Below are 115848 nucleotides of genomic sequence, written 5' to 3'. Positions count from 1 at the left end.
TTCACTGTTTGTGAGGTCCCCACACTCCCCGCCCCCGGGCTCTAGTTGGCGTCTCTCAGCAAAGCGGGTGGGAGCGTCCTCTAACTGCCCCCGCGCCACGCCGGGGACAGAGCATCCCTCCAGACCCCACCCCTCTTCGGGACAGCACCGCGGGGCCTGGCCGCCAGCCATCCCTCTCCCCGTCCCCGCCCCCGGCCCCTCCCCAATGAGGCTGGGCACGCCCCTGTTGCGAGTCGTCACCTCCCAGCCACCCAGGCGCTGTCGGAGAGGAGCCGCCCCCTCGGGAGTTAGGGAGGGCTCTCCAGTCTCTAGCCTCTGGCTCCCCCTTAAACTGGGGTCTGACGGCGTGGCTTGAGTGGGTGCTTGGTTCCCCCGAAATCTCCGTTAGTTCCACCACCCCTACCGGAAGTAAACAGAAGTTAGGTAAAAACGGGATGCTTGCTACACTACTGCAGCCTCAAAACCGGCTCCCGGTCCCCCGCCAACCAATGCACCCATTCCCCCCCAGTATAGAAATTCAGCAGCCGCTTCTAGTGTGGAGTTGATGACCAAGAGCCCGGCTGTCTGTGCCCCTAGATCCCGCCCCTTTAGGCTCCTGCCTCAAGGGTCGGAGCTTCTGAGTTGCCATTCTTTCCTGGGCCCGAAAGCTTGGCCTATGGCCCGCAGCCGTACCAGCCGAGTTTCATCTAAGGGTTTCATCCACTCAGAAGAGGTGGGAGGACTCTGGTGTCTCCTCCTCCCACCGCTTGGTGTTGCCCGCAGTTTCCATGGCTCCTGGAAGCCGCGATCGCGTCAGCAGCTGAGGGTGGAGGAGCTCAGAGAGGCTCCTGTCCCTAGCCCTGACCTGGGCGCCAGGCTCTGAGGGGGTAAGTCGGACCCTCTTCCCGCTAGCCCTCCCACCATCGAGAACACAGGAGTCCCCGCCTCCCAGTAAAGAAGCAGAGCTTTCTTTTTTAGAAGTAGGATAGGCGCCATCTCCCAGCTCCCCCTCTAAAATCTTCAGTCCAGCGGCTGTCCTGCCTGAAATTCTACCTTAGAGCCTCATTCTTTTGTCTCTTTGTTTCTAAGAACTCACACCTAGAAGAGAGGCACTTGAGAAAAGTGAAGTATGGGTAACTCCACCACCCCCAGTTCACCCCACCCCACCTCCCTCATTCCTCCAGTGCTGGATGGCTGAGACCTTGGCAACTGGTGGCTGGGGAGGTCAAGGGCCTGGACCACCTTCAGAGAAGGTTTGCTCACATCCTCCGCCCCTCAGGTCCACGCTCTTTCTCTGGGCCTCAACCCATGTGCCCGCCAAGTCTTTTCTGTGATGATTGAGGACACCAAGGAGATGCCTCTGCCCTGTGCCCTGCCACCAGCCACCTGAGCCCCACAGCAACTATGGCCCCCTTGATCTCCCTTTTGCCCCCCTGTGCTCTTGGCTCAGCTCACCCCTCCCCCCAGGCCCCACCTTCTCTGATCCCCTCCTTGTCCTCCTGCCCTTGCTCTCTTCTATCTGCCACATCCATCTTTGCCCTTTCCAGGGCAGTTAACTCACCCAAGGGTCACCCTGGAAAGCCTTTCTGGGAGCCCCAAGGAAGGGTGTGACTCCCTTCTCTCTGCTGCCATGGCACTTGGTGGCTGTGCTTCCCTCTGCGCTGGCTCCGCAAGCTCAACAGCCTGACCTGTACCACTCCCCACTCCGGTAGACCATGAGTGCCCCCCCAAACCAAGCCAGGCAAGCTCAGAGTCTCAGTAAGGGCTGGGGGCTGCCCATAGCGAGCCCCTGCCTCTAAGTGGGAAAGACAGAGCACCCAGCCAGTGTGAAATTGTGGGTGCTATGCAGGGTGTGGAAGGAGGGGGGCAGGGACTGGTCCTCATGGTCCATTTTGGAGAGGCCTTGTGTGCTGGTAAAATGGAGGGAGACAGCTCAGGAGGGAGCTACAGTAACCTGAGCCTGGAGTCAGGGGAGAGGAGAGAGTCGAGGTGTCCAGAAGGGAGAGGGCCTGGTGGGTGGTGCTACAATCCTGAGCAGGGACGGGTCTGGGAATGTGAGGAGTAGGCAGGTCAGTTACAGGTCAGGGCCCCCACCTTACAGCTGAAGCTCTGAAAGCCAGAGAGGTACTAGAGCAGTGACGTGATTTGAGGGCTTCTGACCCCCTACATCAGAGCTAAAATACAGCGTCTCCCCAGATGTTCCCTGGCCCCGGCCATTTCTAGGCTCCCACACTGGGAAGGAGAGCAGCAGGGTGGAGGAATGTGGGCCCAGTTTGCAGTGGACTGACTACCTGCGTGACTCGGGGCAACTGATTTCCCCTCTGAACTTCAGTCCCCCCACCCCCAACCCGGGAGGATCAAATGACCCCGTGTTTGTTCAGCAAGTAGCTGGGCCATAGCACCCACAGATCATGGAATCTGTTGGAACTTAGAACTGTTTAGCGAGGTTGAGGCTGGTGTTTATTTGAAATCCGAATCACCAGGGAGAATCCTGGGCGAAAGTTTGGGGTTGAAGGGTTTGAGTGCCCACTCAGCCCCAGGGCCTGTTTCCATATCTGAGGCGAGGCCTCAGAGGCTGGTGCTCTGGGAGGGCAGGTGGGCCCCAGCTCCAGGGTCTCCCCTCTATCCTACCGTCAGGACCCACTGAGTCAGAGCCCCACGGGCCTGATGCCTGGTGCTGCCTGCTGTTCCCGGCACTCCCATCACCCCTAGCTACTGGACTATGCTCACCCACTGAGCCCCACTGAAGGATGCAGGTGAGTGTGGGGAAGCTGGGCATGGCAGTCCCTGGGGCCTGGGCCGAAGCCTGACTGCCCTTTTCCTGGCAGGTGCTCTGACGGGGCCCCTGAGGGAAGCTGGGAGTGGTCAGAGAAGAACCTGCGGGTGTGGCTGGCAGAGAGCAGGTAGCAGCGGGCTGAGCTGGCTGGCCGCCTGCGGGCAGCCCTGGAGGCCCTGTCTGAGCAAGCACAGGTGCTGCAGAAGCAGGGACGCAGGCTGAGACTCGGCAGGACCCAGTGTGAGCTGCTGGCTCCGAAGCAGAAAGTGAGGCTCTGGTCTTCTCCCCGTGAGTCCCCAACAGGGCTACCATGTTGAAAGTGTCATCTCTGTGAATGGCACCCCCTGGAGGTGTGCAGTGCATTGCCTGGTGTGGCTGGGAGCAGTGGATAGAGGCAAAGGAAGGACCAGGGAACCTCTGCCCTTCCCCTCCCAGGTAGAATAAGAGGGAAGGAGGTGGCTGGTTTCAGCTCAGTGGACAGAGGAGTTTCCTCAGAAGCCCAATCACCCCTGGTGAAGCTTCAGTCCCCAGGGAGGGAGGGAGGGTTATGCACACCCTGAGGCTTCTAGGGGAGGTACCCAGCATCCCTGCCGCATGTGAGGGTGTGGACAGTGCCACCCTGTGATGGCCTAGATACCTAAGCCTTTATGTGACCTGGTGGTCTCAGCCCACAGCTGACCCTCCTAGAGCCACTGCTCCCTACCAGCCAGGGAGGACCCCGGGAACCCAGTTGACATGCCTGCCCACTCTCCAGCATTCCACAGCAGCAGCCCCTGTACTCTTTTTTGTTTGTTTGTTTTTTTAAAATATATTTATTTATTTTTGGCTGTGTTGGGTCTTCGTTGCCACCGGCGGGCTTTCTCTAGTTGCGGCGAGCAGGGGCTACTCTTCGTTGCAGTGCGCCGACTTCTCACTGTGGTGGCTTCTCTTGCTGCAGAGCATGGGCTCTAGGCACACGGGCTTCAGTAGTTGTGGCGCATGGGCTTAGTTACTCCACGACATGTGGAATCTTCCCAGACCAGGGCTTGAACCTGTGTCCCCTGCATTGGCAGGAGGATTCTTAACCACTGCGCCACCAGGGAAGTCCCAGCCCCTGTACTCTTGCTGGAGCTCCAAAGCCATCAGGAGCTGGGCTGGAGAAGGTGATGTGTCTTGTGTCCAGCTGGAGGTGGAGGGTTTTACATCTAGAGCCAGTAGTGATAATAGCTGTGCAGCTCCAGGTCCATGCTGGGCCCCCAGCTGGGCTTATCACAGCTGGTGGAGCAGGCAGGGGCTTGTGGAGTGAGCCTGCTTTATCAGGGGCTGCAGACGCTGCCCTGCGGGGGGTGGGGGATGTGTGTCGTGAGGCTGGGCCAGCCCTCTCCAGGGGCTTGTGCTACCTTCAGCCCTCCCTCCAGCAGGTGAAATGCTCTGTGGCCCACCTGGAGCAGGAGAGGCTGTGGGGTTCCCAGAGACAGGAGGAGTGGAGGAGGCCAGACCAGGACGCAGAAGACAAGTGAGGGTGCTTAGAGATGGGGGAGGGGCAGAGGGGCAGAGGACGGGCAGACAGTCCCTTCTGCCCCCATGATCCTGCTACTTACTGCAGACAGAAGTGGAAAAGGCCCAGCAGTGTTTGGACCAGATGGGCCGACAGTCTCTTGGCCCAGAGCTCAGCCTGGGGCCCCCTGAGGTAGGGATGACCAGAGCCCCCCATCCACGTGGGTGCATGACAGGGCCCTGAACACTGGCCCTCCTGCGCATTCGGCCCTCCCTACACTTCACTCCCAGGTCGTCATTCTTGGAGCAGTAGCTGGGGAAGGAGGCCAGTGCAGGGGCTTCTGTTCCGCCCAAGAGGAACGCCCCTCTCCCAAACATTTGGGAAGACCCTGCGATCATCCAGCTGACTCCTCTCACGGTTCAGATGGGAAAACAGTCCAGATGGTTAGGGAAAAGCTTGTTCAGGGTCATAACAGTGTGGTCTGAAGATTAGGAGGAGCCCCCTAGACTGAGTGTACCTGCAGGAGATGCTGGTGCCAGGCCTGCAAGGCCAGGAGCAGAGTTGGGATGGCAACAGGGCCCAGGCACTTCAGGGCCCAGATGGATTCTCGATGGCGGTAGCTGAGACCCCTGCACAGGCTCAGGATACAACCTTCCTGCAGGAACGGCTGCTGATGCTCACCCAGGTGGGTCAAGACAGGGAAATGGTCAGTCCTGCAGGGAACCCAGGGTACCAAATGAGCCAGGCTATGCCCACCTGTGCCAGGGAGCAGAGAAGCAGGGGAACCTGGGCCCTGTCCTTGGGGGATTCTGAGGTTGAGTGGCCCTAAGGACACCATGGAAAAGAGAACGACCAGGAGGGACAGCTTGGAGCCGGGCCCCCACACAGCCCAACTCCAGTGAGCACCGTTCACATCCTTGTCCACCAAAACAGCACCCTCTGCTGGTGGGAAGCCAGGGACTGTCCAGCCTCAAATCATTTGGTCCAGAGTTGAAGCCTGGAGTTCTGAGAAGCCTCTGTGGGCTGGGGTGGTCAGAGAAGGGCTCCTGGAAGGGTTGACTCTCAGAGGATGCGGAGGTCAGGAACTCGGGAGGAGGGAGCTGCGTGGGTAAAGGCCCACGGGCTAGCTCAAGCAGACAGATCCCAGCCAGGGGAGGCTGAGCCATGACTCAGGATGGAGCGGGGTCTTCACAGGTGAACAAGAGACTCAGAAGAGCTGGGCCAGAGCCACCAGCAGCTAGGGGCCTGCTTGGAGCAGCTGCGGCAGCTGCAAGGAGAGAAGACGGTGTTGGAGTGCCACGTGCAGGCCCTGGAGGCAGAGCGTGTCTGGCTGCTTGGGGAGAAGTCGGTGCTGCTAGCAGCACTGAGGGCAGCCCTGGGCCAGGAGGCCTGGTAAATGGCTGCTCGGGCCCACCCCTCAGTGCTCAAGCTGGGCTGGGGTGGGGGGGGGGTCCCTTTCTCACACTGGGTGAGATGGCCTGTGGGCAGGAGGTGGGCCAGCCTCTGTCACAGCCAGTAAAGGAGAGGAGCCCAGAACCCCAATCCCTAAATCATGTGGCCAAGGCCAGACTCCCTTCCCCAGGTATCAACACTCCTGGTTGTCACATTCTGGCTCATTTATGGGAGCATGTGGGAAATATGTCAGCTTCAACAAGTCCTGTCTCCCTGACAGATGGCTGAGCCCCTCCTGCTGGCCCAGGGCCAGGCTCAGGGGAGGTGAGATAACCTTGGCTGCTGAGCTCAAGTCAGGATGCTTGGGAGTGGAAGTGCTCAGGACAGAGGGTTTTATGTGTACAGGGAGCCGTGAAGGAGCGTCCTCTCTCCCAGTCCCCATCCCTGCCATCAGGACATAGTGAGGACATGCATGCAACTTGGAAATGAATCATTGAAAATGTATGAAAAAAGGTGTGGGTGATCTGAGGTCCATGCTGTGCCCAGACCACCCCATTTCTAGTAGCACATTCAAGGTCCACGAGGTACCAGTGCCCCTCGGGAAAGAGCTGGAGGAGAAAGAATCACATCCCAGGCTTCATGAGAAGGTGGCTGAGTACTGGAAGGCATGCTGGCACCAGGTAGCAGTTGCTCTGAAATTCAGAGGAAGAACTACAGAGACTTCAGAAGCAGAATGAGGCCTGACCTCCCCAGGTTGGTGCATTCTGTCCACCCCTTTCCTCTCCCTCCCCGTTCTCTTCCCCACCGCCCTGTCCTTCCTCCTGCATGCCAATGAATCTCTTTCCCCTTCTCAGGATGTCCCGGCTTTGTCCTCCACTTCTTTCCCTTCTGCCTCTTCCTCATCATGCTCCGTCATTCTCCATTCATTCATTCAGCATGCATTTACAAACCACCAGCTACATGTCTGGCCCTCTTCTGTACACAGTAGAACCAAAGTAGGAGCCGACCACTCCCTGTCCCCAGGTGCTTCTGGTATTGGGGGTGGGGGGGGGGAAATCAAGCAGGCAATTATAATTTAATGTGCCCAATGAGGGGAGAGGCACTATAAAAGCTATGGGTGGGGCGGCAGATAGCAGAGTCCTCCCCAGAGAGGGGGCTTCTGAGCCTCGAAATTTTCGCTGAGGGATGAACGGGCATCTTCAAGGAACAAAAGAAAAAAGGGCATTTCAACAAGAGGGAAGAGCTCATGCAAAGGCCCAGAGAGGAGAGGCATGGAGGCGGGGGTGTTGTGAATAGTCCCTGACCCAAATGAGAAGTGGAGGAGGTGAGGAGTTGCTGTGAAGTGTGGGGGCCACAGCAAGGGCTCGGGGGTCCCAGGCCCTGTCCACCCAACTTCACCTCTAGCTCCTCCTGGAGGAGGCCTTCTGCTGGCCAGCACCCTCCCTTAGTCTCCTGGCCAAATGCCTGTGTGCACGGGCAGACAGACAGTTGGACACACACACACACCAAGATATACATCAGACACTCACCCAGAGACATGTGCACATGCTCCCAGATGTGCCCACACAGAGACACAGAGAAATAGATAGACACCGAGGAGATGGCTCAGAGCCACAGTGATGGAGAGCTGTAAGGACCTGGATGGGATCCACGCTGTGCAGCAGGACCCCAACCAGAGGTGATCTGTTGCTATGGCTGGAAGCACAGGGAGAGGGGTCTCAGCAGCAGTGCTTAGCTGGCCCAGGCCTCACAGAAGGTGGAGTTGGTCTAAACTGGTGAACCTCAAACTGGGGTCCAGAGCTGGGCTGAGAGGGCTGTTAGTTCCTCAAGGAAGCAAATTTGCAGTAACAGTCTGCAAATGCACATTTGTACAGAAAATCTCATTTTTTGTCTGTTTCTCAACCCAGACTCTTGAGGGTCGGAGATTGTCTCTCTGGGGCCTGGAGGGACTCTTTTCTTTATGGGGTGTGCAGTGGATCATGTCAGCGAGAAGGTAGGGCACTCAGTGACCAAGGGCCAGGCCCTCTGGTCAGATTCAGGCTCCGGGAAGGCAGGAGGTGGTGCCAGGGGAGCCCTATGCAAACACCATGCAGTTGGCCCGTAACCAGTGCAGATGTGAGCCCCAGCTCTGGGGTCTCCCAGCTCCGTGCCCCTCAGGGACTGCCCTGCCCTATCTCCCTCTTTCCAGTCCCTGGGAGCTCCTCCCAGGACTAGGACTCACCTGTGAGTGAATGGGTGCCCCAGGCCCTGTGCTTGTCCAGGGAAGGTGACCTAGAAGTTGGCCCTACATCGTGGGCAGGGGTCCTGTGTAGAGCAGCCAATGGGCCAAACACAGCAGGGAGAGGGGGCAGCAGCTGGATAGGGTCTGATGCTGCATCAACATCTGGCTGCAGGGGACGTGAGGGGCACCCAGGGCCTCCAGCACTCTGCACCTCTAGTCCCATCCCGCACCTCAGGCTCCTTCCACCCTGACCCTCTCTGGGTCTCTACCTCAGTCTTTCTTCCTCTTCAATCCCAGGATTCTGTGGGCTTCACTGTCCCCAAAATAGTGGTTAAGACTGTGGGCTCTGGAGCCTGACCACTGACTCCACATTATACTAGCTGTGTGCCCTTGGGCAAATTACTCCATTTCTCTGGCCCTCATCTGTAAAAACCAGGAACAGTAACAGCTTTCCTCCCCCAGCAGCTGGCTGTGAGGGTTAAACTGGACAAGCATGTAAGAAGCTCAGTGCTGTGCTGGACACGTGGCACGTAGTCATGAAATGTTAGCTGCTATCGTTACACACTTCATGCTGCTGCAGGCCTGGCCGCTTTCAGGCAAAAGTCTCCCTTCTGAATCAGGGTCCCTTTGGGGCCAAAGAGCTGCCATGGGGGTTTGATCTCATTCACCCTCTGTGTTAGTTTGCTAGGGCTGCCATAACCAAGGACCACAAAATGGGGGGCTTAACCAACAGAAACTTACTGTCTCAAAGTTCTGGAGGCTGGAGTCCGAGATCAAGATGTCGGCAGGGTTGGTTCCTTCTGAGGGCTGTGAGAGAGCATCTATTCCCGCCTCTCCCCCAGCTTCTGGTGGTTGCTGACAGTCTTGGACATTCGCATCACCCCAGTCTCTGCCTTCATATTCACAAAGGACTCTCCCTGTGTGTATGTTTCTGTGTTCAAGTTTCCCCTATTTATAAAGACACCAGTTATACTGAATTAAGGCCCACTCTAATGAGCTCATTTTAAATTTACTTCTGTAAAGACCCTGTCTCCAAATAAAGTCCCATTCTGGGGTACGGGAGGTTAGAATGCAAACATACCTTTTTTTGTGGGGGACACAGTTCAATCCACAACACCCTCCAATTTGCTTCCTGCTACCTTCTTGTTGGCTGGGTTGGGTGTGACTTGGGATCTTGGGGACCCAGCTGTGCTTTGTCTTGTTTTTCCCCTCCCTTAATCCCAGGACCCTGGCACAGCTGCAGAGGGGCTGGAGTGTCCACAGGAGGGGCCGCTCAGTGAGCCCCCAGGCACCTCGGGTGAGGGAGGTGGACTGGGGTCCAGGCTGGAAATCGGGCTCCTCTCTGCAGGCGGGGCCCTGCCCAGACTCAAGAGCCTGTGTGTGGGTGTCTGTGGGCATGAGAGGATGGGGGTGGGGCTCCCCACAGATGGGGCTGCAATCTGTGCTTCACTGCCTGGCTTTGGCCAGTGACAGGAGCAAGACGCAGGCTCTGGAGAGAAAAAACAACCAGATGACTGCCAGGATCCAGAGGTGGAAGGTGGGAGGAGCTAGGGGCTGCCTGGGGTGGGGGGAGTTGGGGCCCACCTGGGGTCAGGGCCCCCAGAAGCCCTTCCTGATGACCCTAGAGTTTTCCCCAAGCCTGAAACCAGGGACCTAGTGGAAAAAAGTAAGCAGCCCGGGCTCTGTCACAGGCACTAGCCCCTTCCCCTCATGGGGCCTCAGCTTCCCTGTCTGTATAATGGGTCCCAAACTCCATGTCCTGGCCCCTGTAGTACCTGGGGGCTCAGGTCCAGGGTGTGGGGCCTCTTGGGCTAAGGCAGCCCTTCTGTCCACAAATGGATAAGGGCCTCTCACTCCAGTCTGAGCTGGATGCCTGGGGGCAGGAGCAGGACTCAGGGTGCAGCTGGCACTGGAACCTGCAGCGTGAGCTACTAGGGGCAAGGGTTGGTGCCCTCGGATGAGTGTGGCCCGGGCCTGCCCACACGCCAGGACAGGGACACGAGAACCTGGACAGTCCAGCCGGCTGAGAAGGAAGGCCAGCCGCCCAGGTGTTCCTGAGTCCTAGGCACCCGCCCTCTTCCCATAGGTGTGGGCCCCGGCAGAGCCCCCAGGCAGGCTATGAATCTGTGCATGCAAGGTGGACTCCACCCCATCCCCCGCCCCCTGTGGAGGTCTGGGCCCAGCTTGGCTTCTCTCTGGGGACCAGACTGGCATTTACTGAGTGGGCACCAGTCAAGCCCACTCCCCTCAGCCTCCAGTCCCATAGTCTGCAGGGGAGGCCACTGTGGAATCCTCCCTGGGCCTCCCAAGCATCAGGGTTTCCAAGAACACAGAGATGGGGTTGTGGCCAGGTGGCCTTGGACAAACCCTCTGCTGACTCTGGGCTCAGGTTCCCATCTGTGCACTGGGACTGGTGTCGGCAGGACTCAGGAGGGGTTCTTGACCCTCAGTGATACTATGACCCTATTTGGTTTACCCATTAGGTTGCTGTCCCTGGGTCATACTCTCCAGATCTTTAGGGCCTGTGTCCCAGTGGAGTGGCCCACTGTCCTTGGTGGGGCTAATGACATACAGAATGGGATGTGGGCAAGGCCTGCCCCAGGTGCTGCCAGAGCCGAGGCCTGCAGAGAAACCCAAGGAGTGTCCAGGGGGCCCTCCCAGGGGCAGAGGGGAAAGCTTGGGAGCAGGCAGGGGCAGAGTCACTGCAGCCCCACTGGGAGGTGAGAGCTGGCCTGGGTTGGTCCTGGCTGCCCTCCCTCAGGGCTGGGGACAGGGCCTCCCAGGCAGAGGATGCAGCTGTGTGGACCGGGCCCTCTAAGACCACGCTGGGTCCTTGTGACCAGGAAACTGAGGCCGAGGCCACCTGGAGAGGTGAAGGTAGGGTGAACTCCGGAGGCGGGGAGGGGAAAGCTTGTTGGAACCAGTGAATTGGGATCAGGATGTCTCCCCCGAGGGCCAAGAGCTGAGCCTAGACCCACTGCAGGCTGGACCCCAGGCTGCCCTGCTCTTGCATGGTCTCGGGGTGGCCCTGGGTGGGGACCAGGCACTCGCTCCTTGGCAGGGTGGGCTCACCAGTCAACACAAAGCAAGTGCATCACGGTCAAGGCTCTGTGGGCCCGGCCTGGTGCACAGGGACCCAGTGCAGGGAGAGAGGGGAGGACCTGGAGACAGAGGGGGATTTGGAGACCGGGGCCTGCCCTCAGGAAGCTCTCAGGCTGGAAGGAATTAGTCATACAGGGAGCACTGAGGGAGTTTCACCCATTAGTATTTTTGGACTCAGGGAAATTTTTAGTCACCTAAAAATTAGGAGGGGAAGAAAGAGGCCATCTTGCTCCTTCCCCCTAGTGCTGTTCCGTCAGCTTCTCCCAGCACCTGATAGTCAGCTGTCCCTTCTCTGGGTCAAGACGTAGTCCCAGGCAGGCCCCTGTGAGAATGGAGTGGGGTGATGTCCTCGGGGAAGCACCAGATTGAGATAGGAGTCAACGACCGTCCCCCCACCCCCAGTTCCTGCAGACTTCGCTGCAGGAGGTGGGCTCCGAGCTGACCCAGACGCGGCCTAAGCTCGAGAAAGCCTGGGACGTGCTGAAAGCTCAAGCCTCAGAGCTGGAGGCTCAGCAGCTGGCCCTGGAGGGTGCCCAGAACCAGGGGCTCAACTCACCCCCACCTCTGTGCCGCTGCCAGGCCTGCATGCCCAACGAGGGACCCACAGTCTCCCCTGCCCATTCCTGATCACACTGTGGCCACTGGCTTTCCCTTCTTCGACTCCCTAGTCAAGTCCCTCCCAAGCCCTCACTGCCCCCTTTCCGACAGGGCTGAAGCCCTCGAATGTGCTCACTGCCTCTCCCCACTCCCCCTCAAGGTGGCAGAGAGCCTTGCTGAGAAGCTGAGGCTGGAGCAGGAGCTGGTGGGAGAGTGAGGACCATGGAGGGGGGGAGGGGCACCTGGATCTGAGGGGCTCTGGGGGAGAAACCCCCCTCCCTCACAGAGATGCTCACCAGGCCCCACAGCTCTTCCCCTGCCCCTGAGAATCTGGGGCAGGTGGCAGGGGGCGTTTGGGGACGCGCTGTTAAGTGAGCCCTCTCATCCCCTCGGGGGATAGTGATGGGCCTGGGGCCTGACGTATCGCCCTGTCTGCCTTCTCTTCTCTGAAGAGGGGAATCTAGGGGAAGAAGCAGGAGGGAGCGTGGCTAGGTGGGTTCTGGGGGTACAGAGAGTCAGGATGTCTGGGTTCCTGGGCCTGGCGTCACAGATTGAAGGAGAGTGGCCTTCAGAGCTGAAAAGTCCTGTGCTCGAGTCAGCTTCTCCACCAACCAACTAGGTGAGTATGAGCAGGTGTGCCTTCTCTAAGCCTCAGTTTCCTCATCTGCAAAATGGGGGTACTGACAGTACCTACCTCAAAGGACGATGTGAGGATTACACGAGACGGTGCATGGAGCACAGTGCCTGTTTCCAGTCCCCCTAAGCTTCCTGATACCTGGGGTCCAGTTTGGGTGAGTCAGTATTAAAGCCATAAAACCACAGAGATGTGCCCAAGACCAACTGTGTATGGGGCTTCAGTCACAAAGTCTATCCATTGTTCCACCAACAAGGCATTGTCTACACTTCTTATTAAGTTCAGAAAACAATCTGATATAATGTGCAGCCACCAGTGATAGACAATGCCCACGACCAGGAGCTTGAATACTGTCAGTGCTTGGATTCTATTTCACTCTGACCAAGGGCCTCATCTTTATGACCCTGCGTGGAGGAGCTGGACGGGGTGGGGGATCCTGTCTTTTGCCTCAGCTGCTCTCTGCGGATCCCGAGGGAAGCGGGGCAGATCTGTCAGTGGACCCTCAGGCTGGGAACTGTGTCCACAGGGAACAGGAGCTGGTGCAGCTCCGAGCATCAAGGGCTCCAGTGCCGGGAGGACAGGAGCCTCCATCCGCCTCTCAACTGAAGGTAGCATTTGGGGATTCTCCAGAGGGACAGGCAGAGTGACCCCTGCCTCCCTGTGGGACCCAGGCCCAGTTTCTCTCTCTGCCTTCGTCTCCCCATCCACAAGTTGGAGGGGGAAACAGAGGCTCGAAGGGTCCCTCCAGCTTGGACCTTTGCTGGTTCTCCTGGATTCCTCAACTGCCCACCCTTCCCTGGCAGAGCTGGAGCTACCGCATACCTGGTACCTGCCCTGCCTCTGCGCCCTCTGTGGGGGTCAGCCTCTGCCTCATCTGCTTCCAGATCGTAGCCACAGCCCTGGAACCAGAGGAAAGGAGCATCTGAGAAGCAGCCAGGGGCAGTGCCCAGGCTGGGGAAGAAAGGTGGCGTGGAGACAGGCCCAGAGCCACAAGGGAACAGATTCACAGCCTCGCTCTGCAGCACAAGAGAGGTCCCATTGCCCTTGGGCTCCTCCACATACCCTGATGTCGGAGAATAAATACCCCTCCTGTCTGCTCATATGGGCCTGAGCGATTTGGGTCCCTTACGAGGGAATGCCTCCAAACCAGATGGCTGCCCACCCTGTCCCAAAGGCCCTCCGGGTAGGCGGAGCATTGCCCTCCACCGGCTTATCTCAGACCCGGCTCCGGTTTGTTCCCCTGGCACAGAAGGCCACCCCACCACCCCTTTGCCTTCTTGTGTGTCCCTGTGTGCCAGCTGCTGACGGGGTTGGTACTCACTGTCTCCAAGCGCAGCGGGGGCTCCCACTCTTCCCAGTCCTGCTGGTCTGGTCGGTTCCTTCTCCCTTTCCTTCCGGTGGTGATTACAAACCTTCTCTTTCATAAGTCCCAAGCCACCAACTCCCCCTCCTTTCCGGGCAGTAACCGGCACTTCATTTCATAGGGAGGCGGGCAGAGACGCTGCCGGCGCCGGACCGACCCTCCAAGCGCCGCGCGGCCCCAGGCCCTTCCCAGCCGCCCCCCACCCCGCGCTCGCCCCATTGGCTGCGCGGAGGGCACATGCCCAGCCCTGGCCAATGAGGTGGGGGAAGCTGCGGCTCGCGGCTGGGAAAGCTGGTCCCGGAGATGCTCACGTCCCTCAGGTGACCCACCCTGCTGTGCGAGGCTTGGGGAGTCGAGTGGGGCCAGAGCCGAGACGTGGGATAATCAGACTCCCCTCCCCGCGTCCTCTGCTTCCCTCTCGTAACCGCGTTGGGTTACCCCTGCCCTAACTTAAAAGAGGCATCTGCGGGAGAAGTTGGACAGCTGCGTTAGAGTCCGTTCCCAGCCCTGCCATTCACTACGTTTGTGACCTCGTGCACATTTCTGCTCTTCAGTTTCTTCATCTGTAAAATGAACGAAGTCTCTGCCTCACAGGTCTATGGGTGCAGTGTTAAATGAGACACTGAGCAGAGTGCTTTGCCTCGCTCGTGGTTAGGGCAGATTCTGGACTCCGTAGCCACCGACTGCTCTTCTCACAGCTCTGGGACCTCATGCTAGTTACTCAACATCTCTGCGCCTCCAAACTCATAAATGTGTAGAGGAGCAAACGAGTTAATTCATGCAAAGAACTTAAACCACACTTGGATACACCAGTGTTCAGTAATTGGTAATTTCACAGTCTCCTTATTACCATCAGTGCCATCCCATGTCCTGGGGCACACGTTCAGAGTTCCTCTGGGGTACAAACCTGGGAGCAGAATTGCTGGGCCCCAGGGCATGGGCACGTTCCACTTTACTAGGTACAGCCATAGTGTTTTCCAGAGTTAGGCTAATTTATCCCCCCCCAACCCCCAGCAATCTGTGAAAGTTCCCATTGCTCCCCATCCTCACCAAGGCCTGGTATTTTAAGACTACAGTTTGTGCCAATCTGATGGTGTGGAATGGATTTTTGTGCATTTCCCTGATTACTAATGAGGACCATTTTATTTCCTCTTCTGCCAAACACCTGTTCATGACTTTGCCCCCTCTCCTCAATCCTTCTTTTTGCTTTTGTCTTAACAATAAGCATTTAATGGCCGCTGAGCCTGCGCGTCCGGAGCCTGTGCTCCGCAATGGGAGAGGCCACAACAGTGAGAGGCCCGTAATGCAAAAAAAACAAAAAAAACAATAAGTATTTTTTAAAAAAAGAAACAAATTCTGACTAGTTGTGTGTTACAAGCATCTCCTCCCAGTTTGTCTTTTTATCTTATGGTATCTTTTGATGAACTTTTCTCGGAGGGTCTAGTCTGAGGAATTCTTCCTTTTCTCGAGGTCTTAGATATTCTCCTATATTTTTTTCTGTTAAAGTGGGATGGAACTGCAGTGGCTCAGTGCCTTGGTCTTCTCAGATTCTCCATCTCTACCAGGAGGCTTATTCAGCTGCCACTTCTCCCTCAGCGTCCCCTCACAGCCACTCCATACTTCTAACTCAAATGTCTCTGGACCCTGCTTCTCCTCATCTCTGGGCCTCCTCCCATACCAGGCCCACTGAATCTCCATGTGGCAGCCTCCTGGTGTGTCACAGGAGGTTGTGACGTGTGATCCCAACTATTGGTTAGTAATTAAAGTAATAAAGGGTTGGTTATTTCTTTCACAAGATTTTAAAAAGTCAGTGAGAGGTTCAAGACTGTCCCAGTGTCACCCTCCCTTTCTAGCACTTCAAAATGGCAGAGAGAACCCCCTCCCCATGCCTCAGAGGTTGCAGACAGGCGAGGTGTATGTTGTTATGGATGGAGATGGGCAATCACAAACCCACCCAGTGCTTTACCTCTCTGCCCATTTCTTTTGGTTTTGCCAAAACCAGGTTGTGCCCATACGATGCGCATCGTGGCAGAGAAAAAGGCTGAGCAGTCTGGGTATAGGCCTGTTTCAGTGGCAGTGTCCCAGGGTGTCCATGCCTAGAATGTCTCCCAGCTCCAGATCACCCTTCTAGAAAAGCCTCTTTCTAAGCCTATGTCCTCCTTAAAACATGTCAGCAGGGTCCCGATGCTCAGAGGATGGTGCCCAAATTCCTTAGCTGGGGCTCCATCCTGGCCCCAGCCACACTTTTTTCCAGCACCCCCCAACCCTAGGCACTGCCCACAGTTCCCCAATGCCAGGTCCTTTGATGCCACCGAGCTTCCACATGTATCACTTCCTCTGCTCTTCCTCACGTCTCCAGTTGGCCACCTCATTCTTCTAGCTGAAATGTCCGCTGCTGGGAAGCCTTCCAGAGATTCCCTAGTGAGCTGCTCCAGCATTTATCTACCCCACTGGTCCCAGTCATGCTGTATTCTAAAGACTCGGTTTTTGTCTAGAGTCATGTGTGCCTCCCAGACAAGAGTGTGAGCTCTGTGAGCGTGGGGACTGTACTTATTCAGCAGGAGCTCAAAGAGGGCTTGCTCATGGAGGAGACCCCTGGGCCTGTGCCTGCTGGGACCCTGACGTGACACCAGGGGAGTCAGTTTTGGTGATCATGCAATATCAGCGGTGCCCAGCTAATACAGAAGACAGGCTGAGAGTAAGCGCTTTGGGAAAACGATGGGTGAGCAGCGAAGAGAAGGGTTAGGAAAAATCAAGGGATCAGAGGAGTAGTTCACTTAGCCCCTTTCATTCTGAAGGTCCTCGCCTCTTCCCTAGTACTGTCAAATGAAAGAGTCACTGAAAGCGCCTGCGCGACCTGCTTGTGTGAAGAGGTAGAGGTTTATTGAAATATAAACATTCGAGAACATGTAAGATAGAAAATGACCACAACATATACAGACACTTGCTGCAAGAGGACTTCTGAGGTATTTATCCACTGCCTAGGCTACCCATGTGCTATCACATTTTTTCCTGGTTAAATACAAGTAAGATGGGGAGGGGGAGGGGACGGAGCGGCCCTGGCCAATGGCTGCCATGTGACCTCAGGGCTGCACCGTCAGGAGAGCTCCTCTTGGCCCAGGGCCCCATTCTGGGGGCACCTGCCGGCGCTCCCACCCTCGGGCTTTCAGGCTGAGACCCTGCTGTTGCCCTTGAGGGCAGCGAGGGCTTGCTGAGAGGGCAAGCTGGGCAAGCTGCCTGAGGAAAGGGAGAGGATCCAACAACCAGGAAGACACAGTGAACCACCCCTGTGTCCTCCAGGTGGGAAGAGTCCATCCTTTGTGACCAAAGCCCTGAGAAAGACACACTGGCCAAATGTCTGCGATGCCTTCAAGTGGGCCCAGCGCCAGCCAACCGGGCTCCTCCCTGACACGGACCTCAGACGCCCTTCTCTGCCAGGCCCTGCGCCGGCCTGGTGAGGCCAGGAGAGGGTCAGCCCCCAATGGATGGGGCTGTGTGTGTGAGTATGTGTGAGTGTGAGACAGTGTGGAGGGCTAGGGAAGGGAGAGAAGATGCAGTCAGTGCAGCTGCAGCTCACTGGGCTGAGGTATGTGTTTTGTGCTCAAGCGTATGATTTCCCTTTCCTTTCCTAGATGGACTGAGCGTTAGTCGTGCGTGGGCTTGTGCCACCATGGTCTCCCACCACCACAGCGCGATGATGTCACAGCAGGTGGGGTTCCACTGAACACTGCAGGGCTTACTCGATTGAGAGGCGCGCCTTGTGTGAGAATCACCTCTTCTTTAGGACACAGGAACAGCCCACTCCACCCCAGGGTCCAAGAGGAGAGACAGAGCTCTTTCAGCATCTCCTCACCCTCTGGGGCAGCTCAACTTCTCCAAGGTCCATGGCCTCCACAGCCCACTCCTGCCCTGAGGTGGGAATGTTGAGTGAAGGGAAGATGCCCTGCCCCCACCCTGGTGAACTGGGCGCTGGGGTTTGGGACTGCCCTGCTCTGGTGGGAAATGGGTCAAGGGCCATCTTGAGAACCGGTGTGGTTTCACGATCCAACCTGCGTGAGAGCGGGCCTCTCCGTTCCACCTCCTCCTGCCACTGTGATCCCTGAGTCGTCTCTCCTGCTGCCTCGCTCGCACCCTCACTGGGGTCTTAGGGAAGGGCCGGAGGGGCTGGGGTACCAAATCATTTGCTCGGCTTTTGGGGTGATCTGCTTTCATTTCTTTGGTGCTACAATAACAACAATAAAAATTTTAAAGTAAAAAAAAAACACAAAAGTCAGCAAACACATATAAAAAAGATTTCAGAGATGCAAATACTTCCTGAAGAATCAAACATCAACAGTTACAAATCTGAGGTATTTCAATGAACCTGACATTGGCAGGTTTGGGCCCCACGAGAAGAGGGGCCCAAGGGACAAGTGGGCTGTTTCCTGGGAGAGCTGGCCAACAGGGATGAGTGGGGACGTGAGGTCTGGCAGGGTCAGAAAAGGGTCAGTGGAGTGGGTGCCAGGGCCTGCCTGGGCAGCCCCTGAGGCTCTGCCTCTCCCTCAGCAGATGCCCAGCAGGCCCTGGGTCCTGAGGACTGCCCTCATGATCCCTGTCTTGGGACCATTAAAAGGGGGATATGGGGCCCTGAGGACTGCTTCAAGACTTGAATTTGAGAGACCCACACCCCAAGAACCAAACATGGGAGGCAAGGTGGGTTGGGAGGACCCCATGCCATGCTCAGCAGAGAAGGGCCACAAAGACATGCTCTTGGTTCCTAGCAGCCCCACACTGGAGTCAAAGATTGGGGGACTGAGCAGGGGAAGAGACCAGTGACCCTGGGGTCACGGCAGAAGGCAAGGGAAGGGAAATAAATTAAAGGGGAAGGGATGTGGAGGGCCTCCAGCCCTGTGTCAGCTTACAGATTGTCAATACACTGTGCCCGGGATGGGAGGTGGCCTGGGAGCCCTGGAGGAAGCTGGACGCCCACAGACCCCGCCCAGTTCTCCAGGACAATCCCTGATTGGACAACGCTGCCCTGTCAGGCCCCTCCAGCCTCTCCTTGCCTCTAGAGTACAGCAGGACCTGATGGAGCCTGGACAGACGGACAGGTCCAAACTCTCAACATCTGGCCAAATGGTGTTTGATGTGGGCTCCATGAGATGAGGTAAATTCTGTGCATCAGCTTCCTCCACTCTCGATGGGAGGGTGGAGGGAGTTGGGAGCTGGGTCCTGCCCCTCAGAGGGACCAGCTGGTGGAGGGCTCTGCACTGGGGGTGCCCCGGGACGAGGTAGGACTTGGCGAGCAGTGAGAACTGCTGCTGCTGCTGGCGCTGCTGCCGATGCTCTGGGGAGCGGATCCTGCGATGAGGTGAACCACAGGTTTCTGGGCAAACAGCACACCTGAGCGAGTGGGGGCGGGGAGAAGCAAGTGTGAGCACATTGGGAGAGGAGGGACAGGTTCAGGGATTCAGTTCATTCCACTGTATCTATTGCCGCCTAACTCTGGGCGAGGAGGTTCCATGCTGGACGCTGCGCTAGGTGCCGACACTGCCCTGCCTGCAGGTGCTTACAGGCTGGTGAGGGGGACGGACAGAGTCATTTTGCTGAAATGTCACAAAGGCTCTAAGTGAAGTGTACCCAGCGTGTTGTGGGGAAAAAAGGCGGCTTTGGAGGGCAGGGGAAAGTGGGTCAGGAGAAGCTCTGGCGGGAGAGCATGCCTGGACTTTTTAGAAAAAGTGGCCACACGACGAGGAGGAGACGGTGTGGCAGGCAGAGGAAATCTGAGAGAACAAAGAACAGAGAGAGGCGGCGAACGTGCTGGAGGCTGGTGCAGCAACGCGGCAGGCCCGGGGGGAGCTGAAGGCAGGCGTGCGGCACAGGAGGCTGGAGAGGTGGCAGCGCGAGGAAACGGAGGCCTGCGTGTCTCCAGGCTGCCGGGGTCGTACCCTGTGGGGCTTGTGAAGCCCCTGAAGTTTTAAGGGGAAGAAGGGGACGGACATCACGCGACGGGCATTTCAGAGCTCTCTGTGGGGCTGGGAGGCTGTGGGTGGATGGAAGCCTGCAAGTCAGAGCTACTCTAACAGGGGAGAAGAGAGGTCTGAACCAGGGCCATGCGGCGGGGACGCAGCAGAGCAGTGGCGTCTGCTGAGCTCTGGTGGGTGATGGGCCTGAGGGGCTCTCAGGAATGACTTCCAAGCTCCGGGCCTGGGTGACTGCACAGCCACTGAGAAAGGACACAGGTGGGACAGGATTGAGGCAAGTGAGGTTTGGGGAGCCTTCAACTCTCTTCTGACTGTTCCCCATGCTGAGGGAGAGGAGGCATATCCTCCTCTCTCCTGAGAAAGGATGAGAGGAGATGGAGAGCCAGGCACTGATCTCCCCCTTCCCTGCTTTCCACACAGACCCACTCCCAACCCCCAAACCTCCTCGACCACACGGCACCACCAGAAGGCAAAGGGCATCCAGGCCCTAGCCGCCAGCTCGCCCAGTCTCCTTGAGGGGTCTGTGTTAGCCAGAGACCTTTGAACGTGGCGTGGTCTCTGAAGCACTGACTCTGTGGTGAGTGGCTAGGCAACTTGGCATCCCTGCTTCTCTGCAGGCTGCTTCCAGGAACTCTGCCCCTTCCCTGGCCCCAAGCGTGATGCCCCCAGCAAGTGGCCCGGCAGAGATCCAGAGCGGCCTTGGCCCCAGTCCCCAGAGCAGGAGCACTCAAAGCATGCCCTGTGGAAATGCCCCTGGTTTCGATAGAAGGTGCAGCTCTAACCCCCCTCCACTGGGCACCTCCCCATGCCCCCTCTAAAACAGGTGACTGATGCCCAGGCTCCCAGCAGGAGGCCACTGGCCAGTGTGCCTGTGCTCTGGGGCCCCCACTCATCGAGCTGTGCTTAACAAGAGTCAGCTGGAGGGACTTACCTGGTGGTACAGTGGTCAAGAATCCGCCTGCCAATGCAGGGGACACAGGTTCAATCCCTACTCTGGGAAGATCCCACATGCCGCAGAGCAACTAAGCCCATGCACCACAACTACTGAGCCCACGCACCACAACTACTGAAGCCCGTGTGCTGCAACTACTGAAGCCCACGCGTTGCAACTACTGAAGCCCGCGGGCCTAGAGCCCGTGCTCCGCAACAAGAGAAACCACTGCAATGAGAAGCCCGCGCACCTCAACGAAGAGTAGCCCCCGCTTGCCGCAACTAGAGAAAGCCCGTGCGCAGCAACAAAGACCCAGTGCAGCCAAAAAAAAACCAAAAAACAACCAGTCAGCTGGCTTTATCCCCAAACTCATCTCTACACTAACAAAATGGGAGTGGGAAACGGATTGCTGTTTCTATGAAAACTAAGTTGAACACCTTGGAAAGTCTTCGTAAAGGTGCTAAACCAACCAACCAACAAAAAACTGTTGCCAAATTAGATCTAGGAAGAGACAATTGTAAAAGACTGGGGGCAAAATCATGAAAATATAGGCTGATTCTGCTGCGCTCAGATTCCTTTGCCTGTGTCAGTTCTTGGACCATGACAGATGATGTCCAGGAAGAGAAGAGCTGAACCAGTCAAAGAAAGGAGACACATGCATTGAAAGACTGTAATGGTGGACACTGATTTAACTTATAATACAATGTTGAAGGTGTGGATAGAGTTGATTATGATTCTTTACGTTAAATGACTTTTTCAAATAACGAGCCAACCATTGGTCGAAAAAGGGTTAGACAAGGGGTCTCCATCACTTTATCAAAGGTGGTGGTGGTGGGGCTTCCCTGGTGGCGCAGTGGTTGAGAGTCCACCTGCCGATGCAGGGGACAAGGGTTCGTGCCCCGGTCCGGGAAGATCCCACATGCCGCGGAGCGGCTGGGCCCGTGAGCCATGGCCGCTGAGCCTGCGCGTCCGGAGCCTGTGCTCCGCAATGGCAAAGGCCACAACGGTGAGAGGCCCGCGTACCGCAAAAAAAAAAAAAAAAAATGGTGGAGGGGGATCTGTCATCCTATTAGCAATCCTCAGCCCTCCTCATCCGGAAGAACTACTTTACCTTTGGAACCTTGAAAGGAAGCCACCCCTGGGAAGATGTTCAGACAGAAGGGTGACAAGGGGGTCTTGCAGGGAGCTGTACTGAGGCTGCTGCCACCCTGCCACCTCCTTCAGAGCCCCAAGAGCCTCACCTGCGTAAGTGGTGCCGTCGATGTCCACAGACATGTTGATGCTCCCAATGCTGCTCGTGGTCAGGTTCACTGCTGCAGCCGAGGCCTCTGCTCTGTCCTCTGCTGGGGACAAGGGAGACAGCAGGCCCAGTCAAGCCCTCCAGCATTTCTTTCGTTCCCTTCAAGGCTCTCCCACCCTCCCGGCCTGGCCACAGCAGGCTGAGGCCTCCCAGAGTTAGAAAGCACCTGGATAACCTTCTGCCAAGCGTAAGGTGTGTCAGGAGAACCAGGCTGGTGAACGTCCTACGGCTTGCTTTCTCCACTGAACCACTTCACCTTCCCAACTCCCTCTGCTCTCAGAGAAGAGGCATCACATAGGCAAGGAGGCTGACCTCAGCTCGCAGCTGCGCACTGATACTTTCAACACGATTCAGCAAACCCTGAGCACCCACTATCCACCGGGTGGGGCGTCAGAGGTCACTAAGACCCAGCCCCTTCCTCTGAGGATTTGCCTTGCCTCCTCCTCCCCTTAACCAGGCTGGGAGGTCCCCAAGGAGAGGGTCTACCTGCCCAGCACCTGGCACTCCCTCTCCATCTGAGCCCTCCGTGGTTTGTGGAAGGCTGCAGGCGCTGGCACACAGGGCCTCGCCTGGCTCACCCGAGACTCTGCCCTTTCATGACGTTGAGAGCCAAGAATTCTTCCAGATGAGCTGCCTCATCTATTAGCCTGTGGCTTGTGCAGGGCCAGGGGCACCTGGCCTGAGTGGGTCAAGAGGGCAGAGCCCTGCTGTCCGGGCTGTCACCTCCAGTTCCCTTCGGCTCCTCGCCAGGGGGGGAGTGGGACAGGGAGGGGCTGCCTGGGAACACGCACAGCTCTCTTCACACCTGATTTCTTCCCAACACGAGCCCGCTCATGTTTGTTCTGAGATAGAGTCAAGAATGGCAAAGAAAATGTGTGTGAGGGGGAAAGGGGAACAAGGGGAACAAGAGATGTGGAGTGCGTGGTTGCGGGTGGGGGGAGGGGCGGGGAGAAGGTGGGGCACCTGAAAAATGTGGAGGGGAAGGGAAAAGATGCCAGTTATGCTGCCAAACTTGTATTTCCTCCTCCCCTCTCTCCCGGGGGTCACTGGCAGCCTGGCCTGAGGCAGCTCTGGCCCCTCACTGAGCCTCCGGAAAGGAGGTGCTGTCTTTCTCCCAGATGGTGAGGCACTGGGGTGAAGGGCGAGCCCTTTAATTGAGACAGATCAAAAGGCAGGAGGGGACGGGGAAGACGCGGCAGCTGTCCCTCAAGGCCTCCTGCTCCTCCTTGAACAACTGCTTCTCCTCTTTGCTAGAGAACAGGGCACGCCTGAGGAAACTGCAGGTCCCCTGCAAAATGACTTCAGCTTTGGTGAACTGAGACCTCTGTGGCCACCAAAGCCTCAGGTGGCTCTTTGGCCTCTAGATCCTTCTGGGGGCCAGGGGGGCAGAACCTGGAGGGGCTCCACCCCAGTCCCCGGGACGTAAACGGGCCCTCGAATGGAGCCGGGGTTTGGTGCCTGGGCCCGGCACTCACCCCTGCCATTGATCCTGATCTTCATGGGCAGCTGCCGTGCCATGCTGAAGAAGTTGCGCTGGAAGGCCTGCTGCACCAGGCGCTGCTCCTCCTCTGACAGCCTGGACGCCTTCTTCTCAGGGGGCTCCCCCGATTCCAGCCGCTCCCGCAGCTGCTCCAGCGTGGCCGTCCGGGTACCGGCCTGCTGGCTGGCCAAGGTCACAGGCACAGCCAGGCGATTTGGCACGGGCACGGTTGTCACTGGGACTCCATCACCTGACAACGGCACCAGAGCTGGACCCAACCCATAACCCACCCTCCCACCTGGGTCTTGGACCCAGGGAACTTGGCGCCCTTCCTCCCTGCCCTTCCTCCTCACAAGGGCCCTGCAGACCTTTCCTGAGAGTGGTTGCTGGGGATATCCGAGGGCCACTGGCATTGGTGCCACTGCCGGAGCCCAGCCCGAGGATGGGGAAGCGGATCTTGGGTGGGGAGAGGAGGGCAGGGGCCCCAGCGGCAGCGGCAGAGGCAGCAGCGGGCGAGTAGCCAAAGAGGGAGGAGCTGTAGCTGGGCCGGCGGCCCTCCCTCCGGTTGCCATCAATGGCTGCCTGGAGCTCGGCCGGGGAGCTCAAGGCTTTCTTCTCGCACTCGTAGGCATAGAGATACTTCATATACCTGGAGGGAAGGAAGGAAGGAAGCCAGAGTCATCCAAAACGTGGCACAAGTTTAAGTCGATGGGCCTCTGGAAGCAGGCTCTGTGGGGCAGGCTCTGTCCTCTAGGACAAAGGAGCACAACCTGGTGCATGTGATGGAAGAGGAACCTCCCGGACAGCGAAGCCCCACCCCAGGCCCTCTAACTGCTACCCAATTCTAAACGCAGCTCGAAGTGGAGGCACGGTTCATTAGGGAAATAGATACTTTCGCTAACGTTTCATGTTTTTGTGGCGCCTTTCTAGTGTCCTGGGAGAAATGAGAAATGCCATGTTTTGCAATGTCTTTCTGGCTCCTTGATCTCCTAACCATTCTGAGTCAGGCTGGTCAGACAGGAGCAATTCTTCCCACTGTGTGTGGACCTAGAAGTGATGTCCCTCTTTGTGTCAGATGCCCCAAGAAGCAATTCGCTACCCAAGAACCTTGGGAGAAGGACTGCTATGCTGGATATTGCTCTGTTCCCAACTTCTCCTGGAACAGTTTCAACAAGGCCTTAACATGTCACCTAACCTATGTATGGCTGATCTTTCCGTATTTTTCACAGAACAACGTCCAGAGTTCTGAAAGAACAGATTCCCCTCTGGCCCTCATTCGCCAGTGCTCCTCCTGTTCTCACTGCTTCTATCACCCTTATAATTAACTCAAATGGGTAGAAAAACAGGTCGCCGATCCCAGTGGGATCCCAGTGCCTGCCTTCCTCTGGGTCCGCTGTTGCTGGGCAAGCTGAGTGTCAGGTAGGAAGGGCCAGGCTTAGGGTAGGGGCGCTGTGTGGGAGATGACGTCCTGGAAAAAGCGTGAATTTCAGAGACAGAAGCCCAGGCGTGACTCTTCAGCCTGACCACTTACTAGCTGGTATGGCTCTGACCAAACGATCTAACCTCTGAGACTTAGTTCTTGTTGTCTGGGAAACAGGGACAAAAACCTCTTGACGGGGTTGTTGGTGAGGTTTGAATGAAACAGAACAGTGAAGCAGCAGCACACAGGAGATGCTTGGGAAGGGGCGCTCTCAGGATGACTTAGGTTAGGGAGGGATTCATCTCAGAAAGCTCCAGGCCCTTTCAGGAATTCCGCCCATCTTGTTCACTATACAGTGGAATTTCCTTCCTTCCTCTCCTCTAGGTTAAAGCATCCCCTTTCTCCAGCCTTAGCTTCCTTTCCCCAAGGCTCTGGCCACTCACTGGGTCCTCAGGGTGAAGGCGGCGCTGGTGATGGACGTGGGCAGGTTCAGGCCTTTGGTGATCTCCCTCCAGATCTTCTTGTTGATGATCTCCACCAGGCCCCCCTTCTCCGTCACCAGCTTATACAGCATATACAGGTCCAGGATCTGCTTGGCCATGATGGGGATTCGGTTGATGGGGGTCCCTGTGATTGTGCAAAGAGAGAAACAGAGGGTTGTGTCATTACCATGCAGAGAAAGAAGACATCTGTGGATGCCCGCCCTTTTGCTGAGTTGGAAATATGTTCATAAATCTGCTTGCAAGTATAATTTGACTCGAACTCTCAAAGCCTGGAAGCTACCAGACTAGCTGCCAGTTCTCCTTGGGAAGAACAGAAAGATACGTCCAACTCACAGGCTGTGTGGCCTTGGGTAAAACACACAGCCTCCCTGGGTCTGTTTCCCGCCTGTAAATAAGAGGGCCAGACTAAATGACTTCAAAGATTTTTTTTTTTTTTGCTAGCAGTATGATTCCAGATTCTTTCCTAATGATTTGGCAACTCAGTCCTCTGGAGCCTTCAGAAGCTGTTCAGCTGCCTCCTCAGGGAAGTCTTTCCCTGACTCCCAAGACAGGTGAGGTCCTGCCCCATTGTCCACCTGGAGAGCTTCCTTGGCTTCTCTTCTGCAGCTCTCAGTGCAGTTTATAACCGTGTTTTTATTTGCATACTGCCTGTTTTCTCTTCATCTCTTCTCCTGCTACAGGGCAGAGAAATGGTTTTTTCTCTCCTGTGTACCCACCATGTCAAAGGAGCTGCTGGGCACACAGGTCTCCAGGGGGATGAAAAGCCACTCCACAATTCACTCCAACCCCTCCCTGGCCTCTGAAAGAGGGAGGGTCAGAGCCGCTTCCGCCCACTGGCCCCGAAGGGAAGTGAGAGGAGCCAGGGACTTGATTAGGAAACCTGGCACCGAGCAGGAAGGCCCACTAATGAGCACCGGGGGACGGCAGGGAGGGCGGGGCCAGGCTCCTTTCTCGGCGGCTGGGATGCTCGTCAGGAGGCGTGATGGATGACTGTCATTTGGCAGCCTCGGGATTAATGATCTGGAGGTCAGAGGGGAGAATTCCAGCAGGAAGGGTCACCGTCCAGGGCAGGGTATGAGACTTGTTGCCTTTTGATGGCAAGTCCTTCTACTGTACATAGGCTGCTCCTCCTGTGCCGCGGCCGCCCCCCCCCACCCCAGGCTTGTTGAGGTCTCACTGCCTGCCTGGTGGAGTTACGCCAGCTTGATTAGAGAAGGGCTGTTTGTTTCAGCTCCTCCTGCTTCTTTCCCCTCAAGGAATGGCATTTTTCTTCTCAGCTCTAGATCACTGGCCTCACCAACTCTTTTATAGGGTAATTCAAGCCAGAGTGGAGTGAAGGGTGCCACGTTTATGAGGAGGAAGTAGCGTGAGCACGAACACGTGGCACTGCTATGGTGGGACCGGGTCTCTTTTCTCAGTGTGGGGAGGGAGCTAGAGGTCTTGAAGACCTTTGTATTGACCGGCTAGTCTTTGGAGGGTCAAGGACAAAGGGGCCATAGAGTTAAGTTCAAAGATTCAATGGTAAAATATCAGAGGACTGCTGGCACGACAGCTCGCGCGCTGGTTAACTACTTCTCCCTGTGCTGTTCCGGACAGTAGACCTTATTCCTGTCATAAGCACAGGAGTCTCATGCAGCAGAACTGGTCTCCTGGCAGGACAGGGCTAAGGTCTCCCTTCTTCGCAGGCCTGTCTGCCCGAGCACGCTCATGGCCTTGGCGAGTTCATACCCTCAGGGCATCACCTGGAGAGTCTGGGAGGACCACTCCCAAGGCCCCCTCACACAAGTCCCCAAAGCTCTCAATTCCAGAAGCTTCCAGAACATCTTTACACATGTGACCTGTTCACTTCCAGGTCAGATGTTCACAGTGAGCTCAGCTTCATCCCCTAGGCCAGCTCCCTTTTCCCATCACTTCCTCTTCTTCCAGCAGCACCATCATTCTTTGAGGTCTTGGGTAGGAACCTCCGAGGCAGCAATGGCTCCTCTCCCTCCTCTCTCACCCACCTTTAGGCTGTCGGGAGGCTCACCGATTACTGCTTTGAGGCCCCTCTCAAAGCCATCTTCCTCTCCGGCCCTCAGCCACCACCCTGGGCCAGGCCCTTGCTGGCTCACCATCAGATGCCCCCAGCAGCTTTGAATCCACGTGATCAACCTGCACGCTGCTGCCAGACCATCTAATGAAAACACCACGTTCACGCCATTACTCGCTTCCTAGTTAAAAAACCCACAATGACTCTTATTGCCAACCCAGCCCACCTCACAGGTTCAATCTCATGACTCGGGTTCCCCAACACTCCTTAGAAGATTACGTACGATGTATTTTAAGCATGTCCCAACAACTCACTCTCACTCCAATCAGTTGGGTCTTCTCACCCTCACCCCTAAAGCCAAGCTCCTCTCTCCTCTACTTTTTGTTTTTACTGTCCCTCCTCATCAAGCCTAAAATGACCTGTCTGCGCTCAAGTCCTCTCTACACTGGCCTTCAACGTTCACTCCCTCCAGGAAGAATTTTCCAACTACCCCAGTTCACATGGATTTCTTTCCTCTCAGAATTTCTATTATAATCACTACAAGTTCAGCAAATAGTTACACTTGTTTCACATATGTTCGTCTGGTATCCCAGGAGGACTGTAAGCTCAATGAAGGCAGGAATTGTTTTTCCTTCATCATGTCTTGAATATTAGAATGTTTAATAAGCTAAACTACCATGCAGATTAAACCAACCAACCAACCAACCTGCTTCTCAGAGTCAAAGCAACCAGCTCTGTGTTAACCCAACTGGGAATATTAAACGCATTTCCTTTCTTCCTGCTGTGGTGTGCCCACCAGGGTCTGTCACTAACTCGAAGTGTCTAATTGCTGACAGCCCTGAACAGAAGTCACCCTCTCCTCTCAGGTCCTGGCAGGTTCATTAGGGGGGTCACGACCCTTATTAAACAGACTGGGGAACCGAGGCCCAGAGTGGTTAAGCCCTTTGTGTCTGAGTCCTACAATAAGAGGACTGGCAGCACAGGAATGGATGGAGAGCTGGGGATTTTGAGAAGGTAAAGAAACCATGACTTCATTCAGTGGGGCCAAAGAGAAGGGGAGACAGGTGTTAAAGAGGGCAAGGGGGCTGGGTTTGTGATGCCCACAGAACAGGCGTGGCTGAGTGAGTGACCGTCAAGCAGGGCATGTCCAGCCGGGGGAGTGCTGTCCTTCAGAACTGTCACCTTGGAGAGCCAGCTACCACTCCGTTTGTGAAGAGCTTTCAGAGTTTACACTATTTTCATTTGATTCTCTCCAAGGGTGGTAAATCTTCATATGTAAAGGATGTGTTTTACTTTTAGAAATGGTCATTCATGGAAACAAGCCAGGAAAATAGGATGAAGTGACCAGGCTGTTTATACTGATTTTGTGTGAAGATGAGGTGTGGCCATAAACCACGACAGATTATCTAGTGTGGCTCAAACTGCCTCTGAAGGCAGCTCCCCAGAGAGGAATTATAGATTTGCTCAGAGTAGTCACTAGACTAAATGGCTAGTCATTTGAGATGGCTTCTTTCAAAGACAACAATGTCATAGATGTAGAAATTTCATTAAAAATTAGCCTTTTTTATAGTCACACAGAGAGTGGCTGCATTAGGCTGGGAACTGCTCAGGGGCAAGGGAAACAGGTAGATACTGGACCTGAGAAGACAAGGAAGGAGCAAAGTGGCATTTCAAATCCCCAGAGTGACCTCTTCTCAGCACCGCTGGAGAGAAAACACAGGCCAGAGCTGCTCCGCAATCCAGCCCCACTCTGAGCACGTGGGGGGTCATAGCTTCTCTCACCAGGGCCCCTATGGCCTGGCCGGGCACGCCGGTTCCAGGATCAGTGGGTAAGGGGAATGGGCATTTTCTTCCTCATGGTTGGCCCTCCACGAAACTGCTAAAAGTAGCTCCCAGTGCAGGCGGGCCCCTCAGTACCCTCAGAAACAAAGCTGAAGCTATTCTGAGACCCAGCTCTACATGACATCATGGTTTTCTCACGTTATGCAGCCAATCCAGACACAAAACCTGCCTTGGCTTCCATTCTTTTGACAACTAAGAGAGAGGCAGGATCCTCAGGCTGGTCTCTCTCTGCAGTCTGCCCTGTGCTTAGTGGGCCTGGTAGCCACCTCCCTTGTCCCAAGGAGACTCAACTATGAAGAGAAGGGGAGAAGGCCTTTTAGCTGAGTTTCCCTACCTGAACAAGAAAGAAAACCAATACATCACGCTGGGGGTGGGGATGGGGGGGATCGACAATACTCAGGCCTCAGTTTCCCTGTCAGTCTGAAGCAAGGGATTTGCTCCCAGATGACGTCCAGTTCTAAAGTCCTGTGAGTCTATGAATAAAAACTTAAAAACAAAAATTGATAGTTTGGTGGTGGTGGTGGTGGTGTGATGAATTGGGAGATTGGGATGGACATATATACACCAATATGTATAAAATGGACAACTAATAAGAACCTGCTGTATACAAAATTTAAATTAAATTAAATTAAAAAAAATGGATAGTTGTGACTATGACCAAGGGAGGTAACTTGATTTTAGGAGCTTGCCTGAATTACGAAATAATGTTGCCAGGTGACCCTGAGATGGACGGTTTGGGATCTTCTCCAATGAAGGGCGCCTGTGTGGCTCAGGACCAGGTCTGTGAAGTTCAAGTCCATAAGCAATGGTTCTTTCTCTAGCATTGTGGGGAAGTGGGGGAGTCTCTGGCCTATTCTCTGGGCTGGATTACATCTTCCTCTAAAGAGGCTCTTCACCTGAGAGGGGACAGGCCTCAGTCCACAATAAATGCAAATGCAACCTGCAGAGAACCAGGAAGGAGGCCAGCAGCCACTGCAGGGAGCTCTTGGTGGGTCACCAGTGTCGCCCCTGCAGGAGGCCGAATCTCCGCCCCCATCACACCTCCCAGAGGGGGCGGGAGCACCTGATGGGGAAGCCTGTGGACTGTCAGTCACTGCTATCAAAGCAGGAGCTAGGATTGAGGGTAATTAATCATGCTCCCTCTGACAGCAATCCAGGGCCTTATCTGTACCCCAAGAAATGCCACTGGTCTCCAGTTCCCTCCTCAATAAAGGAGACTGACAGTTCCAACAAAGAGGCCCCTTATCAGATTTCAGCGGGGGAGCCTGAGGCAGCCCGAGGGAGATGTGGAAAAGGCTTTTATGAGGCCGGGACCCAGCGAAGCTGTGGGGGCTCCTGGGGCTTTAACCCTTGGAGGTGGGAATGCCGCTGGGCACTGGCGCTCGCAGGCCAAAGCCGGGATCGCGAGCTTTCAGCGAAGATGGAGCTGAACAAAACCTGCTCCCTGGCACTTGGCTCGTCTTCGTCTGCCCAGCACTCAGACCGTGGAGACAGAGCTTAGTGGGGGTGAGGGCAGAGTGGGGAGATAGCCTCCTCTGGCACTAAAGACAAAGATGGGAGATGGCAGGAATGTTGGGGGGAGGGCCACTTCCTCCCCACCACAGAGAATGGGCACATTCCAGTCAAGACCAGAAGCAATCAGGGGGCAGGGACCCAAGACAGAGTCGCATGGCTGCCTTCCTGCCTACTGGTCAGGGGTGAGGGCCCAGGACCCAGGGCGTGGCCCTGCCAAGGACCCTCGCTGCTTTTTCCTGACTTTGAACAAGATCATTAATCATTTCCATAGCCTGTCAAGAGAGCTGGGCGGCTGACCAGGGAGCCTAGAAGAGTTAAGTCCCGCGTTAAGCAGGGAATGTGCATAGGCAGACAGGCAGGCAGGCCTCCTGCTTATTCCTCTGCATATTAATTCCCGCCCTGCTCCAGTCCTGCTCCCCAGCAACAAGCAGAGGAATGACTGGTGATTTTTTTTCCCCCTGACTTGTTCACGTAGAAAATACCTCCCACCGGGAAACTGGGCAGCAGGCTCTGGTGGTGTGCCATGCAGTGAGTAGATGACTGTTCCACAGGTCAGGGCAGAGACAAGGATGCGCAAATATCCTAATACCAACACGTATGCTTCAGCCCTCACCTCCGATTTCCCACTGAGGGGGGTGTCTAACTGACAGAGCCTAGTGCACTAATCTTAAGTATACAGCCCACCAGATCTTCACTGCTGTGCATACCCCTGTATCCATTCCTCAGATCAAAATACAGAACATTTCCAGCACCCAGAAAACTCTTCCATTACCATTCCCAATCACTATCCATCCCCTATCCCCCCGCCCCGACAGGAGGTAACTATTATCCTGACATGTATCACTATAGGTGACTTTCTTGAACTTTACATAAATGGAAGAATGCAGTATACAGTCTTCTGTGTCTGGCTTCTTTTGTTGCACGTTAGGCCTGTGAGAGTCATCCCAGTTGGGTACAGCAACAATTCATCCTTTGTTATCGCTGTGTGGTATTCCACTACAGGACTATGCCAACATTTAGTCATACATTCTACTACCAATGGAAATTTGAGTTCTTTCCACTCTTTGGCTATAATGAATGGTGTTGCTACGAAAATTCTCGCATGTGTCTTTCAGTGAACATAAGCTCTCATTTCTCCTGGGGATACACCTAGAAGGGAAACTGCTGGGTAATAGGGTTGGCATATGTTTAGCTTTAGTAAATATTACCAAACAGATTTCCAGTGGTTATGCCCATTTATATTCCCACCAGCAATGCATGGGAGTTCTGGAGGCACCGAACCTGAGAGGCTAATTTTAAACCCATTACCCTTCTTGATACTCTAGTTCAGACTAATTGCTTTAGGTGAAGTTCAACAGTATGTGCAGTGTTGTACTCTACTATGGCCAATAATAAAATAAAATTATGGTTATGGCTGTGCTGTTTCCTTCCATAAAAACTACATTCAGAGAAGTAGGCTAAGGAGTTAGAAGGAGGTGGACCGTCGGGTCATCTCTGCTTCGCCTGCCGCTGGTCAACAGACCTGGCCCGAGTCTCCAGGAGAGGGGGTGGAAGGCTGGCCGGGGAGAGGTGCAACAACTCAGGGGTGTTCTGGCCTGAGCACTGCATGGGTGTCTGAGCTTCCATTGCCAATCCATGCCCCTCCCTCTCAAGACCTAGTAGATTTTCCCACAGTGTAACTGGGTCAAACTCTCCCTTCAAACTTTCCCTACGCCAACCTTAGGACGATTTATTGAATATTGGCTCACCTTGGAAAAAAGGAGGCAAAACTATCAACCCCATTTTACGAAGTGCTAGAAGTACCAATAAATGACCTTGAAGGGGAAGAGGTTGAATTTAAAGACAAAAGTGAGCTATTCAAATTAATCACACCTTTCAAAAACCAGGGGCCCTTCTCATTATCATGGATAACTGGGTAGTTATAAGGTATTTAAATGACTATTAAAAGTGGGGGGGAAAAAAACCCCAGTACTTGAACAGCGGTTGGATCACCTGGGGAGAGAAAAGGATCTGGCCTAAGACAAAGATTTGCATTTTGGACTTTCATTTGTGGGTAAAGTTAGAATATGAAGCCCCGAAGCCTATTTTATCTGACAAAGACAAACATATTTTAGTCTATCAGGAAGAGTGGCCATGGCACAGACCATTTACAGCAAGATACAAAGAATATACAAGAAACTCCCTCCACCAAAAGGCAAAGCAATATATGTCACGAACATTTCCTTGCCTGAGATGGATAGATAAGCACACAACAGAAGGAAAAACACTCAAATTGCACTTCGAGGCAGACCAAGCCCTTTTCCCACAGTAAATTCTTTGTATATACACATCAAAAACAGATCCAACAATCCATTTGGGAAAACCAAGGTCAGTTTGCAGCCCTGAACAGAACTGGTGGGGGAGGGACGGCAGTTCTCCGGTGAGGTCTTGACAAAACTTGTCTTCCACATGACCAAGCAGGTCCTTAGCCTGGTGTGCCGAGCTGGGACGGGGGCTGGAGGGGAGATCCTTGCTTGTGGGCACTCCGGGTGTGCGCAAGATGCTACCGTTAGGGCTTCTGTCTCCCGTGCCCCCAACCCCAACCTGCCTTGACAGATGGCAGCTTCTGTGCCAGCCACTGTGAATTGTCACATCTGCCCTTCCCTGAGAGATAAGCCGCCTTACCCTGAGATGAAGACTCTTCTTGCATGAAGAGTTCTACCTCGTGTTAATCAGTTAGATGCTGTCAGACCCTACTGGAGACCGACCTGTGGAGGCGGGCCACTGTCTCTGGGGCTCAGAAGGCTGAAGGAGAGATGAGGCTTGTCCGCTGCCCCAGCGGGAGGTGATGGAGCTGCTGGTGCCAGGGGCCAAGTTTCTCAAGGGCAGTGCAGGCGAGGAGAAAAAGTCCTGGCCTGGGGATTAGGAGACCAAGTGCTAAAGTGGCTCTGTAGCCTCAGGTGAGTCATTTAACGTGCGGGCTGATTCTTCATGGCTAACGTGATAACCTGTGCTCTCTCCACCCCACGGAGCTGGAGCTGTGGGGAGCAGCAGATCAGATAGTGGGTTGAAAGGGTTCTGTAAAGAACATGGGGTAACAATAATAAAATTAAGAGCAAAATCATCTCCCTCCTCTTTGATGAAACCACACTTCCGTTTCACTGCCTGGGGAACAAGAGAACAAGCTCTTCTTCCTTAGTGATGAAGGAAGAATGGAACTGTTTACAAGCCTTTGCTTATGAGACTTCCAAACTAGCACCACCCCCTCTCCGTACCCCCTGGAAAATCTACCAGGGAATGATACTTCAGGAATCACCCACCGTGAGTTAAATTAGACAAAGAATTTTATTTACAAATGTTTGGCTTTGTTTTTTGAACAAAGAAAGGTGTGTGTGTGTGTGTTTTACACACACACACACACACACAAACGTGCACGTATGTGCGTGCACGTGCACATGGCAAAAGGTGAGGGAAAAGAGGCATGGGTGTTCTGAGATCTAACCCATCTTTCTACAGAAACATTTGTCGGGGAAGCACAATCAAAGGAAATTTGTTTAATTCAGTTTGGCTTCAGTCAGCCAAAGGAACACATGATTCACCAAGGAAAGGAGTGAAGCATTTGGTTCTGGGGGTCCCTGGTGTAGTTTTTACACAATTATTTTGACAGAAAATTGCTCAAGGGGCTTTTCTTCTATTTTGATTATTGAGGGTGGCTCATTATCTGTTTTGTAGCTCAACAGACACAATCAGGGATACATAACACAGAACAGAGAACTTGGAAGAAACTTCCAGATTGACTCTAACTGAACCTGCGCATTTTATAGATAAGGAAACTGTGGCCCCCAGAAGAGGAAGGATTTGCTCAGGATCGTGGAGAAGGGTGGGATGTTAGCACTGGCTTCACACTCCTCAGTCCAGAGCTCTTTCCCCCTCCGCATGCCTCCCGACAGGCTGCAGCAGCCGTTCCTGAGGCAGGCAGGACACAGGGAGCCCGACTGGGCACTGCCTCGGCCTCTTCTCAGGCGCCTTCTGGGCCGGGTTGTTCTGCTGGTGGGGGAGGGGTCACGAGGTGCAAGTCACCCGGTCTGGCCTAGAAACCAAGGTGCCTCGAGCTGAAAGGCCCATCTGCTGCAGTCAATTCACCCAAACATGTTAACAAGCCAGAGAGACCCAGCACAAAGCAGTGGTTACGGCTGGGCCCCTCTCCCACTGGACAGCTGTTTTATCACCTGCAGCTGCAGTCATTTGGGGCCGCCTCTGTGTCCTGCCACCCTTGGAGCCCGGTCCACTTCCTCTGCAGTGGAGCCTTCCACGTCAAAGCTGCCCAGCCCACTCACAGCTCAGGTGGGCGTCACCGGGCCTTTCAAACTCAGGTTGCTTTCAGTGGTTCCTTTGAAATCTACTGCTTATCCTTCATATTAGCTCTGGAGGATGAGTTGCTGACCCACTGCCAGGGTCTATGAGGCTTCTCCTTGCACCCAGCCAGCTAACAAGATTGGGCTCCTGAGTGTCCCAGACACTCCAATTTGGGAGTGACAAACAAGTCACAAATGTCCGGGGGCCCTTGGTCTCCCCATTCTGTGAAGAGTAAAGACAGCAAGCTTCCCATGGTTAGAAGCGCAAACTGCTCCCAGTCCCCTTGAACTGCCCATTCTAATTTAGACCATCAACCATGAGTTTTCCAGGGAGGAGAACACTGTGATTTTAAAGGGAACAACCTCCACAGTCTCCCTGCCTCAGCCTTCCCTCTTCAGCCCAACTATACACTGTTTGCCACAGCAAACCTCCTGAAAGCACAGCTCTGGCGCTACTTCTCATATGTTAACTTCAATAACTCAGCTATGTCACAGACAGGAGTGCTAACTTCTTGGCCAAACACGGCTCTTCACAGTCTGGTGCCAGCTGATTCATCCAGGCCACAGACAAGGGTTCTTTCAGCCGTGCCTGGACCACGTACACCACGCATGCCCCGCGTTTCTGCCTCCACTCTCCCTATGCTGGAGCTACAGCAACTCTCAGGTCCCTACGCTCCAGCCTAGGATGGGGCCCCAGCACCCATCCCTTTGGCACTCAGCCACGGACGGGGAGTTCATCCTATTGCCCGACCGGGCCCTGCCGCCCTCAACGTTGCTACCTGAGTGGAGATAAGATGATTTCCCTGAAGAGCTTCTCTGCAGAGGAAATTTTTGATCTTCACCTTCTTTCCTATCCTTCTATTGCCATAGTGGGTTGAAAGGGTTCTGTAAAGTACCCCATATCAGGGGGACAGTTTTGTCCCCCAGGGGACATTTACAATATCTGCAGACATTTTTGGTTATCAAGACTGGGGGGTGCCACCCCCAACAAAGGACTATCCAATCCCCAAAGTCAATATGCTAGAGCTGAGAAACCTTATACTAGAGTAATTAACAAGTAGCAAAACTGACTTGACTATCTCCCTTCTACTGCTGATGCCAGCAAATAGTGAAATACCTAACGTAAGTGCTGAAGACAGAAAAAAGATTTACTCAGGGCCTGGATAACCATAAACTGACATGATCAAAGAGAGTTTCTTACTCCTGCTTTGGGTGGAATAGACTAGATGGCAGTCTGGTAGCCCCAGCGCTGTGCAATAGCGGGACACTCAGCACACACTGCTCTCTACTGCTGACCTCCAATCACGGGCCGCTGTCTAACTGTGGGTGGGAGTGAGGTGGGGGAGGGGAAGCTCAGCTTCCCTGCGTGCGGCAGCTGAGTTAGGAAAACCAACAGGACTGCTCCTACAGCAAACACGTCCTGAGCAGCACCCGCCTCCAGGTCTGCCCTGTGCTAGCACTGGGGACTTGGAGAAATGACAAAGTGGCTGTCCTCAAGGAGCGCCTCGTCTAGTGGGGACATATAGAAGTAAACAAACAACTACTGATCTTCACTCTTGGCTAGGCTGATATAACTAAAAATCCTTTTGGGAAGGGAGAAAAACAATAAAGTATCAATAGACTATAAAGCAGTGGAGCCACACTGCTGATTAAAATCTATATTGTTATAGCAGCCCCTCTGAGATGAGATCAGCTCCCGGGTTTGCACCAGCTGGGCCTGTGGAGCTTGTAAATAATTAAAAGGTAATTGGAGGGGGAGACCAAAGTATTAAGTGGATTTCTCTCTCTCAGGGCAACCAGGGAGTTTCATTGCTGCCAGTTACATTATCTTTCGGGATTATATTCTTGTTTTTTACTGACACATGCAGCTCCAGATAACACTTGGAGGAGTAAACTAATTAGAGCTGCTTAGACTGCTTTGATAGGCTTGGGGATGGGGGAAACGGAGACTCAAAACTTTCGACTGCCTTTGTAAGCAAACCAGCAATAATAGGCGTGCTACTAAGAAGGCAATAAGGCTTTGGAAGGTAAAGGAAGGGGACGGAGGGGGAGAGAAAGAGGGATGGGGCTGGTGGGGAGAGGAAGAGGGAGGGAGAGGAGTTAACTCAGCATATTTAGTTGCTGGGGGCTGTCATTATAACTCAGCCCAGGATAAAGAGGAGGATTTCATTCCCAGGTCTCAATAAAGGAGCTGACACAGAAACCAAGGGATACATGATCAGGCAGGATCCCAGGGAACATGCTGGCAGGAGCAGCTCTCCCTTACAGCTTTGTCCTGAGGTGAAGAAGATGGAGCTACACAGGTTGCAGAGGATCATCTCCTAGAGAGGCTGGGGTTCTGCCCATGCTTCCTGAGGGCTGACCCAGCTGGTGAACCCATTGCTGTGACAGGATACAAAGCCAGGAAGTTGAGTCACTGGGCTCAAGACTCAGACGTGCCATCGTCCAAAGTGGAGATGGCTGGGGGTGGGTGGGTAAGAGTGAGAAGGAGAGAAGGACAGGGAAGTGGGAAGGTGCATTTTAAGGCAGATGCCCATGTGCCCTATACTTAAACTGCAGGAACACCCCAACCAAGCCAGTGAATGCAAAAATCAAAGAGCCAATGGATAAGAAAAAAAGAGTTAGCTTTTCCTTTTCGTGGATCATTTCAGATCCTCCCAACAAATCCTGAAGGGCCTCTATTCTTTCACTGGCCCTCCTAAGACTCTGTTAAGCTAGACGCAACAGCAGGAAGCCCCGTATACCAGTTTAAGTGATGTCCAGGACTGCTATAAGCTAAGAAAAAAGTATAATTGAATTTGAAATGACTCCAGACACCAGTTAATCAGAACAGTGACAAAAATAAAGCAAGACCAAATCTGGACGATCATTCCATTCATTTTCTACCCAGGCTCTCTTTGCCCCCTTCAACCTGGTTGTCAATTATTCTGATAAGTATGGGACCAACTGGCAGTAAATGGCTCTCGTCCTCCTGGGCTAAGATGCTGGCACTCTGCAGGGAGGATGGCTAACAGTGACCTGCACACAGTAGGCACTCTATAAATATTCAGTGAATTGAAACGATGAGTAGACTGAACACTCACCTCTCTTCTGCATAAAGACGAAGAGGTCATCCAGGAACTCTTTCCTTTCTGGATCACTGTCCAGTTCATACAGCTGCAATCCCAAAGCCCCCAGGGGAGAAAAAAAACACCACAATGAAAAATTCCATCTTATGCAGGAAGTCTTACACCAGTGATACACAACCATCTGAATGACTACAAATGTGACTCATTGGCCACTTCTATCCTTATTCCTTGGGGATCAGATACAACGACCCACTGCAGAACTGCCCCTTTCGTTATCACAAAGGAAACATTACAGACCTTGGCAAAATCACGGGAGATCTCTCTTCCCCGGCCTCCATCTGCATCATCACTCCAGGCCAAACCACCATTCTAAAGGGGAACAAAGCACAGCGTTCAGAAGGGAGTAGGAAGAGAGTGAGAGAGGGGAAGGCAATCGTTTAGGGTGCAGATGAGGACCCTTAGCAACTGTGCTTTCCTGGCTCACACTGAAAGACTGACGGCTCGAGTAACTGTCCCTGCCACCCTAACAGGGACATCTTGTTTTTATGCTTTCAATTATGGTTCCAAAACCAGAGGGAGTCATGTGGAAGAATCCTCTCCATTTGTTGGAGGGGGGTGGGTGTTACTTATACCTGATAATCCTGGAGGAGGAGGACACAAAGGCCCAGTTTTCTGAGAACCTGCTCAAACCTAGCTCATCTTCTGGGAGCCGTCACTCTGAGATGTACCACTTTCCTGCAGGTTCTATACGGCATATGTTTGTATGTTTTATGATGTGTTTGTATATTATATGGTATGTTGTGAAGATACCTAGCCTGGCCTCCCACACAACACTCTAAGTGGAAGATAAAGGGTCAAAGGGAGCAAGACAAAGATCTCGAAGATCTCGAAGATCTCAAAGATCCTGTGGTCTCTCAGCCAAGCCTCACCACCAGAAACCCTAACTCTAGTGATTAGAACTGCCTAGTGATATGAGGGCCCTCAGGGCCTGAGACTATTCCCAAGGCACAGAGACTCTGTGACACTAGGGTGAAGTTCATTTTCATTAGAGAAGTAATGAAAACCTAAACCTAATTCACTTGATTAGGTCAAACCAACACCATTCAACTGAACAGGAGGAAATGGCAAATATGCTTTTGTTTATGTTCTTGAAATCTGCTTCCCACTTTTATTCAGCTGGGTAACTCTTATTTCTCAAATCAGGCATCATCTGCTATGGGAAGCCTTCCCTTCACACCCAGCTGCACAAGTACTCCGGAAGGACTCTCTGTACATTTCGAGCTTAGAATTTCACATATTATTTTGGAATTATTTGTCATCCCCACATATTGTAGGCTCCTTGAGAGCAGTGTCTTATTCATCTTTGTACCTTTAGCACGCAGCACACTGCCTGACACTTATAAGGCTCCAGTGAATACCTGATGAACTATAATCACTGTTAAAAGGCATTAACCTTTTTTTTGAACCAATTAAGCAGCTCTTCAAAAAATATACAGACAGGGCTTCCCTGGTGGCGCAGTGGTTGAGAGTCCACCTGCCGATGCAGGGGATACGGGTTCATGCCCCGGTCCGGGAAGATCCCACATGCCTCAGAGAGGCTAGGCCCGTGAGCCATGGCCGCTGAGCCTGCCTGTCCGGAGCCCGTGCTCCGCAACGGGAGAGGCCACAACAGTAAGAGGCCCGCGTACCACAAAAAACAACAACAACAACAACAAAAAACAGACATATATATCATACAGAAGAGTCCAAAAGGCCCTCTGCTAGTGGGGAGTATGAAATGTCAGAGCAGAAGTCGCCTGTTCACCTCATCCCACCTGTCAGTGGAGGACCCAGGGATGGGAATGGACACACTGAGACCATCACTCTCTCATTTCTCCCCCAGGAGCAAAGGTGCCCATAGGCACAAGCACACACGTGTGCTACCCAGCTGGCTGGGGTGTGTAAGTGGCTGGGGAGAGACATCTGGGGTTGGGGAGCAGGTTTCTTGGGAGGACATTCTTTGGATTGCTTAAGGATCTCGTAAAATCATGCCAGTAAATGAAAGTGTGCTCTAATTCCATCCTCTCTCTTTAGTAAAGCTTGCCTGAAAGCAGGAGGTTATTCAGTTAAATTCTGGGGCCATACTTTGCTTCCCCTACTCAAAGTGGGCTCTGAGATGTAGACCCAGTTTCTGAGAGCAGCAATTTAGCGCACACAGAGGTAAGTATAACCAAGAGAAGTGACACCCTGTCAGCTGACATGAAACAGGCTACATCAAATTGTTTCCCTGCTTATCTAGTAAAAGACGTGTGTACGGACGCGCTCAGGAAATGCTATCTGACTGTGCACACATCATCTCCCCAGGCAGATGCTGTAGAAATCTTCCTATAGCACCTTCAGCTCAGGGAGGCCAACAACCAAGCAGGAGGAACACTATTTAAAAAAAAAAAGCTAAAACCCACCCCCACGTTGTAATTACAGTCAACAGAAATCTGGTGTCATCTGCTGGCAACTAGCACAATGAATAATCAAGATGAATTATGCCTGTCAGCTCAGCAAAACCAGACAGAGTTACAGTCCCCTTTCAAAGGCTGCAGTAGGTCACCCTAATGCCCAGTGATTTTGTTTGAGCCAGTAATTCCTGCTGGAAAGTCAATTATCCCTGGGGCCCCTATCAGCTGAAAGACATTTAATGGGGGATCATTGCTGCTTCTGTTATGTCAGCTGTTTACTGTGGCAGCTCAATTCCCAACTCTCTAGCTGGAGATCTGAAGCTGATTCTGTTCACAGGAGGATTCTTTATCGGTCACCAAGAGGGATGAAAACACAGTTTTTTCCTAATCACAGTAACTTCTAGGCATTCTGAATGCTCACTCAGAAACTATTTAACACTCAGTTGGGTGGGGAGGATGGAATCCACAGCCTAGAATCTCAGACAGGGCTTTCCACAGCAGTAAGGGAGTGTAAAAACAAGCACGCCAGTGCCAGTGCCACCACGGGTATGCCTACGTGTGAAAATAAACACCCGAGTGTGAGGGCTCAGCTCCGGAACGGAGGAGAATGCCTTGTAGGACGGGGATGGGGGTCGTCGTGGCCCCGTGGCTTTCACCAGCTCTGCCCAAATCTCAGCAGAGTCCGAGCAGTGGGATGGTCAGACCGTGCACTAGCCACGGCCCACTAAGTAAGAACCACTCAGATTCAAAATCTGCTTAGAGACAGGATTTTAGCTTGACACGCAGTACGTCAGTGACCACAGAGGACAGGGAGACTTGTCAGAACAGGACGGAAATAGGACACTACATTCTTTGAGCAATTCCACTGTTTGACCCATTACACAGATAGGAGTGTCAGCTACTATTTAAAGAAAACACAGGAAAAGAGCTGCCCAGGAGCGGAGGTGTTTTCTTTCGTCCAAGGCAAAATTGGGCCATTATACAATTTAAAACATTCAGATGGGGCTGATGGGGAAATGTCCACTCTCTTTGCATTACTTTGTTTTGAGGCAATTAAACTTCAACCCTGATTCACAGGATCTTCTGGCTGAGGTGAGAGTAGTTCCTAAGCCCTGCGCACCCTTCCCCGTCTAGCTGGAATGCTGTTTCCTCCGTGCAGCCTCTCTGCCCACCAGTGTCTTTCTCCTCTGGGCTGTGTCACCTCATGTTCTGGTTATTGTGCCCCTGCTTGTGTCCCCAGTCTGTAAGCATCCTGCCAGGGTATCCCCAGCCCCCAGCACACAAAAAGCACTGACACATCTGCTCAGAGACAGGGATGGGCTCCCCCGTGGGACCTCCAACCCCACAACTCCTATCTTCCCCTCCTCCTTTCATTGGGAGGATTACAGGCTTCAGCAGTCATTTTCTTGGCTCTTAACTCTGATCAACTGCTGTATAACACAGCTCACTTATGCACTTCAAGTTTACGTGCAGGTTTCCTGGCCTATCATCGGGGTGTGGGTGTGCCTGCTAGAAAGTTATCAGCTCAGAAATGATTGAATTTCTTGAATGTAGAATGTGCCTGATTGAGTCTGTAGTGGTGGAGGAAAGGAGGGAGTGGTAGAAGCAAGTGTGGGGAAAACGCACCCCACTCAACAGTTCAGAGATCAAGAGGGGTCCCCAAGACTAGCGCTTCAGTTGAAGGGTCGCCACGTGCAAGTCCACCAGCCGGGGGAAGAGGCTTTGTTCCCTGTGGGCAGCAGGCAGCAGCATTCAACCGCCGAGTAACGTGTGGGATCAACAGTAGCCAGAGCGGCCGCTCACTGCCATTTACGACCTTCTCAGCCTCTCCTACTTGAGAGCTAGATTTAACGGCTTTGATCTCACCAGGAGCTCACAGGAAACTGACAGTTTGTTCCCAAATACCCACCCACGGCTAGCTTTGGCTACCATACCCACATTCAGCTCATTTTCCCCAGGGAGGCCACCGGGTGTTTTGCCTGTAAATCTCTCAAAATTGGTAGTGAAAGAAGGCTGGGGAAAGAAGAAAGCGGAGCAGGAAGCTAGTGTTTGTGCATCTTCTGTGTAACAAGGACTAGACTGGGAGCTTACCAACATTTTCTCCCTTAATTCTACAATGTAGAGGTGCTTATTTGGAGATAGGAAAACAAAGGCTCAAAGAGTAGGTTAGTTACCTTTCCTACAGTCTCAGAGCTCCCAAGTGGTAGCGTCAGCATTAAAACCCAGGTCTGCCTGGCTCTCTGTTACACCACCCTGCCTCGTGGGTGGAAAGAACAGTAGAGAGTGTTCTGGGTGGGGACATCAGGAAGGGAGAAAGGGAGGAAAAGAAGAATAATGTCCTCTGTACACAGAATGTCTACAAATGCCAAGTCTTGGCCTTGGACGGCTCTATCAATGGGAGATTCTTTTGCTCCTTGATTTTTCTCACTGGCTTCATCTGGGAGGTGCAGCCCAACAGAAAACCAGCCCTCACACAGCATCTGCCCAGGAGACTTATCTGGGGCTACTGGGGGTACTGGAATAAGAACTGCTAATCTTTGGGCTTCCCTGGTGGCGTAGTGGTTGAGAGTCCGCCTGCCAATGCAGGGGACACGGGTTTGTGCCCCGGTCCGGGAAGATCCCACATGCTGCAGAGCGGCTGGGCCCGTGAGCCATGGCCGCTGAGCCTGCACGTCCGGAGCCTGTGCTCTGCAACGGGAGAGGCCACAACAGTGAGAGGCCCGCGTACAGCAAAGGAAAAAAAAAACAAAAACTGCTAACCTTTTACCACTACCTCCACAGAACATCCTGGCTAAGAGGAGCCCCCACATTCCTCTCAGAAGGGAGACAGACAGACAGACAGACAAGTGGTTATGCCTCTGAGGGGGCTAGAAGAATATGGCACCTAGCACGGCCAGCATGCAAATAAAAGGCCTTGAAAAAACAACAAATCGAAGTCTAATCTGACTGCTACTCAAAATTTAAATAGTGCTTCCTCAACACCTCAACCCTGGAAGGGGAAATGTAGTCACTATCCTTGAAAACCTAAAAGGCTGCCTTGTGGAAGAGGAAGCAGGGTTGTCTTTTTTTTTTTTTTTTCCCCTTTTCCTTTTTTCTCTAAAGCCCCAGAGGGCAGAACTAGAGTCACTGAGCAAAAGTTAACAGGGAGAAGATTTCAGGTCGATTAGAAGAAAGACTTCTAACAATCAGAACTGCCCAATAATGGAGTGGGACTTCGCAGGAGGTGGGCAGCTTCCTGTCCCTAGATGACCATCTGTCTGGGATGTCATGGTGTGGATTCCAACATGAGATAGGACTGGATGAGAGGGCCCCTAGGGGCCCTTTCTGTCCTGAGAAGCAAAGAGCCTAGGACAAATTCATTCAATGCTGATTTCCTGAGAACCCACCCCAGTTAGAGCATTGTGCAAGCTGCTGAGAAGAATTACCCACTCTCCCCAAAAAGTGGTTCCCACCACCAGGAGTTTTACCACAGAGTTGGAAAAACAAGCTGAACACACACAGCACTTAATAGATAGAGCAAGTCAAAGTACCAAAACACAAAGTGCCCAGGAGGTGGAAGAAAGGAGGCGGCCCAGAGGTGGAGATGAAGCTGGCCTGGAAGAATGGGCTGAGAGATTTACAGTCTCAATGAGCATGGAGTGGGGGATAAACAAGGCATGTTTTGGCAGGGAGGATGCAAGTCTGAATAGTTAACGTGGAAACGGGCTGTGAAATGCCTTGAATACCAGGAGGAAATTTAAACTCTGAACTGTGAAGAGGGGGGAGGCGGTGGATGTTTTCTGAACAGAAAAATAAATGATTAAATCAGTGTTTTAGATGATTTTAATGACCCATTTTTGTTGGAAAATACATAATATATACATACAAATGTATATAGGCCCCTAATCGGATTGGAATCATGGGGGATTTTCACTTTTCAATTTTTTCATTACATCCATTCACATACAAACATCTGATCACTAGTATATACTAGATACTGTGAAAGGTTCTGAGGGAAAAAGAACAAGACAGATAAGAACTTCTGACTTCTTGGAAGTTACAGTCTAATGGAGAGGGAGAGAGAGACGATTTAAAAAACTGTTTATTTTTTCTAGATTAACGTCTGAATCATTTGTCAAGACCCATCACTGGCTTCTTCCCCACTCCCTGCAACAAAGAAAATTCGGACTGCACTGAAATTACAGAATAGTTTAGTGAACTGACACAATCACAATATAAGAGAGCAATATGACTCTTCATTTAATAAAATATATTTTTAATGCTCCTCAGTAATGATTTACAACGTTAACATATTACTTTTGTAAACGGTATGGAAGATTTCAGAGGGAAAGCCAGAACTGGGGCTGGCCAGCTATGCAGTAGCCCACGCTGATAATCTGGGTTGGGGGTGGGGAAAGCAGTAGAACCAGGGAGAAATGACTGTCTTAAGAAGCAGCCAAGTCAGAGAATCAACCGGATCTGGACTGAGGGGATGAAAGAGAAAGAGAAGGATGAATCTGAATCGTATCGTGAGAAAGGTATGTTCTGATGAAAATGGAGAGACGCTGGGCAGGGGATCAAGCAGGAGGTCTTTGAGCACTAATGAAAATAGATCACTGTCTCCGGGGTTGCATCAGGGGTGACAAGAACAATCCCACAGCCCTGGAGGACGCCAGGTTATGGCAACTGGCAGCAGCAAGAGCCAAAGGCTTATTGCCAAACTTCCAGTGAGAAGAGAGACATTTAACCAGCATCTCCTGACCCAAGAAAGGTACCTTGGGCTTTTTTACTGGAATTTGAAAAAAAGGTCCAACCAGACCACGCCTCTAAGATCTTAGGAGCCAGTACTGCATTCCTTAGAGCTGTACCTCCCCAGAGACAGGAGCGCCTGACTTTAAAAGCAATTAAGTATCTAGGCTATTTTAGGATTACTCCTTGACCACCTGGAATATCTTATTAAAGCACAGCTCAGATGTCCAAAGCAATTTTAGTTCCCATTCCTCACTCCTCCCCAAGGCAAGAGTTAACCCCTTCCTTCAGGTTTAAAGCGCAGAGGCTAAGCTACTAACTCTTCACTTGAGCTCCCCATATTCTGAAACCTCTCAGAAACTGCCCCATCCTTAGAACACCATCACACACACCACAACTTTTATAGAGATTCTTGAGTGTTCTCTGAAGACACAAACATTCATGTGTTTCCTTTCCGTCTACTCTCCATAATCTAATAGATTCTGAATCCCACCCAAGGTTCGGATCTGGGCAAATTCCTGGGACTTGAACCTCAAAGTAGTCATTAGCTAAATCACTAGACTTCAAAGGGCTGATCCCAAGCTCATGGATATCAGTTAATAACTTTGAAATACGAAGTGTAACAAAAGTATTCAGGCTGAAAAGTGCTGTTGTTAGTATTGTTATTATTTTTTTAATAAGCAACACATAAACTACCTTTTCTTTGGCTACACCTGTGGCTCTGTAGGTATTATCTATACCACATTTGTGACTATCCTACTACTGGACGGGTTGATGATGTTGTAATGTTAAAAGTCCAATTCCCAGATCTCAGGAGGAAGGAAAGAAAAACATCTCTGCCCTCCCCCCAGTTTTAAATGAGACATGCACAAGGGGGTAATGGGCAGGATTATAGGAGAATCCTAAAAGGAGAGGGGAGCCCCAGGAAGTAAAACAGATACTGTTATAAGCAACACTGTTGGACTACAAAACCCTCCTGATAAGATCAGGATTACTGCTCTTAGCTCAATCGCTCAGGCCTTGGAAGCACTAGAGTTATAATTATCAGATGCACACCTTCCGCTGTCAGGTAACTTTAGCAGGAACCAGAAAGTGCCTCCCCACCTCTTACAAGCAACAAAGATCAATTCAAACTCGGTGGCTTGGAAAGAGCCAAGGGACACTTTTCTGATTAAGCAGTAGAAAGGAGGAAGGGTGGGGGAGGGGAGAGAGGGTGGCAGTCCAACCTTTCCATCTAGGCATATAATCACTCCATGCAATAATCAAGAAGACTGCCCAGAAATGGGGTGTTTCTACAAAAGGAGGAAGAAAAACTAAAATGCACTGTTGGTGATGAGGACACCTCTATGCCAAAGAGTGAAGTGGCCCAGCCAAGTCTAAGTCTGAGCGCCACAGAGGAAAGTCCCAGCTCCTTTTATCTGCAGAATTCGAGCTGGCAGCACTGCTTATTCCAGCCTGTGAACTACCTACCACATGAACATCCATAATGGTTGCTGACATCACTTCATACCACAGAGCTCAGAAAGCCAGAGCTGGAGAGCTCAGCTCAGCCACAGCTGAGCTGAGTGGGAGAACACCTCATCTGACCTTCGTCTGAGAAGAGAAGTCAAGAAACCTGCCCGAAGTTGGTGCTTCAGAAAACTGTCATCAAACTTTTTTCTTCAAACTACATATTTTAAATGTATAGGAAGGACACTTTTTTTTTTTTTTTCGGTACGTGGGCCTCTCACTGTTGTGGCCTTTCCCGTTGCGGAGCACAGGCTCCGGACGGGCAGGCTCAGCGGCCATGGCTCACGGGCCCAGCCGCTCCGCGGCATGTGGGATCCTCCCGGACCGGGGCACGAACCCGCGCCACCAGGGAAGCCCCATCATAGCATTTTTTAAAAAGGTGTTCTTCCGGGCTTCCCTGGTGGTGCGGCGGTTGAGAGTCCACCTGCCGATGCAGGGGACACGGGTTCGTGCCCCGGTCCGGGAGGATCCCACATGCCGCGGAGCGGCTGGGCCCGTGAGCCATGGCCGCTGAGCCTGCCCGTCCGGAGGCTGTGCTCCGCAACGGGAGAGGCCACAACAGTGAGAGGCCCACGTACCAAAAAAAAAAAAAATGCTATGATGAATTATTTTATAAAGTAAAAAAAATTTTTCAAGTGTGGGATTCCACAGAGAAAGTCTCCTCAGGCAGAACACACAGGTGCACTTTGTGTTTCGAGTCAGCCCCGTTTACAACTTTGAGAGCATCTCCTAGGGCTTCTCCCAACCCCACAGCCCCACACCCTGGGGGACAGCACTACGGTATACACATTCCAACTCTGAGGCCAGCTGCCCCTGTGCTGCCCGCTGCCTCACCCAGGCTAAGTCTCTCTCATACAGAGACAGTAACTTACTCCTCTGTGAGGCTTGTGCACCTGGCACAGGGCCTGGCAGATGGTAGGGGCTCAAATAAATATCAGTACCTGAAGAACGAGCCACAGGAATGAACTTAGGAGAACTGCTGCGGGCTAACTGATGAATTTGGGTGGGGGGGGGAATCACATACTGAAAAGCAGGTGGACTTCAAGTTCTAAAATACAACTCCATAAAAGGGATCTAGAAGGCAATATAAGCCATTTCCTAAAGAAAACAGTTTAATGTTGAGGTTCAAGAGGATACACAGAGGAGAGTGCACCCCCTCTCCCGGGCTGGCAAAGAAGGAGCCCGTCATTCATACGTAAAATTAGAAAAGCTTTACAAAAATGACAATATTCAATGATAACAAGGATTGGGGCAATGGGATCTCCTATATTCCCATAGGGAAATATTAAAATACCATGACCTTTTCTGAAAGTCACTTGCCTTAAAATACCCATCACAATAAAAACAACAGTAGCAGCAACAACCAATAATAATTGAATACTTAACCACGTGCCAGGACCTATCCGTGTTTTACGTGCATTAAACAGTTAAAACCTCAGCACAATGCTCTGAGGTGGGTACTATTATTACCCTCATTTTTCAGATGAGAAAACCAAGGAACAAGGAAGACACAAGGAAGTGACTTGAAGAAGGCTGCAAAGTGATCCAAGAGTGTCAAGTTGAGAATCAAATGCAGGCAGTGCACCTTCAAGTCCCTGCTTGTAACTGCCTTACTTTCTTAGTCTCTCCTGATCTTGTAATTCTGTGCTATGAATCTACCTGAAAGAAGCAACTAGAAATATAGTACGATTGTATTTTTAATAGCAAAAAATTACAATAGCCTAAAGGTGTGACAACAAGGGCACAGGCAACACATGAAGGTGCTATCCACATGACAGAACACTGTGCAGCCATTTAACACTGCCTTTTAAAAGAGTTTGATCCCTACTTCACATCCTTCCCATTAATTCAAGATGGAGTTAATATCTACATATAAAAAATACAACCATAAAATAATAACTATATATATTTTATAATATTGGGGATGGGAGGGCCTTTTTAAGTATGACAGAAACCATCAAGGGAAAAAAATCAATAGATTTAGCAACATCAAAAATTTAAAATTTAAACTACCTGATGAAAGAACTAAAATCAAGTTGAAAGATCAACAAGTGTGAAAAATACTTGAAACACAAAGACAAGGATCTATGCAAAAGAGCTACTACATATCAATAAGAAAAAGATAACAGAATAGAAAGCCGGGTAAAGGCAACAAAAACACAACATACCAAAACTCATGGAATGCAGCAAAAGCAGTATTAGGAGAGAAGTTTATAGTAGCAATAAAAGTCTACATTAAAAAACAAGAAAGATGTCAAATAAACAACCTAACTATACTTCAAGGAACTAGAAAAAGAAGACCAAACGAAGTCCAAAGTTAGCAGAAGGAAGGAAATAATAAAGATTAGAGCAGAAATAAACAAAACAGAGAACAGAAAAACATCAACGAAACTAACAGTTGGTTTTTTGAAAAGATGAACAAAATTGACAAACCTTTAGCTAAACTAAGAAAAAAAGAGAAGACAAATTCGGAAATGAAAGAGGAAACATTACAACAATGCCACAGAAATAAAAAGGATTATAAGAGACTACTGTGAACAATTATATGCAAGCAAACTGGATAGTCTAGAAGAAATGGATAATTCTCAGAAACTTACAACCTACCAAGACCGAATCATGAAGAAACAGAAAATGTGAAGAGACCTATAACTAGTAAGGAGACTGAATCAGTAATCAAAAACCCCACAACAAAGAAAAGCCCTGGAACAGATGGCTTCACAAGTAAATTCTGCCAAACATTTAAAGAATTAAAACACCAATCCTTCCCAAACTCTTCCCAAAAATTGAAGAGGAGGGAATACTTCTAAACTTATTTTATGAGGCCAGCACTACCCTGATACCAAAGCCAAAAAATGCCACTACAAGAAAACTACCTGATGAATACAGATGTAAAATCCTTAATAAACTATTAGCAAACCACATTTGAGAGCACATTAAAAGGATCATATACCATGACCAAGCAGGATTGATCCCTGGGATGCAAGGATGATTCAACATACAAAAATCAATCAATGTGCTATACCACATTAACAGAACAAAGGATAAAAATCACGATTATCTCAATAGATGCAGAAAAAGAATCTGACAAAATTTAACACCCTTCCATGATAAAAATACTCAACAAACTAGGAAAAGAATCATGGCCTCAACATTTTAAAGGCCATATATGAAAAGTCTTCAGCTAACATCATACTCAATGGTGAAAAACTAAAAGCTCTTCCTCTAAGAACAGGAACAAGGCAAGGATGCCTACTCTTACCACTTCTATTCAACATAGTACTGGAAGCCCTAGCTAGACCAATTAGGCAAAAAAAAGAAGTAAAAAGGCATCCAAACTGGAAAGGAAAAAATAAAATTACCTCTGTTGGCAGATGACATGCACTTATATGTAGAAAACTCTAAAGATTACACACACACAACATACACACAAACTGTTAGATCTAATCAACGAATTCCAGAAAGTTACAGGATACAAAATCAACATACAAAAATCAGTTTTGTTTCTGTACATTAACAACAAACAACCTGAGAAGGAAATTAGGAAAAACAATCCCATTTACAATAGAATCAAATAGAACAAAATACCTAGCAATAAATCTAACTTAGGAAATGAAAGATTTGTACATTGAAAACTACAAAACATTACTGAAAGAAAACAAAGAAGATACAGATAAATGGAAAGACATGTTCATGGATTGGATTGGAAGAACTGAATATTGTTAGAATGTCCATGCTACCCAAAAGTGATCTGTAGATTCAACGCAATCCCTATCAAAATCCCAAGGGCACTTCCTAACAGAAAGAGAAAAAACAATTCTAAAATTCTTATGGAACCATAAAGGACCCCCAATAGCTAAAACAATCTTGAGAAAGATGAACAAATCTGAGGCCTCACACTTCCTGATTTCAAAACATATTACAGTAATCAAAACAGTATGGTATGAGCATAAAGACAGACAAATAGACCAATGGAACAGCATACGGAGCCCAGCAATAAACCCACGTACATACAGTCAGCTGATCTTTGACAGGATGCCAAGAATACGCAATGGGGAAATGACAGTCTCTTCAACAAATGGTGTTGGGAAGACTGGATATCCACATGCAAAGAATGAAAATGGATCCTATTTTACACCACACATAAAAAATCAAGTCAAAATGATTAAAGACTTGGGACTTTCCTGGCGGTCCAGTGGTTAAGACCTTGCCTTCCAATGTGTGGGGTGTGGGTTTGATCCCTGGTCGGGGAGCTAAGATCCCATATGCCTCATGGCCAAAAAACCAACATATAAAACAGAAGCAATATTGTAACAAATTCAACAAAGACTTTAAAAAATGGTCCACATCAAAAAATCTTAAGGAAAAAAAAAAAAAAAAGATTAAAGACTTAAACGTAAGACCTGAAACTGTAAAGCTCCTGGAAGAAAATATAGGATGAAAGCTTCATGACATTAGTTTTGGCAATGAGCTCTTAGATATGACACCAAAAGTACAGCCAACAAAAGCAAAAATAGACAAATGCGACTACATCAAAGTAAAGAGCTTTTGCACAGTAAAGGAGATAAAGGAGATAGAGTGAAAAGGAAACCTAGAGAGTGGGATAAAATACCTGCAAACCATACATCTGATAAGGGATTAATATCCAAAAGATATAAGGAACTCCTACAACTTGACAGCAAAAAACCAATAACCCAAGTAAAAAGTGGGCAAAAGACTTGAATAGATATTTGTCCACAGAAGACACACAAATAGCCAATATGTATATGAAAAGATGCTTAACATCACTAATCATCAGGGAAATGCAAATTGAAAGCACAAGATATCACCTTGCATCTGCTAGGAGGGCCATTATAAAAAACAAACAAACAAAAAGCCAGAAATTAACAAGTATTGAAGAGGATGTGGAGAAACTGGAATCCTTGTACACTGTTGGTGGGAAAGAGTCTAGAGATTTCTGAAAAAATAAAAAATAGAACTACCATATGATACAGCAATATTCACTTCTGGGTATTTAATCAAAAGAACTGGAGTCAGGATCTTGAAGAGATATCTGTACTCTCATGCTCATTGCAGCACCATTCACAGTAATCAAGATATAGAGTCAACCTAAGTGTCCATCAATGATCAATGGATAAAGAAAATGTGGTTTATACACACTATGGAATATTATTCAGTCACAAAAAAGGACATTCTGCAATATGTGATAACATGGATGAACCTGGAGGGCATTATGCTAAATAATGTAAACATGTCAATAAAAATTTAAATAAATGTAAATAAAGTGAAATAAGCCACTCCCATTTATATGAAGTATCTAAAGTAGGTAAACTCACTGAAGCAGTAAGTATAATGGTGGTTGCCAGGGGCTGAGGAGAGAGGGATGGGAAATGGGAAGCTGCTGTTCAATGGGTATAAGTTTCAGTCATGCAAAATGGAAAAGTTCTAAAGATCTACTGTACAACATTATGCTTACAGTTAATACTGTGAACTATACACGTAATACTTTGTTAGAGTAAATCTCATGTGCTTTTCACAGTTAAAAAAAGAAAGAAAAATGGGCAAAGGCTACAAGCAGGTTAAGTCACAGAACAAACACAAAAGGTAAATAAACATATGAAAAGATAGTAATATACATATACCCTCTGATACAGCAAATTCAACTTCTAGAATAATCTATCCTACCATAGAAATACAGACAGAATGGCAAAGGGTCAAATGACATCTACAAAGATAGTTTGTATTTATACTAAACACACATACTCTCACACATTCTTTGACTACACATTAAATAGGTAAATATACAGAAACAGCCACAGAAGCTGATTCATGCCTAACTGTGGCCTTCTCTGGGATGGGAGGGAGCAGAGTAGGCAACAGAACACTACAATATGTTTTAAAACTGTAAGTTTTCACTCTGTATTTTCCTATATTGTTTCAATTTTTCATGAGCATCTACTCACATTACTTATATAATTTTGAGATATTTGAGTAGATATTGATCTACTCACATTACTTATATAATTTTGAGATATGAAATGTTTATATCTCATTTATTTATAAACATTAATGTTTATAAACATTTATTAATGTTTATAAAAACATTAATAAATAAATCTTTATAAACACACATCAAAGTACAGTCATAATACTGAGTAAAAAAGTTGTAAAACTCCTGAATAAAAAAGTAAGTTGTTAAAAACAAGCAAATGTATTTGTGAAAAGAAAAAGCTCTAAAAAGGTATAGGCCAAACTGTTAACAACAATGACCTGTGGAAAGTAAGGCCGACTTTTACTTTACACATTTCTGTACTTTAAAAATTATTTGAGTCAATATAACTTCGGTATTATGTTTTTTAAAAATTAAACTATTTTAAAATAACACTTTAAAATAATAAACACTTTATAAAAATTGCTCATGGGCTGTTAGGTAATAAAGGTTGGGCACAAAAATAAAACCCAAAAAATATGTCTGTAATAGGCATTTAAAACAAAACACAAAGGAAATACAAGAAAATGTTTACATTTACACCTAAGTTATATGGTTGTGGTGATTATATTTTCTTCTTTACAAATTTTTATATTCTCTAAAATGAGTCTGAATTACTTGGAAAATCAGAAAAAATACAGTTACTTTTAGAGTAATGAAACCACTGAGAAAAGATTATCCTTGCCCTGCTCTCTCTGGAATAGGAAGAGGAGAGGCATGGAGGCAGAAGTCGGACCACCTGTGTTCATAGCCCAGCTTCCCAACTCCGAGACCACAAGCAGCCCATTTCACCCTTCTTTCCTCATCTGTAAAATAAAACAAACATGTAAAGGGGGGATAATATCAGGGCTTACTTCACACAACTCATTGAAATAAGGCAAATATCCAGCACAGGAGAGATTTTAAAAAGTCCAAGCTATTAAAAATCAAAAACAAACAAGCAAAAAACCAAAGTAGCAAACAGAATCATGAGCGAAGATAGTCTGATGTGGAGCAACTCTACCACCTCCCCGTCTCCAAAGAAAACCTCACTAGACATGCTAGATAAAATTTAACACTCCACACCCCTTACACACATAGCTAAGCTTGAAACCAAGAGCCCACAGTGCCAGAAACAAAAAGGAAGGAATCAGAGAGCAGTGAGCAGGCACCGAAGCTGAAGGGCTCAAGGGAAAAGGGACCTAGATATAGTTTTTAACAGCTGAGGGCTGAGGACTGGGGATTTAATCACCCCTATGGGAGAAGAGTCCAGGCTGCAGGCCTCCTGCATGCCAGGAACCAGAGCTGAGATAAATGCATAAAGCCAGAGGCCAGGAAGGACTACGCTTCCACCCTCCCATGAACTAGGGTCTAAAAAACTGCCCACCAACCTGGAGAAGAAGTGACGAACATTGCCATCTGCTAGGGTCCACATGGAAAAAGAGGGTCCATAAGAAATGGAAACCCAGGCTCTCACCAGGTACAAATGTAAACTCCAAATTCATACCCCAAACCAATGGCAACCAGCTAAACTTGTAGGGCCCCAGCAGGGGAGAAAACAAAGCTCCCCTTAGGAATGCTTCCATAATCCAAAACACATGGGACTCCCATGGAAACAAATCCCAACTCAAAATAGGATTACACTGAAAAACAAAAACAAACCACTGCAAGAGGAAACAAACCATCAAAGGGGAGAGTAACATGACACAAGGATAACTTGCACCCCAAGAATTAGAGGTAATAATAAAATAATCGAAAAGCACCTTTAATTTTTTTTTATCAAAGTATAGTTGATTTACAATGTTGTGCCAATCTCTACTGTACAGCAAAGTGACTCAGTTATACACATACACACATTCTAAAAGCATCTTTAAAACAAGCATGTTGCGGCTTCCCTGGTGGTGCAGTGGTTGAGACTCCTCCTGACGATGCAGGGGACACAGATTCATGCCCCGGTCCGGGAGGATCCCACATGCTGCAGAGTGGCTGGGCCCGTGAACCATGGCCACTGAGCCTGGGCGTCTGGAGCCTGTGCTCCGCAACAGGAGAGGCCACAACAGTGAGAGGCCCACGTACCGCAAAAAATTAAAAAAATAAAAAACAAGCATGTTTAGGGCTTCCCTGGTGGCTCAGTGGTTAAGAATCCACCTGCCAATGCAGGGGACACAGGCTCGAGCCATGGTCCAGCAAGATCCCACATGCCGTGGAGCAACTAAGCCTGTGTGCCACAACTACAGAGCCTGTGCTCTAGAGCCCGCAAGCCATAACTACTGAGCCCACATGCTACAACTACCGAAGCCCACGCACCTAGAGCCCATGCTCTGCAACAAGAGAAGCCACCGCGACGAGAAGCCTGCGCACTGCAATGAAGAGGAGCCCCTGCTCGCCGCAACTAGAAAAAGCCCACGTGCAGCAACAAAGACCCAACACAGCCAAAAATAAATAAATAAAATAAATAAATTTATTTAAAAAAAAAAAACAAGCATGTTTAAACAATAGCAGAATGTTGGTCGGTAACTGCTAAAAGCTGGGCAAAGGACACAGGTGGTTCATTACCATTCTCTTCTTTTGTATATATGAAATTCCCATAATAAAGAGTTTTAACAAGTCCATATAAAGTTTTTTAAAAGTTAAAGATGTTCAGGGCTTCCCTGGTGGCACAGTGGTTGAGAGTCCGCCTGCCGATGCAGGGGACACGGGTTCGTGCCCCAGTCCGGGAAGATCCCACATGCCGCAGAGCGGCTGGGCCCGTTGGCCATGGCCACTGAGCCTGCATGTCTGGAGCCTGTGTTCTGCAATGGGAGGGGCCACAACAGTGAGAGGCCTTTGTACCGCAAAAAAAAAAAAAAGTTAAAGATGTTCAAAGAGCTAAAGGAAAAAATAGAAACCATATGTTAAGAAGAGGCAGATTTTTTAAAACTAAAAAAGAACAGATATTAAAACACAATATTAAGATAAACTTTTTTCAAAGTGATTAAGTAGTATAGACAGAGCTGAAGAGAGAATTAGAAACTGGAAAACAGAATATGAAAATATTCCAGAATGCAGGAGAAAGACATAAAGAGATAAGGTTATAAAAGAAAGGATACAAAGAAGGCTAAATGAGAAGGTTCAAATACTTCTGTTACAATAGTGGTCAAGGGACTTCCCTGGTGGTCCAGTGGTTAAGAGTCTGCCTTCCAGTGCAGGGGACATGGGTTTGATCCCTGGTCAGGGAACTAAGATCCCACATGCTGTGGGACAACTAAGCCCACAGGGTGCAACTACTGAGCCCACGCACTCTGGAGCCCGCAAACACCACAACTAGAGAGAGGCCTGCGTGCCGCAACGAAGAGCCCGTGTGCCGCAACTAAGACCCAACACAGCCAAATAAATAAATATTTTTTAAAGAGAAAAAAAAAAAGGAACAGTGGTCAAGGAAAAATAGCAGCCAAGAAAAAAAATGACACAAATCAGGCTGAAGGAGCAGATCAAGGCCCAAGTGGGGTAAATAAAAATATGTTCAAACCCAGAACACTAGAACAAGTGCAAAATAGCAGAGTCAGTAAAAATTTTAAAGCCACGAAAGAGGAAAAAAAGATTCACAACAGTGACAATTAAACTGATAATAGACTTCTCAAGAGCAAAAATAGTTGCTAGGAGACAAATGGGATCATATCCTCAAAGCGTTAAGATGAATAATGGTCAATCTAGAATCTAAAGCTGTGAACAATCGTACAAGAATAAGGGCAAGATAAAGAAAGACATACATTTATTTTTATTTTTTATTAATTTTATTTATTTATTTATTGGCTGCATTGGGTCTTTGTTGCTGCTCAAGAGCTTTCTCTAGTTGTGGCAAGTGGGGGCTACCCTTCGTTGTGGTGCGCGGGCTTCTCATTGCAGTGGCTTCTGCTGTTGCGGAGCACGGGCTCTAGGCACGTGGGCTTCAGTAATTGCGGCACGTGGGCTCAGGAGTTGTGGCTCGCAGGCTCTAGAGCACAGGCTCAGTAGTTGTGGCACACGGCCTAAGTTGCTCCGTGACATGTGGGATCTTCCCAGACAAGGGACTGAACCTGTGTCCCCTGCACTGGCAGGCAGATTCTTAACCATTGCACCACCAGGGAAGTCCCAAGAAAGACATACATTTAAAAAACATTTTCAGGCATACCAAGACAGAGTTTACTATATACAAATCTCTGCTAAAAGAGTTACTAAAAAAGGAAGACTGAACTCAAAGGGAAAGAATGGGATATAAGAAGTAATGGTGAAAAAAAAGATGGATAAACTTGTTGGGAAGTTTAAATAACTATTGACTGGTAGGGGGAAAAAAAAACCCTAATTTGGGGGTGGGGGTAAAACAAATTGGAATATTGGATGATGGAAGTGGAGAGGCAGAAGCTACATTAGAATTTCTGAGATCCTAATATTGTTTAAAAGTAGTGTAGAGGACTTCCCTGGTGGTCCAGTGGTTAAAACTCCACACTCCCAATGCAGGGGGCCTGGGTTCAATCCCTGGTCAGGGAACTGGATCCTATGTGCCGTAACTAAAGATTCCACATGCCGTAACAAAGATCCCACACACAGCAACAAAGAACCCGAGTGCCACAATTAAGACCCCGTGCAGCCAAATTAATTAATTAATTAATTAATTAATTAATTAAAAAGAAAGCAGTGTAAAAAGTCAGCAATGAAAGTTTAAATCTAATCATCAAAAGAATAGAAACAGAAAGCATAACTTCTAAGCCAGTAAAGAAGAAAAAGACAGTGGTTAAGAATCCACCTGCCAATGCAGGGGACACGGGTTCGAGCCCTGGTTCAGGAGGATCCCACATGCTGTGGAACAACTAAGCCTGCTGCACCACAACAACTCAGCCTGCACTCTAGAGTCTGTGAGCCACAACTACTGAGCCTGCGTGCCACAACTACTGAAGCCCGTGCACCTAGAGCCTGTGCTCCGCAACAAGAGAAGCCACCACAGTGAGAAGCCTGTGCACCACAAAGAAGAGTAGCCCCTGCTCGCCCCAACTAGAGAAAGCCTGCGCACGGCAACGAAGACCCGACACAGCCAAAAATAAATAAATTCATTAATTTAAAAAAAAAGAAAAGAATATTCAATCAAACGAACAAAAGACAGGAAAGGAGAAAACAAGAAGCAAAGAAAAACTATGGTTAAACTGGAAAACCAAAGTTAGAGGGCAGAAATAGGTCCAAATGTATCACCAGTTCTAATAACTACATGGATTAAATTAAATTAACCTAATAAAAAAGACAGATTATAGGTCTTTTGTATGTGGTCTCAATATATAAAGACTGGAATGTACAAGGAAAAAATGCACTAATACTAATCAAAAGAAAGCCAGTCATGGGTTTCCCTGGTGGCGCAGTGGTTGAGAGTCCACCTGCCGATGCAGGGGACACGGGTTCGTGCCCCAGTCCAGGAAGATCCCACATGCCGCGGAGCGGCTGGGCCCGTGAGCCATGGCCACTGAGCCTGTGCGTCCGGAGCCTGTGCTCCACAACGGGAGAGGCCACAACAGTGAGAGGCCCGCGTATTGCAAAAAAAAAAAAAAAGAAAGAAAGAAAGAAAGAAAGAAAGCTAGTCTTACACCGGAATATTTAAATTCACCTCTTTCTGAAAGTGATCACACAAACTTAGTAAGGATAAGGAAGATCTGAATAACACAATTAAAAAGCTTGATCCAACATACAGATATACAACCCCACCTCTATTAAATATAGAATATACATTCTTTCCAAGCACATATGGAGAATTTAAAGAAACTGATCATACACAAGGCCAACACAAAGGATATCACAACAAATTCCAGAAAACTGATAACGCACCAGTTCTCTAACAACGGTGGTTAGAGCTGAATTATAAGCCATAATATTTTTTAAAAAGATAAAACCCACGTATTCGAAAACTAAAAAATACTTTCGAACAACTCATGGGTTAAAGAATCAATCACAACTGAAATTTTGAAACGTTTAGTACTAACCAATGGAAGCACTGCATATCAAAACTTGTGGGATACAGCAAAAGAGCAACTTTGAGAGAAATCTGCAGCTTCAAACGCATTTGTTAAGTAAAAAGAATTTCAGATGTGTTAAACATACAACTAAATAGGCTTAAAAACAGGACAGACACACAGAGTACAAGTAAAACTTAGGAAATCTAAATAAGATCAGTGGATCACATCAATGTCAATATCCAGGCTGTCACAGTGTACTACAGTTTTATGAAATGTTACCATTGGGGGAAAACTGGACAAACTGTACAGGAATCTCTCTAAATTATTTCTTAGAACTGCACGTGAATATACAATTATCTCAGTGAAAATTCAATTTAAACAAAATGACCAAAATCCCCAACACTAACACCACGACATGCTGGCAAGGATGTGGAGTAACAGGAACTCTCATTCACTGTTGGTAGGAATGCAAAATGGTGCAGCCACTCTGGAAGACAGTTTGACAGTTTCTTATAAAACTAAACATACTCTTTGAATACAATCCAGAAATCATGTTCCTTGTTATTTACACAAATGGGTTCAAAACTTATGTCTAACAAAAACCTGTACACAGATGTTTATGGTAGCTTTATTCATACATGCCAAAACTTAGAAGCAACCAAAATGTCCTTCAGTAGCTGAATGGATAAACAGACTGTGGCACATCCAGACAATGGAATATTATTTGGTGCTAAAAAGAAATGAGCTATCAAGCCATGAAAAGACATGGAGGAAACTGAAATGCATATTACTAAGTGAAAGAAGTCAATCTGAAAAGGTTGATATGAATAGCTGGAGCACAGAGGATTTTTAGGGCAACCAAACTGCTCTGTATGTTACTATAATGGTAGATTCATGTCATTATACATTTGTCAAAACCCACAGCGTGAACCCCAATGTAAACTATGGACTTTGGGTGATAATGATGGTTCAGTGTTGGTTCATCGACTATAACAAATGCAGCACTCTGGTGCAGATTTTGATAGGGGGGAGGCGGTGCATGCGTGGGGGCAGAGAGTATATGGGAAATCACTGTAGTTTCTGCTCAATTTTGCTGTGACCTAAAACTGCTCTTAAAAAAAAAAAGCATTTTTTTTAAAGAAATGAAATGGTGCTCTTCACATAAAAAAAAAAACAACCAGGGCAAATTAAAAGAAAGCAGAGGAAACAAATATTTATGCAGCACCTATTATCTGACATTATGCTGCTGGGTGCTGGGACACAATGATGAGCAAAACAGACAAGGTCCCCGTCGTCTTAGAGCTTACCATCTATTACAGGACTCATATCAAACAAATAAACCACACAAAGTATAATGTTCAGTGACAACATATACAGGCATACCTCATTTTATTGTGCTTTGCTTTACTGCGCTTTGCAAGTACTCCATTTTTTTTAGAAACTGAAGGTTTGTGATAACCCTGCGTTGAGCACACCAATTTTTTTAATTTTTATCTTTATTGGAGTATACTTGCTTTACAATGTTGTGTTAGTTTCTGCTGTACAACGAAGTGAATCAGCTGTAAGTATACATACATCCCCACATCCCCTCCCTCTTGAGCCTCCCTCCCACCCTCCTTGTCTCACCCCTCTAGGCCGTCACAAAGCACCGAGCAGACCTCCCTGGAGCACACCTATTGGTGCTATTTTTCCAGTAGCACCTGCTCACTTTCATGTCTCTGTGTCACATTTTGGTAATTCTCGAAATATTTCAAACTTTTTCATTATTATTATATGTTATGGTGATCTGTTATCAGTGATCTTTGATGTTACTATCACAAAAAGATTACAATTTGCTGAAGGCTCAGATAATGGTTAGTATGCTTTATCAATAAAGCATTTTTTAATTAAGGTATGTACACTGTATTTCTAGATATAATGCTATTTGCACACTTACTAGACTACAGTATAATGTAAACATAACTTTTATATGCACTGGGAAACCCAAAAATTCATGTGACTTACTTTATTGTGATACACACAACCGAATCCGCCATATCTCCAAGGTATGCCTGTAACATGACCTACACTAAAGGTGAAGACAGTGCCTCTGAGAAAGTGATGTTTAAGGTAAAAACGGAAGCTGGGGTAAGAGCCTGAAGGAGTGTTTTAGGCAGAACGACTAGCACTGCAAAGGCCAGGGTGACTGGAGTACAGTGACAGGTCAGGATACTGGCAAAAATAAGGCTGGAGAAGCAGGCAGGGATCAGATTATGCAGATTTGGGGTTTTACAATTAGAGCAACTGATGACAAACTTCGAGGGCATTAAAGTAGTGACATAATCTGATTTGGTTTTTAGAAGATCACTCTAGCTGCTGTGTGGAGAATGAGAATGGAGGAGGGAAGACACAGAAACTTGTTGATAGTTACAACAGTAGGTAAGAAGCGTGGGTCAAGTAGGTGATGGTGGAGAAGAGAAGTGGCAGGATTCTAGATATTTAGATGGGAGAACTGATAAGAATTGGTGATGAACTGGGCATTACCAGATGGAGCGACAGAGTAGGAGGTATACAAAGATAGTCAGCTCTAGGGTTTCTGATATGAATGACCAAGTGGGTAGAAATGCCCTTTACAGAGAAGGAAAATAGAGGAAATAATTGCGTGGGAGTAGGTTGGAAATTAAGAGTTACATGTATTAAACGTGAGGTGCCAGTAAAACATCTAAGTAAAACATCCCAAGAAGGTAGTTGGGAATATATCCATTGAACTCAGAATGGGAACATGGGCTCAAACAATGCACATTGAGTCAGTGGCTTGCGGATAGTACTTAAAGCCATGAAAGTAAAAGAAATTGCCCAGGGAAAGCATATAAAGAAGAGGCTTTAAAACTGAGCCCTGGGGAACTTGGAGTTCTAGAGGTTAGAAAGAAGAAGAGAAAGAGGTTAAAGAAAATAAGCCAATGGAGAGGCTACAGAAAGGAAGAAACGGAAATGTTTCAAGGAGAGGAGTCTACTGAATTCAATACTGCAGAGAAATCAAATGAGCTGAGAGCTGGCGGGGCTTGGAAACATGGTGATCACTAGGAGGCCTTACCAAGAGGAACTTCAGGGATATGGAAGAGAGAGAGGCCAGACTGAAGTGTGTTGAGGGTGAGCAGAAGGTGACAAAGTGGAGGTACGGAGTGCAAACGATTTCCGAGAGGCTTTGTTGTGGTAAGTGCGTGGATAGTCAGGACTACAGAACATGCTAGAAAGAGATGTGCAGTCAAGGGAAAGTTTTTAAAAAGTGATTTCTCGGGAATTTCCTGGCAGTCCAGTGGTTAGGACTCCACATTTTCACTGCAGAAGGTCCAGGTTTGATCCCTGGTCAGGGAACTAAGATCCCACAAGCCAAGTGTCATGGCCAAAAAAAAATAAAATTAAAACTAAAAAAATAAAAACTGACTTCTCATTTCCTGGTAGCAATCAAATCAGGCAGATTTACTGATTAAAAGGAGACTTTTTTTTTTAATTTGGGGATAGTAGAACATGTGTTAGTGTGGAATAAACTTCAGAAGAGAGTTCCAAGAGTCAGGGAAATGGGTTCACTGATGAAGCAGGCCCCTGAAAATTAGGAGGGGATGGGATCTGGGACACACATGGAGGGATTAGTCTTTGCTAAGAAAGATAAAGACCCAAGTTAAGTCCCTAATCATGTATTTATAAGAATTCAACATAAACAAAGCTTACTTCTACCTAAAGGAGAAATATCCCTATTTTAATATGGAAAGAAGCAGCTTCAAGAGTGCAATGGCTTTAACTCACATAATCCTGAAATGCTTCAGAGAACCCTAGAATACTAGAGTTTGGTCACAGTTCCAGAAAATTTGAAAAGGAGTTGCTTTAGAGCACTAAGATTTACGGAACATCTTACCCTACAAAGATAGTAAAAATTGAAAAATTACAGTTTCAAAAAGTATTTAGGTGCTAATGACCATTCAACCTAATCTTTGCCTAATGGTATACATTTTACAAAGATCTTTCACACTCATTTTCTTCTTCCATCTTTGTAATATCTTTAAAATTCCTCCCTGAGGATGGCAAGAGAGGATTATCATCCTCTGGGAGAGATGTATGCATGGGTTCAGAAAGGTAGGGTAGGACATCTGTGCCAAGCACTATAGCAAGCAAGTGGTGGAGTTAGGATCTAAATCCACATCTTTTGGCTCCAAAACCAATGCTGACTTAATAATTACATCTTTTACTACATAACAAGTTTGCTGAGTATTTATGCCTTGATCTTTTGGGGTTAAAGTCTAGAAGGGCGACCGAGCGCTCTCACAAATCACCACTGACATCTTAGATATCATGGAACACCAGGCTGAAGAGCCACTGACAGAGCCAAATAAGAGCGCGCAAGTCCTAGGTCCCAATCCTCCCCCGAGTGATGGACAGTCTGCTCACCAGATGACGACAGAAGACACAAACTCAACACGGATACTGAAAACAGAAGTGAAGAAAACTCAAGGTTGCCAAACACTTCAGTTACCAGGACCAAAACACAAAGGAAGAGTCTAGGGCAGTGTCTGAAAGCACAGCATATATTCTCGTTCTAATTACACAGTCTAAAGCAGGGTTTCTCAACCTTGGCGCTACTGACATTTGCGGGCCAGAAAATTCTTTGTTGTGGGGGACTGTCCTGTGCATTGCAGGACGTTTAGTAGTATCCCTGGCCTCCACCCACGCGATGTCGGCAGCACAGCTCCACCTGCCCCAGTCATGACAACTAAACATATCTCTCGACTTTGCCAAATATCCCTTGGGAGAAGGAAGGGTTGGGGAGATCACCTCCAACTGAGAAACACTGATCTAGATGGATTCCACTATGAATATCGGAGCTAAGGCCATGCAAAGTAGACTTACAAAGAAAGTGGAGAAAGCTCATGATCTTATTTATTTTCAGGTAATAGTCTGCACAATCTTTACTAAAAGCATCAAATATTCCAAAGACATGCAGTACGTACCCAGAAAAGTAGGCCTAGCCCGAGAGACCACACCTCACTACTACCTCATTACTCTTGGTAATGGATTCTGGAGACCAAGCAGTCAGTCAACCTTCCTCCTTCTCACACTCAGTAATCCAAGAGACTGCCAACATACACAGAAAATCAGACACACTCTGTGGCTCTCATATGCCCATTAAGCCATCATTCATCTTCCTTCCTATCCTATGGGAAGGAGTCTATGCCCTTCTGGAAAACTGGCTCCATTAATGGGCTCAAGACAGACAAAGCCTGCACTGCCTGAAATGCTCTCTTTCCAGAAGGACAGAAGATCACCCCTAACAGGCCAGCAACACCCCTAGCTGGTTGTATGTTGACAGGCTTCTACTGATCTCCCTTGAGAGAAGGGACACTCAGCTCTCTGCTGTCTTGTTTTACAATTATTTACTCTGCCCATCGAAATCTGATGGGTTTTAGAAGCTTGGCTCAATGGCGTTATCCATCTTCCCATCGCTCTGGTGTCAGAGGATGCCACACTCTTTCTAACAATCCAGGCCTTGAGAAGCAAATTACTTTCTAAGAGTTTCTTCAAGGAGAAAACATGAAATAATTTTGACTTTACACGTTATAAGAATGTGATTTCAGAAACAAAAGATAATCTGTGGAGCCCTTAAGCGTTCCAAATTTTGCTTTGCAGTTGGCAGATGCCCGCTGCGGCCCCCACACCAGCCCCAAATCTTGTAAATACTTTTGAGTATTTCTGTTGATTTACCAAGCTATGTTAGCTATGCTGTAGACAAAATCAACTTTATCTTGGTGTATGAATATCTGAAACAAAACTCTGTTTTAAAATATCTGCAGCATAGCTCAGACTGGACAGTTGGGCTTTAACTGAGTCAGGACAGAGCAAAATTGTTGCAACCCAAGACTCAATCCCCCTTGAGTTCCCACACTGTCTCTGCTAAACCTAGCTGGTGAGCTCTTCAAGGGAGAAGCATGCCTTAGCTCCTGGAGCAGAGGCCTGGCCTAAAGAAGCCTCGATAAAAGTTTGTTATGTGAAAGAACAAAATGGACACCGTCACCCATTAATAAGATCTTTTTCCGCTCTCTGGAAGTTAACTGCATAAGAAACAAAAGACTTTGAATAATTTTTAAGAAAAGCTAGTCTCACAGTTTGTAGTAGTTTCTAAAGGCTCTCCGTTAGGATATATTTTTTTTTAGTCCCCCTTCCAAAGCACAACTAAAACATTTAAAAAATCCCCAAGCACACTATTTACCACTGTTAGGAGAAGGATTAGATAAAGGAGGAGGGCACAGACCAAATCAATCTTGAAAAATTAAATTCAAAAGGAGAAAAGAAGGTACACATCTAAGGTTTAAAGTCATCGTTACCCAGTGACCCCCTAACCCAGCTCTTGATCTCCAAATCCAGGGGGAGGGTAAATTTAGGGTGCGAGATTAGGCCTCAGCTACGCTGGCATTTAAAAACATTCTGGCAGGTGCCCTGCCAGGCAGTCTATAATTAGTGAGTATGCCTCGGAAACTTAAAATGAACTCAAAGGGTTTCAGAAGCCAACAGCCAGCCTCCCAAGCACTGAGCTGTGCAGCCACGGGGCTGATGCTGTCTAGAACCAGTGTTGGGTGCCTGCATGGTGCACACGTGTGTGCACACACACGCCACTTCTGCAGAGTGTCTTTTTTCAAAGCTCTAATGGCTTGACCTCAACACCTGCTGCACTTCCTGAAGACAGACAGGCTCTGGAGCTCCACTTGTTCCTCGCACGAGGCTGTACTTTCTAGGAACGACCGCACACACGCAGAGGCTGGCCAGCTGCCAAGGCGGGGGCAGCCCAGCCACCTCGGGCCTGAACTTTCCCAGTGCTGTCAGGGCGGGATCCCACTAGGAGCTGACTCAGCGGCCAGCATGGAACTCTGCCAACCACACAGCAGTGCGGGGGCTGCCGGCAAGTCACAGATGTTTTGCTAAACCAAAGCAATCAGCCGGGAGGCGGATCTGGGCTGGCGGCCAGGCTGCTGCTGTCGGGGAAGCTGGCATTCTCTGATCCTAGTCCGAGCTCTGCCACTACCTCCCTGGTGATCTGAGGGAAAACCTCTGTGCGTCTCAGCGTCTCGCCTGCTTCCGAGCATGTCTGTGTGGGTGCAGCAGAGGATGGCACTGTTTGCATGAAAGAGCACCTGGAGCACTACTACCCACCACATGCTGGTTCTGTTAATCCTCACAACATCCTTGGAGGTAGGCTTCGTTATCCTGATTTCACAGAGGGCTCAAAGGAATTGAGCCCTACCAAAGGATCACAAGGGTAATAGATGGAAGAGATGGGATTTGAACCCCACCTTGCTGGCTCTGGAATCTACTACAAACACTGCTACTGTGAAACTCAGATCAACTGCATAGGCAGGGCGCCTTGATAGAAAGATGCTGAGCTTTCAGTTTGCAAAGGACCTTTCTCATATGACTTCTCGGATGCCCTGTGTAAATCCATAGCCCTTCACAACTAATTCCTCAACAGCACCACTGGACCACATGGAGTGTATGTGCTTATGGGGAGTACCCAAATATTACCGGCTTTATTATGAACTCCCTGCCTAATCACCAACAAGTCACTTAGCCTGGAAGAACTGATCATCAGTCCCATTCTTTGGGTGAAGAAAAGCGGCATGGCAAGTCAGAAACACAAGAAGAATTAGAAGGCAAAGAGCACAGATTCCTTAGGCTCTACCCCCTAGGATAATTCATTAGGACCCTGGAATCTATATTTTTAAAAACTCTCTAGATGACTCTGATGCTCTGCCATGTTTGGGAATCACCAAAGCTTGCCTTGGCTCAAAAGGGAATTGTGAGGGATTCCCTGGAGGTCTAGTGGTTAGGAGTCTGCACTTTCACTGCCTGGGTTCAATCCCTGGTCAGGGAACTAAGATCCTGCAAGCCGCACAGCACAGCAAAAAAAAAAGTAAAAAAATTAAAAGGGAATTGTGAGGTCTACCCTGCCCTGTTTCAAAGGAGGTGATATAAGGGTGAAATGAAATCATGTCTAAAGGCTCTTTGCTGGAAAATATACACAATGCAAAAGGTTCTCATCAGTTATGTTTAGGAGCAAAACAGCAAAACTGACCTTAAAAAGCATGATCCTGGGTTAGCCTGGAGCTAAGACACTGTGTTAGGCAAGACTGTTCTCTTATCAAACTACTACTAGAAAAACTGAAATTAGAGCCACACATCTCATTTTTAGATATCCCTCATAACACTGTTGCAACCTCATTCTTCCTTTAAACAAAAGAAGACTGTACTTGGTCTTTCATATTAAACTTGGAACAATCTATATTAGGAGTAATTTACACATTTCACTGCTCTAATCAAGAAAACAACTATGAGGAAAAAACTCAGTCTATTCACGTCTAGGCTGCTGGTCAATGAAGTAGGCTGAGAAGGCACAGACTGGCACAGACCCTGGCAGTCCAGTACCTCTCCCTGGCTAGCCTTTAGGGAGAACAAATAATGCCCCCATACCAGAAAGACTGACCTGCTTGAGCTGCTCATCCAGATTCCAGCCCGGCTGCCTTGCTGTGGAGACTGAAGCTGAGGCCTTAGGAGCATCTTTGGTATGGTCTTCTTTAGCTTGCTGTCCATGTGGCGCGAGCCCTGGCGCTGGAAGCAGACCAGATACGGGTGCGGCTCTGGGGTCTTGGCGAGCCACCTTCTGCACGTGAAAATATTTTGAAGCAGCCTGGGTCTCTTTCTCAGCCACCTCTGCAACTTCATCATCCCCATCCTCATCTTCCAAACCTCCTTCCTCTTTCTCAGGCTCTGAGTTCACCTTGCTCCGTTCAAACACTCGGGCCACTGCTGGGGCTGGTGGAACTCTGGCTAAGGGACCCAGGGCAGGGCTGCCAGAAGGCCTCCCAGGTGTGGCAGAAAGGTGAGTCTGCTGTGTGACCAGCTTCTGGGCATACAAGAACGGGGTTTCTCTCATCTGCTGAACCTGCTTCTCTCTGGCATCCATCTGCAGAGGAGCCAGGTGTGGTGGCTGTGGCGGCGGCGGTGGCTGCTGCTGCGGCGGCTGCTGCTTCTGCTGAGGCTGCAGTGGCTCCATCACTGCCTCAAGCTTCACCCACCGATTGGCATGGCTCTGAACCTGGGCACAGCCCGGCAGGCACACTGGGTGTAAACCTCTAAGTGATTAATAGAAACCACAAAGAAGGAGAAAAGAAAAAGGAAAAAAAAAAAACCAACAATGTAAAGCAGGTATAAAAAGGTTTTCTTTTCTCCAGTAAAGGGTATGAGTTCTGAGCATTAAACATATGCCCGTAAACCTGAGTTTTAAGATGAGTAAGTGGTGGGAGTTTGAGGTGGGGGTAGGGCAGGGTAGGGGGTGGTGGGAGTTGGGTAAGGAAAAGTATGCAGAAGAGGAACAGGATTTAAGAGGAGAAATACAGTATGAATCTCAGCTGCGGTGGACTACTGTGGGTTTAAAACGAAGTAAATCCAGATGACATTGAGTCTGCAAACATCTGTGTTCTGATCTCTCTTCCTCAACATTATCAAACATTAATCTGTTTACTACTGAAAAAGCAACTGGGTTTACACTGTACAGAGGTTGCGAGTATGAAAACCATCATTTAAAAAAAGGGAAAGAAGGGCCTGCCTACAAGAAAGAGAATATTGCTTAGGTTCCCAGGCCCATCAGAGAAAGGTATTACCATCTAAGCAAGACACAGAGCTATCAGGCAGACGGCAAGATTTCTCTCATAGAAAAGCAGAACCTAGCAAACTGCTCTTAGGTTTAAACTTTTAAAATTTCCCAGATCAAACCGCCAAGCCTGCTTTTTGAGTGGGCTGAGCCAATGCTAACCAGACATTATAGCCTCAAAAAGAATCCAATTTCAACAACATGAGAGAAAGAAACACGCAAGGAGGCAAGAGTTTCAAATTGCAATGGGCACTCAAAAAACAAACAGGGGGGAATTCCTCTGGAGATTTTTAAGGTAATTAATTGGAAACAGGTATCAATATTGTGTAAACGAGGCAAAGCTTCTTTTTTATAAACAGCCTAGTAAATCTCTTCACATCCCCTTTCTTTCTGATTCACTTCTATGACATTCTATGACGAATACAAAAAGAAAAGGCTTTCAGGCCAAAAGTATTCTGGGGGCAGGTTTATCAGCATTCTTACCAATCAGTCTCCAAACACACACCCCTTTCACACCCTCTCCTCCTCTAACCAACCCCCCTTCCCTTCCTCCTTTCCAGGCCCCCATCCCCAGCAAACCTCACTTGAGTTATGCTTCCTCAGCAAGTCTCCATAACTGAATGGATTACTATGCATGGGCAAATTTTAGGTTAACAGGACTTGCAACATGGCGTACAATGTTGTCATCACATGAAAGAAGAAGCTGCACTGCACAGGTTGGGACTTGATATTTGCGTTGTTCCACTGTTTTAGGACTGGGTAGAAAGATTTAAAAAAAAAAAAACCCAAAAACTTAAATATCTAGGTATCTTCAAAAATTCATGGGGAAGTAATCACACTCCTAGCAATAAAAACTGTTTGGATTTAGGCATTTTTTAAAAACCGGGTTAGAGAAAAAAGGTAGGACTTTTAAAGTTAGGCAAAAAAGTAGAAATTTTAAAATCCTCATTTTCTGTTTAATCTTAGAAGCACTGCTTTTGTCTTTTGCATTCTGTGAAAGATTCAAATTCCAATTTTCCTCTTCCTCCCTTTACTTCCTCTCTTGGCACTTTAGAAAGTGAGTTATGCCGGAAGCAATACTTTCATTCTGCTATAGCCCTTTTTATAGTGTAACAAAGCATGAAAAGATTTACACCCACATTAAATCCAGTTGCCAAAAGTGTTCATTTAAAATAAAAACAATTTGCATCAAAGAAAAGTAAACCAAAGAATAAAGAAAATAATTCCGTGGTCATTTTAATTCTCCTTACAACATTATAACATCAATCAATCACAAGCGGGATAATTTTTCATGCAAGTCCTGCCAGTCATTGAACAACTGCTTCTCATCTTGTGGCACCATCTTCTCTGTATGCTGTCCCCAGCAGAGGGGGTGGTGTCTCACAGCCTCCTTAGTTAAGACTGAGATGACTCAGTTCTACAACTCGATACACACACCCTCCCCCAAAGAGCCTATCTTTCCCTTGTCCCTAAGCAGCTAGTTGATCCAAACAACAATACCACCTGCCTACTTTTAGAAAACTTGGGTCTCAGAAATCTAAACCACTCCATCCTTTCACACGGCTCCCTCCCCCATTTCCCCTAAAGTTCCCGACTCTAAGCCCGGCGCAACGGACTCCTTGCAGCTTTGAAGCCGGCCTCGCCCACCATTCCCTCTACCTTCGCTGCCGGATCCCTCTGGCCTCAACCCCCTTTAAGCCCCACACCTCCACCCCCCGCCATTCTTTATACCCCCACAACCCAACTCTATCACTTTTACCTCTACTGAGCCCTCCCAGCCAATCCGCCGGCTCTTCTTAGATTGTCCCAACCCCACCTATTCTAGCCCTCTCAGTTCCCAGGGGCCCCTCACTCTTCCCATCCTTTTATCTCATATCACCCTAATGGGCGAGGGCGCCTCCGGGCTCCTCCCAGCGCTCTCACTTTTCCTCCTTGGCCCCCGTGCTCCACTGGCCCGCGTCTTCACGTCTTCCCCTACACACCTGCCTCTCCTCCTACTACGCCGTCCCCTCCACCTGCCACAGCCCTCGCTCCCGCCAAGGCTGAGGGAGCTGGGCACCGCGCGGCTTACCTGTACGGGGCGCTCCGGGTCCGCCAGCGGTGGAAGAGGCAGCCACTCAGGGCCCGGCGCGGCAGCTGCGTTTCGGACTTCTCCGCAGCCGGGGGCCACAGCCGGGGCGGGGCCCGCACCGGAAGCGGCGCCGCGGGGCCGGGTTGCCGGCCCGGGGCGGGAAGGGGGCGGGGTCACACGGTATGGGGCGGGGCCTGAGGCCGGAAACGGCCAAAAAGGGAACGAGGGGCGGGGTCGGGCGGAAGTGACTTCTAGGGAAAGCCCCGCCCAACTGAGTCGTGGGCGGAAGTGAGTAGAAGCTGGCGGAAGCTTCCGCCAATGGGGAAGCGCAGACATGGAGGAGTTCCGGTGTGAGTTCTTCCGCGGGGAGTTGAAAAGAGCCGGTGTGCTTACACTCTTTTCTGAGTGTTTTCTGGTTGTGGAGGTTGGTGTAGCGTGGGCGGGCGGTAGGTTGGGAGGAAGGTAAATAAAGGACAAGGAGTGTCAGGGTTTTCTGCTGCTTCGGTCGCCTCCCCAACCTCCTACCTTCAAACCGATCTTCCTCTGAGATTCCCGCTTCCAGATCAGCTTTTCTCTGTTCTCTGAGGATGCTGCGTCCCCTGGAGCTCCCTCACATGGGTTAGTATTCTCGCTTCCCAGGTTCCAAAAGTGGGGGCAAGGTGCCATATACTGTCACCTCTTGTAAAAACCCTTGCTTCTCTGACGCTTACTTGTAAGACTTTGCCGCCCATTTAACCGCCTCTGTAGAGATGATCTGCTAATATGTGCATCCAGGTCCTTGTCTTACTTTCTCTTCTCTAACCATCTTCCATCTTGATAAATTCAGAGTCACTGTGGACAACTCATTTAACATGCAGGCCTCATCCCTTACATCAACCTCCCAATCCCAGTCAAAAACCTGGACCTTGTCACTAGAAACCCTATCTTGTTATGAATCAGTAGTTTGAACATCCCTCTGTCCAACTACAGCCTGATAACCTTTAGCTTGACTGCTTAAGAACTTCACCATAACTGTCTTTTTTACTTTATCAGAACCTCCAATCTGTTGAAAGCTTCTACTTAATTCTCATTCTTCAGTTCCCTCCTTATCCATCTTAGATTCAATGGTACATCATTACAATCCCCCTCTTACTTACTCTTAAGCCTGCCCTCCTCTTTTCCCCAACTAAGTCCTCCACCCCGGGTGGACTAACATGCTTCTCAATGCCTGTACCTTGTCATAGTAAATTGTCCTGCTGAACAGATTGGCATCACTAAATATAATAATGTCAGCCTTAAATGGGCTTTGAACAGTGCCTGGAAATTTCATTATATTTTTCTAGTTAACCTGCTCTCCACTATCGGCAAGTCTCTAATCCCCTATGCTTCCCGTACCCCTTCCCCTGATTATCTTACTGTATAAGTAATAGAAAATGTAGAATGCCCTAAAATCTAGAAATCTACATATGTTCCCATCTGTCCTTTCCTCCTATAAGTTACTCAATCAAAACTATTCATTGAGGGACTTCGCTGGCAGTCCAGTGGTTAAGAATCCATGCTTCCACTGCAGAGGGCACGGGTTCCATCCCTGGTCGGGGAACTAAGATCCTTCATGCTGTGCGGTGCGGCCAAAAAAAAAAATTCATTGAACTCCCACTGTATGCCAGATGAGGCACTCATGTACTCATCTAGGTGCTTGTTCAGCAATAAACAAAAAAATTCCTTGTCTTCAAGGATCTTCCTAATGTGGGGAGACAGAAAAACAATACATATATATTTGTTTTTATACATATGTATATATATATATATATATATGTATTCTAAGAAGAACAAAGCAGGGTAAGGGTTAGACATTGGTCTCAGGTGGCTGCCATTTTAGACATTAGTCAGAGAAAGACTTATTGATAAGGGACACTTAAGCAGAAACTGGAACTGACTTGATGGGGGTAAGCCATGTAGATAACTAGGGAAAGCATGTTCCAGACAGAGGAGACAGCAAATTCAAATGCTCTGAGGCAGGAGCGTGCTTGACATGCTATAGAATTAGCAAGGAGACCACTATAGCTGATACAGAGTGAGTGGGGGGAGAGTGGTAGGAGATGACATCAGAGAGGTAGCCAGGGGCCCAGTCATGTGGGACTTTGTAGGCCATGGTGACAACTTCGGATCGTTACCGCTTAAACCACTGAAGAGTTTTGAGCACAAGACTAACTTGACCAGATTTAAGTCTCTAAAAGTTTCATTTGAGGGAATTCCCTGGCAGTCCAGTGGTTAGGGCTCTGAGCTTCACTGCAGGGGGCATGGGTTTGATCCCCGGTTGGGGAACTAAGATCCCGCATGCCACATGGCCAAAAATAAATAAATGAAAAAATAAAAGTTTCATTCTAGCTGTCGTATGGAGAATAGACAATGAGAGTAGCGAAGTAAGAGTGGAAGCACTAGTCCTGGCAGAAGATGATGGTGGCCTGAACTAGATGACAGCATTGGAGGTGGTAAGAACTGGTCAGATTTGGGGTGTATTTTGAAAGTAAAGCCACAGGATTTACTAATGGATTATGTATAGGTTAGAGAAGAGAGTCAAGGGTGATCAAGGTTTTTGCCCCAAGTAACTGGTAGAATAGTGATATCACTACTACCTGGGGAATTCTATCAGAAGCTGACCCCAATGGAATACTACTTAGCAATAAAAAGGAAAGAAGTATTGATACACCCAACAACTTGGCGTTATAACAACATAACAATAAAGGCATGCTGAATGAAGGAAGCTAGTCTCAAAATGAAAATCTTGAAAATATTAAAACTATAGTGATGGAGAATAAGTCAGTGGTTGCCAGGAATTAGGGATGGAGGAGTGACTATAAAGGGATAGCAAAAAGAAGGGTTTTGGGGTGATGGAACTCTTCTGTATTCTGACTGTGGTGGTAGTTACATGAGTCTATACATGTGTTAAAATCCATAGAACTGTATAAGAAAAATACAATCAATTTTATTGTATGATAATTTTTTTAAACCAAACTTTCCATGCATGCTTAAGTTTCCTTTCCCAATTCTCAGGGTTCTCCCTTTAACCTCTTGTAGTATTGGATCCTTCCATCAGTTTCAACCATCTTTTGCTTTGAAAAAACAAAAACAAAAAAAACCCTTTCCTTTGACCCCATATTCTGTGACTAAAGCCTTATCTCAAGATTCCCCTTCCTGGCAAAGCTTCTAGAATTACTGCCCTCATTGCAGCCCAAGTGATCTTATCTCTCTCCTTAAAACACTCTATGGCTTCCCATTACTCTTGGGATCAAGACCTAAATTCCATCATGTGGCCTGCAGAGCCCTAGCCTCTGCCTACCTCTTTGGTTTTATTTCCTTGCCTCACATGTAGTAGAGGACCCAAGAGGACAGCCTTACTAGATAACCTCAGTAGTTGAAACAGAAACACCCCCCTCCCCTTTCATAGTAATGTGTTTAAATCCTGAGATATTCACCCATTCTGGTTACAAGGAATATCATTTAATCTCGCTACTTTGGCTTCCAAGGTGTGGTACATTGAACAGAATAGCCATAGTATTTTCAGCTTCTCCCATTGAGAGGTGGAGTCTGTTTCTCCATTTTATGAATCTAGGCTTGGCTATGTGACTTGCTTTGTTTTATGGGATATTAGCAGTCTTCTGATACTAGAAGTCTTAAAAAGTGCTTACAATTATAGCTTGCTCTCTCTTGCTGCTGAGAACTCTTCCACCACCTTGTGAAAAACTCCTGGCTAACCTGATGAATGATGAAAGACATGTGGTCATCACCCCAACTGACATCTAAGCACCTGCCAGACATATGAGTGTGGCTCCGTAGACCAACTAGCCTGCCAACCATCAGACATGTGAGCCAGGCCATTGTAGACCATCTAGGCCCAGCTTTGTTGGCCGAGACCAGAAGAAGCCCATCGACAAACCCATAGACCAGTGAAAAATTAGGTTTATTGTTTTAGAGTTAAACCAATAAGTTTTGAGATGGTTTATTTTGCAATGAAAGATAACTGATACCCAATGCATTTCTTTGCATCTATCAGGTTGGATTTACTTGGTGTAATTCTTAGAGCTGAAGAAGAGAGTCACCGTGTATCATCTTCACATAGCTGGCCCATGTTACCTTAGGTTCTCCCATCACATTTCTTAGTGTTTTGCTTAAATATAGCAGGGATAATCTTACATCATGTCTCTTTTATTTCAACTGTTCAATAAAGGTGATATCATTTGCATGGTTTTCATTGATTTTATTTCTCTTGTTAAAAATAAAAGTTGAATTGTATAAATATTGGGTATCATTTGTATGTGTGTTTTGTTATAAATTTAGTCTTAAATAGTACAGGGCATAAAAGCTAAGAAACAACAGGTAAATGGCCATATTATAGAATAATAGTGTAATTAGTAATAATTAATGAAGAGAAAATGCCTTTATGTGTTTATGATAACCAATGTTAATTATTGATGTAATTGTGTCCATCTTAAAGAGATCTGGTGTTTTCACATGAATGGATGTCAGTTTGGGGACTTGAAACGTATAAAATGTTTTCCCATTGAAATTAACAGTGATTACGTTTTCGACTTGCATTGGCCCTACAAGAGGTTTTTCAGGTAAGGCAGAAGGGCAGTGAGGCAGTTACTATACATTTTACTGTAATAGGAAATTAAAATGTAACAGATGATTAAGATTCTTCTTGTACTGAGATCAAGGTATAGCCTCAGGAACCTCAATTAGCACGTGTAAAGCCTCTCATGAGTAACTGGTATTAACTGTGTGTAAGGAAAGAATGTGACAGTCCAAGGCCAGGGGGCTGAAGGCAGGTATATCCAGTCCACACACTCATGAGGGGACCTTGCTGTTGTGATGGTGGATGTACCAGTAACGTTACCTGCAGCCTGATTGGGCTTCCAATGTGTTTTCCTACAGAGGGGCGTATGCCCATCAGGCTGACTCCTGGGTCCTTTATTTCACAGAACTGTTTGTATTTTTGTTGTTGTTGTTGTTCATCTTTTAAATCAGATAGTTGGTATTTGGTGTCTGATGTCTCGAGTTGTGATGTGTCAGCCTCCACAAGCCAGGCAACGCTGAGGAACTGCCAGCATCTAGTTATTGAGGACTCCTGGGGGGTGGGGGGGGGCAGCCAGCCTTCCCCTTCAGGAAGCAGCTCTCTTGCCACATTCCCTTTCAGCCTGCTCTCACCACAAAGGTCCTTTCCAACCCTGTGATTCTGGGATTTGCCAACATTTTGGTGAACTGGACTATGTTGTTCTTTCCCTCACCTGGGAATAGAAGAGGTCAGACCTCCAAGGCAATTGGTTCATCTTTGAAAACATTGGATCATTTCACTCTTGTTGACACTGAATTGAAAGCTGTCTTTGCAAAGCTGCACCCAGATTTCTGTGGTGGCCCTGGCACTCAGCAGTCCCGTAGACTTCCAGAGCAAAAAGGAACAGGAAGCCGTTCAAGCCATCTGTCCTAGAACGAGACATCTGGTCTCAGGTCTGTGCCTCCCGTCAGGGCTCTTTGGGAGCCATGTGGCCCCCCATCCGACAGAGCTGTTATAAACCAGACACCATCAAGTGCTGGTGAGACTAAGAGGAGAGGGTGCCCAAGCTGAAGTTGGCCGGCCAGTGAGGCTGGTTGGCTGGGAGAATTGTGGGTCCAACTGGTTCCTGTAAATGTGTCCACAGACACCTACACATGCCCGGGGGCTTTAATCCATCAAAAATCTTTACTCCCAAGCACCTGCACTGAAGGTTGAGTTCTCAAGAATAGTAATATACATTTTTCTATTGTCAAGGTTGGCCAGGACTCTTGTCCTTTCCATGTTAAAAGAAAAAAAATCAAGACAAGTGTACAGATGTTATGGAGGAGACTAGGCAAGGATCTTGGAAACATGAGCTCAGAAGATGCAAGGTATACTGAAGAAACTTCAGTGGAAAAGAAATTTCCCAAATATAGGGAGGGGAGCACTTGCTTTTGTGATGTTTGGGCACCGGGTTCATCATGTATTGCTCCCACACAGCACGTGCACCACAGCTGTGTTTCTGTTGCAAGCTTAATGCTAGTTAATCCTGAATCTGAGCTAAAGGAAACCAAGTATAGTTTAATGGGAGTTCCTGACATTTTATTAAGGTGAAATATATTCAGTGCCAGAGAAGTTGAAAAGGTTGTCTGTTCTCCATGCCTTCATTTGCTACTTTATGGCAAGAGCACATGTTGAAGGCTTTGATGGATTCAAACCAATCTTAACACAGGTTCTTAACTCTGCTGCAATTTCAGGGAATAGGAGATAACCCCATTTGGGAATCTGTTTCAGAAACTTCGTCTTAAAGAACTGAGCTCGGTTTTCAGTCTCTCCACTTAAAGTGAAAGTTTGATTTTATAATGCTTATAACTGCACTGAGATTAGGTTGGAAGAGAATAGAGTGGTTATAAAATTGTTAGTTTTACTAAAACTGATTTACTAATAATGTCCTCCTGACCAATTCCCTTTCATGCCTCCTCCTACCCTCACAGTAAATAGGGCAAAATACTTAGCTTAACACTGTGGTCATCAAGCAACCAGTCATTTCCTAATATGGACAGTCGAACCCTCCAGTTTCACTTCTGGAATTCAAGTGCTAGGAGAATGGCATTTACGTTTGTGTATGTTTTCTGTAGCTACTTCCCTCTCACTCTCCAACTCAATGAAGCCTCTGTGTTGTTTGCTTTAACATTAATTATGGCATCTGCAATGACTGAATTTCCTGAACCTGCAATATAGCATCAGCCTGGACCCAATACAATCTAACCCTGACAGTTTGATACAAAATTCAAATGAATAGTCACAAGATTTGAGGGCTCTCTCCTCAATAAAAAGGAATCATCCCCCACCCCCCAAATTACAGTCTTTAAAAAGAATGAAGTCAGTACATTTCTACTGACATAGGAAGTTGTCAGTTGTAGAATTTAAAAAGAGACTAGCAAGTTACAGAAAAGTATGTAAAATAAAATCATTTTGAAAAAGGAAAAATGATGTAATCTTTTAAAAAACAATTTCCCATCTTAACAATAAAGATAGTTATGATACATGTCCTAACCTTAGACTCAGGGTTAATTTTTGCTTTCTTTGGTAATTAGAAAAAAATTGTACATTAAGGAAAATTCTACAGTGCTTATTAACTGATGGTTGTCATGCACTAAGCACTTCACTTACATTATCATTTAATCCTCAAAATAACCCCCATTTTACTGGTGAGAAAACTAATGCTTATAGTAGTTAAGCAACTTGCCCAAGGTTAAGTTACATGTTACACGTAGCAGAGCTGGGATTTGAATCCAGGGCTGTCTGACTGTAATTCGTGCTACTAACCACCATGCTATATTCCTCCCATCAATGTAAGTATTTGAATTTGTAACCATTTGAATTTTACAATAGTAGGCCACAGAGAATCAATATGGTCAAATATTAGCTTTGTAATTTGTCTAAAAGAAACTAAGTAAAGTCCTAATTCAGAGAGTAAAACCAGACACTGCTGGACCTGAAGCTGAACTGTGCCTTGCATTTGCAGAGTACCAGCTGAAAGAACTGCAACAGAGAACACTAGCTATAGATTAGAAAAAGCCTAGATGTCCATCCGTAGGGAACTGGTTAGGTAACATTGTACTTAAGCTGTCAAAAGGCAAAAAGGAAAGAATATAAAAATGAAGTTTTTAATGTACTAATATGGAACACTTTCCAAGACATTAAATGAAAAAAGCAAGGCTCGTTACAGGATGTTTAGTTTGATACTATTAATAATTATGTTTAAAGAGGATGCATATATATAATCATTATGTTGAACAAGCATGACTCATGGGGTGTATATCAGTTAATGCAGGCTAAACTACTGCAACAAATAGATCCAAAACACGACTCAGCAAAATTGTTTATTTCTTGCTCACCTAATAGCCCTGGACAGTTATTCAGGTCAGGGAGGAAGCTTTCCTACATTGCTGTCATTCAGGGTCCTTGGATCTGTTCATCTTGTGGTCTACCATCCCCAGAAAGTGGTAGATATTGCTTCCACTCACATTCCGTTGGAGAAAATTTGGTCATATGGCTACACCCAAATTGAATGGGAATATGGGAAGCTACTCTAGTAGTCCCAGAGACTAATAGCTTTTGGTAGACAGACAAGGTCTCTGTTACAGTCAGCCTCTCTGGTCACCAAATATATTCACCCTTCCCCCAAGGGAGAAGACAAAAGTCCCATTCAATTATTGAATTTCATATCAATATCTGGATCACAGTCTTTTCTAATTAGCCTGGACGAAACACATGAAAAGATGCTCAATCATTAAGGAAATGCAAATCAAAACCACAATGAGTTTAATAGTTAAAAAAAAAACCCCACACTGAGGTATCACCTCATACCTGTCAGAATAGGTATTATCAAAAGACAACTAACACAACATTGTAAATCAACCATATCTGTTCAGGACTATTAGGTGAACGAGAAATAAACTATTTTGCTGAGTCGTGTTTTGGATCTATTTGTCTATGTCTCTCTATCTATCTATATATCTATCTCTCTCTATATATATATATCTCCTTCCACATACACACACACAATGTAATGTTAGTCGGCCTAAAAAATAATGAAATCTTGCCATTTGTAACAGCATGAATGGACTTAGAGGGTATAGTGCTAAGTGAAATAAGTCAGAGAAAGACAAATACTGTATGATCTCACTTATATATGGAATCTAAAAAAAACCACAACAAATGAACAAACAACAAAATGGAAACAGACTCATAGATACTGAGAGCAAACAGGTGGTTGCCGGGGGGTGGGGGGGGAATAAATGAAATGGGTGGTGAGATTAAGAGGTACAATCTTTCAGTTACAAAATAAATGAGTCACAGAGATAAAATGAACAGCATGGAGAGTATAGTCAATAATTATGTAATATCTTTGCATGGTGACAAATAGTAACTAGACTTATCGTGGTGATCATCTCGTAATGTATAGAAATATCAAATCACCATGTTGTGCACCTGGAACTAACACAGTGTTGTAGGTCAATTATACTTCAATGAAAACAAAAAGTTAAATGGGGGCGGGTAAAAAAAGACACCCTTTCTGGGCAGTGAAGGAAGTTCTCATATTAGACCCAATTTTGCTCTCGAAGAAGAATTCTCTTGTCATTGTTCTCCTACCCTGGTTCTGCCCTCTGGCAAGTCCTCCCTCAGCCATTTTTCTCCCTGGCTGTACGTGAAGTGGGAGCATGCCTTCCTTGGGGACTATACAGCTTTGACAGCCTGCTTCCTGATGGTGCAGGGTTGGAGACCCAAGTGTTGTTTTATGGCTTTACTTATTTATTCAGGCCAGGCTTGTGGGGTTTTTTGGCAATACAGTTCCCTCAGAAACTTCAGATCTATTTGCTTTGAAGCAGCTTGTATTCCCAAAGTTCTCTCAGACAGGTTTTAACATTATCAAAAAAGTGAGAGAAACTTCAAAAAATTTCAGAAGGTAACAACCTGGTCTATACTCCTTGTCTTATTACCATAACTTAGGTCAAGAAGAGGATCTTGGGACTTCTCTGGTGGTCCAGTGGGTAAGACTCTGCGCTCCCAATGCAGGGGGCCTGGGTTCTATCCTGGTCGGGGAACTAGATCCCGCATGCATGCTGCAACTAAGAAGCCTGCATGCCGCAACTAAAAAAAAAAAAAAAAAAGAAAGATCCCACATGCTAAAACTAAAGATCCCGCATGCCTCAGCAAAGATCCCGAGTGCCACAACTAAGACCCGGCGCAACCAAAATAAAAATAAATAAATAAATAAATAAATATTTTTTTAAAAAAGAAGAAGAAGATCTTATCTGGCGGTTTAATCTGTGAAAATGTGAATTATGACTTTGGTGAACTTTCCAGTCCCTCCTTATTCTACTAGTTGTATATTTATGTTGCAGTCATATTCTACGTAGTTGGTGTTGGAATTAAACTCTACTATGTGGTGGCTGCCTCATCAGATAGTGCAACAGATGATCCTGAGTCAAAAACAAAATGAAATCATGATGATCACTACAACCACCATTTCACCCAGCAGGGAAAACCAAAACCATATCTAACCTAGATAGATTAGATCTAGAATTCTAGACTAGGGGTCAGCAAACTATGGCCTGTGGATCAAATCTGGCCAACCACCTGTTTTTGTAAATAAAGTTTTATTTGAACATGACCACACTTATTTGTTTACATATTGTCCATGATGCTTCTGTGCTATAACAGCAGAGCTGAGTACCTGCAACAGAGACCGGATGGCTTGCAAAGCCTAAAATATTTACCTTCTGGTCCTTTGCAGGAAAAATAATTGCCCATTCTGTTTTTCTGATTTTTAATAAAATGTGTCCTATCATATCTGTGCACATATTATTTTAACATTCTTTTTTTAATATCTTTTTTAAAATTGAAGTATAGTTGATTTACAATGTGTTAGTTTCAGGTGTACAGCACAGTGATTCAGTTATACATATATATATGTATATTCTTTTTCAGATTCTTTTCTCTTATCAGTTTTACAAAATATTGAGTATTGTTCCCTGTGCTACACAGTAAGTCATTGTTGGTTATCTATTTTATATATAGTAGTGTGTGTATGTTAATCCCAACCTCTTAATATATCACTCCCCACTTGGGTAAGCATACTTTTGTTTTCCATGTCTGTGAGTCTCTTTCTGTTTTGTAAATAAGTTCATTTGTACCTTTTTAAAAAATTGCCCATTCTTGTTCTACACAATATTTAATAGCCTCTTCCATGATCTGTCAATGAGGACCAAAAGGGAGCTGAGACTGGAAAATTCCACTCTTTACATTACAAAGCTACAGTAATCAAAACAGTATGGGGCTTCCCTGGTGGCTCAGTGATTAAGAATACGCCTGCCAATACAGGGGATATGGGTTCGAGCCCTGGTGCGGGAAGATCCCACATGCCGCGGAGCAACTAAGCCCGTGCACCACAACTACTGAGCCTGTACTCTACAGCCCATGAGCCACAACTACTGAGTCCACGTGCCACAACTACTGAAGCCCGTGTGCCTAGTGCCTGTGCTCCACAACAAAAGCCACCTCAATGAGAAACCTGTGCACTACAATGAAGAGTAGCCCCTGCTCGCCACAACTAGAGAAAGCTCGCACAGCAACGAAGACCCAACGCAGCCCAAAAAAAAAAAAAAAAAAAAAAAAAAAAAAATGCAGTACGGTACTGGCACAAAAGCAGAAATGTAGATCAATGGAACAGGATAGAAAGTCCAGAGATAAACCCACGAACCTATGGTTACCTAATCTATGACAAAGAAGGCAAGAATATACAATGGAGAAAAGACCATTTCTTAAGCGGTGCTGGGAAAACTGGGCAGCTACATGTAAACGAATGAAATTAGAACACTCCCTAACACCATACATAAAAATAAACTCAAAATAGATTAAAGGCCTAAATGTAAGGCCGGATACTATTAAAGTCTTAGAGGAAAACACAGGCAGAACACTCTTTGACATAAATCATAGCAAGATCTTTTTCAACCCACCTCCTAGAGTAATGAAAATAAAACTAAACAAGTGGGAACTAATTAAACGTAAAAGCTTTTGCACAGCAAACGAAACCATAAGCAAAACGAAAAGACAACCCTCAGAATGGGAGAAAATATTTGCAAATGAAGCAACCAGCAAGGGATTAATCTCCAAAATATATGAAGAGCTCATGCAGCTCAATATCAAAAAAAAAGAAAGAAAAGAAACCCAATCAAAAAATAGGCAGAAGATCTAAATAGACATTTCTCCAAAGAAGACGTACAGATGGCTAAAAAGCACAAGAAAAGATGCTCAACATCACTAATTACTAGAGAAATGCAAATCAAAACTGCAATGAGGGGCTTCCCTGGTGGCGCAGTGGTTAAGAATCCACCTGCCAATGCAGGGGACATGGGTTCGAGCCCTGGCGCGGGAAGATCCCACATGCTGCGGAGCAAATAAGCCCACAAGCCACAACTACTGAAGCCCGTGCGCCTAGAGCCCATGCTCCGCAGCTAGAGAAGCCACCGCAATGAGAAGCCTTCACATCACAACAAAGAGCAGTCCCTGTGAGCCGCAACTAGAGAAAAGCCCACGCACAGCAACAAAGACCCAATGCAGCCAAAACTAAAATAAATAAATTTATTTTAAAAAACAACTGCAAAAAAAACCAAAACAACAACAACAACAAAAAACAACTGCAATGAGGTATCACCTCACACTGGTCAGAATGGCCATCATCAGTCTACAAACAATAAATGCTGGAGTGGGTGTGGAGAATAGAGAACTCTCCTACACTTGATGGGAATGTAAATTGTACAGCACTGTGGAGAACAGTATGGAGGTTGCTTAAAAAGCTAAAAATAGAGCTACCATATGATCCAGCAATCCCACTTCTGGGCATATAACCAGAGAAAACCATAATTCAAAAAGATACATGCACCCCAATGTTCATTGCAGCAATATTTACAATAGCCAGGATATGGAAGCAACCTAAATGTCCATCAACAGAGGAATGGATAAAGAAGATGTGGTACATCTTCCAGTAATATTCCATACAATGGAATATTACTCAGCCATAAAAAAGAACGAAATAATGCCATTTACAGCAACATGCATGGACCTAGAGATTGTCACACGGAGTGAAGTAAGTCAGACAGAGAAAGACAGATATCATATGATATCACTTATATGTAGAATCTAAAAAAAGGGTACAAATGAACTTACCTACAAAACAGAAATAGAGTTACATATGTAGAAAACAAACTTATGGTTAACCCAGGGTAAGGGTAGGGGGAGAGATAAATTGGGAGATTGGGATTGACATATACACACTGTTATATATAAAATAGATAACTAACAAGGACCTACTATATAGCACAAGGGAACCCTACTCAATACTCTGTAATGGCCGATATGGGAAAAGAATCTAAAAAAGAGTGGATACATGTATATGTATAACTGAATCACTTTGCTGTACACCTGAAACTAACACAGCATTGTAAATCAACTATACTTCAAGAAAAATTAAAAAAAAAGAAAAAGACTTCCACCTTTTGGCTCAGAGGAGGCCAAGGTGCAACTTTCTTCAGTTGTCCCGAATCCGGGTTCATCCGACACCAGCTGCCACCATGTTGCCTAAGTTTGACCCCAACAAGATCAAAGTTGTGTACCTGAGGTGCACCAGTGGGGAAGTCGGTGCCACATCTGCCCTGGCCCCCAAGATTGGCCCCCTGGGTCTGTCTCCAAAAAAGGTTGGTGATGACATCGCCAAGGCAACTGGTGATTGGAAGGGTCTGAGGATTACTGTGAAACTGACCATTCAGAACAGACAAGCCCAGGTTGAGGATTGATCATCAACGCCCCAAGGAACTGCCAAGAGACAGAAGGAAGCAGAAAAGCATTAAGCACAGTGGAAACATCACTTTTGATGAGATTGTCAACATTGCCTGACAGATGCCGTATCGATCTTTAGCTAGAGAACTCTCTGGAACCATTAAATAGATCCTGGGGGCCATCCAGTCTGTGGGCTGCAATGTTGATGGCCGCCACCCTCACATCATAGATGACATCAACAGTGGTGCAGTGGAATGCCCAACTAGTTAAGAACTGCAAAGAAAAATAAAGGGTTATTTGACAACCAAAAAAAAGAAAATTCTACTCTTGCCTGAAGAACGTTACTCATGTCCTCAGGTATTTAAACGGGAAAAGGAAAGACCATTCAATATCAGTCTTGGGCTGAATCACCCACAGAAAACCAAACCCTGCTACAATAGGTCTGCTCTTGAAATCCACCTAATCAATGACTAACCCCACTTCATTTTGAGCCAGTCATAGCCAGTCATTCATATTTAACTTAAACCCCACATTTCCCCCAAGCCCTATATAAACCCTATCTTTTACTTTGTTCACAGAGATTATCTGTCTCCTTACAGTTCTCCCTTGCCTGGAAAGAAATAATTTCTTAAATAAATAATTTTGTGTGTTTGTTTTTCTTTCTAGATTTGAAAGAATTGTGATTCCTTTAATACAAGCAAACTTAAAATGCAACGAATTAACAAAATAGAAGTTTAGATTCTGTTCACCTAGGAGTCTTGAACAGGTGTTCAGCTTGGTGGGGCAGCTCTCATCCTCCCTGTCACTCATGGACCAAGATTCCTTCTGTCTGTCATCTTTCATGGCTCTGTCACCAGTTGCATCCATCTGGGAGGAGAGGAAAGAAAGAGTTTCATTGTGTGTGGGTATGGGGGGAGGTGTTTACTAGGCCAGTCCTGGAAGTGGCACCCATCGATTACACCTTAATCCATCTTACATCCCCTTACAGAGAATTTAGTCTAAAGGTTATATCAAATTGTAAAGGACAGAATGTATATAAGTAGGGAGCTAGAGGTCTCCATTACAGGGTGTAAATCAGAAAGCACCTTAATTTTTGTCTTCCACTGGCCCTTTAGTTTACTCTCTATGGCTGGTTTTCCCTTGCCCCTTTCACCTTGGTCAAATCCATCAACTTTGCTAATTACTCTTACGTATTAAGATTCCTCCTGAAATGCTAGGCTCCCAAACAACATCAGTTAAGTAACAGAAATGCCCAGCCCCCTCTAATAGTCATCACTCTAAAACTGATTTAAGACTGAGGCTTCTTCCTGTCTCCCAGCGTGGGCCTCTAGGATGTGAGTCACCTCCTATGGAAAAGGCGTGTGTGATCAGTTTCATTCTTTCTTCATTCAATGCTTCCACTTTCCTCATCTTGTTGCTACTGTCTCTAATCTTTCCAAGCTGGGTGGCTGCTAGTTCCTCTGGTGTCTTTGGATAGATTAGAAAAAGGTTCTCCCTTCTGGGTGAATGCAACCCCATGGTGAGAGAACTGCACCTCTGTGTGAAGTAGGAAAAGGCAACTCTTCCTCCAAGTAGACACAACCCCGTGCCAGGGCATATGGTTTGGAAAGTGGAAAGCAGGTTGGATTTCAGCCCCCATTAGCACCTACAGTCAGGTGCCATTTTCAGTGAATAACTTACACAACCATGAAGCCTGTTAAGGTTGGAACATATGGAGGAAGTCACAAGGGAGACTGTAATGTTTGTACTTGACCAGTACTGTCATGAGTGGCATCTACATTCTCTGGGGTTTGCAGAGGTTTAAGGCTTACTCTTTTTTTTGCAGGTTGTATCTCTGAGTTCTTTAAAGCTCCATCATTCCATCTTTGGGGATCTCATCTCTGTACTTTCCTTTGCATAGATGAGTACATTGCTTTTGTGGTTGTTTGTTAACAATTCTTTCTTGAGACCCCAGGCATCTGGTGATACGACTGCACCTTCCTTCTGCTGAAGTCCACTCACTTCTTTTGGCAGCTTTCTTGAACAGGATCCAAGACAATGCTTCTCCAGAGCTCTTACATGTATGTACCACATTTGGACTAGAGAAAACATGCTCCTTTGACCTATTGTTGGCAGTTCTGTTATATTCCAAACCATAGCCTCATCTCTACCCCACAGGATGCCTGAGCCAGTCCTTTACCTTTTATATATCCCAAATGTAATTCAGACGTCAGCCACCATGTCTCTCAGATAGGAAGCAATATTACATATTGCTGTGTGTTCCCAGCAAAATTCCTTACATCAGTGTGAGTGAGGCAAAGGGCATACACACCTCAGGATGAGGTTGAGGATGGTGGCAATGACTCAGTACAAAGTACAACAGCTTCCTCTAAAAACCTTGACTCTCCTATCTTTTTTTTCAGCCTCTCCAATGCCTTTTGTAAGCTGGAGGTAGGTGGTGAACTAAGAGTAAAAAGCTGGTTTTCTACACTCTCCCTCTGCAAATCCTGTGTTGGTGAATTTGCATCTAACTTTGAATATGACCTTACTGTTTTGGGGTCTCAGCCAAATCTGAGACTAAGTGAGGTTCATTTAAGCATCTTATCTATACATATCTCTGGAAGTATACAGATGGAACAGAAAATATTCATTACCTTTGGAGGGAAATTTGTTGGCACAGGGAAGCTGTGGGAGGGAGAATTTTTCACATATACTCTTTTGAACTGTTTTAATTTTAAACTATATATATATGTAGTAGCTATTTAAGAAATTAATCTTCTAAATGTATATTGAAGTACATTCCTGCAATAGAGCACTTTCCAACTCTTAAGAAGAATGAACTAAAAATTCTGATGTAGAAATATCTCAAAGATGTTGTTAAGGAAGATACAGAACATTTCATAATGTACCTATTTACATACAATAAAATTACACATAATTACATGTTTTTTAATACATGAGGAACATTTCCAGGGTAATTTTATTGGGATAGACTAAATTATGTTGTAGCAACATGTTAAACTTGAAATCTCAGTTGTTTACCACAGAAAAGGCTTATATTTCTGGTGCATACACGTGTCCATTGAGAGACAGGCAACTCTTTTAGGGCAGCTGTTCTCCATGTGGTAACTCAGGGATCCAGGCTGTTTCCATCTTGTGGCTTCCTCACCTAAAGGCGTGGCTTCCTCACCTAAAGTCATGGCTTCCACAATTGCCGCAGCATGGGGAGAGAGAGCTGGAGAGTCACACATTAGCACTAAATGCTTTGGCTCAGCAGGGCACATATCACTTCTGTTTATAGTTCTTGAAGTAGAACTAGTCTCATGAGCCCTGCCTCACTACCAGGCAGGGTAGGAAATATTGTCATTCTTCATGCCCAGGAAGAAGAAAACAAAATGGGTTTCAATGTCATGTTGACATTGTCTCTGCCACAGGACACATACACAAAAAGGTAACAGGAGGAGGGAATCTGAGGATCTGAAATCAGAAGACTTACTTTTCACAGTACTATTCACTATATTCACTGTATATTAAGTATGTATGTTATTTGGATTTTTTTTAACCATTGGGTCATGTATACTTTTTCAATGCAAGGAATTATTAGCTTTAGCATCAAGGGATACTGAAACTAGTTTTATGAGGAATAAGGTATAGTATAAAAATATCTCCCCACATGATACTTATTAATTACAAATGGACAAAGAATAAGTTTACAATGGAAAACCCGACAGACACCACCTTAACTTAGGGATCAAAGTTAAAAAACATCACCAGTAATGGGACAAATAGATATCTTGTGCCTCCTGATTTAATGAACTGAGAAAAACACAGCATCATTTTTGTGATATTCCTGCCAAAAATGCATAGCCTGAACTTAATCATGAGGAAAAAACAGATAAACCTAAATTGAAGGACTTTATACAAAATATCTTGCCTGTATTCTTCAAGTGACAAGGTAATGAAAGGCAAAGAAAGACTGAGGGATGAATCTAGACTGAAGGAACTAAAGAGACTAGTCAACTAAATGCAATATGTAACCCTGGATTGGATTCTGAACCAGAAAAATACTATTTTCTTCGTTGCTACAAAGGACAATATTGAGACAATTAATGATATCTGAATAAAATCCGTGGGTTAGATGGTATTATTGTAACAATGATATTTTTATGATTTTATAATTGTGCTATTGTTATATAAGAGAATGTCCTTGTTTTAGGAAATATACACTCAAGTGTTTAGGGGTGAAAGGGCATCATATCTGCAATTTACTCCCAAATGGTCAAATGGTTCAGGAAGTAGTTATATATTTTATATATATATATATACTTATATACACATAAACATACATGCATATATATGTGAGAGAGAGAGAGAAAGAAAGAACAATAAAGCAAATGTGGTAAAATGTTAACATTTTGAGAATCTGAATAAAAGGTATATGGGAGGTCTTTGTACTTTTCATGCATCCATTCTGTAAGTCTGAAATTCTTTAAAAATAAAAAGTTTGTAAAAGTGACCAGTAACTAACTACACTTATTAAGTTTGTGACTTCTAAATATAATGCTGATCATCAAATTTTATTTGTAATAGAATAAAGGTGCAGAGTAATTATTTCAAAATTATATCTCACAGACTTATGGTGAGGGTCAAATGTTGTAATATGTATAAATACAGTCTGTTGTCATTATTGCATTGTTTATGTGTGAATACATTATTTTCATTATTATTATTATTTTCATTTTGGCTGAAGTGGGTGATTCCTACTGGAGAGTAACAGAGGTTGAGGTTGAAAGAGTGACACGAGAAAAAGACAAAACCTTTTAATTTTGAAAAAGATACCGATGAGACTTCCCTGACGGTCCAGTGATTAGGACTCCAAGCTTCCACTGCAGAGGACCTGGGTTCGATCCCTGGTCGGGGAACTAGGATCCCACAAGCCACACGGCACAGCCAAATAGATACAAATAAATAAATACATAAAATTAAATTAAAAAAAAAGAAAAAGATACAGAATGCCAGGCAAAGGGGCTTGGATTTTGCCTTGTAAAAGTCACTTTTGGGATACTGAAAAGTCGTTGCTTACCAAAATGGGATGGGGGAAGCTGAATTCTTAGCAGTGCTGGTAGTCTCCTTAGGGATCAGCTGATGAATGGTCCAACCTCCTCATTTTAGTTAAGCTGGTGGGTTATGCAGATGAGGCATCTAGACTAGAGTCTTGAAGATGAAGCTATGAAGATTCAAAGATTGAGAGGGCAAATGAAGAAAAACAAAGAGACGAGAAATGTCACATTGCCAGGACCAGCTACATAATTTGGGGGGCCCATTGTTAAAAGAAAATTCAGGGCCCCTTGTTCATAGGTTATTAAGAATTTCAAAACAGTAACAGCAGAACATTATACCAAGCAGGGGATCCTACTGAGCATGGGGCTTCATGTGACAGCACAAGCCACTAACCCATGAAGCTGGCCCTGCACACACAATCCACCAAGGATGTCCACATTACGTCATTCACCCAAGGTCACTAGCAATCACGATGCCCCTCTTGGAGCTCAGAGTGGGGCCATCTTCCCTTGAAGCACAGGGCTACATGGAGGGAGGCGGCACCTGAACAAAATCAGGGCTCTGGTAGGAAAGAGGAGAAGGAGTTTTTGCATTGGTCCCTGACACGCTGCTGATTCCAGAACTGCTGATACAAAGGCAGGGTGGTGGGTTAGCAACGTCATGCTGTGTGAGAAGGAATGATGTTACACAATTTAACCTTAGGTGGGTCACAAAAGTATATTTTTATTTCAGTAAAGACGTGTTTATTCTTATGTATATATTTAAAAAATAAATTGTAAGAGGAACACAGAGAGCACTAAGCATAAAGAAAAAACTGATAATTCAAACTTATTAAAATGAAGAATTATTGTTCATCAAAGACTCCATTCAGTGAGCAAAAAGGCAAGCCATATATTGCATATATGTACATGCAATACATATATCTGACAACAGACACCAAGAGCACGTGCATACACACACACACACACACACACACACACACACACACACATCAATACATATACGTGCATGGGGTGGGGGTGGGGGGAAGATGGGAGAAGATGCTGTAATTGTGTAATTTGTGGCAAGCCAAGAAGGGTCCTTGGGGTTCTAGAGCAAACCCATGCCATCTGCAGTGGAGAATTAAACACCCTTTGAAAAATATACACACATGCTACAATACAAAAAATCAATAAGGAAAAAACTAGACAACTCGATTAAGAAAAGGGCAAAGTACATGAATACTTCACAAATGAGGATATGCAATTGACTGACAAACATGAAAAGTTTTCAGCCTCATTAGTCATCAGGGAAATGCAAATTAAAACCACAATGAGATACCACTTTATGCCAATGAGAATGGCTAAAATTAAAATGACTGATGATATCAAGTGCTGCTGAGAATGTGAAACAAGTGGAACACTCATTCAGTGCTTCTAAAAGGGTAAACTGGTACAGCCACTTGGAAAACTATTTGGCAGTACCTAGTAAAACTATGTATGTCTATGACTCGGCAATTTAACTCTTACGTATGTGTCCTCAGACAGGCATACATGTGTACAGTAGAAGACACGAATAAGAACGTGAATAGCAGTGCTTTTCATAATAGCTAAGACCTGGAAACAACCTAAGTGTCCATCAATGGTAGAACGGATAAGAAAATTGAGTTGTGATCACACAACAAAATACTATATATCAATGAGAGAGAAGAAATTATTACTATACAAAACAAAATAGATGAACTTCACAAACATAATGTCAAGAGAAAGAAACCAGCCACAAAAGAATACACATGCTGTAACTCATTCCATTTATATAAAGCTCAAACACAGGTAAATGAGTACACTCATACTCATAGCAGTGTTATTCACAATAGCCAAAAGGTGGAAGCAACCCAAGGGTCTAGCAACAGAGAAATGGATAAACAAAATGTGGTGTACACATACAATGAAATCACTCAGGCTTAAAAAGGAAGGAAATTCTGACACATGCTACAACATGGATGAACTTTGAGGATATTATGCTAAGTGAAATAAGACTATCACAAAAAGACAAATACTATATGATTCCACTTACATGAGGTCTAAAGTAGTTAAAGTCATTGAAGCAGTAAGTAGAATGGTGGTTGCCTGGGGCTGCGGGGGAGGGAGGAATGGGGAGTTGTTTAATGGGTTGTTTTAGTTCGGGAAGATGAAGAGTTCTGGAGATTGGTTGCACAAGAGTGTGAATGTACTGAACCCTACTGAACACTTAAAAATGGTTAAGATGGTAAATTTTATGTTATGTGTATTTGACCACAGTTTAAAAAAAAAGGCAGATAAATGAATCTATGGTGATAGAAGGATAGTGGCTACCTTGGGGGAGAGACTGACTGAAAGGAGGGATGAATGGGGCTTCTGTGGTGCTGGTAATTTCTGTTTCTTGAGCTGGGTGATGGTCACCTGGGTGAGTTCACTTGGGATTTATGCACTTCTATGTATATATATTATTGTGGCATGCATGGTGGTGTGTTTTCCAGATCGCCCTGCGAGGAAGGACCTGCTGCCCAGCTGCAGCAAGAGTGGTCAGCAGAGAGTCTCCAGCTGTTAATTCTCTCAGAGCCTACAGAGGGCCGCCTTGCCTGAGATCACCCCCTTGCTGGGCAGCCTGAATCTGGTGACTGAGCAAAGTAGGGGTATAAAGGTCCAACCATTTAGACTTGATGCTAGACAAATCTGATGGGATTTCTTACTCCAGAGTGAGGAGCTGATTGGCTGAGACTCTTCTGAGTCTGCAGCACAGGTTGACTTTCCCTCTACCAATCCTGCTTTCACTCCCTTCCTTTCACAGGTGTAGATCTCTAATAAGCATTTTACACCCCAAACTCTATCTCAGCATCTCCTTCTTGAGAACTTGACCTTTGACAGTTGGTACCAGAAGTGGATGAGAAAGCTGATGATAAGATGGGTTTTTGGAAACTGATGACCACCCAACTGACAAGGAGAACCCCATTACTGGAGGTAGGTAGAGCACAACCAGGGGTGAATTGGGAGGGTGAAACGATAGAATGGAATGCTCTATCCAATGGAATAGAGGGCACAATGTACCAGATGCTTGAGCTGTGTGGAGGGAATAGTGCTATACGGATGATGGATTGGATGTATTGCTAATCCAACTGGATGTGCACATCTCATGCTAAAGTCAGGGTCCTGGTTGGAAAAACCTGAAATTCTGGCACATGGAATGGAGATATCAAGGTGGATATCCCTAAAGATTTTAACTCCACGAATTCCTTTGAATCTTCTGAGCCTGCAGAAGTGGCCCACTTCTCTCTAGTAAGAGCCAACTTTCCCTTTCTGCTGAGAGACAGTGCAGATGCCCCTCCCTCACAAAGCAACAAGTACCCCTGTCATGATCTGCCCCTACTCCCTTCCTAGCCACTTGACCTATACTAGGTTAGCTGCAGCATAACCGAGCTATGGAAGTGCTGAGCCTGATAAGGGAAGAAAGGAATTGTGACCCATAGGAACAGCAAGGTCTAGCCAGCATGTACCCAGGAGCCAGAGAGGATAGATATGGAACTGGATTCTGAGGGTACTTGATGAAGGGGGAAGCAACATAAAATTGGAAATGGAAGAGTTTATTGACTTGGGATCCCTCTCTTGAGTTACAAGATTCAATGTCCTGGCAAAAACCAGGAGATGGTGCAAACTCACCACTAGGATGGATCCTAGAAGCATGGAAAAAGCGATGACCCATGCTAAAGGAAGCTTAAAGTTAGGACTGCTGTGGAAGTTGATGGAGGTGGGGTTAAAAGGCTCAGATAAGTGAGAATGTTGAATAGACTATGGATAACTAGACCTGCCAGATAATTATGTTCTATGAAAAGACCCAAAGACACACTATTTACCAAGGCCATAAAAAATTTGCTGGTGAGAGGCTACCAGAATCTCTGAAAAAGTTAAGTGGTAGCTCTCCTCTGTATACCAGGGCTGATGAAAGAAGAAATTAGCTTTTTTTTTTTTTTTTTTTTTTTTTGCGTCACGCGGGCCTCTCACTGTTGTGGCCCCTCCCGTTGCGGGGCACAGGCTCCGGACGCGCAGGCTCAGCGGCCATGGCTCACGGGCCCAGCCACTCCGCCGCATGTGGGATCTTCCCGGACCGGGGCACGAACCCGTGTCCCCTGCATCGGCAGGCGGACTCTCAACCACAGCGCCACCAGGGAAGCCCAGCACTGTTTATTATTTAATCATCCTTTTGTCACTGAATTAAAAATTCATCTTTCATATGTTATATTCTTATAATCAGATATCTGTTCCTGGATTTTCTAGTCTGTTACACTGGTTCATTTGTCTATCCCTATCATATGGATTTTTTTATGGTAACTTTATAGTGTCCTCTGATATCTGGTAAGCCAAGTGCACCTTTAGTGTACTTCTTCCTACATTTAATGGCTATTCACAGGTACTTTATTCTTTCCAAATGAATTTTAGGATAATTTAATCCAATTAAAAAGAAATATGTGGGGATTATATAGGAATTTTATTAATTTTACATAAATTTGTAAAGTTCACCTTTGTGTGACATACCCAAGAATGAAACAATGAAGGCATTCAATGCCTGTTCATTGTTCAGATCTTGTTTCATTTCTTTATCCAACATATACTTTTGTTGACCACCTACCACATGCTAAGCACTGTTCTAGATGCTGGGGATACAGCTGTGAACAAAACAGACAAGGTCCTTGCCTTTTGCAGTTTGCATTCTAGTAGGGGGAGACAGGTAATAAACAAATATATAATACATAACACAAGTAAATATGTAATATATCCGATGGTGTTAAATGCTATTGCCAAAAAGAAAAAAAAAAAGAATCCAGTTAAGAGGGATATAGAATGCTGGGAGGAGGGTTGCTTTTCTATTTCGGGTGATAAGGTGATGTGGTGACATTTGAGTATCGCTTTGAAGAGGGATCCATGCATTCCAGTCAGAGGAGCTAGCAAACGTAAGAGCAGGAGCATGCTTGGTGTGTTATATGATCAGAGGAAGAGCAAGAAGCCCAGTGAGTGAGTAAGGGGTAGTTGTGTTGTGAGGATTTTGGTTTTAACTGTGAGTGAGAAGAAAAGTGATTCCTGAGTTTTGAGCAAAGGAGTAACATGATCTGATGAAAGTAATAAAAGATCATTCTGGTGGACAGGAGTGGAAGGAAGGAGACCAATTAGGAATCTCTTAGGATAATTCTCACTCGAGATGATGGTGACTTGGACAAGGGTGACAGAGGTGGCAAGAAATGGGGGATTCTGGGGAATTCCCTGACGGTCCAGTGGTTAAGACTCTGAGCTTTCAGTCCCGAGGGCGCAGGTTTGATCCCTGGTCGGGGAACTAAGATCCCACAAGCCGCGTAGCGCCAACCAAAAAAGAAAAAAAAAAAAAAAAGGTGGGGGATTCTGACCCGTCTGACTCAAGTGCCGCCATAGTCCACCAGAGGGCACTACATACGTGTCCTGGTGAGGCGGAGCTGTGACAGCCGGTCCTTCCTTCACCCTCCCATAATGATAGGTTGTGGTATCTACCTACATAACAGCTACCCCTCCCCTTTTGATTTTATTCGAGACTGTGGAGTGCTCAGCCTCAAAGGATGAGTCATGATGGTATAAGCACCATTTCCATCTCCATGATGCTGTTATCTAATGTCCTAACCTTCTTTTCTTTCCAAGACCTTCCCTCTATCAACCTCTCCTATACACGTACATGCATCAACTAGTTTATTAAGGCATCTGGGAGAACAGATTCACTGGTTGTGACTAGGAACTCCCTTCTTTGCCATTATTTCTTTTGGGAACATTGCCTCTCTAAACCTATAGTGTTGAAAAGAAAACGAAATAATGTTTTTAAAAATTTATGTACGTGTAAAGAAAAATTGAGACAAAAGAATTTACAGCAGCACCGTCCAATAAAACTCTAATGGGAGCCACGTATGTAATTAAATTTTAACTTACACATGTAACCAAATTTTTAAAAGTAAAAAATAGTTTGAAATTAAGTTTAAGAATGTATTTTACTTAATCCAATATATCAAAAATATTATCATTTCAAAATGTAAACAATATATACTTAATGAGACATTTTACATACATTTTTTTCATACTAGGTCTTCAAAATCTAGTGTGTATTTTACATTTACAGCAGGTCTCAGTTTGGACTGGCCACATTCCAAGTGCTCAATACCCACATGAGGCTAGTATCCACTGTATTGGATAGTGTAGATTTTCAGTGTGTGGAAAGACATCTTATCATCTCCCCAGTACTCATTTTTCTCTTTCTTTCACTGTAAACCCGCCCCCTCCTTCCCCCCCAAGTTTAACAATGCACATGGATGTCCCACCGCAGACACCATTTCCCGGCCTCCTTGAGAGTTGTGTGTGTATTCATTTTCTATTGCAGTGTAACGAGCTACCACACGCTTAGCAGCGTAAAACACCTACTCATTATCTCAGAGCTCTGTAGGTCAGAAGCCTGGGCTTGGCTGGGTTTTCTGCTCAGGGTTCCACAAGGCTGAAATTAAGGTGTCCACTGGGCTGGGCTCTTACCTGGAGGCTCTTGGGAAGAACCTGCTTCTAAACTCATTCAGGTTGTTGGCAGAATCCAGTTTCTTATGGCTACGACTCCGAGGTCCTGTTTCTGGGCTGACTGGGAGCTGGGAGCTGCTCTCTGTTCCTACAGGCTGCCTGGACTCCTTTTCGTGTGCCCCCAAACTCCTCACGCTTTGAATCTCTCTGACTCCCCCTTCTGCCCACCAGTTGGAAAAACCCGTGCCTTTAAAGGGCTTGTGATTAGATTAGGTCCACCTAGATAGTCTTCCTTTTGCCATATAACATAACATAATCACAGGAGTGAGCTCATTCAAAGGGGATTATACCAGGGCAAGGGGCGTTTGGGACGTTCTAAGAATTAGGCTTCCAGTTGCTCAGGACAACATTTTGGGTGTCATGCTTGTTCTCTTGCTTTTCCTCAAACCTCACCGGTCAGTGATCAAATTCTATCAGCTCAACTTCCAAAACACACTCAGAATTCAACCACTTCCCATCACCACCTCTGCTGTATCTTGGGCCAGCCATCGTCATCTCTCATGTGGTTAGTGCAGTAACCTCCTAACTGGCCTGCCTTCAGCAATCTGTTCTCAATACAGCAACCAGAGTGATCCTGGTACAACATATGCCAGACCACGTCATTCCTCTGTCACCCCTTAATGGCTGCCCATCTTAGAATAAAAGCCAAAATCCTTAATATGTACTGTAGGCCACATTGTAGTCCTTGTAAGGTTCTACTTTGGTTTCCTTATTAGCTCTGCATGTGACCTTCAAATCCTACCACTTGTCCCCTCTTTCACTTCACTGTAGCCTCACATTCTTTCTTTCTTTTTTTTTTTTGCGGTACGCGGGCCTCTCACTGTTGTGGCCTCTCCCGTTGTGGAGCACAGGCACCAGATGCCCAGGCTCAGCGGCCATGGCTCATGGGCCCAGCCGCTCTGCGGCATGTGGGATCTTCCCGGACCAGGGCACGAACCTGCGTCCCCTGCATCGGCAGTCAGACTCTCAACCACTGCACCACCAGGGAAGCCCCTCACACTCCTTCTTGCTATTCCTTAAACATGTCACGAAGTCCTTTAGGGTTTTTGTACTTGCTATTCACTTTGCCTAGAATGTTCTTTCCCCAAGATATCTGCATGACTAGCTACACACACACACACACACACACACACACACACACACACACACGAGACTTCATATACCCCTACCTTGCTTAATTTTTTTGCTTCTACTGTAGTAGTTTTTGCTATACTACATACTATATTTTTAATTTGTATCTTGTTTGTCTCCCCGCTAAAATATAAACCCATTAGAAAAGGGACCCCTGTGCCCCGCACCTGCCAGACACATACCTTTTGTTCATTATTATATCAACCTGGCACACGGTAGGAACTCAAAATTGTTTGGTGAATGAATAATAACATGAGAGGGCGCTGATGGGAGTTAAAGCATTCTAAGGTCTTTATATTGTTTGGAAGGAAGGTAGCATATTGATTAATTTTAGACTTTGCTAAGCTAAATGTGCACGCTACATTTTTCAGGGTTACCACTAAGAGAACAGAAATAGAACTGTGACTTCAATGTCAATGAGAAGGGAAGGGCAAAAGAGAAAATTTCAGCCAGTGGAAGGCAGGGATGAAGAGAAAGCAGCAGAGATATGATAAAAAAGAACTTCCTGATTCCTGTAGAATAATGGCAGATGCCTAAATCCCTTCACAATCTTCCAAAACCCACACAGATCAACAAGGAAAGCAAATTACATCACCCCAGCCCTCACTACAGCATCCTAGGAGAGGGAGAGTACCTTGAGCCTCAATTTACATGTAAATGGAGAGAGAAATATCTGAAACCAGCAGAGCCACAACATCAGCTAGAATTATCCCAGAGGGAGAAAATCCTATTGTGAGAGGGGAAACACTGAGGTCAGGTCTGAGACTCGGTGGATCAGAGCACTGGCTACTTGGTAATCGAAAAGAACATTCGTGAAAATTGATGACATATTAGGTCACAAAAGAAAATCTCAGTAAATTTATTTATTTATTTATATTTATATTTTACTTTTGGCTGCATTGGGTCTTCGTTGCTGCGCGCCGGCTTTCTCTAGTTGCGGCGAGCGGGGGCTACTCTTCGCTGCAGTGCGCGGGCTTCTTACTGCAGTGGCTTCTCTTGTTGCGGAGCACAGGCTCTAGGCGCGCGGGTTTCAGTGGTTGCAGCACGTGGGCTCTGTAGTTGTGACTCGCAGGCTCTAGAGCGCAGGCTCAGTAGTTGTGGCACAGGGGCTTAACTGCGCCTCGGCAAGGGGGATTTTCCCGGATCCGGGATAGACCTGTGTCCCCTGCATTGGCAGGCAGATTCTCAACCACTGCACCACCAGGGAAGAGTCCTCAATAACTTTAAAAAGAGCAATAATATAAACAGCATTCTCCAATCACAATGCAATAAAAGTATAAATTAATAACAAAATTAAAAGTAAAAAGTAACTTTCACCTAGAAAATTTTAAAACTCTGTATTAAGCAACTCTTGGGTTAATAAGATAATATAAACCAAAACTGCAGAATTTTATAAAATAGCAATAATGGAAACACAGCTTATCTGAATCTATGTGATGCTGCAAAAGTAGTTGTTAGAAGAGTATTACACTAAATATCTAGGTAGAATTAAACATCAATTTAAAGGCTACAAAAATAAAAGCAAAGCAAACCAAAAGAAAGCAGAATGAAGGAACTATTAAAGATATAAGCAGAAATTAATGAGTTTGAAAACAGAAAAATAAAATAAAAAGAATAAATAAATCCAAATGCTGGTTCTTAGAAAAAAAAGAAAAATCAGCCAAATGGACAAACTACTAGCTAACTTAATCAGGTAAAAAAGGGAAAGAGCATGAGTATGCAAGGTAAGAAATGACAAGGAGGAAATAACCATTGAAAGAGAAGAAAATTAAAAATCTTAAGATACTACTTTTCACGAGTCTAGACAAAGACATCTGAAAATGTAGATTAAATAGATAACTTCCTAGGAAAATATTGTTTACCAAAATTGACCCTAATAAACATAAAAAATTTAAACAAATTAAATAATTACTCCTCAAAAATTCACAAGGCCCAGAAGAATTCATAGGAGAATCTACCAAACCTTCAAAGCTACTTAAAAAGTTCCAGAGCACAGAAAAAAGAAACTCCCACATTATTTTTAAATAGCCACATGCAATTTAAAGAAATCAAGAGGGAAGAGTAGTCTTTGACGTTTATCCACATATTTACCATTTCCGATGCTCTGCATTCTTTCCTGAAGATTAAAGTTTCCATCTGGTTCCAGGCAAGAAAAGGAGAAATAAGTGAAAAGGAGAGAAGTAGTGATACTTATAACCAGAAAGCAAAGCTTTTCGAGATATCTTTGGGAGAGTTTTGCTTATGTCTCAATGACCAGAAAACTTGGATGTGATGTTTAGATGGGCACGTTGCTTTCCTAAACAAATTCAGGGTTCTGATGGTAAAGAAGACATGGAGAATGCTTACTGGGTAGAAAGAAAGCAGTGGCTGCTTATTGGGTAGAAAGAAAGCAGTGACAGCCACAGTCCACCCTTTAGGGTATCCATCCTTCCATATACAGAATATGCTCCCTCCCTGACGTGGACAGTTCCAAAGTCTCAGCCAGACACTGCATCCATCTCAAAAACCAGAGTCTCTATTCCATATGCAGTTTTCTCCACTTAGCCCTGATGTGAATCCTTATACAAAGTCCAGTAACCTACAAACTAAAAGCCAAGTTATCTTCCCCCAACATATCCCATATATAATATTGGAGAAGGAACAAAATTAAACTCCCACATGGGAAAGGGAAGAATGGGAAACACATCAAAGCTACTGCAAATATTAGAGCTATGGGCAAATACCGGATTCTGCTAGACAGGAGCAGCCAGGACTCCCTGCCGGACAGTAATTTCCTTACTCAGCCAACCTACTCTCTGGGTGGAACTTTTTCGATTGTGCTCCATGGTCCAAGTTCCGTCTGCTTTTGAGATGACTTCTTGTGTATTATCCACTCGAACCATATCTGAAGTGTAACTTTGGGGTGGATGCCCTTTCTGTTGTGTGTGTTCGGGGGCCTGGGGTTGAAAAATGATAAGGTTTTGCGGGTCAGGTCCTTACATTTTCATTGCTGGTGATATGATTCCCTCAAAAATGTTGTACGCTTCCAGTCTATTTGCTTCTTCTTCAATCCTATGTGTGAGTAACCACAGCGGAAGCTCCTATGTAGCCATAGTCTGTAAACCTGAAAACCCTCCTCTATTACGTGTTGGCCTCTGTGCTCTGCTTATCCTTCTAGCCTTCAACTTAATGCTCACTGACTTGAGACAACTGGAAACAAAAGTCTCTAGGAGGAGGAGAACACTTTGCAGAGTCCACTTCCTCTGTGGAGTGGTGATTCTTAAAGGAAGGTGCTTAGGAAAGGCCCAGGATACCAGTCTCATCTTCTATTTGGAGAACAGAAGCAATGATCTTTTTCAGCCCTGCAAGTCTCCAAATTATGAGATGTTCACTCAAAGGAAATTTGTAGGCCCTAGCCAGAGAGCCTTCCTTAGTGAAGCGGTACTTCCTTACCTTTTTTATTCAGGCTGCGTAACTCTAGCTCATTGGTCTCTCTCAGGACTTTGTTGAAAATAGAACGAAGTCACCAGCACGTGCCAACAATCTGAATCATTCCAGCTATTTTCCCTAACACAACAGACTTGATTGGCATGTGGGGTATCTCCCATAGAAGAACAAATTGACCAAATGTTCCACCACTGCCTAGCAAGGTCATTGGCATTCCAGTCTGTAACGCACGTACACTCAGAACCCAAAAGCCCTTCTCTGCCACTCAACAAATCCACGTTTCAGATTATATTACTTGCAGCATCCCACTTCAGTGTACTGACTTCTCTAAGTCAGTATGCATTTGGCTGCATTTAACAGAAACCCAACAAAGTGGCTAAACCTATAAGGGGTTTACTATTCTCATGTTGCAAGGAGTCTGGTATAGGCAGTCTGGGAACTGGTACAGCTGCTCAAGGAATCAGGCTCCTTCTATCTTCTTCTGCCATCCTTAGTGTGTCTTTCGGCTTCAAGATCATAATTTGGCTGTTACTCTTCCTGCTTTGAAGGCAGGAAAAAGGGGCTTGGGAAAGGCACAATGCATGTGCCAGTTGAATCTGCCCTCTTTCTTTTTTAATCAGGAAATAAATCACTTTTCCAGAAGTATTACCAGGGACTTTCAGTAGTATCTTCTTGGCCACATTGCCACGCTTAGCTCCAGGGAAGTAGGGGAGACAAATATTTTTAAACTGCGAATAAAAAGGGGGTTCTGTAAGTAAAGAAGAAGAGACTAGGGACTTCCCTGGTGGCGCAGTGGTTAAGAATCCGCCTGCCAATCCGCCTGTCCCCTGCAGGGGACACAGGTTCGAGCCCCGGTCCGGGAAGATCCCACATGTCACGGAGCAACTAAGTCCGTGCGCCACAACTACTGAGCCTGCGCTCTAGAGCCCGCAAGCCACAATTGCTGAGCCCGCGAGCCACAACTACTGAAGCCCGTGCACCTAGAGCCTGTGCTCTGCAACAAGAGAAGCCACTGCAGTGAGAACCCTGCACATCGCATGGAAGAGTAGCCCCTGCTCTCTGCAACTAGAGAAAGCCCGCGTGCAGCAAAAAAGACCCAACGCAGCCATAAATAAATGAATAAATAAATATTTATTTTTTAAAAAAAGAGAGAGAGAGAGAAACTAGATATTGGATAATCAGTTAGTTCTGCCAGACCAATTCAAACTGTTTTACACAAGAAAAGGAATATCTTGGCTCAAGTAACTAAAAAGTCCGGAAGCTGTGCTTACTTGATCCAATGGCTTAAGAAAATCACTAAGACTCCGGTTTCTCTTCAGCTCTCCACTCTGCCTTCTTCCATGTCAGAATGAACTGAGGTTGATTCCCCTTGTGGTCCTCAGATGGCTCCCAAGGCCACAAGCTTTCTCATTCATGCCCAGTGGGAAATATAGACTATCAGCATCCCAGCATCTGTAGCTGACATGCTCAGCCCATCACTGAGCTCAGAGGATGGAATGCACGGATTGGCTTGGCCTAGGTGGTGAGCTCCAAACCTACATCTAGGATGGAACCATTGCAGGAACTGCAAGGATCGGATTCCCCAATGGAAAGTATGGTCTATTGAAAAGGGGCCAGGGACCTCTGGGGAAGGAGGTGGGGAAATGGATAATAAGAAGACAACCAACATATGTCCTTAGGGTAGCTAAAGAAGAAGGAGTCAGTCAGAAGGGGGATTAGTTAACAGTGGAAACACTGAAAAAAAGGAGGGTCTCTGAAGCGACATTGTCAGTGTTCATCTGAGCATTGGCTGGGGACAGGGAAGTCTCATCCCAGGTCATATCCTGTCCAGTTCCAGTGGCAGATCCATTTTTACTGTGAGGGTCTTGGAAGCACACTCCTGCTCTTCTCGGCCCCCCACTCCCATTCTGGTGCTCTGGCTCCAGCTCACCATGCAGCCTTCTGATTATATTTGACCTCCCAAGTTGTTTTCTTACAGGGAGGGAGTATCTTAATCAGGGACTGGAATGCTTGGCAATTCTGGTTCATGATGGGAATTAAGACATCAGCATTCTGATTTTTAAATTTGCTTTTTTTTTTTTTTGGCTGCACTGTGCGGCTTGTGGGATCTTAGTTCCCCAACCAGGGATTGAACCTGGGCCCTCGGCAGTGTAAGCATAGAGTCCTAACCACTGGACCGCCAGGGAATTCCTCAGCATTCTGATTTTTTCATTAATTGCTGACTCACTGTGTCAGCAAAAGCTCTTTTCTGAGCCTGTGTGGCTGAGGACCAGACCCCGAAGTCCTGGTGTTTCCAGAACATCTGACAACTTGTGAGTCTATTAGCAACAAGCCAATGGGTTTTCCTTGAAGATCCCCACATTGTCTACTTCTTGCTTACTGATTTGAGGTTTCCTAGAGTTCAGGGTCTTATGCAGGAATCCCACTGTATCATTCCTGATGCTGGAATGATGCAAAGGCTGGGTTAGAGCTGATGCAAAGTTCTTTTTCATCTTCAGGATCTCTTGCTGTGAGCCTCATGACCCGCCTAGCTGCCCTTTTGATCCTACAGTAGAAGAGTCTATGCAGTACAAACTTGAATCTTACATGAACAGACACTTCACACAAGAGGATATTCAAATGTTCATATGAAAATATACTCATGCTCATTAGTCATAAGGGATATGTAAATTAAAATCAAAATGAGATATTACTACATACCCATCAGAATGGCTAAGATTAAAAAGACTTGGGAATTCCATGGCAGTCCAGTGGTAGGACTCTGCACTCTCATTGCTGAGGATCTGGGTTCAATCCCTGGTCGGGGAACTAAGATCCCACAAGCCACACGGTGTGGCCAAAAATAAAATTTTTTTTTAATTTAATTAAATTTAATTATTTATTTATTTTTGGCTGCATTGGGTCTTTGTTGCTGCGCGCGGGCTTTCTCTAATTGCAGCCAGCGGGGGCTACTATTTGTTGTGGTGCGTGGGCTTCTCATTGCAGTGTCTTCTCTTGCTGCAGAGCACAGGCTATAGGCATGTGGACTTCAGTAGTTGTGGTTCGTGGCCTCTAGAGCGCAGGCTCAGTAGTTGTGGCACAAGGGTTTCGTTGCTCCGCAGCATGTGGGTTCTTCCCGGACCAGGGCTCGAACCCCTGTCCCCTGCCTCGGCAGGTGGATTCTTAACCACTGCGCCACCAGGGAAGTTCCAAAAAATGTTTTTAAATCCTTGACAATACCCAGTGTTGGCAAGGATGTGGAGAAAGTGGGACTCAACATTTCTGCTGGGAGTGTAAAGTGGTACAGCTACCTGGGAAGTCTGTTTGGCAATATGTATTAAACTGAACATACATTTATCCTATATCCTGGCAATTCTACTCTTAACTATGTATGGAACAGAAATGCTCACCAAAAGACATATGTAAGAATAGTCATTGCAGCATTATTCCTAATAGTTCTAACTGGAAAATAATCCAAAAGTACATCAACAGTAGAATTAATAAGTACATTGTGTTATATCCAAACCATGTTATACTATAAAGCAATGAAAATGAAGGAACTACTACTGCTATTCACAGCAAACTGGAAGAATCTCATTAATATGATGTTAAATGGAAGAAGCCAGACACGAAAGACTATATATGGTATGATTCCATTTAGAAGAAGTTCAAGACCAGGCAGAAGCTAATCTATGGTTAGATGTCAAGGTAATGGTTACCTCTGGAGGAGGAGGTGGGTAATGACTGGGAAGGAGCCTGCGAGCTGCTTCTGAGTGCTGCTAAATTCTCATTTTTTGGGGGGTAGTGATTATATAGATGTGTACACTCTGTAAAAAATTCATCTGGTTATACAAATGATAATTTGTACACTTTTCTTGGCTGGGCTGAGTGACATGTCTATAGGTCGTCTGATAGACAGCTAACCTAGGCTGGCCTCTGCTAGAGCAGTTTAGGAGACTCAGCTCTGCAACGTGTCCTCCAGCAGGCTAACCCAGGTGTGTTCTCCTGGTGATGGCAGTGGTGCAAAAGGGCAGCTCCCAATGTTCAAGTCCATTTCAAGCCTCTGCTTTCATCATACCTGCTAACATTCCATTAGCCAAAGCAAGTCATGTGGTGAAAGCTAGAATCAAGGGAGGTTACTCCGCTCACGGGCACTGCAAAGTTATGTGGTAAAGGGCATGGATCTAGGGAGGATGATGAATTGGGCCATCAACACAATCTACAACTTGTGGGAGAAAGAAAAATCAAGTTAATGACAATATAGTGAAACATAAACGATAATTGAGAGAAGTACAGGGTGCTTTAAGGGCGCAGAAAAGGGCACATTTTATATCTGATATTAAAATTATTCACGGAAAAATTTATGCATGGACATTTCCCCTTCTAGACCGTGAACTTCTCGTATATGCTTCATTTTCACACCTTCCACAGCTCCTGGCATAAAGTAGGCACTTGAACATTTGTGAAATAAATGTTCAGCCATAAAGGTAGTAATTTCTTCTTTGCCCATTTTTATTTCAGGCTCTAGGAGAAGAAAGAGACCCACATATGCAGCAAGACATATTTTTATATTTTACAACCATTTTAGTGAACTCATAATCTCCGTTACAGAATAGGCTCCACTCAAGCGAAGGGCTGGAGGAGTTCCAGCAGAGAGATGGGTGGAATCATTCAAATTTTGATGTGTTCCCTTTTTCTGGTGGTGGTTGGGTTGTCTTCTATGTATTTTTTAATATTGCAGTTAAATATACATAACATGAAATTTACCATCTTAACCATTTAAGTGTACAGTTCAGTGGCATTAAGTACACTCACATTATTTTGCAACCATCACCGCCATCCATCTCAAGAACTATTTTATCTTCCCAAACTGAAATTCTGTATCCATTAAACAACAACTCCCCATTCTCCCTGCTCCCCAGCCCCTGGCAACCACCATTTTACATTCTGTCTCTATGAACTGGACCACTCTAGGTGCCTCATAGAAGTGGAATCATACAGTCTTTTTGTGACTGGCTAATTTCACTTAGCATAATGTCTTCAATGTTCATCCATGTTGTAGCATGTGGCAGAATTTCCTTGCTTTTTAAGGTTGAATGATACTCCATTGTATGTATATACCACATTTTGTTTACCCATTCATCTATTGATGGACACTAGGGCTGCTTCTACCTTTTGGCTATTGAGAAGTAATGTGCAAATCAAATTCCACCCAAGTATGGAATTCTGGGGTGGAAAGTGCCTCAACACTCAATCTGAAAGTGAGATGAGGGACTTCCCTGGTGGCGCAGTGGTTAAGAATCCACCTGCCAACGCTGGGGACTCAGGTTCAACCTCTGGTCCGGGAAGATCCCACATGCTGCAGAGCAACTAAGCCCGTGCGCCACAACCACTGAGCCTGCGCTCTAGAGCCCACAAGCCACAACTATTGAAGCCCGTGTGCCACAACTACTGAGCCTGCGAGCCACAACTACTGAGCCCATGCACTGCAACTACTGAAGCTCTTGCACCCTAGAGCCTGCGCTGCAACTACCGAGACCGAGAGCTGCAACTACTGAAGCCCACGTGCCTTGAGCCTGCGCTCCGCAACAAGAGAAGCCCATGCACTGCAACGCAGAGTAGTCCCCACCCGGGCACAGCAACAAAGACCCAACGCAGCCAAAAAAAAATCATAGCTACATTAGGACCATATAGCTAAGACTCATGGCCTGATTAACTTTCACCAGAGTTTTCTGATAATGATACCAGGAAAAAAATAAGGATTACTTTTCTGAGGGGACTTCCTTGGTGGTCCAGTGGTTAAGAATCTGCCTTCCAATGCAGCGGACGCAGGTTCCATTCCTGGTTGGGGAACTAAGATCCCACAGGCCGTGGGGCAACAAAGCTCGCGTGCCAGCACAGCCAAAATTAAAAAAAAAAAAAAATTACTTTTCTGAGGGTGATAAATCTGGCTGAGAATTTAGGTATAGGATGAGACATTAAGCCAAGCTTCATTATTAACCCCATCAACAAAATCCAGAGTGTGGCAGACACCATGATTTCAAACTAGTCTCTGGGGTGGAATGTCATAGGTGGACTGACACAGGCCATTTCTAAGGTTGGCTGCCTCTGCCTGGACACCATGCCCCCTCAACCAAACACCCCTTCCCTGACTGGCTAACCTCTAACTAATTCTTTGACAGTCAGTCCAAACACCCCTTCCTCAGAAAAGGTTTCCCTGACCTAGGCCCTCACCTCAAGCCTGGGCTGGGCTTCTCGCCCTGTTGCTCCCTCACTGCAGCAACTGCCTGGCACCCCTCCATATCAGGGATGAGCACTGGCTCGTCTCTACCCCAGGAGCTGGACCCAGGCCCGGTATATACATGCTCAAGGCTCAGTCACCGCTCACAGAATGGATGAGTTGTCTCTTCAATTAAAACTGCCACAAGTATTCAAGCCAGGTGGTCAGCGGAGCCAGGCCGTGGTCACTGGGTGCAGGAGTGGAAGCCACAGGGACAACTGCCCGTGCTGGGAGCATCCTCTCCTGTCACACTGCCACGCCCCAGCTGTTCCTGGAGCAAAGCAGGCCAAGTGGGAAGGGCCTCCAGAGAGCAGAAGAAAGCTCAGTGTCCAAAGTAACTAAGAAGCCATGTGAACATCAGGAGTGGGGAAGACTGACCTGAAGGCTGGGCTGCCCGGAGGCCTGCAGCGCATGCTGGAGAGCTTGGCTGAAGAGATCATTGGTGATGGGCGTCCCTGACTGGACGCCGGATGACACCGGGGAGGTCCCTGAGGAATGGCCCTAGAGACAAACCAGGGTCAGCGCCACGCTCAGAGACACCTCAGTCTCCCAGCACATACCCACTGCTGTCACATCACCCAGGGTGCCCCTGGGTGCCCCACGACTGCCTCCCAGCAGGGGCCTGCATGAGACAACCACACAGAGGTACCCAAAAGCTCTCTATGTGGGCGGGAAAGGTTCTGTTCTCTTTTGCTCCAGGGAGATGGAATGGAGCCCCCGACCTAGCCTAGGACCCAGCACTGGGAGACATGGCCTTGCAAGCTGGAGTGACCGTCACCAGGAACGCTTAAGCCTGTGACGTCTGGCCACTTTCAGGGACAAGTAAGGGTGTCCTATGTGACGGAAGGTTCTTCCAAAGTGCTGGCAGGAGTTAATCAGGCCCGTGATGAAATCAGGCCCAGACTTCTAAGCCCTAAAGGCTGGTGACGGGAGGTCGCCTGAGCTGCAGCGGGAAACCCACCAGGCTCCAGGTAGAGTTCGGCTCAAAGCAGATCCAGCACCAGGATCAGCAAAGGTCAATCCATTCTACCACTGGGACCTTCTCCCTTAGGGGCCTGGCCTTGATCTTCCCGCCCTCTCTCCATACCTGGGTGCCAGGAGTTGGCGTGTGAGAGCTGCTCTCTGGAGTGCTGGCCAGGGCCAGGGCGGTGGCCAGCTCGCTCTGGGTGATAGGCCGGGGCCCGGCAGCTCCACTGTACCCCAGGGAAGCTGGGCGGGAGCTGGGTGTGCTGCTCGAGGGCGTGGACCTGGCGCTCTGAACAAGAGAGGCACCAAGCATCAGGGAAGCAGCCTGTGACGTTCTCAGATGAAGCCCACCCCCGTTCCAGGAACAGTTCTTGGGGAACCTCCCCAACCTGCCAGGTTCAGACAGCAATAGTATGACATAGCTGGGTCACCAAAGGGCCTCCGATCACCTCCCAGCTGGGGCGTGCCAGGTCCCAGGGAGAGGTGCATCCCCAGCGCCATCCCCCCCAAATGGCAGGCAGCCAGGCCACTTACTGGGTGAAAGTCATCCTCATCATCAGAGAGCCCTTCAAACAGGAAGCCACCTGGAGGAGGGAGAACAGATTTCAGGAGGGAGAACAGAGGCAGAGGCACAGCTCCAGAATCTCAGCTCCAGTTACTCTCCAAATTTATATTTTCATCTCTCCCCTTGGAAAATTACAGGACAGATGTACTCCTTGACTCAAATTGAGAGTTCCCAAGGAACGCCCTCTGCCAGCACTATACATAGCTGCTGAGTAAAGCAAACCCCTGGACCACTGCCCGCTCCCGAGGGGGCCTGCGTTCCACTGTCCTGGGGCTCACCTGGCATATCCCGGTACGAGCTGGAGGGCATGCCCCGGGAAGAAGAGTCGCCCCTGTGCCGTGGCTACTGGCTCCCGGCGTACTTTGAGCCTTACAGCTCTCTCTGGCGTGGCAGCTTGCACACTCACACACTCACCCAGACCCACACGCTCCCCTCCCCGTAGGAACAGCCCGGGACCCGCAGAGCCATTTGCACGCACTTCCTGCGGCGCCGCACACTCCTCACTCACCCAGGCAGCATCTAATCTTGCGCCCCGCCACTTGCGCCACGCTTCCTACCTTTCCAGATAGCAGAGTATAAAATATATTTATAATTTGGTATACAAAATATCAATTTGCAGAGACGTGGATGGACCTAGAGACTGTCATACAGAGTGAAGTAAGCCAGAAAGAGAAAAACAAATATCGTGTATTAACGCATATATGTGGAATCTAGAAATATGGTACAGATGAAACTTTTTGTAAAGCAGTAATAGAGACGTAGACGTAGAGAATGGACATGTGGACACAGTGGGGGAAGGGGAGGGTGGGACGAATTGGGAGATTAGGTTTTAAATATACTACCATGTGTAAAATAGCTAGTGGGAATCCCCTATTTTCTTGAGAACTAGGATTCTCAGTGTGGAAAAGGAAAGAAACATGTAATATACAAAAGGTTACATAAACCCCTGTAGTCTTGAATTTGAAGTAGCACTATAAATTATTTCTATTTCTATCTTTTTTTTTTTTTTTTTTTTTTTGGCAGTACGCGGGCCCCTCACCGCTGCGGCCCCTCCCGCCGCAGACCACAGGCTCCGGACGCGCAGGCCCAGCGGCCATGGCTCACGGGCCCAGCCGCTCCGCGGCACGCGGGATCTCACCAGACCGGGGCACGAACCCGCGCCCCCCGCATCGGCAGGCGGACTCCCAACCACTGCGCCACCAGGGAAGCCCTCTATTTCTATCTTTATAAGCATAGATCTATATATAGATATAGATCTATCTCTCTCCCTAGCTCTCTCCACTGAAGCAGCTTAGAAATAATGACCAATCCAGTAGAAATAAGCATCCCTAGTGCCCAGATTGTGTTCTTGAAATTCAATTTCCCACTAAAACCCATCTGAGCTTTTAAATTAAAAAAATTTTTTTTTATTCCGCCCACCCCCCCGTCCCCTTTAGAGCTGATCAGGCTCTAATCCACGTGTAGAGATGTATATGCTCAGGCTATGAAGCTCAACACTTTGCTAACTGCCCTGAATGTTCAATTTGGCCCTGGGTTAACCTCAGCCTGTTGGATCCCTAGAATCTCTGGTTCACTGAGGGGTGAAGGTTTGTTCACATGTGAACCTGGAACTGCAATTCAGTTCGGACCTGTTAGTGTACTGTACCCTTAAAAAAAAATTTTTTTTAAAAATTGGGGTATAAAAAAAAATTGGTGTATAGTTGCTTCATTTATTTTTTATAAATTTATTTATTTTATTTACTTATTTTTGGTTGCGTTGGGTCTTCGTTGCTGCGCAGGCTTTCTCTAGTTGCGGTGAGCAGGGGCTACTCTTCCTTGCAGTGCGTGGCCTTCTCACTGCGGTGGCTTCTATTGTTGTGGAGCACGGGCTCTAGGCGCGCGGGCTTCAATAGTTGTGGCTCATGGGCTCTAGAGCACAGGCTCAGTAGTTGTGGTACTTGGGCTTAGTTGCTCTGTGGCATGTGGGATCTTCCCGGACCAGGGCTCGAACCCGTGTCCCCAGCGTTGGTAGGGGATTCTTAACCATGCGCAACCAGGGAAGCCCTATAGTTGCTTTATTTATTTATTTATTTTTATAAAGATTTAATTTTATTCATTTTTGGCTGTGTTGGGTTTTCGTTGCTGTATGAAGTCTTTCTCTAGTTGTGGCGAGTGGAGTCTACTCTTCCTTGTGGTGCACGGGCTTCTCCTCGTGGTGGCTTCTCTTGTTGTGGAGGATGGGCTCTAGGTGTGCGGGCTTCAGTAGTTGTGGCACGGAGGCTCAGTAGTTGTGGCTCGTGGGCTTAGTTGCTCCACGGCATGTGGGATCTTCCCGGACCAGGGATCGAACCTGTGTCCCCTGCATTGGAAGGCGGATTCTTATCCATTTCGCCACTGGGGAAGTCCCCATCTGAGCTTTTTGAAGAAATGGCTCATTGTTATGTTTGGGGCAGGAAATGTAAAGATGAGCCTGGAACTCTTGTCATGCCAGATAGTAAGGCAATGATTAGAAAATTTTAGGTTAAGTGTTAAAATGACTCAGCCACAAGTTGAAGAGGCTCCACTGTGATGGTTACCATGGTTTTCAATATAAGCAAATGCAGGTAAATATATTGTGGAAAATGGGAGCCATTTTGGAGACTAAAGGTAAAATTATAGAGGAGGGGAAGACTAGAAAAGACTATGTAGGGCTGAATTGGAATTTGAAGTATTGGTATTAGAACATATATAACAAACTATACTCCAACAAAAATTAATGAAAAAAGAACATATACATATTATTTCATATATGTAACATATATATGAAACAGAAATATAGATGAATGGGTTTGTGTGTGTAAATATGTATTTCATAGGTCTATCCACTGAGAGGAACTGGAAATAATGACATCTCAGGGACAATAAACACACCCAGACTTGGATTCTAAATACTATTCACCACTAAAAGAAACCAAAAGTGTTTGGGTTAATGACTGATATGACCAACTTTGTGAAAATCTCGCAAATAATTTATGAAAACAGCAGTGAGATGATCAGTCTCCACCTACCTGCGACAGTTGATGACATTTAAATTACATCTGTGGATTAGATGGTAGAACTGTATTAATTTCTTGATTCTAATGGGTTGTACTGTGGTAGGTAGGAGAGTGTGTCCTTGTTTTCAGGAAATAGCCACTGAAATATTTAAGGGTAATGGGGCATCATATCTACAACTTGCTTTCAAACAGCTTGGGGATGGGGGTGGGAGAATAATATATACAGAGAGAGGGTGAGAAAAAATGATAAGGTAAATGTTATAAAATGTTAACAGTTGGGGACTTTGGGTGGTTAAGAGGGAATTATTTCATACTATTTTTGCAACTTTATTGTAAACTTGAAACTACTTTAAAATAAAAGTATTTTAAAATATCACATTCTCAAAGACGATTTGAGCACATGGGGAAATATTCAAGTTAAGTGAATTATGCAGTTTACTAACATATGCAGTATAATCTAAATTTTGTTGAATACAAAATTTATTTAATTCAATAAAATTATATTTTTAGAAACATTAAAAAAGTTAACAATTGTCCTCTATTAGTGATAGAGCCATGTTAAAGCAAAATAAATTTGGAGGGCTTATGCTACCAGATGCCAAGACCTACTCTAAAGCTACAGAAATCAAGTTGCACAGTTAGTGGCATAAGGATATAAAAATACATTAGTGGGACAGAATAGAGTCAGAAATGGACCAATAGATAACAGTCACCTTATTTATGACAAAGCTGCCAGTAAAATTCAGTGGGGATGGGATTAAAAAAAAAGTAGTTCTCATCAATTGATACCCTATGGAAAATAAGAATCTTGATTCCTTTCTCACTTTATACATAAAAATTAATATGAAATTAATCATAGACCTAAATGTGAAAGATGAAATTTACAGAAGAAAACATAAGAAAATATCTCCATAATTAGGGCAGAGATTTTTTTCTTTTTTTTTTTGCGATATGTGGGCCTCTCGCTGTTGTGGCCTCTCCCGTTGCGGAGCAACAGGCTCCAGACGCGCAGGCTCAGCGGCCATGGCTCACGCGCCCAGCCGCTCCGTGGCATGTGGGATCTTCCCAGACCGGGGCACGAACCCGTGTCCCCTGCATCGGCAGGCGGACTCTCAACCACTGAGCCACCAGGGAAGCCCTAGGGCAGAGATTTTTAAAATAGGACACAAAAAGCTCTACCCATCAAAATAAAATTTCATAAATTAGACTTTCAAGAAATTTTTTAAAAATCCCATTAAGAGAATAAAAATACAAGCCACGAACTGAGAGAAGATATTCACAATATACATTTTTGACAAGGACCTACATCTGTTAAGTTCTTAATTTTAGTGACAGTACTTCTTATTTCTAAAAGTTCTTTTTGGTTCTTCTCAAATCTGCCTGTTCTTTTTTTTATCATGTGTTATTCTTTCTTAAAGTCCTGATAGCTTCTTCAGTGACTTTAATAAATTTTTTCATGCTTATTTTACATCTTTTTTAATTGACTCCCTAATATCTAACATTTTTGGTGTTGTGACTTGTTTGTTCTGCTCTCTCTTCCATGAATATTTGTTAATTCTTTTTGTGAAATCTTCAGTTTAGCTTTCTTCTTTCCTGTTGGATGGCATGAGTTTTGGTAGTGTTGCTCCAAAAAGGATTTATATTTGCTTTACCAAGAACCCCAGGACCAATTCCTTTTAAGCATACTTTTTTTTAAAAATAAATTTATTTTGTTTATTTATTTAGGTTGCATTGGGTCTTCATTGCTGCGCACAGGCTTCCTCTAGTTGCAGCGAGCGGGGCTACTCTTCTTTGCAACTGTGCAGGCTCCTCACTGCGGTGGCTTCTCTTTGTTGTGGAGCATGGGCTCTAGGCATGTGGGCTTCAGTAGTTGTGGTTGCGGGCTCAGTAGTTGTGGCTCACGGGCTGTAGAGCACAGGCTCAGTAGTTGTGGCACATGGGCTTAGTTGCTCCACATGATGTGGGATCTTCCCAGACCCGGGCTTGAACCTAAGTCCCCTGCTTTGGTAGGTGGATTCTTAACCACTGCGCCACCAGGGAAGTCCCAAGCATACATTTTATTGTATGTAAATTATTTCTAAATAAAGTTGACTTAACAAAACTTGAGAAAATACCTAAGATAACATTTTGAGGGACATCCCTGGCGGTCTAGTGCTTAAGACTCCACGCTTTCACTGTAGAGGGCACGGGTTTGATCCCTGTTTGGTGAACTAAGATTCTATATGCCACACACCACGGCCAAAACAAAACAAAGATAACACTTTGAGCATGCTAACTTATTTTATTTTCATGTCTTTAGTTTTTATATTTTTTATTCATACAGATCTGGTTTTTGTTGCTTTCTGTAAAAGAATGAACTGGATTAAAAATTTTAAATTGTAGACCTCAAGTGACATGTTATTTGCCTTTTTCTCCCTTAATAAAAAAGCAGGGCAGCTAGTCAACTTCACTCACCCAAAAGTCACTGATTATACATTTCCTCCTGCCACTGAATCTTTAATCTAATAGAATGCCCTAGGTTAACTGTATGTTAAAATGCAGACCCAGGGACCAATTTTGGACATTTCTGGGAAAGTTTGGCCACAAACTTACACAAAGTACAGGTCTAGGGTTTCAAATTCTCAGGGAAGACTGTTCTTTCACACATCAACTCCCCTTTCACTGACCTGCCTTCATAGCAAGCAGAGAACTTTTCTTATCTTCTCTTAGTGCCGATGCATGGGTTTGGGCTTTTGGTTTTTTGTACTCTGCCCTTTTACTTAGGAGGCAAATCTTTTAGTTTTTAAAAAATATTTATTTATTTATTTATTTGGCTGCATTGGGTCTTAGTTACGGCACGCAGGATCTTCGTTGCGGCATGTGGAATCTTTAGTTGCGGCATGTGGGATCTAGTTCCCTGACCAGGGATCGAACCTGGGCCCCCTGCATTGGGAGTGCAGTCTTACCCACTGGACCACCATGCAAATCTTTTCAAGGTTTCAACTTTATGTAGTGGTATCAGTTTCAGTTGCTCAAGGGCCCAGCCCAATGTTTTGGTGGTAAAAGAAAAATCTCCAAGCAAGGCTTCCAGGACCACTATACTCTCTGGAAAGGTGCTCATCAGCTTCCAAAGCTCACTGCTTTTTTCCAGTTACCTCTTCATTTCTAGCATCTGAGGATTTCCTATTTCTCCTGTGACCACAGTTACGTGATTTTTAAGATGTATTATTTTATACATTTTTGTTTGTAGCAGGAGTACTTGCAGATGATTTTCATTTGCTGTCTTGCCAGACCCAGAAATCCCCATATTAATTTTATAGTTATTTTAAAAATGCAAATGTACACTTTTTTTTATTTTAATAAATTTATTTGTTTGCTTTTATTTTTGGCTGTGTTGGGTCTTCCTTGCTGTGCGTGGGCTTTCTCTAGTTGTGAGTGTGGGCTACTCTTCGTTGTGGTACGCAAGCTCCTTATTGTCGTGGCTTCTCTTGTTGCGGAGCACAGGCTCTAGGCACGCAGGCTTCAGTAGCTGTGGCGCTTGGGCTCAGTAGTTGTGGCTCGTGGGCTCTAGAGCACAGGCTCAGTAGTTGTGGCACATGGGCTTAGTTGCTCCGCGGCATGTGGGATCTTCCCGGGCCAGTGCTTGAACCCGTGTCCCCTTCATTGGCAGGCAGATTCTTAACCACTGCGCCACCAGGGAAGCCCAAATATGCACTCTCATAATTTGTTTTCCAATAGCAAATGATTGGGCAAATAGTCTCTTGAAGGTTTAATGAGAAATTGTCCACCACTTTCTCAGAGAAAGCTAATGAGGGTATAAGTCTCCAAATATGGACTGACGGAAGGACTGGGCCTGGACACTTTCTTTTTTACCATGTCTGGTCATTTGTCTTGTGTCCAGACTTCTAATTTTATCTAGAACCTGACCCTTGCATCTGGCCACCGCACCTATTTGGTAAATTGGTTCCCAAAGAACCTGTTCGGTCCTGGGTTATTCCTTCATTCATTTACTCATTTAATAATTTATCATTACAATGTACAATTCAGAACTCAGAGAGGCGTACCTCCTTTCCTGGGGGCAACAAGCTACAGCAAGACAGCCACATTTGGTAAATGAATTCTTTATTCAACACATATTTATTGCTCACCTACTATGTGCCAGGTCCTGGTCAACTGCTGAAGATAAAGTGGAGGGTAAGATAGTCATTGCTTATTCTCCTATGGAGCTTATAATGAAATGAATCAAAACAAGAAACTCATAAGCACCTAGTATATTCAGTTCTGCTATGAGGAAAATCAGATGAAGACAGGGTCCCTGTCTTCTCCGGCAGGCAGTCAAGGCACAGTATTGAACAAAGTTTAATAAAACACTAAAGTATGTGGTTCAGGTGCAAGTACCTTAGTAGATAAGAGAAGAAGGAGCTTAAAGAGGGCTGGATAGTTAGGAAGGATTTCTGAAAGAGGTTATATCTAAAAATGGGTAGGATGGGGGAGAGGTTACTTTGGGGACAACTATGAGGAACCTAGGGTTCAGCAAGAACCCTAGTGACAGACTTTCGTGAAAATCTCCCGTATTAGAAGAGCAGAGGAGTGACTAGCCTCCAGTGTCAGGCCCTCCGAGACCCTGCAGTTTATCTGCTCTCCTCAGTCAAGCTATCCTGCTCACAGTTGCTGCCCCAGGCTGTACATTGGGACGTTGCAGAGTCATCCTTTTACGTTTGTGCACACCGGATCAGCCTTTAGTTGCTAAGACCAACCTCATTATTTTTTTATTCACCTGTGTTTTTTTTTTTTTTTTTTTTGCTTTCCTTAGTCCTTGAATTAATTCCTCGAGTAGAGTCTAGTCAGAATAGTTGGCTAATCCTAACCTCTGTGCAAACACCATCTGTTCTAATCGCGCATCTAACAGTCAGCCCTCGGTACCGGCGGGCTCCGCATCCGAGGATACGGAGGGCCGACTGTACTATGCCATTTTATATAAGGGAGTTAAGTATCCGCGGGTTTTGGTATCCACGGGGTGGGGGGTGGGGGTCCTGGGAGAAAGCCTCCGCGGATACCAAGGGACTACTGTATGCAGTTTCTCTAAGAATTCAGCGGAAATTGCCCTCCCCGAATTGATTCCCACCATTGCATGCTGGGGCGTAAGAGGAACCCGGCTTGGTAACTTCTCTCTACGAACCAACTTTTGGAGGAAGTCATCGCTGGGTTCCTGGTATGCCCTCAAAGGTAGGGTCGCCACGAGAAGCCTGAGGCGAGAAGCACAGAAGAG

At 46.6% G+C, this 115848-nt stretch overlaps 1 protein-coding gene, 1 long non-coding RNA gene and 1 pseudogene across 3 annotated transcripts; 1 reads left to right on the top strand and 2 right to left on the bottom strand.

The window, feature by feature from the left end:
* Positions 1 to 3552: 3552 nt before the first annotated feature.
* Positions 3553 to 11182, bottom strand: LOC309818851. The gene is made up of 4 exons (XR_014296388.1): positions 11142 to 11182; positions 8587 to 8762; positions 4750 to 4945; positions 3553 to 4071 (listed from the first exon to the last, which is right to left on the bottom strand). It is a non-coding gene; the product is annotated as an uncharacterized lncRNA (long non-coding RNA).
* Positions 11183 to 18747: 7565 nt separating this feature from the next.
* ARID3B (AT-rich interaction domain 3B) lies at positions 18748 to 70305 on the bottom strand. The gene is made up of 9 exons (XM_082648818.1): positions 70256 to 70305; positions 67018 to 67666; positions 38224 to 38295; positions 37942 to 38014; positions 25079 to 25262; positions 23584 to 23864; positions 23211 to 23465; positions 21677 to 21778; positions 18748 to 18923 (listed from the first exon to the last, which is right to left on the bottom strand). The coding sequence occupies exons 2-9, from the start codon at positions 67585 to 67587 to the stop codon at positions 18760 to 18762; spliced, it is 1701 nt and encodes a 566-aa protein (XP_082504944.1). The 5' UTR covers positions 67588 to 67666; positions 70256 to 70305; the 3' UTR covers positions 18748 to 18759.
* A 13102-nt stretch (positions 70306 to 83407) lies between these two features.
* Positions 83408 to 83882, top strand: LOC309818640 (large ribosomal subunit protein uL11-like; annotated as a pseudogene). Its single transcript has one exon. The product of its transcript is annotated as a large ribosomal subunit protein uL11-like (transcript).
* The last annotated feature ends 31966 nt before the right edge of the window (positions 83883 to 115848 follow it).

The sequence above is a fragment of the Grampus griseus genome (genome assembly GCF_964374135.1).
Source record: "Grampus griseus genome assembly, chromosome: 2".
Classification (NCBI taxonomy): Eukaryota; Metazoa; Chordata; class Mammalia; order Artiodactyla; family Delphinidae; genus Grampus; species Grampus griseus.
Note: the sequence above shows the minus strand (reverse complement) of the source record. Positions and strands in the feature narration are given on the sequence as shown.

Coding starts and splice junctions, on each gene's coding strand:
- ARID3B (XM_082648818.1), bottom strand. CDS start 67,587: ATGGAGCCACTGCAGCCTCAGCAGAAGCAGCAGCCGCCGCAGCAGCAG. Junction 25,263..37,941: donor CGTCTTTATGCAGAAGAGAG/GTGAGTGTTCAG, acceptor GCACAATCACAG/GGACCCCCATCAACCGAATC. Junction 23,466..23,583: donor AGCAACCACTCTCAGGAAAG/GTCTGCAGGGCC, acceptor TGCCGTTGTCAG/GTGATGGAGTCCCAGTGACA.